We start from the raw sequence: 144,179 nt of genomic DNA, 5'->3' as shown, positions 1-144,179 counted from the left end.
ATTCTGCCTTTTCATGTTTTGTTACATGGTTACTTTCTTCTGTCTTATGCTTATTTCTCTTTTCTTTCTACCTTCCTTCCTTCTTTTTGAGTCTGCGGAGATTGTGCTCGGAGGAGCTTTTTCACAATTTTTTTCCTACTCACCGTGACGCTAAATTGGTTGTCCCTGAATGTTCAGGGTATGAACTCTACTCAAAAAAGAGTGGAAGCTTTTAAATACCTCAAGAGGCAGCAGATAGATATAGTTTGCCTTCAGGAAACCCATTTTTCAACAACCTCCTGCCCTTAATATTTTGATGCTCAATACCCTCAGGTTTTTCTGGTCAATTGCCCGACCAAACAAAAAGGAGTGCAAGACGGTTCCTTTTAGTTCCACTAAACAGATAGCGCATCCAGATGGCAGGTATCTTTTGCTACAAGGGACTATTCAGGATACCAAGGTTACCATTATGACTTATTATGCTCATAACTCTACCCTGGGACCTTTTATGACCCATATCTGCGACATGCTGGCTTCCCACTAAAAGGGTACTCTCCTTCTAGCGGGAGAGTCAAATTTGGCTTTGAACCCTTCTTTGGATTAAATATCCCTCAGATCACACTGCCCCCTCTCCTGACACTAAAAAGTTTGTTCATTCTTTACAAGTTCATGATCTGGTAGATCTTTGGAGAGAGTTTCATCCCCTGGGTAAGGATTACACACATTATTCCCACCCCCATCACTCTCACTCTAGAATAGATCATATGTTTATGTTAAGGAATCATCTTCCCTTGGTAGCGCCTACTTTCATCCTAGCAGCTTCTTGGTCAAATCACGATCCTGTTCTGGTAGTTTGCCATTTTTTGACAAACCTCAGCACTCACCCTGGGTCATGAATGACTCACTCCTATCCATCACGGAGGTCCAGGCAGATATTTTGAAAGCATCTGTGGAATATTACCGTGTTAATGCAGGCTCAGAGTCATCCCCCGTAACTCTCTCTGGGAGGCATATAAGGTGGTTCTATGGGCCACATTATACAGCTGGCTTAAAAATGTAAGCGAGAACGATGTCTAAAACAAAAAGACCTAGAGGACTGTATGGAGGCACTCTCTACCCTGTTTAAACAAGCCCCTACCCCGGCTAACCGTAAACTTTTGGACCAAGCCCGCTCGGAGCTGGAGTGGTATGCTAAGACCAATAGGCCAACTCAAATGCTGGCCAATAGGCTTCGTACCTCCACTCCTAAATTCACCCCTATCACTTTGCGTACCCGACATAATGTACTCACTGGTAATGCGGTGCAGGTATTGGAGGGTTTTTGTCATCGTCTTACCAAGCTGTACTCGACACCTACCCAGGCGTGTAGCCAGGACACCGCTGATTTCCTAAATCGTATTTCACTTCCCACATTGACTGAAGTTCATAAGGCCCTTATGGACCGAGATATTCAAGTCTCGGGAGTCCTTCAATGTATTAAAGAGCTTAAAGTGGATAAACAAACTGGTCCAGATGGCTATACGGTGCTCTATTATAGAAAGCTAACTGACATTATAGCCCCACATCTGACAATTCTGTACAATTCAGTTAAGGACAGCCTGACCTTTACATCTTACTTACTGACTGCTAATATAGTGATGCTTCCTAAACCTGACCGTAATCACTCCTCTTGGGCAAATTTCAGGCCCATTTCCCTTATCAATATAGACATGAAAATATTGAGCAAAATTCTGGCTAATCGTCTAAAAACTTTCCTTTCCCGCCTAATCAAGAAAGACCAAGTCGGCTTCGTTCTGCAGAGACAGGCAGGGGATGCTATTCGTCGAGTACTGCAGTTACAGCACATAGCCCACAGCTGCTCATTAGAATCAATGCTTTTGTCTCTTGATGTGAATAAGGCATTTGACACTTTGTCATGGTCTTATCTTATTCTTACTCCACCACTATGGTTTTGGCGCCTCATTTTTGCGATTGATGACAGTGCTATATGATTCCCCTCTGGCTAAATTAAGATATTACAGCTTTGAGTCATCTGTTTTTAATATCAGGATGGGCACCCATCAAGGTTGCCCACTCTCACCACTTCTTTTTGTTCTGGCTCTGGAACCATTTGCAGAGGCTGTTCGTTCTCATCTAGACATAAAAGGTATTGATGTTGCAGGCTTTTCTCATAAGATATCCTTATTCACAGATGATATTTTGCTGACGTTAACATCTCCCAGGATTTCTTTACAAAACCTACCATCTTTTCTAGACACTTTTGCATCTCTTTCGGGTCTTTGCATCAACCCCTCTAAGTCTAAAGCGCTGTCGGTCAATCTCTCTCATTTAGTATTAACAGATTTGAAAGCAGCCTTCCCATTCCATTGGCCCTCCTCCTTGCTCTACCTGGGAATTTGTCTTACCTCAACATATGCAGGATTGTACCAGGCTAATTTTCCACCCCTACTCAAAAGATTGTCTAATTTGTTATCCTCCTGGTCACCATTGTCTTGGTTTGGTAGGATAACTGCAATTTGTATGCCTTATCTTCACATACAGTGGGGCAAAAAAGTATTTAGTCAGCCACCAATTGCGCAAGTTCTCCCACTTAAAAAGATGAGAGAGGCCTGTAATTGTCATCATAGGTATACCTCAACTATGAAAGACAAAATGTGGAAACAAATACAGACAATCACATTGTCTGATTTTTAAAAGAATTTATTTGCAAATTATGGTGGAAAATAAGTATTTGGTCAATATCAAAAGTTCATCTCAATACTTTGTTATATATCCTTTGTTGGCAATGACAGAGGTCAAACGTTTTCTGTAAGTCTTCACAAGATTGCCACACACTGTTGCTGGTATGTTGGCCCATTCCTCCATGCAGATCTCCTCTAGAGCAGTGATGTTTTGGGGCTGTCGCTGGGTAACACGGACTTTCAACTCCCTCCAAAGGTTTTCTATGGGGTTGAGATCTGGAGACTGGCTAGGCCACTCCGGGACCTTGAAATGCTTCTTACGAAGCCACTTCTTCGTTGCCCGGGCGGTGTGTTTGGGATCATTGTCATGCTGAAAGACCCAGCCACATTTCATCTTCAATGCCCTTGCTGATGGGAGGAGGTTTGCACTCAAAATCTCATGATACATGGCCCCATTCATTCTTTCATGTACACGGATCAGTCGTCCTGTTCCCTTTGCAGAGAAACAGCCCCAAAGCATGATGTTGCCACTCCCATGCTTCACAGTAGGTATGGTGTTCTTTGGTTGCAACTCAGCATTCTCTCTCCTCCAAACACGACGAGTTGTGTTTCTACCAAACAGTTCTACTTTGGTTTCATCTGACCATATGACATTCTCCCAATCCTCTTCTGGATCATCCAAATGCTCTCTAGCAAACCTCAGACGGGCCCGGACATGTACTGTCTTAAGCAGGGGGACACGTCTGGCACTGCAGGATCTGAGTCCCTGGTGGCGTAGTGTGTTACTGATGGTAGCCTTTGTTACGTTGGTCCCAACTCTCTGCAGGTCATTCACTAGGTCCCCCGTGTGATTCTGGGATTTTTGGTCACCGTTCTTGTGATCATTTTGACCCCACGGGTGAGATCTTGCGTGGAGCCCCAGATCAAGGGAGATTATCAGTGGTCTTGTATGTCTTCCATTTTCTAATTATTGCTCCCACAGTTGTTTTCTTCACACCAAGCTGCTTGCCTATTGCAGATTCAGTCTTCCCAGCCTGGTGTAGGTCTACAATTTTGTTTCTGGTGTCCTTCGACAGCACTTTGGTCTTCACCATAGTGGAGTTTGGAGTGTGACTGAGGTTGTGGACAGGTGTCTTTTATACTGATAACAAGTTCAAACAGGTGCCATTAATACAGGTAATGAGTGGAGGACAGAGGAGCCTCTTAAAGAAGAAGATACAGGTCTGTGAGAGCCAGAAATCTTGTTTGTTTGTGGGTGACCAAATACTTATTTTCCACCATGATTTGCAAATAAATTCTTTAAAAAATCAGACAATGTGATTGTCTGAATTTGTTTCCATATTTTGTCTCTCATAGTTGAGGTATACCTATGATGACAATTACAGGCCGCTCTCATCTTTTTAAGTGGGAGAACTTGCACAATTGGTGGCTGACTAAATACTTTTTTGCCCCACTGTATCTTCACATATTTTACATATACCCCAATGTAAGCTCTTGCAGTTTATATGGGGATCCACCCATCCTCGAATCATTAAACACGTCTTGTATGCTCGAAGGATCAATGGTGGCCTCTCGGTTCCTAACCTGCAGGCTTACTACACTGCAGCAAGTATAGCTCAGTTATCCCACCTTCATAAAACCCACCAGCTCCCGTTATGGGCCACAATTGACCTTTTTGATTCGGCTCCTATACCTATCTCTTCTCTACCTTTGCTGCCTCCTATCCATCACCCAGACACAATAGGACCATGTTTAGCTCACTCTCTACGTTTGTGCGATTCAATTAAATATTCTCTCCCCTGATCTCCCCCCATCTCCTCCCATCATCCCCTTCTGCGACTTCTTCATTGCTCATTATTTCCCACAGGTTGTGAAAATCCAGCCCAATTTTCATGGTGGACTGCGAATGGATTTACAGATATCTGCTAGGATACTGACATTTGATGCCCTGATTTCCTCCCATAATATTCCCTTACGAGAACATTATAGCTACCTCCAACTTAGGCATTTTCCTCAACAGCTAATTAAATCCCACCCTACTCCATATACTCTAACCCCTTTGCAGAGAGAGCCTTTGCAGAACCTAAACACATTCCCCGGGCCTGATATCGTTAATATACTCATCTTTAATTTCCGTAAAAAAACCCCCATTGAGATCTTATCACCTTTAATGGGAAAAAGAATTAGGGAGACAGTAAGATCCAGAGGACTGGCAGAGAATGACTATAGCCCTTTATAACTGTTCAAGAAATGTTCTTATATTGGAAAATGCCTATAAAGTGTTGTACAGGTGGTACTATATGCCGGTCAGATTGGCCCGTTTTATCCCCACTTACTCTCCTCTCTGTTTTCGGGGGTGTTTACAACAAGGTTCTATGGCACATATTTGGTGGTCATGCCTGAGGGCGTGCAGGTTATGGGTGAGTCTACACCCTTCTTCGAAATGTATTTATTTAAAAAGGGATCCCCATAAAGCCCTTCTCGGCAAATCATTGTTTGGGCAGATCGTTGAATTACTATGTCCAGAACGCAGTTGGCCCAGCATCTCCTTACTGCAACTAAACTAACCATTGCATGGGCATAGAAAAACCCCACACTTAGTTTTGAGGTTGTCGAAAACCGTACGAATGACGTCATGGTGAATGAGAAACTGACAGCTATCCTTTTCGGATACATATGACAAATTTATTAGAGTCTGGCAAGCGTGGACCCAGCCTTCGCGGTTCGACAGTAGACTTCTCACGATTTAACACTCCTCTGACGCACACCCCGTGGACTCTTCCTTCCTTTCTCTCCTTCCCCTCCTAGTTTCCTCTTTCTCCTCTTTTTTTTCTTCTCTCCTACCCATTATACTTTATGCATTGAATCTATACATTTATCAGGCCTCCAGGTAGTGCCCTCGTTGGGATGGTTGTACTTATAATCTAACGTTGCATCCACTTTAACACGAAGACTCTTGATTGAAAACTTTATGTATCATTATGCTGAGTTCTATATGGACGATTTTGTTTAAAGGTATTCTATGACTCCTAGGGTACCTTGGAATGATCTACGGGACGTTACACTAGAAACTTCTATAACTTAGCTGTTTATGTCTCCTTTATATTGCTGTTCAGATATATTTTCTGACTGTCTACTACGCAATGTAGCCATCTAAATGCTGACATGATATTTTGGATTAAATGCTAATAAACCCTTTTGTAAACGAAAACTCCTCCTACAAGCTTTAACCAGTTCTCAGCCAGACACTGATAGAAATCACAAGCCTGCTCTAACTGCTGATGGGAAAAGGTATTTAGCAGTTTTTATTTACTAAAATAATTGCACTTCCATGTTCTGTGTACTGTGGGTGACCAGATATAGTGAATGCAGGGTCCTGGGTTTAGTAACACTTTAAAACGGACCTTTCACTAACAAACAACGTCTACCAAATAAATTAGGGTCCATAAAAATTGCAGTATTAAAAAAAAGTAAATAAAATTACTTTTCCTCCAACTTCTATTTAACAGATGAATTCTGTATAATGCTGAAAATGAGAACATATGAGAAGGCACTCCAGCACATTGCAAGTTAAAATAAAGCCTAATACAGCCAAAACTTTTTAAGCAGTCATGCAGCATTTTATTTTTTATTTTTTTGGTTTTGTTTTTTCTTATTTTGGGATAAGGGTTTTAACTATATAAATAAAAGTTGACCATTTTCCATTGCTTGACAAGTTGGTCTGTTAAAGGAAGTTGAAAAAAAACATACTGGCTGGATCAAAAAGTAATAAAACTATTTTACAGGGAGGACACAGAAAAAACAAAGACTATTGGTAAGTGTGTCTATGGTCATAATGTAAAATCACATATTCATTTCTACATTATATTGAATTTATTTCTAGCCTACTCCTATTAATCTGAATGTCTGTAGTCTATAAGATCTCCACACATTTACTTGAATTTTGTGCCACATATTTACTATCCCCCATGAGTAGGCTCTGCTGTGTCACACATTTCACAGAGCCTTCCTCCTGAACTTCAGAGGTGCTGAGAGGAGGAATTTCAGAAGGCGGAGTCAGTACAGGAATCACTGCTTGCAGGCAGCAAGGTACCATGGCATATGTAGTCCTTAGAAATTGAAAGTAAACAGCAAAGGAGAAGATGCAAAGCATACAGGGAATCCAGAAGTTATGGAAATGGCCAGCAGACAGGCAGCACTCACAACATGAAGGGAAATTTTTCAAGAAAGCTTATATTGGATTGTCAAAAAAAATTTGTATTGTTATTAAGCCAGTTGCACACAGGTGTAATACTGATGTTTATACTCAGGATCCTGAGTAAAATGTTCTATAAGCACGTGTATAGACATATTAAGATGCGCAAGCGTAAAGATTAGTAAAATTCTTCATTTCCAGTGTTGTAATATACTCATTTATACTTGTGTAAACACATCTCTACCCGTAAATTACTACACTCAAATGTGACATTTTCTATTTTTGTTTTACGGCTCTGTACTCATCAGTGTATTACTGATCTTTACACAGTTGTGTGCATTGATTCATAGGCAACAATGCATCTCACTTAAAACCGGTAAAAAACTAGGCTTTTTTTACTCCTGTGTGCAAAGAGGCCTAACAATGCAGCTGATATAAAATGAGTTTGTTGTGACTATGAATTTTCTTTCATTCCATTGACAGACTGCATCATAAATGACATATTTTATTTTGCCCTTTACTTCCACTTTAAGGAATAAAGAGATGTAGTGTTTCTCGGTTAGTTGTGCATTTCATGGAACACCAGAATTTGTTTTAAATGCTGGCCACTGCCATTAAACCCATTTCCTGCTATCCTAGGCCAGTGATCTCCAAACTATGGCCCGGGGGCCAGATGCGGCCCTTTGCTTGCTTTTACCCAGCCCTTAGGGCTATAATTCCTCTCAATGAGACCAACAATGGGGACCAATGACACCAACGATGTGGCAAAATTTCTCCCAATGACACGAACAATTGAGCGCAATGATGGGGCACAATTTTTCCCAGTGACACTAAGAATAGGGCACAATCCCCCCCCCCCCCACTGATGCCAATGATGAGGCACAGTTATTTCCACTGAAACAAGCAATAGGGCATTTTTTTTACCCCCACTGATGTCGGGATTTTTTCTACTCCCAATGGCCAGTCTGGCCCCCCTAAAGTCTGAAGGACAGTAAACTGGCCCTTTGTTTAGAAAATTTGGAGACCCCTATCCTAGGCTGTCCTGGACCCTCCTGCTATGGGGGCATCATCAAACAGGCTGGGGTCTACAGAAGGCAATGCCAAGGAAGGACCCACGACCAGCCTGAAGACTGCTCATAAAAATGTATAGGGTGTTTCAAAAAATTAGATCCATGGGGTGGCTTCAGCGAGGAACAGGGGAGTAGCTGAAGTTCTGCTTTTTTAAACTGGAAGCAATGCATATTGTTTTCAACAGGCATTGAAAGAGAAAAGGATGCAAACAACATTTAGCTGCTTCAGCAATAACTAGTCCTCCCCATGTAATACTTATTCTGTAACGGAACCAAGTCTGACAGTTGTGATGTACTGCAACTGCTGCTTGCCAAATACAATGCCTAAAAACAAATAAAAAGCACATGGAAGTGTGCATATGCTCTGCATGAAATCACATTGGCAAAATGTTTTCCAAAACTGACATTTGGAAATACCCGTGTATGAACCCTACTTAGAATTCTGAGCAGACAGTAGCAAAAAAGTATGTGAACCCCTTGGAATTAACTAGTTTTCTGCAGTAATTTGCCATAAAATGTGATCTGATCCTCATCTAATTCATAACAATAGACAAACATAATGCGCTTAAGCTGACAACACAAAAACAATTCTAATTTCTTATGTCTTTATTGAACATACCCATTAAACATCCACAGTGCTGGAGGAGAAAGTAAGTGAACCCATAGACTAATTACTTTAACAAAAGCTAATTGGAGTCAATTTTAAGATTGCTGTTCATAAGAAGCATCGGCTGATGTGGACAATGCCTCGCAAAAAGGAGCCTTCTGAAAACATACAATCAAGTGCAGTTGATCTGCATAAGGCTAGAAAGGGATACAAAGCAATCTCAAAGTGTTTAGACATTCATCAGTCGACAGACAATTGTCTATAAAAGGAGACAGTTCAGTACTGTGGCTTCTCTCCCAAGAAGAGCAAAATATTACAGCGCACACATGCAAAAAAGACATTTACCTCCAGCAGGGCTAGTTTAAAACACCTAGACAATCTAAGAAATATTAGCAAAAAATGTGGGGATTTGTTCACACCATATTGCTATATGGTGCTAAGCCCACCTACTGCGACAAAGTACCCCATGATTAGTGGGTCCTTTGGGTGAGGAGCACCCCACTCTTTCATTAAGTACCTCTCATTAGTGTCCACTTGTGTCATGGGTGAAGACCTCAAAGTTCTCCCATATAGAAGAGTGTTTGCTCTCATGGTTCAGAGAAGCAGGATCTCCCAATCCATGGATAGTGTAGGACCCACTAATCATGGGGTACTTTGTCGCAGTAAGTGGGCTTAGCACCATATAGCAATATGGTGTGACCAAATCCCCATATTTTTTGCTAATATTTTTTAGATTGTCTAGGTGTTTTAAACTAGCCCTGCTGGAGGTAAATGTCTTTTTTGCATGTGTGCGCTGTAATATATTGCTCTGCTGTATGGTCTTATGGCTGCACCAGCTTTAATGCATCTTTTAGGGTGTGCCCCCCAAATATCTTGTTTGTTGCTCAACCAAGAAGTGGTGCCTAATCATGATGACTCCCAAGGCACAATGCAGAATCCTCAATGAAGTAAAGAAGAACCTATCTGTAACAGCTAAAGGCTTGAAGAAATCACTGAAATTGGCAAACATCCCTGTTCATGAGTCTACCATATGTAAGTCTTTGAACAGGCAGGGTGTCCAAGGCAAAACAACACATAGGAAGCTGCTGCTCTCCAAAAAATGCATGCCTAAAGCTTGCCAAAGAGCACTTGGTAAACCGCATTGCTACTGGGAAACTGTTTTGTAGACTGATGAAACAAAAGTTGAATTGTTCCGTAAAAATACTCAGCACTGTATGGCACAAAAAGATTTCTATATTACAGTGTATCGCCTCCTGAAAATGTTGATACCATGATGATGCCTGATAGCTGTAGGCATCATTCCGGTAAAACCACTTAAACCTGGCCATGTCATATGAAGTCCACCCAGGGGGAAATGCTTAAAAAAATGTCATAGAGTGTTGCTTAATATTTCAACCCGACCCTTTTCTAAGCACACAGTCTGGGTGGCCAGGAAGGGGGGGGGGAGAAATGATTGCTCAGCACCTCCCTCTTGTACCATGCCAGGCCACATGCCTTTCTGAATTGGGGCAAAGCCTCTATCCCTTCACAAAGTACCCATGTCCCAGTGTTGAGAGACAATTGCCTCCTGGCTAAAGAAGGAGGTGGGGGTAATATTGGGGGACTTACGGTGGAATCTGGAAGCCCCCCTTTTAATAAGGGGGCCGCCAGATATTTGCACCCTCCCAGGGAAACTCATACAGGATAAATTAATACATTTCACCAATTTCCACAATGAGTTTAAAGTAAATAAACATACAGACACAAATGTAAAAAATTATTTCTGTTAAAAAAAGGACGCAAACACATACATGCTTTTAAAATTTAATTTATATTCCCAGAAGTAATTCCACATCATTTAGGTCACGTCACCGACCAATTTGTAAACACGATGGGAATAATAGGTCTAACTAGTGTAGGCCTACGTTTACTTTTAGGGGATAGGGGGAGGGGTGAGCATGGGTGATAGTGTGAGGTACTGTTTGCGTGAGATTGGCAATAGAAATGATGCTGCACTTGCACTTTAAGCACTTCAAACTTAAAAAAAGACCCTATTAAAATAAAATACAAATCAAGAATTCCCTCCCCAAAAAAAGAAAAGAAAAAATACCACCTCTGAAACAAAAGGCCACATTTTTTAAAGGAAAAACCTTGCTGTTAACCTGAAAAAAGGAACTTTCAACATAAATTTAAAACAATCCCCAAAATAAATGATAACCTCAAAATACTGCTCCTCAAGAGGTGACTGCTGACCTTAAATCAACCACTAAATAAAATTACAGGTAATTAAGCCCTCCAATAAAAAAATAAAAATAAAAAACACAGCAAAGGCTTGATTTTCTTAAGCGCTGACCCTTATCTCTCCGTATTAAAATTTGTCACCTTTCCCTACCCTACAGTAGCTTCCAATACACTGACATTATGCTCTGTGCTGCTCTGTGCCCCCCCCCCCTTTTTATAATGAGGGGGCTAGTACATAGGCCAAATATGAGGGCTTTAAGACAGATGACCTAAGTTCAAAGGCCCTTGCATTGCAATATGGTTACAAAGAATTCACCATAAATTTATCAGGGCCGTGAACCTAGAACATGCAGGATTTGCATCAAACCAATGATAGATCCGAATCTCATCCCTAGTGTTAATAAATACAACATTGTTTGTCTTTGAAACCATACTGGAAACATTGGAAATCACATCCTTTAGGTGTAATGAACCTGCTGGTGCTGTGAGACTTCAGGCTATTTGCCCCAAAAGAGATCATCATAGGCGTGCCCACGGGGTGTGCCGGGTGTGCCCAGGCACACCCTAATCATCCCCGTGCTCTCATTGTGCTAGTTGTGACTGCTGCGAGCGGCGAGCCTGCGACATTGTCTGTGTAGCAGTAGCTCATGTCACCACTGGCCTGGGTTGGTCCGGGCAAGCAAAAAAATCTGTGTGGAAGGTGATGCCAGGGACTAGGGAGTTATTATATATATATATATATATATATATAGAGAGATATATATATATATATATATAGATATATATATATCTATATATATATTTTTTTATATATAGATATATATATATAAATATATATCTATATATATATATATATATATAGATATATATATATATATAGATATATATATATATATCTATATATATATATATATATATATTTTTATATATAGATATATATTTATATATATATTTATTTATATATATATATATATATATATATATATATTTTATATATATATATATATATATATATATATATATATATATATATATATATATATATATAGTGGGGAGGGAAAGTATTCAGACCCCCTTAAATTTTTCATTTTGTTATATTGCAGCCATTTGCTACAATCATTTAAGTTCATTTTTTTCCTCATTAATGTACACACAGCACCCCATATTGACAGAAAAACACAGAATTATTGACATTTTTTGCAGATTTATTAAAAAAGAAAAACTGAAATATCACATGGTCCTAAGTATTCAGACCCTTTGCTGTGACACTCATATATTTAACTCAGGTGCTGTCCATTTCTTCTGATCATCCTTGAGATGGTTCTACACCTTCATTGGAGTCCAGCTGTCTTTGATTATACTGATTGGACTTGATTAGGAAAGCCACACACCTGTCTATATAAGACCTTACAGCTCACAGTGTATGTCAGAGCAAATGAGAATCATGAGGTCAAAGAAACTGGCTGAAGAGCTCAGAGACAGAATTGTGGCAAGGCACAGATCTAATCAAGGTTACAACAAAAATTTCTGCTGCACTTAAGGTTCCTAAGAGCACAGTGGCCTCCATAATCCTTAAATGGAAGACGTTTGGGACGACCAGAACCCTTCCTAGAGCTGGCCGTCCGGTCAAACTGAGCTATCGGGGGAGAAGAGCCTTGGTGAGAGAGGTAAAGAAGAACCCAAAGATCACTGTGTCTGAGCTCCAGAGATGCAGTCGGAGATGGGAGAAAGTTGTAGAAAGTCAACCATCACTGCAGCCCTCCACCAGTCGGGGCTTTATGGCAGAGTGGCCCGACGGAAGCCTCTCCTCAGTGCAAGACACATGAAAGCCCGCATGGGCTAAAAAAACACCTGAAGGACTCCAAGATGGTGAGAAATAAGATTCTCTGGTCTGATGAGACCAAGATAGAACTTTTTGGCCTTAATTCTAAGAGGTATGTGTGGAGAAAACCAGGCACTGCTCATCACCTGTCCAATACAGTCCCAACAGTGAAGCATGGTGGTGGCAGCATCATACTGTGGGGGTGTTTTTCAGCTGCAGGGACAGGACGACTGGTTGCAATCGAGGGAAAGACGAACGCGGCCAAGTACAGGGATGTCCTGGACGAAAACCTCCCCCAGAGTGCTCAGGACCTCAGACTGCGCCGAAGGTTTACCTTCCAACAAGACAATGACCCTAAGCACACAGCTAAAATAAAGAAGGAGTGGCTTTACAACAACTCCGTGACTGTTCTTGAATGGCCCAACCAGAGCCCTGACTTAAACCCAATTGAGCATCTCTGGAGAGACCTAAAATTGGCTGTCCACCAACGTTTACCATCCAACCTGACAGAACTGGAGAGGATCTGCAAGGAGGAATGGCAGAGGATCCCCAAATCCAGGTGTGAAAAACTTGTTGCATCTTTCCCAAAAAGACTCATGGCTGTATTAGATCAAAAGGGTGCTTCTACTAAATACTGAGCAAAGGGTCTGAATACTTAGGACCATGTGATATTTCAGTTTTTCTTTTTTAATAAATCTGCAAAAATGTCAACAATTCTGTGTTTTTCTGTCAATATCGGGTGCTGTGTGTACATTAAGTCCTCATGCACATGGACGTTTTAAAAAACGAGCTGTAAAGCTAGGTTCGACGCCTGGAAAAACCGGCGTTAAAAACGCGATTTTTACCGCGTTTTGCATTAGCGTTTTTCCGCGTTAGCGATAAGAAGCGTTTTTTAATGAAAAACACATCTCTCAGCTATATACACTCCCAAATTTCCCACAATGCCACAGAAACCAAAGAAAATATGTTAATGAGCATGTGTCGGTGCCATTTTGGTAGGAGAGAGAGAGAGAGAGGAGAGAGTGTTTCAGAGTCTGTTAAGTTTTCAGTATTTTTCTGAGAAATATGGATCCTGTCATGCAGAAGATCGATGAGGCAATCCTTCTGATTGTTTTGCGGAGGCAGCGGAGAATGAGACAGGAGGAGGAGAGAAGCAGCAGACGTCGATTTTGGGTGCATCCAATGGTATCCAATCGGTTTTCTACGGGGTACTTTGGCAATATTTATTCCCAACTGCGCTCATATCCAACAAAGTTCTTTAACTTTACAAGGATGTCAGTGCCGCTCTTTGATGACCTGTTGGAGAGGCTCAGGCCAAGGCTCACAAGGATGGACACTGTGATGCGTAGCTCTGTGTCACCGGAGGAACGGATGCTAGTGACACTCAGGTAAGTGAATACACATATGGGAGGGGTTAGGGTTACGGTTAGGGGTTAGGGTTAGGGTTAGGAGTTAGGGTTAGGGTTAGGGATTACGGTTAGTGGTTAGGGTTAGGGGGTTAGGGTTAGGGGTTAGGGTTAGGGGTTAGGGTTAGGGTTAGGGGTTAGGGGTTAGGAGTTAGCGTTAGGGATTAGGATTAGGGTTAGGGGTTAGGAGTTAGGGTTAGGGGTTAGGGGTTAGGGTGTTAGGGTAAGGGGGTTAGGGTTAGGGGTTAGGGTTAGGGGTTAGGGTTAGGGGTTAGGAGTTAGCGTTAGGGATTAGGATTAGGGTTAGGGGTTAGGAGTTAGGGTTAGGGTTAGGGGTTAGGAGTTAGGGTTAGGGGTTAGGATTAGGGTTAGGGGTTAGGGTTAGGAGTTAGGGTTAGGGGTTAGGGTTAGGGTTAGGAGATAGGGTTAGGTTTAAGGGTAGGGTTAGGACTTATGTTTATGCTTTTCTCTTTCAATAACTAAATTTATTATGTTATCTTAGGTTCCTTGCCACGGGACAAAGTTATGCTTCCTTGCATCACTACTTCCTCCTTGGCCTCTCAACGGTCTCAAACATAATAAAGGAAACATGTGTGGCAATATGGGAGGAATTGCATAACGTTGTAATGCCAGAGCCAACCGAAGACATCTGGGAATCAGTTCTGGACACTTTTTGGGAAAAAACTCAGTTCCTAAATTGTATAGGAGCCCTTGATGGGAAACACATCAGGGTGAAGAAGCCTCCCCACTCTGGATCGTCATATTTTAATTATAAAAAATATTTTTCGGTGGTCCTCCTGGCATTGTCCGATGCACACCTCAAATTTCTGTTTGTTGATGTGGGAGCATATGGAAGCCAAGGTGATGCCCGCATATTCCGCGAGTCGGCCTTCGGACGTCGTCTACATGAGGGACGACTCAATATTCCTGAAAGCAGGCCTCTACCCTGCACTGAAGAACCCAGCTTGCCATTAGTCATGGTGGCAGATGAGACCTTTGGACTGGCTGAAAATCTAATGAGGCCATACAGTGGCACTGGTCTCAGCCGACAACAAAAAATTTACAATTATCGGCTCAGCCGCGCACGCCGTGTTGTTGAATGTGCATTCGGGGTGTGCACAGCCAAATGGCGAGTTTTGCTGACAAGTATACAATTGGATGTTGACAACGCCATTAAAGTCGTCCTGGCATGCTGCGTTCTGCACAATTTTCTGCGGGACAGTGACAGAAATAATGTTGAACAGGAGCCCATTAGACAACTTCAGAGGGTTCAATTTATGGACTTGCGTTCAACTGCACGTGTCATGAGCATTCGAAACCAATTTGCAGAATTTTTTGAATATTTACATCTACCTTTGCTTTCTTGTGTTTTTTGAAATAAAGCATTTCAAAATTGAAGTTTGTTATTTTTTGGTCCATTTATCAACGATTGTTCTAAAAGTCAATTTGACTCTGCCTTCGGGGTAAGCCTAGGCTAAGCCCAAAAAAGAGCAAGCTTACGCTTGTCCGAAGGCAGAGTACGATAGAGTCCTTTGCACTCTGCCTTCAGGGCAAGCAGAGTGCAAAGGAGTGCTGTTGTGCATCATATAAAAGACAAATTGAACACATTTATTTTCAATCAAAAAAAAAAATTAAATAAAGGATTGGGATCACAACTGGTATTTCAAGAAAAAAAAGAATTTATTTTGGGATCACAACTGGTGATAGGTGGTGGTGGATGCTTGATTGCATTGGGGATGTGGGGATTGGGGACGGGGTAATGGTTGGGCCTGGCGATCACTCCCGAAATCCTGCTGGTAGCGGGGTAGAGGGTATGAGGGCTGAAAATGGGAGGTGGAAGCTGGAAATTCACCATACGAGTGCAGGCTATGGTATGAGGTCTGGGACGGCATAGGTGGTGGTTGGCATTGAGGAGGGGGCTGATAGTGAGAGGGGGGTGCTAGCACTGCTGAGGTCCCAGGGGCCATTGGGGGATCATGAGAAACATTATATGGATCGCATGGAGGTGGCCCGCCACTTAATTTAGCATGACGGTATTGCATTGCAATAGCGTACATGCGATCCATACAAAGTTTCTCTTGGTCTCCCCCAATGTCCTCCAGGATGTGGTAAAGGCTGCGGCAGAAGCAGGCGCGTGGATTGTTGGTGTCTAAAAAGGCATCCATACTGCGCCTCTCCTGCCGCACTTCCTGCAGCAGTGCTAGCACTCTGTCATCAGCCTCCGGATTATAGCCGCCCCTCGCCTGACGTCCACGCCCACGGCCACGAACACTGCCACGACCGCGCTGCTCTCCACCTTGATGACTGGCAGGAGACGGTGTTTCCACAGCCCTCGATTCCTGCAAAAGAACAAAAATGTTTACATTGACATGTACATGGACAGACAGACAATGAGATAGACAGGCAGACCGAAGCAGTTACCTCATCTGTGCCCTCAACACCTCCCTCGCTGATCGGTCGTGGAGATCCACTGCTGGTCATAGGACTGCTTGGTCTCTGAACCTCAGCATCTTCCTCATCGACCTCTCGGAGTCTAAAGTTAGAAGTTGTCCTGCAGACAATACAAATTGTATAAACGTAACTACTTTAAGTAATAAATATCCCACAAAAAATAAATAAATATAAAATTTTCTTTTTGGTTTAGGCCGATATGTATATACAGATTTCAAGTTTTTTTTGCCAAAAGTTATAGCGTCTATGAAACAGGGGAGAGTTTTATGGCATTTTTCTTACAAATTTTTTTTTTAGTAGTAATGGGCGAGATCAGCGATTTTTAGCATGACTGCGACAATACGGCCGACACATTGGACAATTTGGACACATTTTTGGAAAAATTGTCATTTTTACAGCGATCAGTGCGATTAAAATTGCAATGATTGCAAATTTTTTTTTGTAATGGGGGAGATCAGCGATTTTTAGCATGACTGCGACAATACGGCTGACACATTGGACAATTTGGACACATTTTTGGAAAAATTGTCATTTTTACAGCGATCAGTGCGATTAAAATTGCAATGATTGCAAATTTTTTTTTTGTAATGGGGGAGATCAGCGATTTTTAGCATGACTGCGACAATACGGCCGACACATTGGACAATTTGGACACATTTTTGGAAAAATTGTCATTTTTACAGCGATCAGTGCGATTAAAATTGCAATGACATACTGTAAAAATTACACTGGCATTGACCTCTTCCTCTCCCTGAGACGATCGCCGGTGTGCCCGCGGACATTGAGTCCGCAGGACCCGCGGTCGGACTCATGGACCTCAAAATGGGAAAGCGCGCCGCCAAGGCGGCAACTTAATAGGGACGTACAGGTACGCCCATTTGTGCAGCCGTGCCATTCTGCCGACGTATATGTACATGTGGCGTTCGGAAAGTGGTTACAATAGCCATGGAACATACTGCCTGAAAAGCAATGTACATAGGCAAATATATGAAAAAAACTTACGGTCTGGTATGGCTCTGCATATTTTGCCTTAGGAATTGCAGATTGCTGTGGTACACATGTTTTTTTTGGTTGGCGCTGGTGCTCCACTACGTGCCGCCTTGTCTTCGTCCGTGAGGTCCCTCCTGACACGTAGGGACTTCCAGCGGCGCTGCATAATTTGGCCTAAAATAACATGGAAAACAAAGGGTTAAATATGCAATCTTCACTTACATATTCCATACAAACAGATCATGCATTCAAGGAAAATAGACTTACTTATTTCCTTTCTTTCCGCATTTCTCATTTGTTCCCAGCCAGGGGTAATGGCAGAACTGATGTCCTCCCAGGCTTTCACCTTCCGTATGTGGTCCCCATGAAGTGGATGTGCCACATCCCACAGTTCTGGATGGGCCTGTACCGCACTTATTAGCTCCACTTGTGAAACTGCACTAGCCATCTTCAAGCCAATATAACCACAGTCACACTGCTGTGCAAAGGACTCTTGGGTAATCTAATGTCCAGACAGGAATTTCCTGTTTTTACAGAGATTACAGTGTCCAAACATCTATTTTTAACCAAAAAACGCCGGACCAAAAAAAACGCGAAAAAACGCAGCGGTCGCGTTTTTGCGCGTTTTTGCGCGTTTCGCGTTTTTACAGCTCTAGCGCCGCGCCTCGGAACGCACTGGTCCTGGGTTTTTTTTACAGCTTAAAAACGCCTAGGCCATTTGCAGCTCAAAAACATCTAGGTGGGCATGAATCCATAGACTAACATAGACAGGCGTTTTTAGGCTGTAAAAAACGCTCAAAAACGCGGCTGTAAAAACGTCCATGTGCATGAGGACTAATGAGGAAAAAAATGAACTTAAATGATTTTAGCAAATGGCTGCAATATAACAAAGAGTGAAAAATTTAAGGGGGTCTGAATACTTTCTGTCCCCACTGTGTATATATATATATATATATATACATATATATATGTATATATATACATTTTTTTCCTTCTACATACATTAAGTCGATTTTTAAATGTCATTTTTTTTAATTGTTCTCACATGTGTTAAAATAACGCTTCGATAATGTTATTTTATTTTAACGTGTGAGAACAATTTAAAGAAATGACATTTAAAAATCAGCTTAACCATGACCTTTGGAAGATTTTCCCCCTTCATGACCAGGCCATTTTTTGCTATTTAACTGCGCTACTGACAATTGTGCAGCCATGCAATACTTTACCCAAATTATTTTATATAATTTTTTTCATGCAAATAGAGTTTTTTTTGGTGGTATTTGATCCCCACTAGGTTTTTTATTTTTTGCTAAACACAAAAAAGAATGAAAAATTGAAAAAAAAAAAAACATATTTTCTACTTACTACTGTTATAACTACTACTGTTATAAAACCTATCCAATAAAATCAATTTTCTTCAAAAATTTAGGCCAAAATGTATTCTACTACATGTCTTTGGTATAAAAAAAAAATCCTAAGTGTATATTAACTACTTCCTGTATGCCCACAGCCCCAATGTATGGCGGACAGGAAGCAGTGCCAATGTGGGGTAACGTACCTGTATGTCAGCCCACTTTGGAGGCTCCTGCGCAGCTCACAGAGCATGCACCTGGAATCCCATTACCGCTGGTCTTGTACCATGTGACTGCTGTGTCCAATCAGAGCATCCTGATCACCGCCATACCCCATACCAGCGTCCTGATCACTGCCATACCCCATACCAACATCCTGATCAATTGCAATAAATATACAGTATACCATAGTTTGTAGACTGTAACTTTCACACAGACCAAATCTGGAGAGATCTATTGTTGCTTTTTTTTTTTTTTTTTGAAGAAAATTGATTTTATTGGATAGGTTTTATAACAGTAGTAGTAGTAACAGTAGTAAGTAGAAAAAAAAATTATTTTTTTTTCATTCTTTTTTGTGTTTAGCAAAACATAAAAAAACCTAGTGGGAATCAAATACGACCAAAAGAAAGCTCTATTTGCATGAAAAAAAATATATAAAATAATTTGGGTAAAGTATTGCATGGCTGCGCAATTGTCAGTAGTGCAGTTAAATAGCAAAAAATGGCCTGGTCACGAAGGGGGAAAATCTTCCAAAGGTCGTGGTTAAGTTGATTTTTAAATGTCATTTTTTAAAATTGTTCTCACACTTTAAAATAAAATAACATTATTGAAGCGTTATCTTAACATGCGTGAGAACAATTTTTAAAAAATGACATTTAAAAATCGACTTAACCACGACCTTTGGAAGATTTTCCCCCTTCGTGACCAGGCCATTTTTTGCTATTTAACTGCACTACTGACAATTGCGCAGCCATGCAATACTTTACCCAAATTATTTTATATATTTTTTTTCATGCAAATAGAGCTTTCTTTTGGTCGTATTTGATCCCCACTAGGGTTTTTATGTTTTGCTAAACACAAAAAAGAATGAAAAAAAAATAATTTTTTTTTTCTACTTACTACTGTTACTACTACTACTGTTATAAAACCTATCCAATAAAATCAATTTTCTTCAAAAAAAAAAAAAAAAGCAACAATAGATCTCTCCAGATTTGATCTGTGTGAAAGTTACAGTGAGTGTATATATATATATATATATATATATATATATATATATATATATATATATATATATTTATATTTATATATATATATATATATATATATATATATATATATATATATATATATATAAATGCACACTTACTTTTTTGCTGACAAGTCAGGCAGGGTTCATATCGAGTTGCCTTTTTATTTTTGGTCCATCGTGTCTGGCTGCCTGCCCTGCTCAGTGCTGTCTCACTGGCACTGCTCACCTCACTGAGCCACCCGCCTGCCTTTATCCGATTCCAGGCTGAGGCTCCGCTGCTTCTTCCAAGGGAGAGAGAGGAGGCCGGAGGGGGGGCGGAGTGCAGATGTATATCACTCCACCGCCACCTGCGGGACCTGCGCTGCTGGAACTATAGAAGGCCCATCGGCAAATGCGGCTGGATTACTCCACCGTGGCTGTGGTCCCGGCGACTCCCTAGTCCCTGGCATCACCTTCCACTCGCAGCAGTGCAGCACACAGATGTTTTTGCTTGCCCGGACCAACCCAGGCCAGTGGGACATGAGCTACTGCTACACAGACAATGTCGCAGGCTCGCCGCTCGCAGCAGTCACAACTAGCACAATGAGAGAACAGGGATGATTAGGGTGTGCTTGGGCACACCCGGCACACCCCGTGGGCATGCCTATGCACATTTGGTTATTATGGTTGACTTACCAATGTTTAAACATAAGGCCACTTGTAACAAGCAATGATCCATTTAAGAAAAGCAGTCACACAGGAAGTGGCAGCACCATGGCAATCAATATACCACCTAAACGGTTGGATGGGGCTTTATGACTTCGTAACTAAATGTGAAACAATTCAAAGCATTCTAGGACTGCTGCTTGACAATAAACCTCCTAGTCTCTGGAAGGTCTCTGGAGAAAAAACAAAAGTGGACATTTACGAACTTATTGAAAGAAACCTTTATGGGACAGTTTAGAAATGCCTTAACTGGAAATGATGCTTTGCTGGACCAACCTATTAATCCTAAGCAATGTAAAGTAAAGATGATAATGACAGATCTTTAATCTTAAGACAGCTAGCTTTCTAATGCTGAGGGCCACTATACAAAAACTAGAGAGAGAAGAAAGAAGAAATATTGTCATCAAAGGACACAGACATGTGGGGGGGGGGGGAGCAAGTTCAAATAGCTAATATAGCAAAACCCGTCTCAGTTCCTGCCAGTATAATGCACATATGTGTTAGCATGGTGGGTGGGCCTTAACTGTTCTGTGCCCAGAATGCCCTCACTATGTGCTCTCAGCACAGTAACTAAGCTCTTGGTCACAGTTTAAAATTGGGAGCCAGTAGGTGGTGCTCCTAATCATTCTAAATGCTGTAACAGCCAATCACAGTGGCTACATGACCAGGATCTCGCTTCCCATCTTTAAAACCCTTAAAAGGTCTGGTTGGAGCAGGTGCCAAGGGGCTAATAACTTCTTCATTTGGTCTATACAAAGAAAAATGAACTAGCTGGGGATGGCATTAACACAACCTCAAGTGAACTACAGTGGCCTCAAACTGATATGGTCCATAAACAGACAAAATGAAGGTAAAGAGCCTGGACCAGCTTGCTTACACCCATGTATCCTGACAGAAGTGTGCCCCCTCATTTCCAAGAATTTGTTTCTACTTCTTAGAGACTGCCTTGGTATCGAAGGATTAGCTAATGTGGTGCCTGTATTTAAAGAGCAATCAAAGTCTTCACTCTGTAACTTAAGGGCTTGTAAGATCTACTTCTATAGTAGGGAAGACATTTGAGAGTATGATAACCGTATGTCATGCCAATCTGCAACTTCTACAGGTAGCCAGATACTTTCTTGTAATATAAGAAGTATAAACACAAGAGAGAGGGAGAGTTGAAAATCTTTGCACAATACATTGCGTGAATATTCAGTAATTGTTTTTTACTTATTTAATGTGTGAACATTGTCAACTCCATCAGTAAATCAGCCTTATATTCTTGCCTCTGTAAAAAGCATTAGTAGGACCTCTTGTTGAACTTGTAGTTCAATTTTGGGCACCAGGTTACAAAAACCATGTTGGAACACTGGAGCGTGTACAGAGAGAGGCAACTAATCATATAAGGTGCATGGAAGTCCTCAGCTATTAGCAAAGATTAACTGAACTCATTTTTTTCACCCTTGACAAGAGGCAAATAAAGGGGGATATGATCATATGATTGTATAAATGTACTGTATAAGTGGTTCATATAGTAAACTTGGTGAAACTGTGTTTGGAAGATGGTTATATTCTATTTTAATTTGTTTTTATTTTTCTCTATTCTATTCTATTTTTTTCTATTCTATTCTTTTCTATTATATTATATTCTTTTCTATTCTTTTCAAATTCAAATTTATTCTGTTTGAAATTTTTATTTCGGAAGATGGTTATATTCTTTCCATACTATTTTATTCTATTCTATTGTTTTCTATTCTAGTCAAAATTCAAATTTTGGAAGATGGTTATATTCTATTTTATACTATTCTATTCAGTTTGAATTTGATTTGAATTTCGTCTGAAATTTAGTTTCGTTATTATGGATTCGTTTAAATTTGTTAATATTGTAATTCGGCAATTCGGATACATCAGAATTTCCAAATAACAAAACACTTGTCCGAATTTCGATTTGGAACAAAACAAGCCGCACATGTCTACTTCACACAGGAACACAGCTGAGGCTGTCATTCATAGACATATCCCACCCCTGTCACCTTTTTTCGCTTGGTGTCAGGAAAACTTGTCAGAAGTGACTCATGCTGATAGCAGAGAGAAATGGCACTTTGTGCTTTGGAGAGAGACAAGTACACACTATAGAAATAAGCGCTTTGTTCAGATTTCACATCTGAGGTTTACAAACACTTTAAGGTTGTTGCAAATGACAAGGGTGCACTCTTTGCATCTAGAGGAAGAGAAGTTTAATCTTGTTATATGGAAAGGCTTTTTTGCAGTAAAGGGTGTGAAAATGGATTTTCACAGGCACTAGTTTTAGGAGATTCTGTATTTTGCATCAGAGAAGACTGCGTGTGTTTTTAAATGAACAGAATATAATTGGCTGTTAATATTTATAATAATAAACATCATTGTTTGTTTATCCAGGAGGGCCCTATTATCTTAGGTATGAGGGCAGAATTTTCCTACTTCTTGGAGCCAAATGGACCATATTTTTTAAAGGGTATGTTGCCTTTGTTTGGATTAACTGAGTGTTGTGTGCAGGTTAATTTATTTTTGTGTTTTGATTGAACTAGATGGACATACTGTACATCTTCCTATTAACCTATGTGCCTACATAATAATATTTTCCATATCTGAGATAGCAAATTGTTCCATTCCATTATTAATGAGCCTTTGGAAAATGCTTTTAACATAAGTTTAACACTTTAAGATTTTTTTTTAATCAATACATTAAAGTATAATTAAAGGAAAACTTTTTTTTGTTTTGGAGAGTGGAGATAAATTAGAACACCTGACAGTTTTAATTGCTGCCTGTGCTTCCAGTGGGGAGATTCACCCGCTCTATTTGTCCTGTTTACCATTATCATTGAAAGAGAAAGTAAAAAAAAAATCAAAGTTTTGGGTTGTTCCCAGAACAGTAATGATGGGGAAATCTTCCAATGGAGACACTAGTTCTGGTGACCTGGGGGGCTCCTAGGGATTCCTCTAATTTTCTGGGATTCCTCACTTCCTGTTTTAGCTGTGGGACAGGAAGTGAAGGGAAATCTCCCCAATGGGACAGAGATGGCAAAAAAAACTGACAGGGGTTATAACTCTCCCTTACTCTATCCAAAATAAAAACAATTTTGCCTATAGTTCTACTTTCAAATAATCCGCATAATCAATCCAACCTGCCAGGCATGCAGGGTAGTATCCCCATAGCAAAGGAGCAGTGAACATGTGGCCCCCTGTCATGTTAATGCAAGCTTGCCTTTCAGCATTGGGGGAGGTGATCTCAGTAAGTTTTTCTAAAGAGGGGTGCTCCATTAGCTAAAAAAACGCTGGGCACTGGGCTGTTCATCACCCGCAATGACCAGAAGTGTGGATTTACAAGTCCCTACCTGTCCCCCCATAGAAAATATGGGCACTGAGAATTCTGGGGAGACATGTACTCCTGCACACATTAAACTGATAGAATGATAGCGCCCCCTTACTTCTCACTAGAGGAGATCTATTTGGCTAGCATGCACAGATTGAAAGGAGGCTGCCACCTACTTTTTCCCCGTGCTGGAACCCCCAGCATTAAAGTGCCAATGAGTCCGATGTCAGTTAGCATTGGGCATCGGTACTCTGTGAGGACAACCCTTTTTTGGAGGAATATTTTTTAAAGCACCCAACCCAAGGCTACAGAGCAAGAGAAAGATCACTGGTATCAACATAGCAGAGGCCTTCATTCTTACTACCTCTTGCCATGGCGATCCCAGTCGAAATGCCTGATGTGTTGGGATGGTTATGCCTGGAAGGGGGGCACTCATTTTTTTTAACTTTCAAAATAAAAATAAAAAACACATTGTATAGTGGGAACTGTGTTTTTACACAGTTTTAATTAAAAGTTCAGGTCATTAAATTTATCCACTGGGTTAAAAACTGCTCTTACCACTGTGAGTCCTTCTTTATCTCTTGATCCTCCTAGGTTTTGAACAAACGTGTACACAGGGCTCAACACAGACACATTTAAAGGGATTGTAAAGTCAGAAGGTTTTTTATCTTAATGCCTTTTATGCATTAAGATAAAAAGCCTTCTGTGTGCAGCAGCACCCCTAATACTTACCTGAGGTCCCTCTCTGTCCAGTGATGTCCACGAGTCCCTTGGCCGTCCGGGACTCTCCTTCCTGATTGCCTGAGACACAGCAGCTGTGTCATTGGCTCCTGCTGCTGTCAGCTGCTGTCAGTTAGCCAATCAAGAGAGAGAGGGGGTGGGGCTGAACCGCAGCTCCGTGTCTGAACGGACACATGGAGCTGCAGCTTGGCTCCAGTGCCCCCATAGCAAGCTGCTTGCTGTGGGGGCATTCGACAGGAGTGAGGGGCCAGGAGCAGCAAAGAGGGACCCAAGAAGAGGAGGATCCAGGCTGCTCTGTGCAAAACCACTGCACAGGACAGGTAAGTATAACATGTTTGTTAATTTAAAAAAAAAAAATAAAAAAAAATACATGAGACTTTACAATCACTTTAAGCACAATAAAACAAACATTCCCCGACAAACTGTTAACATTTTTACCCCACCACTTGCAGTTTCTAGCTTCTGATGCTGCTGGTGCCTGCTCTCCTAGTGTTGCTGCCCTGAACTTCAGTCTTCACAGGAAAAAGTTAACAGTAGAGAGCGCAGTCTCTAGTCAGTCTGTTAGTTGGTAGACAGGAGGAGGTGGGAGGAAAAGAAGAGGGCCTTGCCATCCTAGTATGGGCTGTGTGTTTCTATTGATGCACATACAGTGAGGGGAAATAAAGTATTTGATCCCCTGCTGATTTTGTATGTTTGCCCACTGACAAAGAAATGATCAGTCTATAATTTTAATGGTAGGTTTAATTTTAACAGTGAGAGACAGAATAACAACAAAAACATACAGAAAAATGCATTCCAATCTCTTCACCATGACCAAGACCAAAGAGCTGTCCAAGGATGTCAGGAACAAGATTGTTGACCTACACAAGGCTGGAATGGGCTACAAGACCATCACCAAGCAGCTTGGTGAGGGTGACAACAGTTGGTGTGATTATTTGCAAATGGAAGAAACACAAAAAAACTGTCAATCTCCCTTGGTCTGGGGCTCCATGCAAGATCTCAGCTCGCGGAGTTTTAATGATCATGAGAACGGTGAGGAATCAGCCCAGAACTACACGGGAGAATCTGGTCAATGATCTCAAGGCAGCTGGGACCATAGTCACCACCAGGAAAACAATTGGTAACATTACGCTCTGAAGGACTGAAATCCTGTAGTGCCCACAAGGTCCCCCTGCTCAAGAAAGCACATGTACAGGCCTATCTGAAGTTTGCTAATGAACATCTGAATGATTCAGAGGAGAACTGGGTGAAAGTGTTGTGGTCAGATGAGACCAAAATCAAGCTCTTTGGGCATCAACTCAACTCGCTGTGTTTGGAGAAGGAGGAATGTTGCCTATGACCCCAAAAAACACCATCCCCACTGTCAAACATGGGGGTGGAAACATTATGCTTTGGGGGGGGGGGTTCTGCTAAGGGGACAGGACAACTTCACCGCATCAAAGAGACGATGGACGGGGCCATGTACCATCAAATCTTGGATGAGAACCGTCTTCCCCCAGCCAGGGAATTAAAAATGGGTCGTGGATAGGTATTCCAGCATGACAATGACCCAAAACACACGACCAAAGCAACAAAGGAGTGGCTCAAGAAGAAGCACATTAAGGTCATAGAGTGGCCTAGCCAGTCTCCAGACCTTAATTTCATAGAAAATATGTGGAGGGAGCTGAAGGTTCGAGTTACCAAACATCAGCCTCACAACTTTTGATTTGGAGAGGATCTGCAAAGAGGAGTAGGGCAAAATCCCTCCTGAGATGTGTGCAAACCTGGTGGCCAACTACAAGAAATGCTTGACTTCTGTGATTGCCAACAGGGGTTTTGCCACCAAGTACTAAGTCATGTTTTGCAAAGGGGTCAAATACTTATTTCACTCATTAAAACGGTTGTATTCCCCGCTTTGTGGTTTTTACCTACAGGTAGGCCTATAATAAGGCTTACCTGTAGGTAAAATGAATATCTCCTAAACATACACCGTTTAGGAGATATTTATCCTGCATGCAGCCGCTGACGTCAGCGGCACATGTGCTCTGAAGGTTCGATGTATTGTGCCAGAACTTCAGAGCGTCTTGCTGGAATCGAGGGCGCCCGCCCACATGTTTGGGAGTGACATCATCACGGCTCCAGCCACTCACAGTGCCGGAGCCTGCAAACCCAGATGAAATGCCAGGGAAACAAGTCAGCCCCCTCAGCGGTGACCGGCCCCGCTGTGGGGGGCTTCCTTCTAAGGTAAGTATTTCATAATGTGCTAGTATGTGATTCATACTAGCACATTATGCCATTATCTTGCAGATTTTTGTTTTGTTTTTTTCCCCCAGGGTTTACTACCGCTTTAAAATGGAAATCAATTCATAACTTTTTTAACCGCTTAACAACCGGCCCATAGCCAAATGACGGCTACAGGGCGGTTGTTTAACTCTGGGAGGACGTCCAGGGACGTCCTCCCAGAATTCTGCTCTCGCGCGCCCCCTAGGGCGCGCACTCGAGAGCATCCGTGACCGCCGGGTCCAGAGGACCCGGCGCATCACAGATCCCGGTAAATGGCCGCTGATCGCGGCCGTTTACCATGTGATCGCTCCGTCATTTGACGGAGCGATCACATGTAAACAAACCGGCGTCATCTGATGACGCCGGTTCCTCTCCTCCCCTCTGTGTACCGATCGGTACACTGTGAGCGGAGAGGGGGATGGATGGATGGTTGCAGCGTTGTGGGCTGGATGTGTAGTGCCCACAGCGCTGCACAGAGACATCCAGCCATCCATCCATCCATGCTCAGCCATCCCCACTACTATGCATGCCCTGCAATGCCCTCTGCAATGCCCCACAGTACTCTGGTATGCCCCACAATACCCCTGCAATACTCTGCCATACCCTGCAATACCCCTGCAATACTCTGCCATACCCTGCAATACCCCGCAATACTCTGCCATACTCCGCAATACCCCGCCATACTCTGCAATACTCTGCCATACCCTGCAATACCCCTGCAATACTCTGCCATACCCTGCAATACCCCGAAATACTCTGCCATACTCCGCAATACCCCGCCATACTCTGCAATACTCTGCCATACCCTGCAATACCCCGCCATACTCCGCAATACCCCGCCATACTCCGCAATACTCTGCCATACCCTGGAATACCCCGCAATACTCTGCCATACCCTGGAATACCCCGCAATACTCTGCCATACCCTGGAATACCCCGCAATACTCTGCCATACCCTGGAATACCCCGCAATACTCTGCCATACCCTGGAATACCCCGCAATACTCTGCCATACCCTGGAATACCCCGCAATACTCTGCCATACCCCGCAATACTCTGCCATACCCTGCAATACCCTGAAATACCCCGCAATACACTGCCATACCCTGCAATATCCCGCAATACTCTGCCATACCCCGCGATACCCAGCCATACTCAGTGATACCCAGCCATACTCTGCAATACTCAGTGATACCCAGCTATACTCTGCAATACTCAGTGATACCCAGCCATACTCTGCAATACTCAGTGATACCCAGCCATACTCTGCAAAACTCAGTGATACCCAGCCATACTCTGCAATACTCAGTGATACCCAGCCATACTCTGCAATACTCAGTGATACCCAGCCATACTCTGCAAAACTCAGTGATACCCAGCCATACTCTGCAATACTCAGTGATACCCAGCCATACTCTGCAATACTCAGTGATACCCAGCCATACTCTGCCATACCCAGCCATGCTCTGCAATACCCCGCAAAAATCTGCAATACTCTGCCATAACCTGCAATACTCTGCAATACCCCGCAATACCCAGCCATACTCTGCAATACTCGGTGATACCCAGTCATACTCTGCCATACCCAGTCATACTCGGCGATACCCAGTCATACTCGGCGATACTCTGCAATACCCAGCCATGCTCAGCCATACCCGGCCATGCTCAGCCATGCACAGCCATACTCTGCCATACCCAGTCATACTCGGCGATACTCTGCAATACCCAGCCATGCTCAGCCATACTCGGCCATGCTCAGCCATACCCAGCCATGCTCAGCCATACCCTGCCTCTGTATGTGGCCAGGCTGTGGAAGTCTCACACATGTGGTATCGCCGTACTCAGGAGGAGTAGGAGAATCTATTTTGGGGTGTCATTTTTGATATGTACATGCTATGTGTTATAAATATTGTATAAATGGACAACTTTGTGTTAAAAAAAAAAAAAGCGTTTTAACCACTTCCGGCCTTCCGTCATACGACGTCCTTGACTTTGTGCGGGGATATCGGAATGATGGGTGCAGCTACAGGCATCATTCAGATATCATCTTTTTCAGCCGGCGATTCCCTACACCATAAGAATGATCATAGTGGCTGTTACACTGCTTGATCGTTCTTACGGGAGGCGAGAGGGGACGTCCCCCCCTCCCGCCGCCCTCCGGTGCTTCTACCGACTACGATCGAAGCCAGGATCTTTTTTTTTTTTTTTTTTTATTTCAGGCACAGCCTAGAGGTGAGATTTGGGGTCTTATTGACCCCATATCTCACTGTAAAGAGGACCTGTCATGTCATATTCCTATTACAAGGGATGTTTACATTCCTTGTAATAGGAATAAAAGTGATCAAAAAAATTTTTTTGGGGAAAAAAGTGTCAAACTAAAATAAATAAAGTAAAATGAACAATAAAAAAAAAAAACATTTTTTAAAGCGCCCCTGTCCCCGTGTGCTCGCATGCAGAAGCGAACGCATACGTAAGTCCCGCCCACATATGAAAACGGTGTTCAAACCACACATGTGAGGTATCGCTGCGATCGGTAGAGTGAGAGCAATAATTTTGGCCCTAGACCTCCTCTGTAACTCAAAATTTGTAACCAGTAAAAAATTTTAAAGCGTCGCCTATGGGGATTTTTAAGTGACGAAGTTTGGCGCCATTCCACAAGCGTGTGCAATTTTGAAAGGTGACATGTTAGGTATCTATTTACTCGGCGTAACTTCATCTTTCATATTATGCAAAAACATTGGGCTAACCTTACTGTTTTGTTTTTTTTAAAGCAAAAAACATTTTTTTTTCCAAAAAAAACGCGTTCGAAAAATTGCTGCGCAAATATCGTGCGAGATAAAAAGTTGCAATGACCGCTTTTGTATTCTCTAGGGTCTTTGCTAAAAAAACATATATAATGTTTTGGGGTTCTATGTAATTTTCTAGCAAATAAATGATGATTTTTACATGTAGGAGAGAAATGTCAGAATTGGCATGGGTGCTCCAGAATGCCTGAAGGTGCTCCCCTGCATGTTGGGCCTCTGTATGTGGCCACGCTGTGTAAAAGTCTCACACATGTGGTATCGCCATACTCAGGAGTAATAACAGAATGTGTTTTGGGGTGTAATTTGTGGTATGCATATGCTGCGTGTGAGAAATAACCTGCTAATATGACAATTTTGTGAAAAAAAAAAAAAAGAAAAAAAAAAAACTTGATTTTGCAAAGAATTGTGGGAAAAAATTACAACTTAAAAAAACTCACCATGCATCTTTCTAAATACCTTGGAATGTCTTCTTTCCAAAAAGGGGTCATTTGGGGGGTATTTGTACTTTTCTGGCATGTTAGGGTCTCAAGAAATGAGATAGGCAGTCAGTACTTCAGGTGTGATCAATTTTCAGATATTGGCACCATAGCTTGTGGACGCTATAACTTTTACAAAGACCAAATAATATACACTAATTTGGGTTATTTTTACCAAAGATATGTAGCGGTATAAATTTTGGCCAAAATATATGAAGAAAAATTACTAATTTTCAAAATTTTATAACAGAAACGTAGAAAAATTAATTTTTTTACAGATTTTTCGGTCTTTTTTCTTTTATAGCGCAAAAAATAAAGAACCCAGCGGTGATTAAATACCACCAAAAGAAAGCTCTATTTGTGTGAAAAAAAGGACAAAAAATTCATATAGATACAGTGTTGCATGACTGAGTAATTGTCATTCAAAATGTGAGAGCACCAAAAGCTGAAAATTGGTCTGGTTATTAAGGGGGTTTAAGTGCCCAGTGGTCAAGTGGTTAAAATGCGTTTTTATGGATTTTGAAAGGAGCCACTCTGAAACAGTAAGCCTTGGACAGCAGTCATCCAGTTACGGGAACACAGGCAGGGATAAAAAGAATCTCCATAATCAGTAAGTGATTCAATCAGATGCTGAAAGTACATACAAAACTTGGGGTTTAATATTACTTATAGGGGTTGAATGACTAAAGGCAAAAAGACTGTGCACTTTGCTAGTGCAGTTGCACTCATTTCCCCCAGAGTTTAGTGGATGTGAAGAAGATTCACTTTGTAAAGAATACCCAATCACAGGCTTGCACATGATTGGATGATGTTTTACCACATTCACTAAGCTCTGGGGAAGATAAGTGTAACTGCAAAGTGCACAGTCTATTTGCCTTTAGTAAATCAACCCCATAGACTTGCTTTCTAAAGTCTTGTACACACAAGTCCAAAATCCTCTGACTTTCGGCCCGTGTGTACAATTGTGTGTTCTACAGAAGCCGGTTTCATGAAACCAGCATTCAACCAGCGCTAGATGCCAATGGCTGTGGGTTTTGGTTTACCAAAATGTGGCCTCCAGCTTATTCCTTATAGTTTTCAGAAATGCATACATCATGTTTAATGGTCTACAATGCAAAACACATGCAAACACACAAAATACATGCATTTTCCAAAAATGCAGCAATGAAATGGCCCCTAAAAGTCAATTTATCAGCATATTATATTATCTAATAGGTTTTTGGGCCCTCAAGTGGGATCTTTGGGTGGTAACCCATCTGTACAGCAAAATATGCAAACTTTGGACTATGAATTGCCTTATATTATGGGTATTCACCCTCTTAAAACTCCAGTTCCTTCAGCTGGCAGCTGATAAGACTGCTGGAGCTGGTCCATAGGCGGGAACGCTGTGGTGTAAAGATTTGTCCCTTATCACAAGGCTTCTCTTCACACAGATACAAGTTCTGCACGCACCCTGATGACAGAACTGTGTGTACTTGTAAACACTGCTATGTACTCATGACATCAGCAAACATAGGTAGCTGTCTTGCAATATCAATATATATTACTTTATTATGTTTTTTGGGTTTTTTTCCCTATAAACAATTCATTTGACAAAACCCCTTTATTTTAGTATGCACTGCAATTCTGTAGAAAGAGAAACATATTGGGTCATTATTTTAAAGTAGCAAATCATAGTTTTTGTGATTATTTATAATTATCATTTGCAGCTTTTTTGCCAATATACATCTCACTGAAATTTTATCGCATTTATAAAGCCTATTTAAATGCTGCAGTCTCTTGTGTATAGCATGATTTTCATCACCAGTCGTTGAACATCTGAATTTTTTTTCTACAATGGGAAATCCAGAAACTTTTTCATCTTCATAACAATTTTTTGTTTTGAAAAGCCAGTGGCGTGCAAACACACCTCAAAAACTTCCACCCGGTGCCAAAACAAAGTGCCCACACATAGAGAGTGAAACACAAAAACGTGCAACGGGTGTTCAGAGTCCTCCACTAGGGAAAGACCTTACCCTGATCCCCCGGGGCGTTAGGCTCCAGACAGGGACTGAGGTACTCAGACAAAGGGGTCATCTGGCCGAAACCAGGCGGACCCCCGTTTACTGGAAGGTCTGCCGAAACAGGCCAACCCAAGTACAGGTGGGGCTCTCCCGAAGGGAGACCCCCATAGTAGAGGGCGAACCAAGCCAAAAGGCCTATGTCCACCCCTTCCCAAGACTTTCAGAGTAGGCCCGAGGACCCACACCCTACTCGCCACACAGTGACAAAACGTGTATACATTACAAATAAAAAAATACAAAAAAGTGACAAACACGGGGTAATTAAAAAAGTGAGGGAGATAGTAAGATGAATGTTACATTCACTGGCTATAATCAGTTTTAAACATTTACCAGTGGCTCACCATGACTTTCTACGGGACACCTGCAGTGCTAGATCACATTTACTGCTTGCCACACAGTGCACACTAGAACTTATTCTACAGTGAGGGGAAAAAAAGTATTTGATCCCCTGCTGATTTTGTACGTTTGCCCACTGACAAAGAAATGATCAATCTATAGTTTTAACAGTAGGTTTATTTTAACAGTGAGAGACAGAATAACAACAAAAAAATCCAGGAAAACGCATTTCAAAAAAGTTATCAGTTGATTTGCATTTTAATGAGTGAAATAAAGCTGGATACACACTATGCAATTTTCTTTAGATTTTTTCCTTTAGATTTACCAAAACCATATAATATGAGGTCAAACCTAAACACTTTCAAATTGTATGCAATCAGGCAGGCCCTTGTACTACATATTTGAAGGTAAATCTGAAGGAAATCAAACAATAAAAGTTGTATAGTGTGTATGCAGCTTAAAGTGTAAGTAAACCCATCCATAAAACAGTTTCATTTCCGGCCCATGCTAGAAATGTAAAACTCCCATTGGTTGTGCTCCCAACCAAACTGTCAAACCATCCAATGGCTGGTGTCATAATTTATCACATGTGCAGCATCATGGCAGTTGTAGATTAAACAGAGGCAAAGATGGCTCGAACATTGGGCGTTCCTGCAAAATCGAGCACTGTGGAATGCCCCATAATGCACTGTGAGATCGCAGTGCATTGCTGTATGATGATTGGCCAAAGCATGCATCTGACCTGCATGCTTTGGCCAATCACGGCGCCCTCTGCTAAGAGAGCCACAATTGGCCAAAGGCAGGGTGCCTTTGGTCAATCATGGCTCAGGGGGACTAATGCCCCGTACACACGATCGGACTTTGTTTGGACATTTCGACAACAAAATCCTAGGATTTTTTCCGACGGATGTTGGCTCAAACTTGTCTTGCATACACACGGTCACACAAAGTTGTCGGAAAATCCAATTGTTCTAAACGCGGTGACGTAAAACACGTACGTCGGGACTATAAACGGGGCAGTGGCCAATAGCTTTCATCTCTTTATTTATTCTGAGCATGCGTGGCACATTGTCCGTCGGATTTGTGTACACACGATCGGAATTTCCGACAACGGATTTTGTTGTCGGAAAATTTTATATCCTGCTCTCAAACTTTGTGTGTCGGAAAATCCGATTGAAAATGTGTGATGGAGCCCACACACGGTCAGAATTTCCGACAACAAGGTCCTATCACACATTTTCCATCGGAAAATCCGACCGTGTGTACGGGGCATTAGTCTACGCCCCACACCATATAAGTCTGCTTAGACGGCGACCGTGTGTAGTGTTGTTGGTGTGGACAGAGAGATAGCTTGATTTAGATTAAGCAGGCAGGTTATGCAGTTAGTGGCAGTGTATTTTATATATATATATATATATATATATATATATATATATATATATATACTCTGCATCCAGTGTAGCTTATATCTACAGTGCATTCTGTGGTGTACTGTTGTATATATACAGTCTCGTGTGTGTGTGTGTGTATATATATATATATATATATATATATATATATATATATATATATATATATATATATATACACAGTATCTCACAAAAGTGAGTACACCCCTCATATTTTTGAAAATATTTTAATATATCTTTTCATGTGACAACACTGAAGTAATGACACTTTGGTACAATGTAAAAGTAGTGAGTGTATAGCTTGTATAACAGTGTAAATTTGCTGTCCCCTCAAAATAACTCAACACACGGCCATTAATGTTTAAACTGCTGGCAACAAAAGTGAGTACACTCCTATGTGAAAATGTCCAAATTGGACCCAAAGTGTCAATATTTTGTGTGGCCACCATTATTTACCAGCACTGCCTTAACCCTCTTGGGCATGGAATTTACTATAACTGCCACTGGAGTCCTCTTCTACTCCTCCATGATGACATCACAGAGCTGGTGGATGTTAGAGACCTTGCGCTCCTCCATCTTCCATTTGAGGATGCCCCACAGATGCTCAATAGGGTTTAGGTCTGGAGACATGCTTGGCCAGTCCTTCACCTTTACCCTCAGCTTCTTTAGCAAGGCAGTGGTCGTCTTGGAGGTGTGTTTGGGGTCATTATCATGTTGGAATACTGTCCTGCAGCCCAGTCTCTGAAGGGAGGGGATCGTGCTCTGCTTCAGTATGTCACAGTACATGTTGCCATGGTTCCCTCAATGAACTGTAGCTCCCCAGTGTCGGCAGCACTCATGCAGTCCCAGTCCATGAGACTCCCACCACCATTCTTGACTATAGGCAAGACACACTTACCTTTGTACTCCGCCACACACACTTGACACCATCTGAACCAAATAAGTTTATCTTGGTCTCATCAGACCACAGGACATGGTTCCAGTAATCCATGTCCTTAGTCTGCTTGTCTTCAGCAAACTGTTTGTGGGCTTTCTTGTGCATCATCTTTAGAAGAGGCTTCCTTCTGGGACAACAGCCATGCCAGAACTCCAGAGCGTCTTGCTGGAATCGAGGGCTCCCGCCCGCATGTGCGTGAGTGACATCATCACGGCTCCAGCCACTCACAGCGCCGGAGCCCACAAACCCGGTAGAAACGCCGGGGGAACAAGTCAGCCCCCTCAGCGGTGACCGGCAAAGACAACCTCTGGATATGACGCTGAGCACGTGCACTCAACTTCTTTGGTCGACCATGGCGAGGCCTGTTCTGAGTGGAACCTGTCCTGTTAAACCGCAGTATTGACTTGGCCACCGTGCTGCAGCTCAGTTTCAGGGTCTTGGCAATCTTCTTATAGCCTAGGCCAGTGATGGCGAACCTTGGCATCCCAGATGTTTTGGAACTACATTTCCTATGATGCTCAACTACACTGCAGAGTGCATGAGCATTATGGAAAATGTAGTTCTAAAACATCTGGGGTGCCAAGGTTCACCATCACTGGCCTATGCCATCTTTATGTAGAGCAACTATTCTTTTTTCAGATCCTCAGAGAGTTCTTTGTCATGAGGTGCCATGTTGAACTTCCAGTGACCAGTATGAGAGAGTGAAAGCGAAAACACAAAATTTAAGACACCTGCTCCCCATTCACACCTGAGACCTTGTAACACTAACGAGTCACATAACACTGGGGAGGGAAAATGGCTAATTGGGCCCAATTTGGACATTTTCACTTAGGGGTGTACTCACTTTTGTTGCCAGCGGTTTAGACATTAATGGCTGTGTGTTGAGTTATTTCGAGGTGACAAAAAATTTACACCGTTATACAAGCTGTACACTCACTACTTTACATTGTAGCAAAGTGTCATTTCTTCAGTGTTGTCACATGAAAAGATATAATAAAATAATTACAAAAATGTGAGGGGTGTACTCACTTTTGTGAGATACTGTATATATACTTTGCATCCAGTGTAGCCTATATCTACAGTGCATTCCATGGTGTACTGTTTCTAATACACTTCAGGCGGTGTACACAGTATCTAATACAGTGTGTACAGTTTCTACTACACTTCTGGTGGTGTACACAGTATAAAATACAGTGCAGCCGTTGTACAGTTTCTAATACAGTGCAGGTGGTGTATACAGTATCTAATACAGTGTGTATAGTTTCCACTACACTTCTGGTGGTGTACACAGTATTTAATACAGTGTTTACAGTGTCTACTACACTTCTGGTGGTGTACACAGTATAACATACAGTGCGGCCGTTGTACAGTTTCTAATAATGGGCGGCACAGTGGTGTAGTGGTTAGCACTCTCACCTAGCAGTAAAAAGGGTCGCTGGTTCAAATCCCAACCAGGACACTACCTGCCTGGAGTTTGCATGTTCTCCCTGTGCCTGCGTGGGTTTCCCCCGGGTGCTCCGATTTCCTCCCACACTCCAAAGACATGCTGGTAGGTTAATTGGCTTCTGTCCAAAATTGGCCCTAGTGTATGAATGTGGGTTGGGGACCTTGAATTGTGGGCTCCTTGAGGGTAGGGACCAATGTGAGTGTGCGATGTATGTGTAAATTGATGGCGCTATATGGGTACCTTAAATAAATAATAATACAATAGATGAGCATCTTAATGAGATGCAATGTACCGGGATAGGGATAATTGTAGACATGCACACTCACTCAGGTTGAACTGGATGGACTGATGTCTTTATTCAACCTTACTAACTATGTAACTATGTAATACAATGCAGATGGTGTACACAGTATCTAATACAGTGTGTACAGTTTCTACTACACTTCTGGTGGTGTACAGTACACAACACAGTGCAGCCGTAATACAGTGCCGGCAGTGTACACAGTATCTAATACAGTGTAGTGTGGTGTTGCAAAACAAAATATACATTATGTCCGGAAGGCTACCAAGGATAGGCAGATGCTCACAGGCCACTAAAAGAGGGCAAGCAGCCTCTGTGTCTACAGTCAACAGTGCTGGTTGCGGACATGGTGCATCCTCTGCAGGTGGCCGTGGGGCACGCTTGTCCTTTTTTTCTGCTGCTGGCCATGTTATTGAGCCAGAACATGCAGAAGAGTTGGTGGAGTGGATAACAAAGCCGTCCTCATCCTCCGTCACCCAGGCTCAGAGTAGTTTGCCTTCCAGCGCAGCTGCCAAAGCGGCCTATTCCATCGGCTCCTTGTCCACAGTCACTCCTTCCGTAGCCCCACCATCATGCGCGGAGGAGTCCCTAGAATTATTCGACCACAGTGTTGGGTATATGCTGCTGGAGGATGCGCAATGATTTGAAGGCTCCAAAGTTGGTTCCCAGGTTGAGGAAGGGAGTAATGAGAGGGGGTGCCCGAGAAGGACAAGAAACTGGCAGTCATGTTCCCCCAGCTGCAGCATACTGCCAAGTTTGCTCCAGTGACGAGAAGGAAGGGGGATGATGAGGTCACTGACTGTACTTAGGTGCCTGAGAAAAGAGAGGAGGCACAACTCCAACAAGGCAGGATGTTTTCTAGGGGGCAGCTTAAGGGCAGCCAGACTATTGCATCATACCGCAGAGCTCCGCATGTGCAGGGCACCGCTGACTCCCGCTGACTTTTAAAAGTTCCTTGGTGTGGGCCATTTTCGACACGTGTGCAGCAGATCGCACCATTGCTGTTTGCAGCCTATGTCTGAGGCGGATCAAGCATGGCCAGAACAGCAGCCGCTTGGGCACCACATGCTTGACCAGACATATGACAATCTGCAATGCAGTCCGTTGGCAACAGCACTCGAAAGACCCACATCAAAGAAAAAGGCAGACTTCTCCTTGCTCCTCATCAGGGATCTCCAACCCTACTATAACTCCAGTCCTCTCAAAAACCTGCACTGAGAGGAATGAAGGTATAGCAATAGGTGTCCCAAGTACTTGCAGCCAATCTGCTTGCAGTACATAACCATCTGATTTTAGCAGGCAAATTTCCCTACCCCAGTTGCTGAACCGTAAAAAATTGAATTTTTAAAACAGCTTACCTGTAAAATCCTTTTCTTGGAGTACATCACGGTACACAGAGCACCATAGTAATGACTATCTGGGTTATACGCTACCTTTAAGTGATTGGACACTGGCAACCAATAGGAAGACGGTTCCTCCCATATAACCCCTCCCACACGGGAAGTACCTCAGTTTTGTAGCAAGCAATGAAGATCCCAAAATAGAGGGGAGGGACATTTGTGTCCCGTGATGTACTCCAAAAAAAGGATTTTACAGGTAAGCTGTTTTAAAAATCCATTTTTCTTTATCGTACATCACGGGACACAGAGCACCATAGAATTGACTATCTAGGATGTCCTAAAGCAATGCACCTGAGGGTATCTTGTTATCCCTAAGCCCCAACGGGGCCCGGGACTATAACGCTGCCTGCAACACGCTGTGGCCAAAGACAGTCTCCCTTTGAGATCTAACATCCACCTGGTAAAACCTGGTGAATGCATGAACTGAAGACCAAGTGGCCGCTTTGCAAACCTGAGCCATAAACACCTGTTGGCATACTGCCCATGATGCACTAACCCCTCTAGTGGAGTGTGCTTTTAGATCCCAAGGTGGAACCTTGCATTTTAACCCATACACCTGGATAATAGCTTGGCGAATCCACCTAGTGATAGTTGAACTCGTTGCCACCTGCCCTCTCTTAGGACCTTCCGGCAGGACAAAAAGAGAGTCAATTTCCGAAAAGGGGCTGACATCCTTAAGTATACTCTGATCGCTCTCACCACATCAAGCGAGTGAAGCGACCTTTCCTCCCTAGACTTAGGGTTTGGAAAAAAAGGAAGGTAAATGATATCTTGATTTAAATGAAAATTAGAAACCACTTTGGGCAAAAAATCCGGACAAGGGTGCATGACCACTTTGTCCTGATAAAGAATCAAAAAAGGTTCTTTGCAAGAAAGGACAGCCAATTCTGACACCTCTAGCCGAGGTTATGGCCACCAAAAAGAGCAATTTCCTAGTCAATAGGATAAAAGGAATATGCTTAATAGGTTCAAAAGGTTGACTCTGTAAGGCTGATAGCATCAAGTTCAGATCCCAGGGGCATAAGGGCGGTTTAACCGGCGGCCTCAGGTGCTTTACTCCTTTGACAAAAGTTCATACCAAACAATGGGATGCAATCGGTCTCTGGAAAAAAAACGATAAGGCCAAAATTTGTCCTTTAATTGTCCCTAAAGCCAGCTTCAAGTCTACTCCTGCTTGGAAAAAAGCAAGAACTCTCCCAATCGTATACTTATGAGAGTGCCATCCCTTTCCTTCACACCAGGAAATGTATGACCTCCAGACTATAGTAAATAGTTCTAGAAACTGGCTTCCTAGCATTTATCAGAGTGGACAAGACTGAACCCGTAATACCACGGTCTTTCAGTACTCTGGTCTCAATAGCCTTGCCATCAAATTCGGCGACCGTAAAGAAGGATGGTATATGGGTCCTTGAGACAACAGGTCCGCTCGGTATGGAAGGAGCAACGGGTCCCCCACTGCCAATTTCACAATCTCTGTGTACCAAGACCTCCGGGGCCAAGCTGGGGCCACCAGGATCACTGTTTTTTGTTCCTCCTGTATCCTGCATAGCAGGTGTGGCAGAATTTGTATCGGAGGGAAAGCATACATCAGAGAATACTTGTCCCAAGGAACCACCAAAGCATCTGTCCCGACAGCAAGTGGATCCTTGGTCCTGGATACAAACCTGTCCAGCTCGGCATTGAATCTGGACGCTAGCAGATCCACATCTGGGGTCCCCCAGTGTCGGCAGATCTGAAGAAAAACTTTGGGGTGAAGGGACCACTCCCCGGCAACAATTTTTGGCGACTCAGAAAGTCTGCCTGCCAATTGTCCACTCCCGGTATAAATACTGCTGAAAGAAACGGCACATGCCTTTCTGCCCAAATCAATATGTGATTCACTTCTTTTTGGGCTGCATGGCTTCTGGTGCCTCCCCGGTGGTTGATACATGCCACTACCGTGGAGTTGTCGTACTGGACCCTCACAGGAAGGCCCCGCAATCTGGATGTCCAGAAGCGCAGGGCTAGATGAGCTGCCGAATCTCCAATAGATTGATGGGCAAGATTTTTTCTGCTTGGGACCATACTCCCTGAACCGATGCCTCTTCCAGGACTGCTCTCCAGCCGAGACGACTGGCGTCAGTAGTTACCACCTTCCAGGCTACTGGTGGAAAGGATTTCCCAGTTTTCAAATTGCTGGTTTCTAACCACCAAGAGAGGTCCCGTTGTACCTGTGGAGATAGAACCATGGGCTGATCCAGAGTTTGAGTGGTCCTGTCCCAGGCTTCCATAATATTGCTCTGGAACAATCGTAAGTGGAACTGTGTACAAGGAATTGCGTTGAAAGATGACACCATCTTGCCCAGCAGTCTCATGCACAGCCGAAAAGAGGGTCTTTCTTCTCCCTTTACCTTCCAGACAAGCTCCACTATGGAATTGACCTTTAAGGGGGGTAAAAACACCCTTTTCCGAGCAGTGTCCAAGACCAGGCCTAGATACTCCAAGACTTGGGCTGGACGAAGAGCTGATTTGTCCACATTCAGAATCCAGCCTGCTGTAAAACCCGAACCGTTCTTGAAACGTTTTGGACTAGAATGGGGCAAGACCGATCTTTTAGGAGAAGATCGTCCAGATATCCAATCACGGAAACTTTCTGGGACCTTAGGGATGCCAACACCAGGGCCAGAATCTTTGTGAAAACCTGGGGGGCTGTGGCTAGACTGAATGCCAATGCCACGAAATTAAAAATGACGGCCCTCCAGCGCGAAACGCAGGAATAGGAATCTTTGATGAGGACCGAAGATCGGTACATGAAGGTATGTGTCCTTGATATGTATGGACGCTAAGTAATCCCCCTTTCTTAGGGATTTTATTATTGAACGAGCCGACTCCATATGGAAGGACCGGACGTTTAAAAAACGATTGAGAGACTTGAGGTCCAAAATGGGCCTTACCTCCCCATTTGGTTTCGGCATGGTGAAAAGGTTTGAGTAAAACCCCTTGAATCTTTCTTGAACCTTGACAATTACCCCCTGCTTCTGCAGATGCTCCAAAGCCTGGAACAGACATTTCCTTTTCCCTGGCTCCGATGGGACTCTTGAGCTCAGAAACCGAGTTGGAGGAAATTCCCGGAACTCTATCCTGTAACCTTGTGTTACAGTGGAAATGACCCACCTGTCTTGAACCAGTTCTTCCCAAGCATCCAAAAACAGCCGAAGCCTGCCCCCCACCCATGAGAGCGGGGGCGCCCCTTCGCAAGGTAGACTTGGAGTTGGACTTGGCTGACTTTTGGGACCAAGGTTTTTTCTGACCCTGAGGTCTTTTAAACCCAGACGGTTGAGGCCGTCGATACCGCTTGGGGGAAAAAGCACTAGGTCCTGGAGCATTGGGAATTTTAAAGGAAGGTTGTTTTATCTTCCTTTTGACAGGAAGTAAGGCGCTCTTTCCTCCAGAGATTTTCTGGATATATTTATCCAGATCCTCACCAAACAGGCGTTCTCTATGGAAGGGAAAAGCCGCGAGCAGTCTTTTACATGGTATTTCAGCAGACCAGTTCTTTAACCACAAGACCCTGCGCATATGTATTGACAGTAGCGCGAAACGCAACATCTGCCGGATTGAGTCTTTTAATGCGTCTACTGCAAAACACAAAGCACGAGGAAGCTCAGACAGCTCTTTAGTAGATTCCTCCTGACAAGGTAGGTGCCTAACCAACCTTTTAAAGCAGTCTTTCAGGGACTGGCAAACCCAATAGCCGCAACTGCTGGCTGTACTGCTGAACCAGCCACCGCAAAGGAGGCTTTTAATAAGGACTCTAGCTTCTTATCAGCCGGATCATTAAAAACTTGGGCATTATCCACTGGACAGGTTAGACTTTTATTTGCTGAAGAAATGGCAGCATCAACCAACAGTGTACTCCATTTCTTCCTGAACTTTTCCTCCATAGGATATAACAGTGAGAATCTTTTTGGAGGTAAGTATATCCTGTCAGAGTGATCCCAATCTGCGTAAATCACCTGATCCAATATTGGATGCAAAGGGAAAGCCTGGGAACCTTGCTGAGGTCGCAAGGATCCTAAAGTAGAACAAGAGAGTCCCAGCTCCTGAACCGGGGGTAATTTAAACCCAGCTCGTACCATCTCAGCCAGAGATTGGATAAACAATTTTTGGGGGTGGGAAGTTCAATATGATTCCTCTGAACCAGAATCCTCAGCCGAGGAATTCTCAGCCTCTCCTTCCTCCCGGTCTTTTATGGCCACCTCCTCCAAATCCTCTGCCCATTCTGGTTCCAGATCACCTGGACCCATCTGGCTATGGGAATCCTGGTGCTCAAGTGACTCACCACTGGGGCCAGGCTCCGGAGAGGGAGATCTATTACGTTTTCTACCCCCCTGTGTCACTGAGGCAATCATACCAGCTATTTTGCCCTCAAGGCCAGCTAGGGCAGACGTCAAGTCATCCTTAGTAACATAAGCTGAGGCAGGAACATTGGTAGTGGCCACAATGCCTGACAGCTGCAATGGCTCAGCCAGGCCAGAAGCCGCAGGTCTTTCAGGGGAGACTGAGGCTGCATCAGCATGAGGTTGGTCTCCTGTTATTAAAGGAGGAACTCTTACCCCAGTACTTGCTCGGCTCCCTGTACCTCGTTTTCTGGAAGACATTGCTTACAAGACGAGAAAAAAGTATTCTCTCTGAACCACAAGCTTGTAACTAGCGTATAGTAGTTGTCACGGCTTGTAAAAACCCCTGTCAAACTTGTTGCAACTGTGTTCAAAAACTTCCAGACTCACATGCCCAAATACAGCTGCTCTGTGTCTCCACAGTGCATGCCAGGAGCTCCAGCCTTTTATGAAGCCTGTCGATGACACTGACCGTGCACGAGTGTGCGCCCGCCCGTGTTTGCAGCATACATACCAATGCGGGCATCCGCCACACCCATGGCGAACGCCGTGCACGCCCGCGGCGCACAGGCCCACCCGAGGCACGCACACCCGCGGCACACTCGCGGCGCAGTGCACTCCCGCGGTACCGCACCACTGTAAGTACACGCCGCAGCCGGTCAGTCTGTAACAGCTGTCACCCACCGAGACACAAGGCATACTGAGGTTAGAGGTAACAAAAAACAGTCTTAGGAATCCCAGAGGGAGCACTCACCCACGCTGCAGGACCTGTTTTACCAGGCCCAATCTTCCCCCATCACAGCGGCTAGCGCCTCTGTGGACCTTCAAGGACCGGATCCCCCATACTTGGAGTCCACACCCTTGGACCTGTAAGGCACCCTTCTGGTTACCTTGGGCAAGTATATGACCAGGAATACCAATTTTAACAAGGGTCCAGCGCCATATAGGACACATTACAGGCAAAACCTTGTTCTTGAACTGAAGCTCGGGTACCATCCAGTGTAGCTTTCTTGTGCCATCCGAATGGATCCGATTATAACGTCCTCACTGGGACATCATTGTAGAGTTTGAAGAGCTTCAAACAGCCATGACCATCACCTTCAAGACACTGGCGAAAAAACTAAGGTACTTCCCGTGTGGGAGGGGTTATATGGGAGGAACCGTCTTACTATTGGTTGCCAGTGTCCAATCGCCTAAAGGTAGCGTATAACCCAGATAGTCACTACTATGGTGCTCTGTGTCCTGTGATGTACGATAAAGAAAAGAAATTTGGTCCCAGCCATCCACATGCTCAGCGTCTAAATGCTAGCTTAGCCAAATTGCTAGCACTGCAACTTCTGCCTTTTTTCAGCTGGTAGACTCTGCCCCTTTTCGTGAATTTGTGGAATGTGCTGTACCTCAGTGGCAGGTTCCAAAACGCCATTTGTTTTTACGGACGGCCATTCTGGCTCTCTATCGGCATGTGGAAGGCAATGTTTTGGCCTCATTGGACAGGGTGGTCAGCAGTAAGGTGCAATTTAGCGCTGATTCATGGTCCAGCAGGCATGGGCAGGGACGTTACCTTTCCTTCGCGGCACACTGGGTAACTCTGCTGGCAGCTGGGAAGGATGCAGGACAGGGTTCAGTGTTGTTGGAGCTTGTTCCACCACCACGCCTCCAAAATGCTAGTGGTGATTTTGCCACAGCTCTCTCCTCCACCCCTCCTCTTATTCTGCCTCTATGGCCTCTTCTACAGATTTGTCCTCTGAACCAGCGGTGCTCCACAAGCGTTCAAGGGGCTACGCAAGCAGTTAGGCTAAAAGATGCCATGCGGTGCTTGAGTTGGTCTGCCTAGGGACAGGAGCCACACTGGGGCAGAGATTCTAAAAGCTCTGCAGGGGCAGGCTCAGAAATAGTTGACGTCCCGCTACTAGCTTCAGCCAGGAATGGTTGTATGCGACAATAGCACGACCTTCTCTCCACCCTCCGACAGGGACACTTGACCCATGTTTCATGTTTGGCACACGTCCTGAATTTGGTGGTGCAGCGGTTCTTTAGCAGGTACCCAGGTTTACAGGATCTCCTGAGGCAGGCCAGAAATGCCTGTGGTAATTTCCGCCGGTCATACAATGCCAGTGCTCAACTGGCTGACATTCAAAGGGAATGCAACCTGCCCACCAACTGCCTCCTTTGTGACATGCCCACCAGGTGGACTCAATGTTGGCAAAGCTGCAGGGCTGCACACACAGCAGAGGGCCATCAATGAGTACATGTGCGAGTATGGCACCAGGACAGGGTCAGGGGAGCTTGGCTTTTTTTCCCCATGCCAGTGGCTACTGATCAAGGATGCATGCATTGTCCTATCACCATTTGAGGAGGCCCCAAGGATGGTGAGCAGCGACAATGCATGCATCAGTGACACTGTCCCTCTAGTCTTCCTGTTGGAGCACACGCTTCGTGGAATCATGGCAGGGCACTTGAGGCAGAACAGCAGGAGAAAGAGGAGGGCTTCCTTACCTCTCAAGGCCCTCTTTATCCAGATAGCATTCCTGCGGGCCCGCCAAACACACAGGAAGAAGAGGAGGATTGTGTCAGCATGGATGTAGAGGATAACACTCAGGAGCAGTCTTCAAGGGATGGTTTTCAGTCCCCAGAAACCCAAGGAGTTGTACGTGGCTGAGAGGAGGTAGTTAAAGGTCATGTAATCCTTAGTGACCCAGAGGAGTCAGAATCGAATGCCTCTGCAAACTTATGCTGCCTCCCTGATTCTGAAAAGCCTACGAAAGGACCCTAGGATTCGTGGTATCATAGAGAGGGATCAATACTGTCTGGCAACCCTTCTTGATCCACGTTACAAGGGTAAGGTTGCAGAACTCATCCTGACTTCGCAGAGGGAGCAGAGGATGAAACATCTTCAGGAGGCCTTGAAGAAAGGTTTGTGCAACGCATCTCCAGACTGTGGAAGGTTACAATTTCCTGATGCTGGACAACGTGTTGCTGAGAGGGAGAGCGCTGGAGAAGGTGACCGGCTGACCAATGCCTTCAATTTTTCAGTCCTTAGCGCCAAGGTCTGATCTGTTCAAGCATCCATCGCCAGTGTCTGCATTGCATGGTGCAGGAATATCTAGGGGCGAGAGCAGAATTGGAGACCTTTCCAACAGAGCATCCACTGGGTTACTGGGTCTTGAGGATGGACCACTAGCCAGAGCTAGCTCAATATGCAATTGAGCTACTGGCCTGTCCTGCATCCAGCATGCTTTCTGAACGCACATTCAGGGCTGCTGGAGGGTTTGTAACAGATCAAAGAGTGCACCTGTCCACAGACTCCGTTGATAGGCTCACATTCATAAAAATGAATCAGTCCTGAATCAGCAGCTATCAAGCACCTGATGCTGATGTAACTGATTGAATTTGATATGGATGTGGGATCCCTTAAAGGCTGCCTATGCTGACTATCCTATTTCTCCTCAATCTTGATGATGCTAGCTTCCAACAATATTTTTGGTTTAGGGCACCACCACCACCCAAGGCCCAATTTTTCTGCCTCTGTTTAACAGGGGAATGTAATTACAATTTTTGATCTAATATTTCACAGCAGGGCCTGTTCCTGCGCCCAACAAGAGTATCTGTGAGGGGTTACAGTGTTGTGGCACCACCACCACCCAAGGCCCAGTTTTTCTGCCCCTGTTTAACAGGGGCATGTAATTACAATTTTTGATATAATATTTCAACGCAGGGCCCGTTCCTGTGCCCAACAAGAGTATCTGTGAGGGGTTACAGTGTTGTGGCACCACCACCATCCAAGGCCCAATTTTTCTGCCCCTGTTTAACAGGGGCATGTAATTACAATTTTTGATATAGTATTTCACAGCAGGGGCCGTACCTGCGCCCAAGAGTAACTGTGAGGGCTTACAGCGTTCTGGTACCACCAACACCTAAGGCCCAATTTTCTGCAGAGTATATAGGGCAGGCTGTATAGTATATATACCGCCATTTTTTTTTATTTGGGTGCGGGGTTCCACCCTAAAAAAAAAAAAAAAAATGACATCAAAATGTTCCTAAAAATCTGGAGAAAAAAAATGAAATTTTTTTTTTTAACTTACCAGAAATGGCTGTTGCTAGGCAGATTGTCCTAATCTGCTACTTCCTACACCACAGTGATGTTCAGTATTCTCCTCCTCCCATTGTCTTCTGGGGAATGGGGTGCGCTGTGTTCTGGGAACTGTGTGTGTCCCACAACACAGCACACCCCATTCACAAAGCGATGCGTGACCCACGCATGCGCAGTAGGAAACAGGCAGTGAAGCCCCAAGGCTCAACTGCCTGTTTCCCTTAGTTCGAATGGCGGCACCGGGACCCGAGAGCAGAGGGAAGGGTCGGCCTTGGGCGGCCGACATCGCGGGCACCAGGGACAGGTAAGTGTGCTTATTAAAAGTCAGCAGCTACAGTATTTGTAGCTGCTGACTTTAAAATTTTTTTTTTTTCAGCTGGCCAGCCGCTTAGTATCTATACCAGACCCAAAGGGCCTGGTAATGGACTGGGGGGGAACCCATGCCATTTTTTTCAATGATTTTCATCTACCCTGTTTCCCTGAAAATAAGACCTAGCGTGATTGTCGGTGATGGCTGAAATATAAGCCCTACCGCCCAAATAAGCCCTACCCTGTTTCCCCGAAAATAAGCCCTACCCTGAAAAGAATACCTACAAGGACTTTAACTAGGGCTTATTTGGGGGGTAGGGCTTATATTGCAGCCATCACTGACAATCACGCTAGGTCTTATTTTCGGGGAAACAGGGTATATTGCCGAGACCCGACAATATATTACAGCCGCGAGTAGTTTTAAATGACATTTTTTTCCTTTGCTGTGGTATTGTTTTAAACATGGGAAAAATGCACTACTTTACAGGCATAATAAGGACACCCCCCAGGCACAATATTTCAAGGAATATTTCATTTTTATTGTTTCACTTTAAGCATTATTAAAATCACTGCTCCCGAAAAAGCATTCCTCCTCCTCCAAACACGGCGAGTTAAGTTGATACCAAAGAGCTTGATTTTTGACTCATCTGACCGCAACACTTTCACCCAGTTCCTGGAATCTGATTGGATGATTGCTTCTGTTGACAGGTGTCTTTTATACAGGTAACAAGCTGAGATTAGGAACACTCCCTTTAAGACCCCATTCACACAGGGACGACTTGTCAGGCGACCTAGTCGCCTGACAAGTCGCCTCCCGTTCTGTACTATGGAGCCGTTCTAAGGGGAGCGACGCAAGTCGCTCCGACTTAGAAAAAGGTTCCTGTACGACTTCGGGGGCGACTTGGGGCGACTTGCATAGACTTCTATGCAGAAGTCGTTTTGCAAGTCGCCCGGCCATTCGTTTGCAGGTCGCCTCGCTGAGGCGACCGGCAAGTCGTGTTGCCCCTGTGTGAATGGGGTCTAAGAGAGTGCTCCTAATCTCAGCTCGTTACCTGTATAGAAGACACCTGGGAGCTAGAAAGCTTGCTGATTGATAGAGGATCAAATACTTATTTCACTCATTAAAATGCAAATCAATTTATAACTTTTTGAAATGCGTTTTTTTGGATAATTTTGTTGTTATTCTGTCTCTCACTGTTAAAATAAACCTACCATTAAAATTATAGACTGATCATTTCTTTGTCAGTGGGCAAACGTACAAAATCAGCAGTGGATCAAATACTTTTTTCCCCTCACTCTATGTACTCAACTCTTTGCATCATTGAAAAAGATTAAGCCCCGAGATCATGGTAATTTTACACTGTTAGGCTGGGTTCACACTATTGCGAATTGGATGTGGATTCCGTGCATCCAATTCGCAATAGCAGGAGATTTTGGCCGTCTCTCTATGTAGTCGTTTCACATATCTCTTTTGCGGCTCCGATGCAAATTTGCACAGGAGCCCCGTGCGTCTTTTGGTCTGTTTCAGGTCCGAACTCAGCCAAAAATTCGGGCTGATATCAGACCTGAAATGGTGAACGGGGACGCACCGGACCCCTGCTGTGAGCCACATGCAAAGATAGTGTGAACCCAGCCTAAAGCACCACTAACCCTATTCCAGTGTAATTAATTGTGGCGTTCTTCTCAGGAATAAGGTTCAGGCTGAAGAATAGTCCTCTAGCCTTCATGAGAAACTTCACACTCCCCCCCCCCCCCCCCCCCCAATTTGTTTTTGTTTTTTTCTCCCATCTCACCTCCACTACTGGTTTCCCTAAAAAAAAAAAAAAACTCCAGCCTTGTTTGGTAAAGCCTGCTGCTCCCCCTATGCATGCCAGGTCCTGCACCGCCATCTTCTATACTGAAGCCATCAAGGGCCAGGTTTCTCATCTGAGTTCTTGCACCCAGCTCCCTCATGACTAGCTACTGTAAATTTGCAGTGTACCAGATATTTCCTAACCCATGTACAGTGTGCTGGATCTTGCCCCGAAGCCTCCTGGGATGGGTGATGTAAATATCCCAGGAGGCTTTGGGAAGGGAAGGAACATCATTCTCACTTAGACAAGAAACCAAAAAGTGTGGGGCTAGGACATGCTAAAAAGGCATTAGAAAAAAAAAATAAATGAGCTAAAGCAGGTGAGGTCTACCTTCCTGCTCTGTAAATACAGTATAAATAGAATAGAATAGAAATTCAGAAATAAACTCCTATACTATCAGGTACCTGTACATCTATTTAGATTTTCTCTTAGGTGACCCAAGTTCTCCAAATGCAAGAGTGTTCTGGTATGTGCATATTGACACAACTTTTGTTCCAAGTTCCCTCCAACTACACTATTGACTAGTGTGAGGCTTGACATCATCATGGACAAAAAGTTAGGCTTAGTAGGCAGAAGGGGATGGATCCAGGTATTTGGGTTGATCTGTTCATAACAAAGTGGCCTGAGAAGTGAGGCACCTTGATTGTTGACCTGGAGGCGCCTACTCTGTGGTGTCAACAGCTGTTCAGGTAACTTTTTTCTACTTTAGGATTGCTGTAAGATTGTAAAAAGCCCATACAACTAATAAACATAAATGGAATATGTTGCTACCCCGACTTTGATAACTCAGGCCTGTTTCAACACTGCAGCTATAAAGGGTCATATGTGCCTGGACATGTAAACTTTCCTGTATCATACAAGATTTCACCTGTTGAGTGCTGTGGTTTGCTAACGTCCATACCCTTTAGCTAAATGTTATGTCATTCTACAGCATTCTCAATTCTTTTAACTTTTGGGAAAAGAAGCAAAGAAGAATGAGAAGCCCTATCATTCTTTTATTGCTGCCTGTATAGATTCACTCCTCTATTTTTCCTGCTGACCATTCTCAATGGGGCAGAAAGTGATTTAAAATCCAGAATTTTAGAACTGGCACCAGAACAAGAGGTAAGAACACCCGGTGACAACTGCTTAAGAGGGAAATTTCCCGCACTTTGCAGAGATTCCTCTTACTAAAAAAAAAGGTTTGGCCATAGATATACTTTATGGGAGGATATCCTTTTGCTGTTGAAATTAAAAAAGGAGAAATTAACAGACTAATTTGCATATACAATATAAAAAGGATGCACTAAAAATGATACAAATGCTATGTGATGTAAATCACCAAAAATAATGCAACTTTAATAATCCTTAATAAATTAATATATAGGCCATGAAGTTAATATTGTATCAGCACAAGTATACTAACTGACAGAACATTTACTTGCTGTGTTTATGTTTCTTCTCAGTTTTGCATGTTCCAGCTACTGCTCTCCATGTTATCACACGGCCCAGGAGGAGATGGTTCTGGCTGGTGATGCGAGTTCAAAGTAATAGGATTCTGGTGACAACTGATAAGTCCTGACACCATCAGCAACATTCTCTAATCTAATGTTCCTGAGTACGTGTGATGAGATGACCCACCCAGATCTTGTGTTGGGAGTCAGGTTACTGTGCACAACTGACATCAACAGCACATATATAAAACCCCTATTATGTTTTTTTTTGCCATCTATATCCCACTAGGGAGATTTCCATTTGTTTTCTGTCCCATAGACACAAAAGGAAGTAAGGTGAATTCCTCCTTTGATAGCTGTCACCTGAGCAAGTGTCCTAAATAAATTTATATATATATATATATATATATATATATATATATATATAATCTCCAGTGCAAATTGTTACAGCCCAACAGGGCTTTACAGATGTCGCCTGTCAAAGTCACCCATTAAGATAAAAGGGGTGTTCGCACCACAGCCGCAATCCAAATGCTTGACTCGCAGTTGCAGCGATCCTGCAATATAAAAACAAAAAAACCACCATCAGCGAACAACAGTAGCACCTCCTGAATCCCTGTTGGCTGCTGCTATACCACTCTCTGAAAAGCGATCACTTTTTCAGAGTCAGTAACCATTTCCACCAGTGTGTTGGTCAACATACCTAACGGAAGGGGCCTCGAGTGCAGCCCCTGACATCACCAAAGGCCTGCACATCAAATTCAGTGAATATACTGTAATGTTACAGAAAGCTGGCATAGACTTCAGACATGCACCAGGAGATCACAGACAAACATTCACCAGGACACTTACCAGCTAGCCTGCAAAAAAAAGAAAAAAAAACTGACCCTGTCTAATAATTCATGTTAAAAACAGAGGGTTTGGTTGCACACATTATATGTGGAAACCGCAGTATCTATGCCAAGGCTCCTTTGTATACCACAGTCCTAACTCTATATTTTTGAGTGTCTCCAAGTTGGTACACATATAGCAGTGGATAAATTAAAGTGATTGTAAGTGTTTGTTTTTTTTTTAAATTTAAAATAACAAACATATCATACTTACCTTCACTGTGCATCTCGTTTTTCACAGAGTGGCCCCGAATCTGCTCTTCTGGGGTCTCCCGGCGGCTCCTCCCCGCATCAGATAACCCCCTCGGGGAATCGCTTCCCCGAGGGGGTTACCGTGTGGGCACGTGCCGGAGTTCGGCATCCATATCCACCGAATGTATGACTCGGCCTCACCCCTCGTGTCATTGGATTTGATTGACAGCAGCGGGAGCCAATGGCTGCGCTTCTATCATTCTATCCAATCAAGAGCCGAGAACCCTGGGCAGAGAGACAGCTTGTATACCTACCATATATATGAATTGGCCAAAGGGGCAACATCCTCACATTTATCAGAACTTACGTATATCTACCTATACTTACCACGTGCTTATTAAGCAACAGTGGCTGCACCCTCTACACATAGATGAAAACCTCTACCTAGAGTAGACAATAAACACTGATTTCAATTTATATTGTTTATCTGGCAGGTGCACTTTCGGATCATAGGGTGAGCTCTCTTCTTTAGCTGTACTATAACCAATGCACACTCATTCCAGGGCTGTCTGTACACTGTTCTCCTCTCTTGCTTCCCCATTTAAACCTGGGTAGGTACCAATGAGTACTCAAATATGTATTGATAACATGAATACTGCCTCTATTTTGGAACATCTATTGTGCCATGAGGAATGTTTTTTTGATGTTGACTTAAAATCTATTTTTGATACCTATATATGTATTTGCATATTTTAATTGTACCGCATCTCCCAGTATCAATAGGATCCCCTGAGGAAACTTTAAGCGAAACGTGTAGTGATACTTTGGTGCTCTGATTTCCTGTTGGGGCCCTGATATGGGAGATCGTTACAGATAAAAGCATTAAACTCTTCATACCTATGGGCATACCTACAGGTCTCTTTGTACAATTACATACATGATTGGCCTATAAATGGGATGATGTCACATTTATATATCATGTACAAATATTTCTGATATAACTGATATTATTTTAAGGCGTTTTTATCATGTTGTTACAATAAATTTGGATTTTTTTATTCAATTGAGTTTCGTTTTTTGGGACTACTAGTGGTAAAAAGTCCATTTCCGTTTTTTTCTTTTTTCAATTGTCATTTTGGATGTAGTGCCACATTCTCAGTTACGTCTCAACATTCTTACACATATAGAGGAAATTGGCACCAAAAGATTGGCAAAAAAAAGGGTAAAAAAAAACCTTCAGTGTGCAGCTCCACAAGATGACACAACCTAATTTGTTACATGGAGGGGCATTATTTAAAAGTTTACAATAATACTAATTAAATAGTTGCTATTCAGGCAGTTTTCTGATTACTTGGAATTACTGCACCTTCTTTTTCAGAGGTAGAGGTTCCCCATACAGTGTTCATCCCCTTCCTATACTCTATTTCTGTTGACATTTAATAAATTGCACTTGAAACCTAATCCCTTTGGAAAGGTGATATGGCAGTTGAAGCCACTAAATTGCAATGGAACAGTAATTTCTGAATGTTAGATTTAGACCTAGGCTTAGGTTAAGTGTTAAATGTAAGCACTGTACTAGGGGTTTATTTTTAAGGGGTAGAATCTGGGTCTCATACAGTGGCGTCTCTAGCTTTCATATTTAGGGGGGGCACATGGGGGGACAAGGACAAAAGTAGGGGGGCCAACCATTAAACGCAAATTTTATATATATATATATATATATATATATATATATATATATATATATATATATACACACACACACACATTTTTATTAAAAAATAAATAAACCCACTGCCAGCAGGAATCACAGGCCATGATGGGCAAGGTAGATGAGGTGTATGGGGGGGGAGATCGATCCTGTGGGGGGGTGTCAGGGTCTCTCACTTTGCTCGGCAGACCCAGAGCAGGACAGGTCCTCTCTCTTCCACCTTCTCCTTTTTTGCACTGCTGCTTCCTCCAGTCGTGGGGGTCGGTCAGTGATGTTGCTCCTGGGATCTCCACTCCACAGTACTCTGTACTGCAGCCACCAGGCATGCCCAGGCCAGCCACATGACGTGGTGCCCAGGCAGGCCAGGCAAGATCCGACCATGGCAATGGGAGTTGTAGCATGCAGGCTCAGGCTGGCTGCGCTGCTCTCCTCTCCTTAGACTGACTCCACCCCCCGGGATCGGGAGCAGGGAGCCTGAGCATGCAGCTGCTGCCGCGGACTACAACTCCCATAGACAACAGCGGCGGCCCACGGCTGTCGTGTAACGTCACCTGGGCTAGCCCTGCTTACTGGCTCAGAGACTGACAGTCATAGAGGGTCATTCAAGCAGATGGACTGCACTCGGACAGCCGCGACGCCGGCCATTATTTGGTCATTACAGTGACATAACATGGGGGGCACACAGGAAAATTGGGGGGGTCGTGGCCCCCTCAGGCCCCACCTTGGTGACGCCAATGGTCTCATACAAACCCAAGCAGTTTAGCTCAGCTGCAAACTGCAAAATTACTGCACGTTTTATTCAATGTGACCGTTTACATTTTTGCAGCATGAATAAATGCAGTGCACTTTGACAATTCTAATTCCCTAAGTCCGGCATGCAGCAATTTGTTTGCATGTTCTATGTAGGACTCCATTGCCCTTAAACTGTACTTTGAAAACACAAATCTTTTCATCTAAGGTTTTCACTGTGCAAATGCACAGGAGCCCTCAGGGTAAGGTTAAGTCAAAATTCTCTGGGTTAGATTAAGGGCGTTTGAGTGCTAAAGGGTAGGTAAAGTATTAGAATTAGACTATCACTTAGAAGCATGGGTGATCAGAGTTTAATTCACATTAGTTCGCAAAAATAAAATATTTTCATTACAGTTAGCACACAATTTTGGTTTTGCTCAGAATTACCATTTATAATACAGTATATATCCAGTATACACACACACATACTACACAATCACGCAAGTTGACTACTATTATATATCAACAGTAACTGTGCTATGTGCTATTTTGCCCCTTTGGGAAAAAAAAATATATTATATTATATATACACATACATACACACACAGTATCTCACAGAAGCGAGTACACCCCTCACATTTTTGTAAATATTTTATTATATCCTTTCATGTGACAACACTGAAGAAATGACACTTTGCTACAATGTAAAGTAGTGAGTGTACAGCTTGTATAACACTGTAAATTTGCTGTTCCCTCAAAATAACTCAGCACACAGCCATTAATCTATAAACCACTGGCAACATAAGTGAGTACACCCCTAAGTGAAAATGTCCAAATTGGGCCCAAAGTGTCAATATTTTGTGTGCCCACCATTATTTTCCAGTACTGCCTTAACCCTCTTGGGCATGGAGTTCACCAGAGCTTCACAGGTTGCCACTGGAGTCCTCTTCCACTCCTCCATGATGACATCATGGAGCTGGTGGAAGTTAGAGACCTTGCGCTCCTCCACCTTCAGTTTGAGAATGCCCCACGGATGCTCAATAGGGTTTAGGTCTGGAGACATGCTTGGCTAGTTCATCACCTTTACCCCCAGCTTCTTTAGCAAGGCAGTGGTCATCTTGGAGGTGTGTTTGGGGTCGCTATGTTGAAATACTGCCCTGTGGCCCAGTTTCCGAAGGGAGGGGATCATGCTCTTCTTCAGTATGTCACATTACATGTTAGCATTAATGGTTCCCTCAATGAACTGTAGCTTCCCAGTGCACTCATGCAGCCCCAGACCATGACACTCCCACCAACATGCTTGACTGTAGGCAAGACACACTTGCCTTTGTACTCTTCATCTGGTTGCTGCCACACACGCTTGACACCATCTGAACAAAATAAGTTGGATATGGATATGACGCTGAGCACATGCACTCAACTTCTTTGGCTGAACAAGGAGAGGCCTGTTCTTAGTGGAACCTGTCATGTTAAACCACTGTATGGTCTTGGCCACCGTGCTGCAGCTCAGTTTCAGGGTCTTGGCAATCTTCTTATAGCCTAGGCCAGGGGTAGGCAACCTCGGCACTCCAGCTGTGGTGAAACTACAAATCCCATCATGCATCTGCCTCTAGGAGTCATGCCTGTGATTGTCAGGGTCTTGCAATGTCTCATGGGACTTTAGTTTCAAAACAGCTGGAGGGCCGAGGTTGCCTACCCCTGGCTTAGGCCATCGTTATGTAGAGCAACAATTCTTTTTTTCAGATCCTCAGAGTTCTTTGCCATGAGGTACCATGTTGAATGTTCAGTGACCAGTATGAGAGAGTTAGAGCGATAACACCATATTCAACACACCTGCTCCCCATTCACACCTGAGACCTTATAACACTAATGAGTCATAAAACAAAGAAGGCTTGCCGCTCCAGGTGAGATGAGGAAGCCTAATGGAATTTGTGTGTGCTCGCCTCAGCTTGCCTTCGCAATCAACGTACAAAAAAAAAAAAAATCGTAATGATTAAGCACTTATATTGTGAAACGTGTCTATCAGGGCACTCTTGGATGTCCCAATAAAGGATTTTGGATTATATTCGTGGTGTGCAGCCTACTCTTTTTTTTGTAGGCTAACGAGTCATGTGACACTGGGGAGGGAAAATGGCTAATTGGGCCCAATTTGGACATTTTCATTTAGTGGTGTACTCACTTTTGTTGCCAGTGGTTTAGACATTAATGGCTGTGTGTTGAATTATTTTGAGGGGACAGCAAATTTACGCTGTTATACAAGCTGTACACTCACTACTTTACATTGTAGCAGTGTAATTTCTTCAGTGTTGTCACATAAAGATATAATAAAATATTTTCAAAAATGCGAGAGGTGTACTCACTTTTGTGAGATACTATATGTTATATATACATACATACACACATATTGAATTTCAGCACAGTAATGTCCATTCATATACTGTATCTTTTCGTGGTTTCATTCTGTCTGCCAAGTACAGCTAGAACTGCTGCATCGGTCATTTAAATTGCATATCATAGCCCTTCCACTGCTACCCCTATCATAGCTGTATATGCAAAACATGTGCCTTGTATGCACATTCTTTACCGTTTGATGCTGACCAAGTTGAAAAGAGGCGTGCCTAATCTTAGAGCAACTAGTTAATATGTAAATGAGTGTATGGCTTTATAAGAGAGCAACCCAGTAATCATCTCAAGGGACTTGCCTCTGTGGATGGAGTAGGATAACGGAGAAGCGACTTTGCTATACTTGAATCTTCTCTACCTTGTGTCAGGTAAGAGTATGACAACTCTGGGATTCCCAGGAAATAATTAAAACACTATGATACTTTATTTACAAAAATATTTACTAGCACTGCTTTACTGTTCTATAGTATTTATTATTATCGGTAAAGGTAGTCAGAGTAAAAAAACACCCATTTCTTATTGACTGCTTTGGAATTTGATTATTTTCTGTATACCTTTAAGATCATCATGAACGTTATTTTATTTATATAAGAGTTTTGTAGAAATTCCAAGGGCAATTCAATAGCATGCCCAAATGGTAAAGTTAACAAAAAAAAGTATTAATGAAGAACAGGACAAGTATTTATTTGAATGTTAAATTCCAATGTGGGAAATGCTACTGTAAATCAAAGCAATTTTTTTTTTTCAAACGTTTAGATTCTTCTTGCATTTGGCAGTGTGCTCATAAGGCATCATTTATTAAAATGTTTATTAATGAAAATAGTCTGCACAGAACCTAAACAAGAAAACCAGCTTTGAAGAAAACCCTAAAAAAAAAACATTGACTTTAGTAGTGCAAAAAAGCAAGAGACACGCTGATAAATATGAGTTCTTGGGTGATTCTAAATTCAGCCATTTCTAGAATGTCAAGTCTAACACTTTGTATTCATAGGAATAATTTTGGAATTTTCTGACCACTGAATATATATTTTAGGGCACATATATAACTAAATGTACATGGGTAACTTGTAGATACTAGGATGTTACATATCCAAGCATGCCCAGTTAGTGATTGCCAGGGTATGCTGGGGTTTGTAGTTGCTTGCAAGGTAGCAGGGTCCCTGGAGAATAATCCTCTTTTCTGTAAACTTTTTAACTTTTTCTTATTTTTTTTTTTTTTACAGATCTAAAAGTGGTTCATGGCAAAAAAAGAATGAGGTCTAGGAATTAGGGGTTGTGCTTGGGATATCATCATATACTGTAAGTTTGTTATACGCCACTACAGTATAGATGATGTACTATGCCAAACCCTGAATACAGCGCCAACTACCAGGAGCCCATGGACAAAGAAAGAGAAAATTCCACCTATGTAATGAAATCAACACTTTCCCAAACTGATCTTCATTAGGTAGTATTTTATTAACCATTGGATTATAAATTGTGTAAACATACTCTTACTTCATACATGTCAACAAATACATATTTTAGTGAAATGTACAGCTTCTATTATTAGATAGGCAAAAAAACTAAGCCTCGTTGGAAAGTCTTCAACATCAGCTGAAGAACATGGACAAAGTTTGTAGAGTCGGCGATTAAACCGTTACCATTACTGAGTTTAGTAATGGTAAGGGTTCTATTGCTGCTCTAATATCTTCAAGACCACAGCGGATTCCCTTACAATGCATTAAAATAATAAGTAGCATGCTGCATCATTAACACCAATCATTCTATGTCATTTGAAAACATTTAATAAAAAGTGTTCTGGTTTTGCCTTAAAATGTTTACATGTTTTTTTTCTCAATCTCAGCTTTCAATAATGCAATTTTTATCATGTGCTTAGTCACAATTATATAACTATACTGCTGATTTTATAACTATAAAACCTAAATATTGGTAATATAATTATTTCTGTTTGCAGAGATAATGTAAGTCAGACAGTGGTGATCCATATGTGGATTAAATATACAGAACAGCAGTGAGGCCTTGCTGCACTGGTGTCCTAAATGTAATCCCACCAATCAAAATCTGCAAAATGGTTGTGATCTCCCTTAATTTAGTTTATTTTCCTCTGGATGGTTCACTTTTCTCCCTCTGTCTAACCCAAACTAGAGTGCTAGAGTGTCTGAAAGAATGTAATGAAGACACAAGATTCTAGTCTCCTTCCAGTGAAAGTACAGATGTAAATGGCATGTTTGTTTTCTGTTCAAGGTTCTGTACAATACACATAAATAATACAAGAAAAAAAAATACACAGTAACCATAGAATGAAAATTCCAATAGTCATACCCATACAGTCTGCCTGTATATGATATGCACAGGTCCAGGCAATTATATTTATACATTTCACAGTTATATGGATGTTATGCTCTCCCTAATAAAGACACTGACATCAAATTTGGGACATATTGGACTACAATATGCTGTCAATAGATAAACTGACTGGCAAAAGAACTTTGTACTGTGGTGTAGAATACTTATTACAGGCAGTATATAGCTCTGACAATTTATGCAGTGTTTTACATACGTTTAAAATAGCAACAATTTGCATTAGCCACAAGCAACCAATTAGCCATTGTCAACTGCTGTAGCGGATTTTTGGTTGCCATGGGTAGCTGCACTTTGTACATAACCTTTTATTTAAGTCTTAAGTGCTGAAACCCACTTGCATCACCAGTGTAGATACATGGGATTACACGGTATGAGTGATACATATCCAACACGCTGTCCCTGTTCAGGTTTAGTACCTTCTTGGCAAATATCTCTTCGAGAAATGCAGGTTTTAATCAGCACTTAACACACACCAAGTATGTGATCGGCGGTTGTTTAGGGTGGAGCAAAGAACCTTCTATCTCTGATCACAAGGACCTGCAACACCCCTGAAGTCCTTAGACATTGATAAACAAGAAACTGTTACATTTCATGTATTGTTTTACTGTTTTTTTTTTTTTTTTGCATACATACATACTGAGAAACTTGACTCCAGCTCAATTAAATAATATTAATGACCAACTTCAGCCCTATAATCAGATATGGAACTTTCATTGTTATATGTAAACTTATGTTAAAATGGAACAGGTTCTGAGAAAATATGTGGGCTCCCATTACTGATCTTTCCTTTAAAAATGTTAAGTATGGTGTCCTATAAAATGACTTTCCTTTCTGGGTTAATGTCTCCTACACTGACTTACAGCAAAGTAACTAGAACTTTAAACGCACTCTGTTGAGGCTGGTGGGGGCTCCTCAATATAATAGTTAAATTTAGTATAAACTTAATATATATATATATATATTTATATATTATACACATACACACACACACACACACACACATACATACATATACACACACACACACCGCTACCCAACCCGTCCTAAAGATGCTGCTTGCAGGACTTTTCAAAACATCCCACAAGCGTAGTGTCTTTGCACCCTAGTGTGAAAAGACACACTGGAATTAATGGGAGGCAGTTTTCAGGCGCTTTGCAGATGCTCTTTCTAGTGCTAAAGCGCCTGAAAACCACCCCAGCGTGAAAGAGGTATTATTCCCGGTACTTAAAGCTTAATTTAACAAGCTTGGAATCTTATTGGCTACCATTCAGAGCTGCACCAGATTCTGAATGCTCCAATTTTAGTAAATCTCCCCCGCATATCTTACTTAGATGTGATTGAAATGAGTTGTTCAATCACAGAGCTGGATCCTTCCCATGGCAACCTAGGCAGGAGTCTAGGTCCTAGTGGGTGTTCAGGGGTCCAAGGTATAACCTTTATGGCCCTGCATTGTTAAGTTCAATTACCATTAGGGGGCAAAAAGCATCCCTGACAAGCCACGCAATCACCTGTCCTACCTCAAGAAAAGGGAATGTATGGGAGGAGTGGGATCCAACGTGGAGGATTTTCAGGGCGTAAAAAAAAAAAAAAAAAAAAAAAGAAGAAGAGATATAGATTATAGAGCTCTTGAAGTCGTTTGCTTTGCCCTTGTTACAGGGTGACTCAAAAAGGAATAAGTTCCGTATTTATTTATTTTATTTTTTTTTTTAGTTCTTGTTTCTACTTTAATAAAAAAACGTCACTACAAAAATAAAATTATTTCCAGGGAAACTTTACAATAACTCAGGTTCTGTATTGAAAATACACAGCAGTTTGTTATTTCCTCCATCACTTTTGCTAGCAGCCAACATATACGTGGGTTTGTTTAAAAAAGTGAAATGAACATTGGTGTTCTGTTTATAGTACTTAAATGAATGGGAAATGAATGCACACTCATGATGGAACCAAGATAAAATTACATACCCCAGTGGCTGTTTGGAAAATATTTGCTGTAACAAAGAAGTACAGTATGAATATACAATAAAGTTTTGAACTAATGCTTTAAAGCAGTTAGGACAATTAAAATCAATGCCACCTGTGCAGCCTTTGTTGTTGTGCCTTACTAAGGCCTGGTTCACACCTATGCATTTTTTTAGTGCATTTTTAGTTTTGCAGAAACACACTACAGTCCATTTAACATGGTTTCCTATGGGTCATGTTAATATCTGTGCATTTTACGGAAAGGGCCAGGGACTTTTTCCTGGGTTTTGGTTCCATAGACTTCAATGGATCAAAAACGTGCATTGAAAAAACGCAAAATGCACCTGGAATATGCAAACCACAACCTGCATAGGTGTGAATCAGGCCTAAAGGTATATGACAGCAGCCAGCTTTGTATAGACTACAGTCAGTACCATGAGTACGAAGTCCTTGAATTTAGTTCATACATGTTTTAATGTCAACAGTAATTGTCCTTTCATAGATGAAGGTGTTTATGACATCTCCTTTGGTGCCAGCGTTATCCATAAAATACTTTGTACTCAACTCACCACTCAATGACACATGCTGTGTTTTAATTTTCATATTTTTTTATATTATTTACTATTGAACAGTTTTAAAATAACTTTATTTTTTTATTTTTTTGCAGGGGTCACCTGAACATTCTGTTAGCACAGTTTTATAATTTAGATTTTGTAGTATTTTTCATATAAAAATCATACACAAAATGATCACGTTTTGGAGACCTGAAATATCAGAATCTAGTTGAAGATGTTCTATATGGTATGTCTATTGAAAGCAGCAATAAGTGGAGCCATTAGTGCTGAAAATAAAACATTATGAGAAAAAAAATAGATTTATGAAAAATAAAAGTTTGCAGTGGTTTAAGTTCTATTTTATGCAAAAAAAAAAAAAAAAAAAAAAAAAAAGAAGAAGTACTGCCCAGCTATACATTATAGTAAACGGAATTTTTTGATGAGAAAATTCTCATTATTGATAAAATAACAGATTTATTTGAGTGAATTGGCCTCTTTGTATCACAGGAGTCTTCCAGCGACTCGAGCGCTCTCAGTTTATCCCAAACTGTGTTACAACCTCTGTCAGACAGGCCTGGTTTCCAGCTGTATGTATTAATCCGTTTGGGGCTTTGTTAACTAGAAAAACAAACAATTAATTGACATCACTTTCTAAACTTTACAGTAAGACGGAGTCGGACATCACAGAGGAAGGCGTTCATTAGGTCTTGTCCAGCCTCCTTGGCAATCCTGCTGATGAGCTGCCCATCAGCACCAATTACTAGTTTCTGTCCAAAGAAAAAAAACAAAAAACATGATCGTCAAAAAGGAAATTCCAGACTACACCACGTTTTCATAATTGTAAGTAAATAAATCGGTAACAGGACAGAACATTATTTACACATCAGAAACCTGTTGGTTATTGTTACCAGCACAGTTGGAAAAAGTGATCTGGTGAGCTTTGCTCCACATCTTCTTATGACCTCTTCCCTTATGGCAGCATGAGATATTGCCAAAGCTGGAAATGCCACTTCCATAGACAAAATTATATAATAAAACACAGGTTTTAGTAAAAATCTTTTTAAACCTGAACTCTAGGCAAACTGCTATACACACAGTTGAAATCGATAAAAGAGAACTTGCTAGAGGAGTTGTAATTCTAATTCAAGTACAACCTGCCAGACAGCACATACCCAGAAGTACAGGGAATGTCCTTCAGCTCCTGGTGTTTATTGGACAGGAGTGGGAGTGAAGAAAGGGTAAGTACATGTTTCTGGAGAGGTGTGGGGGATTAAAGTGGTTGTAAAATCAGAAGGATTTTAATCCTAATACATTCTATCCATGAAGATAAAAAAAAAAAGTCTTCTGTGTGCACCAGCCCCCCCTATCCAGCGATGTTGTAAGATTTTCTCAGCTGCCTGGGACTTCTCTCCTCATTGGCTGAAAAAGCAGCACGGCGCCATTGGCTCCCGCTGCTGCCAATCAAAGTCAGCCAATAAGGACCTAAAGGGGGCGGGGTCGAGCCTCAGCTCCATGTCTGAATGGATACATGGAGCTGCAGCTCAGTTCGGGTGCCCCCATAGTAAGCTGCTTGCTGTGGGGGCACTCATCAGGAGAAAGGGGCCAGGAGAGACGATAAGGGACCCAAGAAGAGGAGGATCTGGGCTGCTCTGTGCAAATCCACTACACAGAGCAGGTAAGTAGAACAGGTTTATTATTTTTAACAAAAAAAAAAAAAAGACTTTACAATCCCTTTAAAGCTGTCACTTATCTGAATGGTGAAACTTTTATTTATTGATCTGATAAACAACTCACCACATGGTTTTCTTTTGCCACCAGCAACGTTTGCATAATAACCAATTCACCACTGGAACTTTCTTCCCATAAATTTGTGACCTGTGATCAAAGTGTTAAACAATACAGTGAGAGGTTACAGTATACAGCTCAGTAGCAGGCTCTACTACAGCTCTGATCTGTATACATAGTACAAGGAGTATATTAAAACAATAACTGCAATATATTAACAACCAATAACTGCAATGCTGCTCCATCAATCAAATGACTATAACATGAAGGCACACCTATTATATTTGTTATTTGTTATTTTTATTCCATACTATTAAATCGGAGAAAACTATTGAAGAATAAAAAAATATATATACATTGTACATCAGCTGAATAATTTATTCTAGCCATACAAATGAATTAATGCTCAAGCGCTAAATGCACCCAGCGTTGACATGCATTTACAAGCTTCAAGTGTTTTGCTGCTCCTGGACACACTGACACAGGCTTTTTTTTCCTGCCTCTAAACGCTGCTAAAAAGTTGGTGTGTGCATGGACACATAGGCTAAAATGCAGGGGAGTTTAGAGGCATGGAAACAAAAAACGCCCAACTCCCCTAGGAGCAGCTGTAAAAATGTCCTGTGCACAAGACACCTAAATAGCACAAGGCTGTCCCATTCTGTTGTGATTGGCTGGCTTTGACTTTGACAGCTGCCATTGTCCCGACATCACTGCTCGGTCTTTACAGCTGGTGTTCTCTGGTGCATGCCCCTACACTGCCCGTCAGTTTCCACACTGGATCGGAGGCCGATTATACCCATCTTCTGAGGCATGTGGCTCCATTACCTGGCTGTACTTATCCATCCCACATCAATGCTCCCATTAGGGGCTGGCATATGCTGTTATACAATATTCTTAGATGTAAGTGTGTTATGTTCAATAAATGCTATGTAATACAGTTTGATTAACTCCAGCACCCTGTGTCTCTTTCCTCATGCATATGTGGAAATCCATCCCAGGTACTAATAGGAGCTGCAGGAGTTGACTGGACTTTTTTTCCTCCTCTGATCCTATCCGTACCCTGTTAGACCGTCGTCATCTTACTACTATGGACCCTTCTTAACAGAGGAGCACTAAGCTGTGGTAGACATTTGTGCATCACTTTTTTATTTGCATCTTTTGTTCAACATGCTGGTTGAATGAAAAAAAAAAAAAAAGCCATGTATGACCAGCCTGAGACACACCCTTAATATTTTCTTCACAGTAGTTTAAGATCTATCAAGAAAACCAATGTCCAATGCTGGAGCCCCATACAGCCCTCGGTAACCTTGGAAGGTGATGGAGTCAGCCTTTCACAAGGTTTTCAGTCTTTATTACTGTGCTATACACTTTGGTATGACATCTAGTTTATATTAAAATGTTCTAAGTTAAGCAGTAGTGAAGAAGCATTGAATGTCATTTCTGATTTTTTTTTCCCCTAAAAGTGCTAGTTCCTTGGTGATGATTCAGTACTCACAGTCAATAACCTGGTACAAATATACAAATTAGGAGGAGGGATGTGCTTGGTTTTGGTCCCAACCTAGAAGAAAATGACAGTGCTGGCCCAATCAGCTGCGAATGGGGCATTTGACCTCATACGGCCACATGGGATGCCACTGACAGCTTACTTCTGGGTTCGGCCAAATTCAAGCTCATCTCCAATTAGGAGTATTAATGCACTCAACTTTTCTATTATGCCTACTTGTCCTGGGTCAGTTGATCTTTTGTAAATTAAGCCAGAGATTGCATTTTCAGAAGGAAACCAACGACGGCTTACATATTTCTCTCACTACAGGTTTTCTTTAAACAGCAATTGTACCCACATTTCAGCACAACCCCACAAGTTAACACGTTTCTTCTGCTCTATATAATAAAAAATCCAGATCTAGATTAGTGCATCTTACCTGAGTGATACTGTATGGTATCTCTCGGGGTAAGTACTCCAGTAGCTTCTCTCTAATAATATTATCACAGATTTCCTGGGGTGACTGGGTGGTAACAACATCACTATGAAATGCCCATTCTCCAGGCTTGGCAAGAGACATCAGGTACGTCTGAAAAAAGACAAGAAGCAGACATATCATACTGCGCTTGATGTGGATGTAGATAAACTGATCCAAACTAATCAGCATACAAATTTACTTATATTATATTCAGTCAAATACCAAGAAATAAGGACAAGATGACTGTTAATTCCAAGGCCCAATACTAGTGGCTCCCTTCCACTGCCATACATCAAAAACAGTTATTGTTTAATCAGCATTGTATGGCCGATAAGGTACACATATGTGGAGAGATATAACGCAAAAGTGTATGTGACTAACACACTGGAGGGAGATGACTTGGGGGGGGGGGGGGGGAGGCGGGGGGAGTGAGGAGGTGGAGCGATTCCAACACACTGAAGTGCAGCACCTCTCAAGAGACTGAAGACTCTCTACAGTAATAGACAAGGACAACAGAGGGCACGTCTGAGTGTAGCAGTATAACCACTTCACGGCCGCCTTATAGCAGTTTTACTGCTATAGGGTGGCCGCTTTGCGCCAGATAAATGTATATATATTATATATATATATATATATATATATATATATATATATATATATATATATATATATATATATACACATATACATATATATATATATATATATACACACACACACACATACACACACGGGATCCCGCAATTCCGGGTAGCAGGTGCGAATGCGCGCTGCCGGTGGCTCGCTTATGCACAGCAGGAGCCAATCAGCGGGTACTGCAGACTCAATGTCCGCCAGCACCCGCTGATTGTTTGTTACAGAGGCAGAATGACAGTCTGCCTATGTAAACAAGGCAGACTGCCGTTCTGTTAGTAGGGAAGGCATTGATCCTGTGTCCCTGCAAAGCAGGAACATGGATCCAGGTCTTCCCTTAGTAAAAGCACCTCCCACACATTCTGCCTCTGTAACGAACAATCAGCGGGTGCTGGCAGACATTGAGTCTGCTGTACACGCTGATTGGCTCCTGCTGTGCATAAGCGAGTCACCGGCAGCGCGCATTCGCACCTGCTACACAAATACTGGCTAGGCACACCGTTAACCCTTTGATTGCTCCTGATGTTAAGCCCTTCCCAGCCAGTGTCATTAGTACAATGACAGTGCATATTTTTAGCACTGAAAACTGCATCAAATTTCTCTGGTCCACAAAAAAAACGTCAGTTAGTGTTTGATTTGTATATTCTATAGTTTGCAGATGCTATAACTTTTCCTGCAAACCAATCAATATGCGCTTACTGGGATTTTTTTTTTTTTTACAAAAATATGTAGCTAAATTACACATTGGTCTAAATTCTTAAAGAAATTTGCATTTTTTTTTATTGGATATGTTTTATAACAGAAAGTATAAAATAGTTTTTTTTTCCAAAATGATCGGTCTTTTTTTGTTTATAGTGCAAAAAATGTAAAAAATGCAGAGGTGATCAAATACCACCAAAAGGAAAGCTCTATTTGTGGGAAAAAAAGACATACATACAATTTATTCAGGTACAGTGTCGCACGCCCACGCAATTGTCAGTTAAAATAAACAAGGGCTGTATCTCAAAAAATGACCTGGTGATGAAGGGGGGTAAATCTTTCAGAGCTGAAGTGGTAAAAACAAAATTTATTTACACGACAATTGGCAACTTACAAGACAATGTAGTGATATCAGGCATATAACATGTAGAAACATCATTTAGGACCTTTGCAAAACAGGATGAGCTTCTTTGGGAGGGATTGCAGCACCTGTGGCGGTAATGCAAAGCAGACACCACCAGGGGCAGCAGACTAAGTATAGCAATAGGTGAATGGAAAGCAAGCATGTAAATAAAAACTCACAGAAGTAAAGGGTTAAGAGCCTTATAACAACATGTGGGTCTTTGATTCACGTGGGTCCAACTATACATTAATTGTCCAGATGTAAGAGAACCGAGGTGGGTTCAGTTGTCACTGGATCCTATGGATGTGCATGGGAGACCTGGAGAGCACTGGGAGACCAAAAGATGGCTGATGGCCATGAAGTCAAAGACCCACATGTTATAAAGCTTCTAACCCTTAACTTCTGCGAGTTGCAATTTACACCTTTCATTCACCTATTGCTACACTTTGTCTGCTGTCCCCGGTGGTGTCTCCTCTGCATTACAGTCAAAGGTGCTGCAATCCCTCCCAAGGAAACTCATCTTGCTCTGCAAAGATCCATCCCTGGAAGTTAACCCTGAATGATGTTTCTACATGTATATACCTGATATCACTAAATTATTTTGTAAGATGCCAATTGTCGTGAGAATAAATTAGTTTTTATATTGCGACACTCAGATGCTGTGCTTATTCACTAAAGTACACAATATGCGTGAAGTATTCAGCATTTTGCTGGTAGAGTAGGGATTGACCAGAGAGGGCATATATCAAATGACTCAATACACATGTGGTATTACCAGCGCCAGTGACGTTGCACCAATTATAAAATGAAGCTGAATTGAAGTAGTGGTTCGCCCATGCCTGATGACCTACCCACCCAAAACATAGGTGGTTCTGTAAAACAATTATGTAGAGATTCAGGAAGAACCATGGGTTATGCTGTCCAGACCCCACATTTTGTGCAATGATTACAAGTTGCAGAGCCTATGGGATCAGTGAAAGGATTCCACTGTGCCAGGAGGCATGCTGGTCTTCAGGTCCAACAGTAATGGGCATGTCTTTTACCCCACTCGGTGGGCATCCCACCGAAAAGTACAGGGGCAAGATGTGGTGGCTCCATTAAGTTACCTTTTATTTATTTTTTCCCTTTATTTTTGCCTATTTCCAGTAACACACTTTGTATCCTAATGTGACACTTACTCACTGTACTGTATGGGATGTTTCATCACCCTAAGTGGATTTGGACCTGAAAACACCTTCCCTCTCTGGGGGGGGGGGGGGGGGGGGATTGTTTTGTAATTCATAGAAGACAGCTGGTAAGGCCAAGTTACAAGGATACACGATTTCTGGGAGGATCAATAGGTTCAAGAACTGGTAAGTTGTGATCTATTTAATATTTTCAATTCTTTATTTACAGGTTCACATCAGAATACCACTCAACAATCTGCTTTCACAACATAAAAAAACAGAAAAGGTAAGATAATAGTGACAAATAAAAATAAAAATTATCACTCGATGTAGAAAATTGTGTTCAATATCAAGTGCTATAGTTTAGTCACTATAAAGTGGAAGAGCAAGGGCAAGGAAGCAAGCCAGATGAGAGCCAACTTTTGTGTTAATATATGGGTTAAGGGTCAAAGTTAGGCCCCTTTCACACAGGCGGACCGAACCGGTCTGCCTTTCAGTTAAGCCTGATTAGACCATCTATTGCCCTATGGAGCGGCAGATGTAAATGGACATATGTCTGTTTACACCCGCTGACATCCAGTCCTATCTGCTAAAAACAGACGGATGGGGAATCCGTTCCCGATCCATCTGGCTGATCGGACAACAGTTCGATGTAAACGGACAGGCAGTTTGTTTACATCTGACCACCCATAGAAGAAAATGGGCTGTGTTCGTGTCTGCTCTGCATCAGCGGAGCGGTCATGGACTTGTCATCAACCTACTCAGCAGGGATCAGTTGAGAGATTCCCTGCTGAGCAGGCGGCTCCACTGACCTGTGTGACAGAGCCCTAAGGGTATGGAAGGAACTATGGTAAGAGGAAGAGAGTTATATGGGATCCATTCAAAGTTTGTTTTTGATTTAGATATACTTTAGGCTATGTGATTAAAAATGTAGTTTTTACCTTTAGTGTCTCTACTTCATCTCCATTTATGGCTGAAAGCATGAAAACCTCTTGAAAATGGGCCCACCCCACCTTCTCCGAGTCTTTGCGGGTCAATTCCCTCTTAGTAAGATCTGCAGGGATGCCCGAAGATGGATCTGAAATTAAAGATCCCTGTGACTGCTCAGTGCTGTTCTGGCTGGCTTCATCTTTCTTTACAAATCGGCCATCTTCTGGTTTTGTTGTTTTATGTGAACTTTTTATCGCAGACTGTACTTGAGCTTTCTTCCCTTTCACTATTCCTTCGGTCAGTATTTCTGTGATCTCCAACAAACTGCCTTTATCCTTTAACAGGTCAACCTAAAGTAAGAGACTTAAGATGTAATATTTTCTGTACTTTACACATAAGAATATGCGGCACTTACAATGTTACCGGGAACAGCATGTCTGGGACTTCAACAGTCATTGACATTAGAACTAAACCCAAGAACAAAAATGTCAAATATTGCAGTTTACTGGTCCTTTTATGCAGTGGCTGTATTAATTTCCCTTTTTCAGTCTGACATTTTTAGCAAGTCCAATATCCGTTGATCTTGCCCGAAATGCAATGTCCTCATCACTTCCTACGACAGAATGCAAAACAATCATAGATTTCTTGTGTAAACTACTAATCCCATCATCCCCATTGCAGAATAACAAAAATATCTAGAAAAATGCATTAAAAAGAAAAAAAAAAAAAGTTATAAATTGATTTTGCATTTTGATGAGTGAAACAAGAGTTTGATCCCCTATCAATCAGCAAGATTTCTGGCTCCCAGGTGTCTTCTATACAGGCAACGAGCTGAGATTAGGAGCACTCTCCTAAAGGGAATGCTCCTTATCTCAGCTTGTTACTTGTATAAAAGATACCTGATCACAGAAGCAATTAATCAATCAGTTTCCAATCTCTCCACCAGGGCCAAGACCAAAGAGCTGTCCAAGGAACTCAGGGACAAGATTGTAGACCTACAAAAGGCTGGGATGGGCTACAAGACCATCGCCAAGCAGCTTGGTGAGAGGGTGACAACAGTTGGTGCGATTATTTGCAAATGGAAGAAACACATAATAACTGTCAATCTCCCTCGGTCTGGGGCTCCATGCAAGATCTCACCTCCAGGAGTTTCAATGATCAGGAGAACGGTGATGAACCAGCCCAGAACTACACGGGAGAATCTTGTCAATGATCTCACGGCAGCTGGGACCATAGTCACCAAGAAAACAATATACCGTGAAGGACTGAAATCCTGCAGTGCCCAAAAGGTGCCCCTGCTGAAGAAAGCACATGTACAGGCCCGTCTGGAGATAATCTGCAAAGAGGAGTGGGACAAAATCCCTCCTGAAACGTGTGCAAACCTGGTAGCCAACTACAAAAAACGTCTGAACTCTGTTATGCCAACAAGGGTTTTGCCACCAAGTACCAAGTCATGTTTTGCGAAGGGTTTAAATATTTATTTTACTCATTAAAATGCAAATCAATTTATAACTTTTTTGAAATGGGTATTTTTTTTTGTTATTCTGACTCTCACTGTTAAACCTACCATCAAAATGATAGACTGATCATTGCTTTGTCAGTGGGCAAACATACAAAATCAGCAGGAGATCAAATACTTTATTCCCCTCACTGTACCTCTAAAGTGGATCACTCCAGCAGCACACTGTCACCACTGACAAGGCTTCTGTCTCTACCTGGTCTTCCTTTCGGGGTTTCCGCGCTCCTGACGTTTGAGTGGGCGGGCTGTGATGATGTCACTCCCACACATGCGTGCAGGAACCACGATCACGGCACAGCGCTATAAAATGGACGGCACAATCGAGTGTGCTTTCTATTCAGGGTGCATGCGCCGGCTGCTACCAATGTGAATATCTCCTATACAGTGCACGTTTAGGAGATATTCACTGTACCTACAGGTGAGCCCTATCATAGTCTTACCTGAAGGTACAAATAAACAAACGGACTTTACTACCACTTTAAAAATCCACTTTAATGGGAAGATCTCTGTGTTACTGAAAAAGAATAAATAGATTTGTGGCTGCTGATCCATTCATTCCGTGCCAATTCACAATCTCAATCTCTCTCCTTCCCCTGTTGTAAGGGGGAACAGGAGGGATCAGCACTGTAAACAATACTGTGCGTTGACCAGTCACATGGTACCCAGCCCCTGGGATCAGCTGGGTTCAATGTTTCTGTGTTCCCAGCTATCTAATGATAGTTCGGTACACAGCAATCACTGGGTGGATCAGCCGTCTAATGGCCATTTATCCAGTGCTGTTCATAAACAGCATGGGGTAAATAAGGGGCCATCGATCAGCCTTTGAAGAACTTCTAATGGTAGTTAAGTGGTTAATACAGAAGACTTATAAGTTATATGTAAACCAACGCAACTGCTTTCCTGTTTTGTCACCCTGGCTTCCAATGAGGTTATTCAATACACATTATACAGGCATGGTCCTCTGTTGTCACCATAAAGGAAACCCACCCTAAGAAATGCCATGCAGCCATCCCTGGAATGGACAGGAAGTGGTTGTAAAGAGACTGCATGAGATTAGCAGCACTGAGATGCAACAAAAGAAAAAAAGGTTTATAATACACAATGTTTTAGCAAATGTAATATCATTTAGTAACCGCCTAAATTTACTTTAGAAATTATTAATTACTAGAAACATCTGATTCTTTTTCAGTGTTGTTCAAAGCAGTACCTGCACAGAAAGTTAGAAGTCTAATCCAAAAAAACGAACAGTAAGCATCTAGTTAAATGTAAGAAGGATGGTGAGGTGCGTTGCCACTGGATGTAACTCGAATATACGAAATGGTTAATAGGACACATAGCAAGGCACTGGTGATGAAGGTTATCTCTTGCTACAGGCCCAAAATTTTATGATGCAATATTTTTCTTCCAGAATGTGTACCTAAAACAAAAAGGCCGAAATAAACAACATTTCACTTTGGGCCCTTTCATGCTAAAGCGCATAAAAAACACCATATGCCGTTTATAAAAACACATTGTTTTTTCTTGCGTTTTTCAATGTGTTGCTCTAAATTTCAGTGCAGCGCATTTAATGCGTTTTCTGGGTATATTACATCAGCGACAGCATGCAATTGTGTATCCTGGACATTGATTTCTATGGAAGGTACATTTTTTTTTGTGCGCTTTTTACTCGGCGCACAAAAGATGCTGCATGCAGGAATTTAAGATGCAGTGCACACACGGCACAAAAATGTGAATAGGTACATAGGATTTCAAACAAAGCAAGAAACTGTTCTAAAATAAAAACACAAACATCAAAAACAGCCGCAAACTCTACTGTGAGATACAGCACAGTCCCAAGTCATAAGTTCATATAAAGAATTGCGCTAATAATAATATTGATTCAAACACCAGTGGTAAAGGTAAAAGTCCCAATGTGATGAAAAGTTTATTTGATAACATCTGCACCATCCGCCACCTGTAAGCGATCCTGCGAGTCACCTCCACCATAGGCAAAATGCTCGCTTACCAGCTTTCACGCACCTCCTATCATGGAAGGTCAGTGACACTTGTGGCTCTAAACCCAGCCAGGGCCTTTAACCGTCCCGGGAGCCTCTTAGGGCATATAGGCCCACCGTCCAGGGAACAATATCACGGATAGTCCCCAAAATAAAAAAGGCTTGTCATAGTATAAAAATCCTTAAAAACTTTATTTAGGGTTTAAAATATTGCACTTACAGCAAGAACAACATGTATTTGCATTAGGAACAAAACAAGGCAGCAGGCTAATCGCAGCTATCCGTCCTTCCGGGATATAAGAAGCGTGGTGACGTCAGCAAGTCGCTCCGCCTTACGTGTTTCATCAGAAGAGGGCGTTGCACGGATGGACGAGTAGCTGTGATTAGCCGGCCAGTTTGTTTCGTTCCTAATGCGAAAACATGTTCTTCTTGCTGTAACTGCAATATTTTATACCATAAATAATGTTTTTAAAGGATTTTTATACTATGGTGAGCCTTTTGTAATATTATTACCTGGACGGTGGGTCTACATGCCCTAAGAGGCTCTCGGCGCAGTTAAAGGCCCTGGCTGGGTTTAGAGCCACAAGTGTTACTGACCTTCCGTGATAGGAGGTCTGTGCAAGCTGGTAAGCGAGCACTTTGCCTATGGTGGAGGTGACTGTCACAGGATTACCTAATTAAAGGTGGCGGATGGTGTGGATGTTATCAAAGAAACCTTTTTCATCACATTGGGACTTTACCTTTAACTCTGGTGTTTGACTCAATATTATTATTAGCATAACTCTTTATATAGACTTACGACATAGGATTCCAAGGCAATACCTTTGATGAGCTTCTGTCACGTTGGAAAGGTGCCTTCTAGTGCTGCAAAAGCGCAAACGGTGGGGAAAACTATTATTTGATCCCCTGCAAATTTTGTAAGTTTGCCCACTTAAAAAGAAATGAAGGGTCTATAATTTTTATAATAATAGGTGTATTTTAAATGATCGAGACAGAATATCAACCAAAAATCCAGAAAAAAACACATAAAACAAATGTGATAAATTGGAGTTGCAGTTCAGTGAGTAAAATAAGTATTTGATCCCCAAGCAAAACATGACTTAGTACTTAGTGGAGAAACACTTGTTGGCAAGCACAGAGGTAAGACATTTCTGGTAGTTGGTTACCAGGTTTGCACACATCTCAGGAGGGATTTGGTCCACTTTTTTTTATACGTCTTCTCTAAATCCTTCAGGTTTCTTGGGGATTGTTTTCAGATGAACACAGGTCAGATATCAGCAGATCAATATTGTGTGTATTAGGCCTCATTCACACAGGCTTACTATAGCATAAGTCCGTGCGATGCTGTGTGTTTGCATGCACAGGTGTTCTGTGCATCCCCTTGCAGGCAGTCTCATTTACGTTCAATAGGGATGCAGCAGCTGCACAGAGAGCAGATGCCCCCAATTCGACAGGAGTGCAGGTGCATGGCTCTGAAAGCAGCGAGTGGGTTTATGGGGCCATGCATGCGCACTGCCGTCAAATTGGTATACGGCTAACAATAAAGCATGCCCATGTGAATAAAGTCTTAGCCTACTTACAGTGAACCTCAGTGCTGCAATCCCAATACTTTCTATAAGATGTCTGAATATCTGTAGATGTGGCTTTTGGTACACCCATACACAATGGAAGAATGTTACAACAAAGACATCTGAATATACACTAAATAAACACATCTGCTCATCTCAGACAACCAAACTGGGAAAAACTTGGATTTTATCTCTGTAAGAAGGCCTGATGTGACGTGTACAATACACAAGGAGCTTGTATGCTGAAGTATGTATGTGCATGTTGGGATAGAAAGAGTAAAGCTTTAGATGTACTTTATTATCTATAGTGTTCTCTTCCTACGCAGGCCGACTAATGCCAATCATACATGGGCAGATTTCTCTCTTCAATTTGAGGAATCAATAGATTCCTCCATCCACACTAAACAGAAAAGATGGAGGAATTTCTGGCGTTAAATATTGTATTTGGCAGTTGCAGCATCCGCAGCAGCCTGAATCATCTGAGTGGATGTTGTTCAGCCAAATGTTTTTGACCCAGCTCAAGTCAATTTTTAAATTGACCTCTGTCAAGCCAGGTTGTGCTGACAGGGGCACCCATGGCTAAACCAACCAAAAATTCAAGTTGTCCAAGACCAGCTTAATGTGCCAAGACTTACCTTGTTCAGTACAAGAATGCTGGGAACAGCTGGGTTCTGGGACAAACATTTGAGGACCTCCAAGTGCAAAGACTTTCTCATCCACTTCACTGAAACATCTACCAACACCAGTACTGCAGAAAAGAGCAAAAATCGCTATCAGAATAAGCTTACATTGTTGGTAAGGTTGAAAAAAGACACCAGTCCATCCAGTTTAACCTATAAGGGCGTTTTAATGTCAAAACCATTTCCCATATCCGTGTAAATTTAGTTTGTTAAGATGCCCACCTAAGTTTTTTAAATTAACGATACTTGCCACTGAAACCACCAATTGTGGAAGGGAGTACCAAATATATATATATATATATATATATATATATATATATTTTTTAAAATTATATATAAATAAAAAATAAATTAAAAAAAAGCTTGAAATTGCCCTTGGGACTTTAAATGAGGCGCAACACTCCAAATGATAAAATAATACACATTTATTGATACATACCATACCAACAGATCAAAACAAACAGGTACCATATTGTTTGTACAGATTTGTCGTTTTGAACATGAAAAGTGGTCCATAGTAGGTGTGAGAATGCATCTATGAACCAACGCGTTTCGTAAACATGCGTTCACTTCCTCAGGGGTTGATGCATACCCAAATATCTAAAAGTAAAAACAGTCTTGAAATAGGTAATGGAGTACCCAACATTCCTGGCAGGTACCAGTGGAGTAGGATCATGTGACCTTAGTTTTAGCAGATTTGCAAGTATGGGCCCCCTAACGTGGCTCTCAATTAGAACTTTATCATTTTCGTTACTTATTTCAAGACTATGGACCACTTTTGCAATATTTTGCCTGGTCATGGAATATATTATGTTCAAAACGACAGATCTGTTTACAATATGGTTTGTGTTGATCTGTTGGTATTGTATGTATCAATAAATCTGTATATTATATTTTATCATTTGGAGTGTCGCGCCTCATTTAAAGTCCCAAGGGCAATTTCAAGCATTTTCTATGTAATATGGGGATGGAGGAACTTCACAGGGTGCATGAAGCCACATTTTGTGATGGAAGTACCACATCCTTACCCCTTACACAGTTTAAGGGTGAACTGCTTCTTCTCCAACTTCATTAAAGTGGCGGCGTGTCTCCTTAAAAAGGAGAAGTTCACCTTATGTAACATGTTACACCCATATTTAGGGTGTAACATGTTACAAATCTACTGCCCCCCTGGCTCCCCGCTGTGACAGGTGGTGGAGGATCTTCTCAGATGTCGGCTTGTAGTTCTTAACTACCATGGCGTTGTTGAGCACTCTAGGTAGTTAATTGATGCTTCCTGTTAGTGTGTAACTTACTGCCCATACAATGTACGGCCAAACAGCTTACACACAGTTTGCAAGAGCACTACACTGCACCCTCGATCTGCTGATCGTGGGGTGCAATGTAGTGGGGGGGTGCAAAGCTTTCCTAGCTCCCGATAAAAAAATAAATGCTCATTTTTTTACCTGCAAAAAAGATGTGCGTTTCTTTTTATTTATTTTTTTTAAAGGTGAACGTCTCCTTTAAGCTACCTGAGACTGAATAGTTTTCTCTCCATACAAGACTCACCATAGAGATATTTATAAACTAAATCTGCTATCACGGTTTAGCTGGAGCTACTTCCATCATCTGGCCTTACTATGAAGTGTATAACTGACCGACACAGTACATACAGTATATGTAGTCACTGAAGCTGAATTTCTATCCTGCATTTTTCTTCAAAGATCCACTAAATAGTGAAATAGAATAGCATCACAGCAGTCACTAGCACTTTCTGAAAAGAAGGTGGCAACACCCAGTATTTAGGATAGATTCCTCTTTACAGTAACTAAACTACACCAAATTAAATCCACTAAAGAACAATACAAAATAGCATCCAAGATACTGGAGAGGATAGGGATGGTTTTTAAGAAGTAGTCTGAGTCACTAAATGTAAGACAGCAAATAAATGTTACAGTTCTAATAAATGTTAAAACACCAATGGGGAACCTGACAGCCAAAGACAATCACCCTATCCTAGGCTGCAAATTCAATGTCAATAATTTCATACCACTGATTTGTATCGCCGTTGTGAATGTCAGAAACTGATGACAGTATTTTGTTGTATTTTGTACCCATGGTTACATTTTCTTGTGTCCGGTTGTTTGATTATTTAGGAAACTGCCTTTTTTTAATAAAAAAATTTGAAAAAAAAAAAATTGAAAAAAAAAAAAGATCAATTGTGATTGGGAGAGTCAAGTTCCACTTTAACTTTATGCAACACAAAGCACAGTGATCAATTCATTGAGCCACTGGTGTCAAACTGTTCAGTGTTCATTAGAGCTGCACGATTAATCATTAAAAAGAAAAAAATGAAAAATAAAATCGCGATCTCGATTCAACCCCCCTCCCGATCCTAATCAGCTATTTCTGTGATCCTATGTAAACAGTGCAGAGCTGAGCTGAAAAAAAAAAGCTGACCAAATGTTTATCATCATTCCTCAGTGCTGAGAGATGGAAAAGAGAAGAGATACAATGTATCTTTTAGTTCTTTTAGAGATCAAAGGGAAGAACTTCAGTCTGTAAACGAGGTCAGTTAGACTAAACATTTTTTGACACTTGTTGCTTACAAGTTAATATTAGAATTTTTTGCTAGAAAATTACTTAGAACCCCCAAACATATATATTTTATTAGCAGAGACCCTAGAGAATAAAATGGCGGTATTTTATGTCATACTATTTGTGCAGTGATCTTTCAAATGTAATTTTTGGATTTCAGTCCAGAATTTCTTTTCGGTGCACTGCTACAAATGAGTGTCTTCCAATTAGTACAATTAAATAACCTATAACCCCATTTTATTTGACTGTGTTCTATTTCCTTAAAAGAAGAAACAAACAAGACACCAATGCCTGCATACAGAATAAATGCAGCTTTGTATTCAGATCTTTTTTACCCAATATCGTTTTCTGTCATATTAAAGAAATACAGCATTAAAATATACTTCAAGTGCACTGATGCAGATAAATATATTTACTGACTCAGAATATGATGCATATTCAATAAGACCCTCTTCATACTGCAGGTGTAGTGTGTAATTTATGTCTAAATAGTACAAGGCAGGAACAATCTCAATATCCCAGCTCATGTAACAGTCACAGAATATGAGAAGAATGAAGCCTCTCACTTATGATTTCATTTGCAATTCTAATCGGCCTTCCGCAGACATTCACTAAGCAGGCAGCTCCCTTTAACGCTCTTGCTCAGTTCAGAGCCTCGTGGTATTCTAAGCCTCTTGCTACAATTTGTACTGGCATACAGGCATATATTCCCGTCATTAATGTTCACATCTTTTATTCAGGCCAGGTATACGGTGCTCTATTTTGCATATATAGTAATATATGTCTAATAGGTTTCCCCGTACATCTGCTACACACCACTCAGAACAGGTTTTTGGCCCCGGGAGATAAGGCAATGTGTCGGCATGGTGCTCAGACTGACAGTGACCTTCTCATAACCCACAGGCAAAGCGTAAATAGGAGAATACTCATACCCACGTCGGCCAACTTCACCGACTCCCACGGGTCCTGATGAAGGGACTTCTCCAGGTTATGCCTACAAGTTGATAGACAAGATGTGAAGAAAATGAACAAAGCGCATGGATCCCTGTCTTCTGTCAAGTATAAGTGCAGGAGGAAACACATTCTTAGACTCAAATCCCCATTATACAATGAAACCCAGAGACATATCATTTGAAGGTTTTTAAAGCCGTTTTATTTCCTTTACATATCTTTAGGGCTTAGCAACATCAATATACTTGTGGCCTTATAAATTTGTGGTTCAATCATTTTTATTGGGCTGGTACAATTTTTTTCATTCCCCGAATTGGTCGCAAATCCACAGCATCCAGAGCATTGCACCCGTTATCAGCAGATCATTGGTGCAATGTCAGTCTCGCAGAATCTCAGTGTAGAGATTGTCTGCCCGTACCTCCCTTACTGGAAGACGGTAACTGGAGACCAGGAAGATCATCAATGAACTACGACAGTGCTCTGATACAAGCCGTCTGCCGCGGTGGCAGACAGTAGTTGTAGTTTATTCAACTGTGATAGCAGGTGCAGGGAGAGGATCCCCGCATGCTGTCACAGCAGGGGATTAAAGGAACACAGGCAGGTGATCTTTGGTAACATGTTATTCCTTAAATACGGGTATGACATGGTAAAACATGTTACCAATGTTGATCATGGGTGCAATGCTTTACAAGTCCATTACAAAGAAAAATAATAATTGCATATTTTTGATCAGTGTCAGCATCTACCTAGAAAAAATGCCATTACACATTTAATACATTCTTCCGATTTACAATACTTTATTAATCCCAAAGGAAAAGTTACTACATACTTTACATAGCCCCAAACACAAAATAAATAAAAAGTCATAAATTACTGGGTGGCACAGTGGCTTTGCTGCTCGAGCTTATGCTTTGCAGCACGAGGTCCTTGGTTTGAGTCTGGCCAGGACACCATCTGCATGAACTTTGTACGTTCAACCTGTGCTTGTGTGGATTTCCTCCCACATTCCATGGGAGGACATGCTGGTAGATTAACTGGTTTTTGCCTAAACTGGCCCTAGGGTCTAAAACTTGGATAACGCTCTATCAAGTGCTAATAATGCAGCTCTGGTAGTCATTTAAAAACATGGAGCCACAGAAAAAATAATAATAATAATAATAATAATTAAAAAAAATAAAAGGTACTAGGATTTGAAATCTAACAAAGAGCACAACGTGGTCATGGTAATGGATGGATTCAATTATTTTTGTTGAATTTGTCATGCCATCATTTTGTTCCTAGCCTGAAATTTTATATGTAGACATGCAGGGAAGTAAAAAGGTGGTGGCACAGAGTAAAATTCACAATCCAATAGCCAACATTTTATGCAGGATTACATATAAAGAAACATGTTTTACCTATGTATAAAAACCACCTTAGCACAGGGAAAATCCATCCCAATAAAATGTTTCATATCCCTGCTAGACTAGACTAGACTAGAATGCTAGACTAAGCTCAATTGGGAGATGTTGGGAGACTTTAGATGCCTAGCATGACTATAAATGGCCAGATTCTCCTACACCAGAGATATGCAATTAGCGGACCTCCAGCTGTTGCAGAACTACAACGTCCATGAGGCATAGCAAGATTCTGACAGTCACAAGCATGACACCCAGAGGCAGAGGCATGATGGGACTTGTAGTTTTGCAACAGCTGGAGGGCCGCTAATTGTATAGCCATGTCCTACACCAATAATCTGTCAAACAACATGCATTTCTGTCCATTTAGTCCAGAACTAATCTTGAGCTAGGTAGCAAGTGGGATTGGATGCAACTTAGACCCCTTTCACACTGAGGTTTTTTCAGGCGCTTTTAGGCTAAAAATAGTGCTTGTAAAGTGCCTGAAAAGCGGCTCTCCTGCAGTCTCAGTGTGGAAGCCTGAGTGCTTTCACACTGAGGCGATGCGCTGGCAGGACATTAAAAAAACTCCTGCAAGTAGCATCTTTGGAGCAGTGAAGGAGCGGTGTATACACCGCTGCCCCTGCCCTTTGAAATGAATGGGCAGTGCCGCCGAACCGGCAGCAAAACGCTGCTGCTGTAGCGCTTTGCGGGTCGTTTTAACACTTTTTCAGCCACTAGCGGGGGTTAAAAGAGCTCCGCTAGCGGCCAAAAACCTCAACAAAAACCATGGTAAAGCGCCGCTAAAAATAGCAGCGCTTTACCGCCGACGCTCGCCCCAGTGTGTAATACAGGTAGTAAGAACCCATAATAAATTCTCACAAAGTACGCAATGCTACAACCTGGTACCATAAACCTACATAGCAATCCAAAAACACTACCACTTGTAATGCCCATCATCAGTAGCATTGTAGGATCTGCAAATCTTGGTTCCTAAAACTGCCTATCAAGCTATAAGTGTCCCAAGCAGTTGAGTATTTTGCACCAAACATCATAAAGAATCCATAGAAGAGTCCAGCATTTCTGTTAAATGGCATCTAATCTCGCATTAACCTTCTCTACCCCGTACATTGATTCCCTGCCTGCTGTAAAGTCCGAAAGCCAACATGAATACAAACCTATTGATCAAATATGTATATATTGTTGATCTTTCGCTTGGATCAAAGCCTTATGACAAGAAAGCACCATGTGGGTGTTAAAGAAAATAGCGATTTATGAATTCAGTTCTCAGGGCCGGTCTGTTTACATGGTTACAGAGAGAATCATTAAAAGCCTAGGTTGTAGGAAGCAGCAAGTCTTACAGAAAAAAAAATTTAGTTGGCCAAAACAGAATGCAAAATGCAGGATCTGTACAAATCACACAATATTAAAGCATTTGTTACCCCAACACTTCATATTCCTGATATATGCCAGCTGTACCATGTGCTTTTATGAGAAAGTATCCTGTTTTCTTTGTATTGCCTGCATGTATTAACAAATATCTTCATACATTAATCCATCCATTTACTTGGGGACATTATTATAAAAACAAAGAATGTAACATTCACTGCAAGTGATTCCCTTCCCTACTACCATTACTGCTTTGCAATCTTTGATAGATTTCTAACCTTGGAACCTTACTTATTCCACAGATCCATTACTGAAATGTGTACCAGAGCTATATTAGCCAGTTACCAATCTTACCAGGGTCTGAAATTGGAGGCTGCATTCAGGATTTTTAGAATCACACACATACTACAACCAATTAATCTACCAGACACAAAGAGAGAGGCGCCACTGGGTGCAGATATAGGACAAGTTTAAGAACACTCAGTACAGGCAACTCACATTTAAGAAGTAATAAGTAGGCATGGATAAGTCCCAGCATGGGGGTAATCTGGTCATCAGTTTGTCAATCCGTTCCTGCGTGAAACAGACCGAGTGGTCTCCACCGCGGCCGGCTTCCTACTACCAGTGATGTTGTATCGAGCAAAGCGCCTCTTTCTCGCAGGAACGGATTGACAAACTGATGACCAGATTACCCCTATGCTGGGACTTATCCATGCCTACTGACTTCTTAAATGTGAGTTGCCTGTACTAAGTGTTCTTAAATGTGTCCTATTATCTGCACCCAGAGGCGCCTCTCTCCTTGTGTCTTTTCAGTGTACTGGAACATGGTTTCTGTTCCCCCTTGACCGCAGCCCGCAGCCCGCAGAGTGTGGGACCCCTTTATTACCATCCTATATGGTCCTTGGACTTTTAAATATTTAAAAAATAATGAAAGATCATGGACTCTTGTCATTTTATTATGTTTGCATAGATCACTATGCTTATAATTTATGTTTAATAACACTGTGGGATATATATTTTCTAGTTCCCTGCGCCTTTACTTCTATACAATTAATCTACCAGAATGTTTTTAGCGTGTGGGAGGAAAACCAGAGTACTGGGAGGAAACCCACAGCTCAGGGAGACCATGCAAACTCCCTGAAGATATTGCCCTGATTGGGATTCAAACTGAGGACTCCACTGAATCAATAACTGAAATAAAAAAAAAAAGCAAAACTTTTTTGTATTCATTTTTAAAGGAGTGTTATAACCAATGTCAATTTTTTTTGCTGTGTCCCAGTGAGGAGATGTCCCATATCCAAGACAGAAATTGTGAAGTAATCCCTCCAAAACGAGGGAGTTCCTGGTTGTCCCCACTGGAACATTTCCCCTCTATTTCTGTTCAGGTGATATACTTTCACCCTCAGTGATAATGGTAGACAGGACAAATGGAGAGGGTGAATCTCCCCAACAATAAAAAAAAAACTGACAGGTGTTCCAATCCCTCTCCACTATCATTAAAAAAAAAAAGGATTTATCTTTAGTTATACTTTAAAAAGTGATTGTAAAGGTTGTAATGGTATTTTTTTTACAATAACAATGTTATACATACCTGCTCTGTGCAATGATTTGGGACAAAGCAGCCTGGATCCTCCTCTTTTTGGATTCCCCACCGGCGCTCCACTTGCTCTGGAGGCACTCGTGCCGGGCTTGCTCCCATGCCATGCTGTCTGTCCATAAGAGACACCCCCTCCTAACTGGCTGTGATTGACAGCAGCGGTCTCCAATGGCTCCCACTGCTAGGTCTGAGCCAATGAGGAGGGAGAGAGCCAAGAGAGCCTTTGGTCTCGTGCCAAGCTGGATCATGATTTAGCTCAGGTATGTATGCGGGGGGGGGGGGGGGGGAGATCTGCATGGAGGAAATTTTTTTAACCTTAATGCAGAGAAATCATTAAGGTAAAAACATTTCTGCCTTTAGAACCATCTTAAAACCCTATACGCGAGGAAAGGTACAACAGGCAACCACCCCAATATATAACTGTCTTTGCACCAAGGAGCACATGGAAGGGCGATGCATGCCAGAAAAACAAACAATTCCCATTTAAACTACTAGCCAGGCTGCAACAAACCAAATTGTCCAGCCATAGACTGTTCAAATCTCAGCCACTTCAGCAGGGACCGGCTGATTATTGGAACCGTGTGTGGGCAGGCTGAATGTACCAAGTTGATCGATCAACTTGGGTACAACCAGCCTGCCGGATTCACTTGCAATTATGGTTAGCGACTGCTTTAGCAGCTAGCAATAATCACAGTCTTCCCTCAGTTGGGTCAGCTTCCCCCGTCGGGAGCAGACAATTGCTCAGCAGGAGGGATTCCCCTGTCAGCACTGTCTGTCTGTGTTGATGGGGGAATCGTGGGTTGCAGGAAAGGAATTTGCACCTTCTATGGCCTGCCTAACACAGTTCGGGTTAAAAACAAGGGGTTTCGTAACTTCCGTTTGCACACATTTGCAAATACATGTGTAAGCTGCAGCAGCCATTTTATAGCACCCCAGTGTACTGCCGTTCTAACTCTAAAATTTTAAGAGTCTAAAAATTGGAGCACATACAGTATATAATAATTGTTAGATTAAGGGCGGGTATGACTGGAGGGATCCCATCATATAAAAAAGTTATTGGGGTGCACTGGACACCCGGCAAAAGCATATATTTGCAAATGTGTGCAAAGTAAACCCCTTGTTTTTAACCTGAACTGTTAAAACAAATTCAATTTGGTTTGTTGCAGGCTGGCAAGTGAGCTGGGAATTTTTGTTTTATTTTTAACTAGGAAAAGATACACCTGTTGGGGCAGGGTCAAGCCACCCTTGTCTGTGTCTATAGACGCAGACAGGGTGGCTAGGGATCAATCCCGCAAGAGTGTCCACATAGCTCCTGTCCACCTGCTCCTGTAATTTGTTCACTTCCTCTCCACGACCTAAAAAGTGTTGTCCAATATGGAAAGATTTTTATTTTATTTATTTTTTTACGTACATTGGAACGGATGTGGACCGAGGGACCGATAAAGGCTTTGCAGCTAATGCTTAATTCAGTACACTGAAACAAACTCCCTGAAACAGAGCACAAGCAGGCAAGATCTACAATAATATTTGGTAAAAATCTGCTATATACAGAGCTGACCGTCCAATTGTATTTTTTTTTCCTCCCAATTTTAGAGTTCCCACAACTTAGAACAGATCAACTGGAAGGCACATTTTGTAGGTAAAGACTCCACCTTGCTTGCCTTTGTTTTATTAGTTTCCCTTCGTACTGGGGCTCAATTTGTGTTGGGCCACAGCAACTACCATTCCCCTGTCTATTAGTGCCCCTATTGACTGAGGCACGGTGAGTGGTCCCGGCAACAAAGTGAAACAAATTTCAGAGAAGTACACAAAAAAATGTTTTGGGGGGCTAAGAAAAGGTAATAATATGCACCTTGTGGGGTCTGCTCTTGAATTGAGAGTTTTTATTAAAAAAGGTCATTTTTTGTTTGTTTAAACATCAAAAGGTTCACTTTAGGAAGACTTTTGAAGGCCTTTTCTTGCATAAGAACAACATGTCAGTTCAATAAGCTCATGATATACCAGTCACCAGCAGTATGGCATGAATGCACAATTGGGGCCTGTAGGAGATAAAGTCGATGCCTGCTTTTGCAGGCTTCAAAAAAGCTAAGTTTAGGTTATATTAGAGAAGATAAACTAAACATGAATTATTAAGCATTGATATAATGAGATTAACTGAACTACTGAAAACTGCAAAAAGGTAACAGATGCCTGCTCCCACCTGCTCAACTGAGAAACATTCTGACCCATGTACAGTACAAAGTATGCCTGTGGTGGAGAAGAGTTCAGAACAGATCTCAGCAAAGGGAGTAAATAAAACGTTACTACCTTTGTGTCCTATATACACCATCTAATAAAATAACAGAATACCCCATTCAATGCAAGTGTCGGAGAGTACCCTACCTTTTTGCTTTGATAGTATTGACCATACCAGGTGTGTCAAGGAGAATCTGGAGAGGAAAGAAAAAAAAAAATTATTCCACTTAAAACAATTACATTTTTACCATTGTATGTACAGAACATAAACTTAAAACATATCCTCTATCGGTAGTCACAACAGAATAAAGTTTTATAGAGAATGAGAATGGATATGGAAGTGATTTTGCAAGTGTAGGCATCAGCTGTTTATGTTAAAGTTTCAACAGTTTTTTTGCTATGTTTTTTCGTTTTTTTCAAATAATTTCGTCATGCAAAAAGTATAATTCAAGTTTAATATTTATTCTAAATATTCATGTTGCTATTCCAATGTCTTTATGAATACACATAAAGAGATGCCAGTGTGCACTTACCACTTGTGTGTTGTTTTCTGTAATGACACCCTGTGCTTGGCAGCGAGTAGTGTGCACTTTACTGGACACTGGAAATAGCTGTAAATAAATAAAATAAAAAAACGGTACAATTATCATCAGACAAGAGATTTTAAATGTTATTATTCCTCTATAAATACCTTCCTCCCTTAATTAATAGGTTACCTCTATTTCAAATTCCTGATATGTGTCTGCACCATGTAGTTCTGTTAAAAAGTATCCTGCTCTCTTTGCCTTGCTTCCTTAGTGTGAAGTACCTGGTGATCCTGCCAGTCCCCCTGCTTTCCTATTTTTAACTGACCATGCTAGGCATAAAAGCACATCCTTCCCAGCATGGTCAGTTTTCTGGTTGTGCAGAACAGCCTGCCTGTCCTTCAATGATCAGACTTGTGCCGACACCCCCTCCGCACAGGCATTCACTGGGAAGATTAGTGTACTGCTGTTTCTCCACCCCCACCTCTCCAACCCCTTTACGCAGCCAAGAACAGAGATTATGTGAACATATAAAAATAAAAAGGTACTATTAATAATGACTATATACAGTGCATCCGGAAAGTATTTACAGTGCTTCACTTTTTCCTCATTTTGTTATGTTAGAACCTTATTCCAAAATGGATTAAATTCATTACTTTCCTCAAAATTCTACAATTAATACCCCATAATGACAACAAAAAAAAGAAGTTTGTTTGAAATCTTTGCAAATCTATTAAAGAGATATCTCTATCTATCTATCTATCTATCTATCTACCTTGAACATAAATATTCACGACCTTTGCTCCATACTTTGTTGAAGCACCTTTGGCACCAATTACAGACTCAAGTCTTTTTGAGTATGATGCTACCAGCTTGGCGCACCTATTTTTGGGCAGTTTCTCCCATTCTTCTTTGCAGGACCTTTTAAGCTCCATCAGGTTGGATGGGGAGCGTCGGTGCACAGCCATTTTCAGATCTCTCCAGAGATGTTCAATTGGGTTTAAGTCCGGCCACTCAAGGCCATTCATAGAGTTCCCGTAGCCACTCTGGCTCATATTATATATTCAAAGCATACTAGAGGAGCATCTAATATATGTCCCAATGTACAACTTATGTGTAACCATTTACCTACTCAGCTTTTAAAAGAGCTCATCCCTATATATGATATATGGGTTCCAGACTTTTTTTGCAACTACCCTATAGGGTCGCTGGATTAAGTCCATGGTCATCATTGTAGAGTATAGTTTATATACGCTCCACTATTACATAGATCTTTTTCATCTGCATTTTTACTAAGCTTAGCCAGCCCTTACAGTTTTCATACATCATGTACTATGTATACATATTACACCTTATGGCAGTATAGTATACCTGACTATATACACCATCCTCATATCTTAGGACTTTGCATCTGTGTCATTTTGAGCCGTTCCTTGCGGACCGTATGGGCCGGGTATACCCGACGACTTTTCCTGCTGTGATGCTGCCACCCATGTAATTACATGGAGTAAACTAAACTACTTTAATATTTTTTGCCAACATTGCAATTATACGGACTCAGGTATCGAATTCCTCCATCTACAGAGCTACCTCTTTTTCCTATAATTTGGGAGATCAGAACTTGGGGTATCATCTTTCAATATTTTATCTTTTTTGATTCATGTAAACAACTATAATCGGTGTAAACTAGTAAGTCCTTTTTATGATTATCATCATTCTTTCTGTCCCCTTTCCCAAGCCCCTTAATTCATATATGTCAACAAGATTGTATATTGTTACCACTTTTGCACTTTGGTTTAGTATGTTTCTATTTTCATACACTTTGCAGACTATATGTTACAACTGCACAGGAAATCCCTGAAGAAGGAATTAACATCCCAAACATTCCAAAACATGTTGGATTTTTCCATATGTATCATTTATGTATGTGTTCTTCACTATTAGAACCCTCATGTCTATGATCTAGTGCAGTTATTGTATACTTCATTGTTTTTAAATGTTCTATTTTTGTGTAATTTTGAATAAAGCATTATATAGTTTTATATACCTCGATTCCTCTCACCTTTATACACACCTTTACTCCCTATCTCCCTCCCACCCATAAAATCCCTGGGGTCCTCTTCCTGATTATATATATTGTAGCCACTCCAGTGCCTGGTTTTCTCCAGATATGATGCTTGCCATTCAGGCAAAAGAGTTTAATCTTTGTTTAATCCGACCAGAGAATTTTGTTTCTCATGGTCTGAGAGTCCTTCAGGAGCCTTTTGGTAAACTCCAGATGGGCTGTCATGTGTCTTTTACTAATGAGCTGCTTCCATCTAACCACTCTACTATACAGGCCTGATTGGTGGAGTGCTGCAGAGATGGTTGTTCTTGAGGAAGGTTCTCCTCTCTCTACAGTGGAATGCCGGAGCTCTGTCTCTGCAGAGTGACCATCGGGTTCTTGGTCACCTCCCTGACTAAGGCCCTTCTCTCCTGATCGCTCAGTTTGGCCAGGGGGCCCGCTCTAGGAAGAGTCCTGATGGTTCCAAACGTCTTCCATTTACGGATGAAGGAGGCAACTGTGCTCATTGGGACCTTCAATGCTGCAGAAATTTTTCTGTACCTCTCCCCAGATCTGTGCCTGGATACAACCCTTGCTCAGAGGTCTACAGACAATCCCTTGGACTTTATGGCTTGGTTTGTATTCTGACATGCACGGTTACCTATGGGACCTTATATAGACAGGTGTGTGCTTTACCAAATCATGTCCAACCGACTGAATTTACCACAGGTGGACTCCAATCAAGTAATAGAAACATCGGAACATCGTTTCCAATTGAGGCCTATAAACATTATGGCGATGTATTAATTCCAGAGCTGCTAACAGCACTGGGAGGGGCAACTAAGGGGGGCCATCTGCCCGCTTCAATGTTGGAGGCAACTATCATAGTGCTACAGAAAGAGGGGAAGGACCCCCCTTGATGTGGCCGCTTATAGGCCAATTTCTCTTCTATGCACGGATGCCAAAATTCTGGCCAAGGTTTTGGCATCTAGACTAAATAAAGTTATTTAAAAACTGGTCCATACAGACCAGATGGGTTTTATAGCCAATAGATCCACAAGCTTGAATATCAGAAGGGCCTTTTTAAACTTACAGTCCCCAACGGAGAATGAGGGTTCAAGAGCGATATTGACGTTAGACGCGACTAAAGCATTCGATAGTGTGGAATGGGGATACATTTGGTGAGCGTTGGGGAAATTTGGCCCCTCTTTTATTGATTGGATTAAAATGCTTTATGATAAACCCAAGGCAAGATTAAAAATTAATAATGATTTATCGGATTGGTTTGAACTAGAGAGGGGAACTAGACAGGGGTGTCCATTATCTCCACTGCTTTTTGCTTTGGTGATGGAGCCCCTGGCTATTTCCATAAGAGCGAGCTCAGAGATAATTGGTTTCCAGAGAAGGATGGGTGAAGACAGAATCGTGCTGTATGCGGGCAATAACTTGCTTTTTTTGGGAGATACGAGTAAATCACCGTTAAAGGCAATGAGAATAGTGGAGTCATTTGGCAGTTTTTCAGGACTCAAGATAAATTGGGAGAAGTCTGAGTTATTACCTATAGACCCCATAAATGTGACAACAGTGTAAGGAATGCGCCAGTTGGTAATAGTGGATGCATTGAAATACTTGGGAATCGTCATGACAAGGGATCCTAACCAATACATTAGTAAAAACCTTCTCCCACTCTTGTCGAAACTCAAACAAAAGATAGGCATATGGAAATGCTTTCCCTTATCAGTGGCAGGAAGATGTAGTTTAATAAAAATGATCTGGATGCCACAATTATTGTATGTTCTCCACAACTCTCCTGTGTGGATATGCAAGAAGTGGTTCAATAAAATCGAGAGCCTTTTTAGGGAATTTATATGGAAAGGGAGACAAGCCAGGATACGTCTACGTGTACTTCAGCTCTTGGTGCGGGATGGCGGTTTTGCCCTGCCACACCCTCAGCGCTATTTTTTATCATTCCAACTGCAGCAGTTAATGGGGTGTGGGGAAGGAGGTACCCCAAATGGTAGAATTTTATTAATAGGTGCTTTACATAATACATTAATTGAAGCCCTAGAAGCAAACTCGTTTTACGATGATTATCCAACAATTAAAATGTTAATTAAAGTATGGAAAACAGTTAAAAAACAGATGAGATATAATGGGTGTATTGAATATTCTCCCATTTGGAACAACCGAAATCTGCAGGAAATCCTTAAGATAGGAAAAGTAAGAGAGTGGGAAGATTAAAAGGTTAAGACAACTCTATATAGGTAATATACTAAAGAAATTCTCAGAGTTGGAAAGTGAATTTAATCTGTCGCAGGGCTCCTTTTTTGTGTATCTTCAGTTAGAACATGCTCTCAAAGCTCAATTTAAGAACCATAGTTTATTGTAGAATGAAACGCCTCTATTTCAAAGTATACTCCAGGTAGTCCCCACTAAGGGGTTAATATCTAATGCCGCGTACACACGAGCGGACATTACGGCGGACTTTGCCCGGCGGACTGGATTTCGTCGGACAATTCGATGTGTGTGGGCTCCAGCGGACTTTGTTTTCTCAAAAGTTGGACGGACTTAGATTTGAAACTTGTTTAAAATTTATCCGTTGAAATCGAGTCCGGTCGAAAAGTCCGCCGTCTGTATGCTAGTTCGACGGACAAAAAGCCATGCTAGGGCAGCTATTGGCTACTGGCTATGAACTTCCTTGTTTTAGTCCGGTTGTACGTCATCACGTACGAATTCGACGGACTTTGGTGGATTGTGTGTAGGCAAGTCCGTTCATTCAGAAAGTCCGTCGGAAAGTACATCGAAAAGTCCGCCGGGCAAAGTCCGCCGTAATGTCCGCTCGTGTGTACGCGGCATTAGATTTTTCTCTTTCAATGATTTTTATTGAAAAAATATAAAATAACATGAACAAAATACACAACACATATATTTTGAGAATAAATGGTAGAAAAGGAAAAGAATGGGGGGAGGGAAAACATATTTCAGCCTATATGGCCTGCAGGAAACCTATGAACATACCATGTCATCCTTAATTTCTTTCACTATATGAAGTGGATGCGTCTATCCGTCTGTACTCGGTCAGTTAGACGTCTTCTATTTACATGTGTATCTAGGCTGAATACCTAGCATTGTACATTTGGATATATGTTTAGCTTGTTATATTTATTTATCATTTCAAACGTTTATTTTCCACCTCTCTGTATTGTGTGGAGAGGAGGTGCGCCGCCGTTTCTTTACTGGGGTCTTTACTGTGGACGGGAAGGCCCCCGCCCCCCCCCCCCCCCCCCCCACCTTTATAACTCACATTCCAGATTTTTCATATCTGTCACTATGACAACGATCCTGGGTAGGAAGTCCTGCAAAGTATATTAAAGAAGGAGGGAAGGAAGAGGAAAAAGGTAAGAGTAATAAAGAGGAAAGTGAAAGAGGGAGAAAAGGGTAAGAGGGAAGTTGGGGTTGAGTGCACCCCTAGGGATCCCTCTCAGGATCCGTTAACTATCAAAACCCGTAGACAAATAGGATAACCATGGTTCCCAAATCCTGTCGAAAGCCCTCTGTTTATCTAAAAGAATTGCCGAGAGGCGTTCATTAATCATGATCCACGTCAATTTTGCTTTAACCATTTCAAAGGGGGATCAGGGGTTTTCTCCAGGATCCCGCCACCGCTATTCTAGATGCTGTAAATATAAAAGATATGAGTTTCCTGGTATGTCCAGGTATTCCTTCCACTTGATTCCCCAGTAATGCTTGTCGTGGAGATTTGGTAAGGTTAACTTGGGTCAGTGAGTATATGAAATTATAAATATGTATCCAAAATCGTTTGACCTTGGGGCAGGTCCACCAAGTGTGATATATTGTACCTTCTTTGCCGCATCCTCTGAAACACAAAGGAGAGGCATCAACGATATATGTCGCAATTTTCGCCGGGACCATGTACCACCGTAACAAGACTTTATAATTCGCTTCTATTAGGGAGGTATTAATATAACCTTTTGAAGCTAGCTGTGCCATCTTATACCATTTATCTATTTCCATCGTTACCTCCATATCTTGTTCCCACCTCTGCATATAGAATAATTTCCCCGTTTTGGAAGTCAGGAAAATATAAATTTGTGATATATGACCTTTATGTTTATCATAAGACTTGCATAGATATTCCATTGGGGTGGAAGACAGAATGTCGGTCTTACACTGTAGAGTATGCAGGAAGTGAACTATTTGGAGGTAACGATAAAACTCCGTGTTGGGTAGCTGATACTTTTCTATTAGTGCTTGTTTCGATAATATACCTTTATGATCACACATGTCAGCTATACGTATCAGTCCCTTATTAGTCCACCATGACAGACTTTAGGGATTAAGACCTGGGGTGAAATCTGGGTTACCCACCAAGGGAGCCATGGGAGTATGCGTGGAGCGGAAAACAAATGCTTTTGTAGTCTGTCCCCCATACTCATTGAGAAGGATAGTGTAGGGCACATTAAGGTCGGTCTGTCCTTCATATTAAGCCACATCATATGGCTAATGGGTTTTGTGGGATAAGGAGCTGATTCCATTTTCATCCAGGATGGTGCTGGTGTCCCAGAATGGGAGCGAATTAATTGGGCCAGTTGGGCTGCCTCGAAATATTTAATCAGATTAGGAACACCCAAGCCTCCTTTAATTTTGGGGGTATAGAGAGTTTGCTTATTCACCCTAGTTCTTGTGTTCCCCCAAATGAACTTCATTATTTTTTTCTGAAACACCTCAAGATCAGATCTATTGATAGCAATCGGAAGAGTCCTAAACAAGTACAACAGCCTTGGTAAAAGATTCATTTTTATGGAGTACAGTCTGCCGAACCATGACGAAACGAAACAGCCCATCTTAATAAGTCTGTTGTTTTCCATACAGAGGAGGATAGTTGGCTTTATAAAGGGTCTGTATGGTGGGGGTTAGAAATATTCCTAGGTATGGGAGCCTATCTTTCTGCCATTTAAACTGGAATGACGTTTGGAGTTGTTGAACTGTCTGCTGTTCCAATGTGAGATTTAAGCCTCAGATTCGGAATGATTAATCGTAAGACCCGAAAAAACCGAGAAGTGTCGTAAAATTTGAAATAGGTTGGGAAGAGATGTGACCGAGGGGAGATGAACATCAAGATATCATCGGCGAATAGAGAGCATTTCTGCTCACCATCACCGCAATGTATGCCCCTTACATCCTGGTTGTGTCTTATCTTGATCGCTAGGGGTTCTAATGCTAAAATAAATAGGATAGGAGATAAAGGGCATCCTTGCCTTGTTCCTCTGTGTATGTTTATTGTGTGTGATTTATAGCCTTTTATCTGGATTCTAGCCGTAGGTGCATTATATAATGTCTGTAGTATTGTTAGAAAATGAGGCCCAAATCCATACTTCCTTAATACGTAATATATGTATTCCCATGTGACCGAGTCGAACGCCTTACAAAGATCTAGTGAGAGTAGCATACCCTTCCGTGTTCCATAGTTATCCCAGTTAGAGTTAAGCGCAGCTATGATGTCTATCGCCCGTCGGGTTTGGTCTGGGGCCTGTCGACCGGGGACGAATCCCACTTGATCTGGATGGATATAATTAGCTAGGAAGGTGTTCATTCTGGTCGCTAACACTTTAGTCATCAATTTGAGATCCGCATTAATTAGCGATATAGGGCGATAATTGGCAGGGTCCCCATGATCTTTCCCCGGTTTAGGAATTACTTGTATGAGGGCTTCATTCTCGTGTGTACCTAGTGTGTCTCCTTTCCGTATTGCATTAAAAAAAGAACATAGATGCGGAGTCAATATGGCTGCGAATTTTCTATAATAATGACCCGTGAAACCATCCGGGCCAGGTGCTTTTGCAGGATTCAGACATTTAATAGCAGCCAAAATTTCCCCCTCATTAAAATCTGCTTCCATTAGCTCTATATGTTCTTGTGCAAGTTGTGGTAATGACATATCATGGAAAAATTTGTCTGCTCTGATTTTAGGAAATGAGTTAGGTTTATTATATAAAACTTAGTAAAGAACCTAGAAAATTCTTGTATTATCATTTGGGGATTTTGGGTAGGTTTCCCATCTCTCGTCCGAATTCTCGGCATGGCAGGAATAAAAGGACGGGGGGGAAAGTTTTCTTGCCAAAAGGGTTGAAGGTTTATCTCCCCTGGTGTAGAAACGATGTCTAGACCAGCGGAGGTACTTCTCAGCCTTGGTTGTGAGACTAAAATGTAGTGCTGACCGTGCTATATCTATTTTATGGCGTAAATCTAATTGAGGATTAGCTTTTTGTTCCTGGACTATTTTATGTAGCTCTTCTTCCTGTTGCTGTATCTTCTGCGTATTGTCACGTTTGTTTCTGGAGGCTATTTGAATCAGCTTACCGCGAATAGTGGCTTTATGAGCTGCCCAATTAATGCCGGGGAGGTGTCGCCAGAATGGTTTTCAATGAAGTATTGTCGAAGGGCTTTCTCTACTTCAGCGTATACTATGGGGTCATTAAGTAGTGTAGCATTAAGCCGCCAGGTTGAGGGTTGTGGTCTCATCCATAGGTCGGATAGTGTCATTAGAATTGGTGAATGGCCTGACCATGAGCTGGGTGCTATTTCAATCGAAGTGATTGACGGCAGTAGTGAGGATTGTGTGAGTAAGTGGTCTATGCGAGAATATGTTTTGTGGACTTGAGAGTAGTGTGTAAAATCTCTGGTTGTGGGATGAAAGTCTCTCCATACATCCACTAGATCATAGGAATATAACATCCGAGCTAGTTTAACGCCTTGTTTGGGGATATGTTTCACAACGGGTTTGTGTGCATTAGATCTATCTAGAATTTGATCTAGGGAGACGTTACTGTCTCCACCCAGTATAACTTTACCTTGTGCATGCGGGAGCAGAATTTTTAGCATATTTTCGAAGAATGTTACCTGACCCGTATTAGGCGCGTAATATGATATAAGTGTGAGAGCACTTTCATTAACTTTTCCCACAACCATGATATATCTCCCTTCCTTGTCTTTAATGACCGTGTTGGGGGTAAACGGAACTCTCTTTGCGATGCAAATCGCCACCCCTCTTTTTTTATCTGGGCCGTTTGATAAATAAAAGGTGGGATATCTAGAGTTTAGATATCGGGGAGCTGAGGTGCGCGAGAAATGTGTTTCTTGGAGGAGTAAGAAGTCTATATCTAATTTATGGTAATTTTGGAAAGCTTTGGCACGTTTTGTAGGGGAATAATATCTAAGATTTTTAATCAATTAAGTAACTAAGTCAATAGTGAGGACTTACTCCATGATGTAAGAGCTAGATGGGAAGAGGACGTGGGGGCTATGACACAGGCGCTGTGGAAGAGAATCTTAGAGATGGGACCGTTGTTATCAGTCCCCCCCCACAGAAGATATCGCACCTGATGTTGCTAAATAGAGCCTATTATACACCCAAACGCCTCTTTAAGTTCGGAAGAAGATCTAATGATAGTTGCCCTAGATGTCAGGGGATTGGGGATCTCATTCATATGATGTGGAGATGTCCCAAGCTGTTTCGATACTGGGAGGGGGTGATTAATAGCTTGAGAGACATATTTGGTATTATATTGGAGAAAGAGGCTATAGTATGCATCTTGGGGTATAGATGGACACAAGGGGAGAGGAAGAGTACTACACTGGCAATTTTGAGATGTCTGTTCTAAACGAGGAAGGTGATTGCATTGAGATGGCAATCAAGGGAACCCCCTACTGTAAGAGACTGGATCGCTACATTAAATGAAACCCTCTGTAGGGAAAGAACAGAGTACATTAAGAGAGGTAATCTTAGGGAATTTGATGAGATGTGGAGGCCATGATTGGAGAAGGTGGGATGCTTTTAATAAGAAGTAAAGAATATAACAGAGCGGGGTACAATAATAAAACCCCCAGGCTGTCAGGGAAATGGAATACCAGATTATAATCTATAGGGTGTCTGCTCTAATCAGATAAATAATAGCTAATAGAAGCTTAGTTTGTTAAAATATTTGGGCTGGAAATCTAATCTTGAGTATTTTTTTTAAGGGAGTGGGGTGTTGGAAGGGGGGAGGGGGAGAGAGGGAAAAGGGAAAGAATGAAGGAACTATGGTATATATATTAATTAATTTGGATAATTTTGGAATTGGTTGTAGGAGCGGAGGCGGGAAGTTTCTTAGCCCCTTTTTATTATCGGCTTTTGTGTTGTTATATTGAACCCGCCCCGTGCCTCTATTTGTCCACAGTAATTGATTGTTAGTCAATGCTTAACTATCATCTTGTTCAAATCTTTGTCTAAAGCTTAAGAAATATATATATATAAAAAAAAAGAAGAAGAAGAAGGGAAGGGAAAAAAAAGGAAAGAAAAAGGGAAAACAAAGGGGGAAAGTATTTGCCACAATGGTGTGATTCCGAGAAGGAAACTGAAAATGAATGTTAAGCTGAATAAGCCTCCAGTGTTCTCTGAAGTGGTTAAAAAAAAAAAAAAGTAATAGAAACATCTGCGGCTGGGTGCACACCTCCAACCGATGCGGCTCGCAGCAGGGGTCCGGTGCATCCCTGTTCTCCGTTTCAGGGATGAATCAGGGACGATTTTTTGCCTGAATTCGGCCCTGAAACGGAGCCAAAGTTGCTCAGAGTTCCTGCAGCCGCAATGGAGATATGTGAACCGGCTCCATAGAGAGCCGGTCACAATCTCCTGTCATGCGAATTGGATGTGGGGAAACCCGCATCCAATTCAAGTTGAAGCTCCATGGAATATATGTCCTGTGAGGCGAGAGTCTGAACTACTGGCATATGTGCCTATTTTGGTCCTGGGACTTTGCAGTATTGTAGTGGTAGGATTAGCATGGCATCCAGTAAATTAGCATTTTCAGAAGAAATTCAACAATGGAAGTTTCAATGTTCCCAGCACAGATTGATTTACTAGCCACTCCTGGTTGCCTGGCTATTGTACTGATGGATCCACTACAATGCTTTCTAGCTCACAGATTCAGAACATACACATATATTCTGACATCCATTTGCAGCATATTTATTCCAGGTCAAAAACTCATAGAAAAGGGACGATGTGACCTGCTGCTACAGCTGTGCTAGAGTAAAAGCAGCTAGAAGATGTCTGGAGGTATGCACAGGTAAGTATGATACAATTATTCTTAGGTCCCCTCTGGGGAGAAATCCCTTCACTTCCGGTCCTATCCTTTCACTTCCCGTCCTATAGCCACCACAGGAAATGAGAGGAGATCTCTCCAAAAGTGAGGGGATCCTTGGGTGTCACCGGAGTTACTACAAGTGATTTCAATGAAAATATTGAAAAAATGGTGTTTTGTTTGAATGAACAGAAAAACAAGAAATGGATCAAAAGCTTACTAAATCTAACTGATTGGAGTTATGTAGTTTAAAGTTCTTATTCAATGCTATCATTTGGGTTGCATTGGTTGAATGATCATATAGATATGTGTGGCCACCTTAACTATTCTCCACCTAAAGCCAAAACAATAGCAAGTCTGACTTTGTAAATACTTGCTCAATTGAATGCACTATAGACTGGCATGCAATAAAGCCTTTATGTAAGCCAGGGTTTATCTTTTGCAAAGACAGCCTATTCTGTGTGCCAACTTCCACTTACAATGCTGCATATGAAAAAACAAAAAAAACAAACACACACGTCTATGTAATCCTCTTCAATAACTTATATAGAATGCATTAATGAGACTTATTTATTGGATACCTTTCTGCCAAGTAGCTGATTGGATAATGTTGATTTTCCAGCATTCGGGGCCCCTATGATAGCAATTGTAAGGATTCTGGGGCTCTCTGGTTGATCTGGGGTATGTCTCAATAAACCGTCTTGATCAGCTGTGGAGACAGAAGGAAAAAATTCAAATTTACTAAACAAAACTGCATAAAATCAGCTACATTACATAGAAGAAACCATAATAGCTCCCTATGTCTGCATGTTTTTCTTCCAATTGACCCAAGCAAGGTCTTTGACTAAAGCAATCTAAAAATAAATAAATAACTACAATGAGTTTTAATATTTTGACTTGCTTAAAGTGGAACTCAAGCCTCAATTTCAGTCTTGCACAGATGTACAGACTCCTTTCCTGTACTGAAATGGCTTACTCCAATTTCACTGAACACTGTTAGCTTCTCACACTGTGCATTAGGAACCACAGCAAATTAGGAAGAGCGCCCTTACTTCCTCCCAGCCTTACTGTCCCTGGGCCACTTTTTTCATGTATTGGATTTTTGTTCTTTCGATTAAGTACACTCAATTACATGTGTGCGTAATCTAAGATGGTCTGCATGCAAATAGAACCTGTCTAGGAATGCCTACTCTTCCAATCTGATATCCAGCCATCAAGGCAATTTGATACTTGCATAACGCCTCCCAAGATCAAGTTGTTAAAACTGCACCATGGTAAATAAGAAAAAATATCCAGTCAGATATAAAGATCTAGGGTTGCCTACATATGCTGTACCTTTAACAACTCCCAATCCCTGACATTGTGCCCGACTGCTAAGCAGTTACCTAGCGCACAGCAATTCTAGTGGAAAATGGCTACACAACCTATGCACACATTACACATTTTCTTACACTAAAGGGGAAATACAGTTGTTTTGCTATTGTAACATATATACTACTATGGAAAAGTTTTAGGCAAATGTGAAAAATACTGTAAACTAAGAATTCTTTCAGAAATAGAAGTCTTAATCATTTATTTTATCAATTAACAAAATGCAAAGTGAGCGAACAGAAGACAAATCTAAATCAAAATCAATATTTGGTGTGACTACCCTTTGTCTTTAAACCAGCATCAATTCTTCCACTTGCACACGGTCAGGGATTTTGTAGGATTAAAGTTAGGTGTATGAATGACCAATTATACTGAGCAGGTGCCAATGATCATCAATTTTTTTTTTTTAAATCAAATTTTATTTACAGATTTTTTCTTTACAAGTAGAGAACATACGGGGTTATTTACAAAAGTCAAATCCACTTTCCACTACAAGTGCACTTCAAGGGCACTTGGAAGTGCAGTCGCTGTAAATCTGAGGGGAAGATCTGAAATGAGGGGAAGCATCTGCTGATTTTATCATCCAATCATATGCAAGCTAAAATGCTGTTTTTTAGCTGTACTTTATTTTCCTTGCATGTCCCCCTCGGATTTACAGCGACTGCACTTCCAAGTGCACTTGTAGTGCAAAGTGTATTTGCCTTTCGAAAATAACCCCCATAGAGACACACTTAAAAGGGAAAAAGGCTGTGCACTTTGAAGAGTGCAGTTGCTCCAGAAACTCTGCTACTTTCTAACATCCAATCATGTGCAAGCAAAAATTTTGTTTTTTTATTTTCCTTGCATGTGATTGGGAACTCTTTGCAAAGTGAAGCCTTACCTCATATACTAAGCTCAGGAGCAACAGCGCTTGCAGAGTGCAGTCTATTTGTCTTTAGTAAATCAACCCCACAGAATAAAATAACTAAAAATAGAAAAAAGTAAACAAAATAGCAACAAAAGAAAAAAATTAAATTGCAGCACTGAGCCCACAAGTTACAATTAAATACATATATCAATGTAGCACCTGTACTCCTCTAACATACTTGCCAAACTAATAAATATCCCACAAGTAACAATGAGAGCAACTTTCTGAACAAATTGTAATAGACAGGCCCATTGGGTCTATCCAACTAGACCATATTTCAGAAAATGTATGTAGAGCATTGTGAGAGAGGTATGCATGTTTCTCAAACAGAAAATATTTATTCACTTCAGATTTCCACTCATCTACTGATGGCGGAGTAGAGGATACCCATCATCAATTTCATATCTAGGTTGAAACAGTCATTAAAGTGTTTGTGAAGTGTTTATTTTTTCCTTCTATAGTTCCCTCTGATATATAATAAGCTTCCCAGTGGATGTCATTTATAAAATATGCGGTATAATAGCTTACATGAGAGCGCCGTTTGGCGCTCAGCTGACTGTTCGCCAGTCTCCTCTCCTGATGCTCTATCTGCAGGGGTAGGTGCTGGGAAACCCCCCCCCCTGACGTCAGCCGAGGAGAGGAAGAGAACTGTGGGCAGTCATGTGAGTACTGAATGGCACTCGGAAGTAAGCTATTATACCGCACATTTTTATAAATGACATCCACTGCAGAGTTTACTGTTATAAATCAGAGGGAACTATAGAAGAAAAAAAACCAAAACAGTTATTTTGAGTGCGGGGGGGAGGGGGTAGACAGAGGGAGACCCAGACACAGAAGAGCAGGGCTGCCGATGATAGAGGCACGTACTCTGACCACGGTGTCAGGGCTCAGCAGCCCTGATATATCATAGTCAGCGTACAGGGGGGAGGGTATAGCCAGGCAGGATCAGCCAGGTATTACAGGTGTTACATGGGGCCAAATGACACAGCACAAACACTGTGCTGTATAACATGCTTTAAGGGAACAGGATCATTTTTTTGGGGGGGGGGGGTTAACAAACGCTTTAACTGAAACAGATACAGCTGTGCAGGAGACTTAAAACTGGGTGAGGAACAGCCAAACTCTGCAACCAAGGTGAAGTTTTGGAAGACAGTTTTTAGGTCACAGGTCATACACCATGGCAAAACTGAGCACAACAAGACACAAGGTAGTTTTACTGCATCAGCAAGGTCTTTCCCAGGTAAAGATTTCAAAGAAGGCTGGGGTTTCAAGATATGCTGTTCAAGCTCTTTTGAAGAAGCATTGGATGTATTGGATTGAGCCAGTTGGAAGTATGTCCGGAAGTTATGATAATACCGCAACCCAGGAGCAACACACCGCCATCTTGGTCCACCCTGTGCTCCAGACCGAACACAGCAGTTGGAAGCCAGTGTCTGGGGAAAAAAAAAAAAAGAGAGCAGACACCCTCTGCCTCTTGGCCTGCAGCAATGAGGGAGAGACAATCAGGGAGCTATCAGACAAATGCTTGAAGATGGGGGGATGGTTGTTGGAGCGAAACCTCAGGCAAAAAAGGACCCCCAGGAGGTCCTCCAATCACCCTGTCCTGAAGCTGCCTAACCTCCCTAAAGGCTTGTAGAGGCAGTCGGACGGGGAGGCCCTTGCAACTATCACAGAGCCTAGAAGAAAATAACAAACTGCTAATTGGTCTGGAGGAAACACTAGAACTGACGCATGCAGGTAGGAGTGAACTATTTGTAGGTGGGAGGAGCCCTCTCTTTCAGATGCTGCCCTGGAAGACGACTTGAGAAATCACTGTACTTACCTGTTCTACAGCCACTCTGGTCCCATGCTGAAGCTGTCAGAGGTGGCTTCAGTGTGTGGGAGTGTGCAGGAGTGGCAGCCAACAATGGTAGCCCCATAGTAACTCTATGGGTGACGTCACTTCCCAGCTGTTGTCGGTTCTCTCCTGCACACAGAATCAGCTGCTGGGGACCGGACCAGCTTCAGAAAAGGTAAATATAGCGATTTTTGCTTTACATCGTTAGATAGATTAAAAGTGTTACTAAACTAAGTAATATGAAAATAGTTAATCTGCCCCCCTGCAGTGCCCAGAGCTTAGAAATCTGTTTACATTAAAATACTGCCACTATATACCTTTTTGGCTGATCTGTATACCATGGTCATGTGATAAACTGCAGGGTTTGCCAGAGTGCTTAGTTTTCAGGTAGGAGGAGGAGATTTCCACTACAGTCTGTGTCCTCATGCTGTTATGGGAAGCAGATCATCCATGAATCAAGATGTCCCACCCACTGTGTTTTTTTTAGTTACTGGGCATGGAGGAGAAGGAGGGAGGGACTGGGTTGTCATTTAGGATCTTTATACACGTCCACATGTCTGATGTCAATACCATATGACTTGAAAAACTCAGCTTAACAAGGAACTGTTCTCTCCAGCAATATAGACCAAACTGAGCATGTGCATCTTTACTACCCTCACTGTGTGTTATCTGGCCTAGCCAAGAGAGACCCTGCAGGAGGGGGAGGATCTGTGCATAGAGGATCAAAGAGCCTTTTTACACAATGCGAATGAGAATTAACCCCTTAAGTTTCACAGTGAGTATAACAAGCATGCTATGCTGCATATACAGACTGATACAGACTGATTTTACTGTTGTGGGTTTAGTAACACTTTAAGCTTAGAATGTGGCTGAGAGTAGGTTTAGACTGGAATTCCACTTTAATGCAGCAGATGAAAAACGCATCATGCTTACTTCCCTTCGACGTCGGAAGATGTCCAGAAGTGCCATTAACACAATACTGTCAGAAACAATAAGACCCAGGTACACCCATCTACTGTCTGAGAAGCCTGGCCAGAAATGGTCTTCATGGAAGAATTGCGGCCAAAAAGCCATACCTCCAATGTTTGAAAAAGGCTAAATGACACAACTATGCACGAAAACATAGGAACTGGAGTGCAGAAAAATGGCAACAGTTGCTCTGGAGTGAGGAGATAAAATGTGAAATATTTGGCTGTAGCAGGAGGCAGTTTGTTCGCCAAAGAGCTGGAATGCCATGCAATAATGAGTGTCGCAGGCAACAGTGAAGCATGATGGAGGTTCCTTGCAAATTTGGAGCTGCATTTCTAAAAATTAAGTTGGAGATTGTCAGGATCAACGGTGTCATCAATGCTGAGAAATACAGGCAGATACTTATCCATCATGCCATACCATCAGGGAGGCATGTGATTAGCCCAAAATAAATTCTGCAGTAGGACAACAACCCCATACATACAGCCAATGCCATTCAGAACTATCTTCAGGATAAAAAAAGAACAAGGAGTCCTGGAAGTGATGGTTAGGCCCCCACAGAGCCCTGATCTCAACATCATGGAGTCTGTCTGGGATTACATGAAAAGACAGAAGGATTTGAGGCAGCCTACATCCACAGAAGATCTGTGGTTCGTTCTCCAAGATGTTTGGAACAACCTACCTGCCATGTACCTAGAAAACAATTGATATTCTTTTGAAGGCAATGGGCGGTCACAACAAATATTGACTTGATTTGGATTTCTCTTCCGTTCATTTACTTTCCATTTTGTTAATTGATAAAAGTTAACTACTAAACACTTCTATTTCTGAAAGTATGCTTAGTTACCATTTTTATCGGCGTATAACACGCACCCCAAGTTTTGGAGGGAATTTTAAGGAAAAAAACTTTTAGGAATAAAGTTTAAGGAAGAAAAACTTACATTAAAATGCCCATCAATGCAGCGTTATCGGTGTCCATCTGCAGCCTTGTCAGTGTCAGTGCAGCCTTGCTCCAGTGTCTATTGCAGCCTTGTCAGTGCAGCTTTGCCCCAGTGCAGAATTGTCAGTGCAGCCTTGTCAGTGCAGCTTTGCCCCAGTGCAGAATTGTCAGTGCAGCCTTGCCAGTGCAGCTTTGCCCCAGTGCAGAATTTTCAGTGCAGCCTTGCCCCAGTGTCCATTGCAGCCTTGTCAGTGCAGCTTTGCCCCAGTGCAGCCTTGTCAGTGCAGCCATGTCAGTGCAGCTTTGCCCCAGTGCAGCCTTGTGTGATCGCCGCCGACATACACAGCCGTGTGTAAATTCAAATATGGCGCCGAGACTGCAGGGACTCGGCGGAGCCGAGATACACATACCCGAGAGTCCTCGGCTTTTCTCGGCGCCGCTTACAGTCCCGCCCAGTCCCGCCATTGGACCTGTGTGATGTCCATCATAGGGCGGACTGGGCGGGACTGTAAGCAGCGCCGAGAAAAGCCGAGGACTCTCGGGTATGTGTATCTCGGCTCCGCCGAGTCCCTGCAGTCTCGGCGCCATATTTGAATTTACACACGGCTTTGTATGTCGGCGGCGATCGCGGCAATCGCTCCAATCACACAAAATTGGCGGGGATTTTCAGGGGAAAAAAGTGCGTGTTATATGCCGATAAATACGGTAACAGCATTTTTTCACACCTGCCTAAAACTTTTGCACAGTAGTACATATGTTAAATACAATAGCAAACATTAGAGAGAAAGCATGTAAAAAATGTGAAAGTCCAATTAAAAATTGCTTTATGGTAACAAAAAAAAACCTGTACTTCACCCTTAGCGCAAGAAAATGTGCAATATGTGAATAGGTTTTGTAGCCATATACCCTCCCAGACAGTAATAGGAAACATTTGTAGTTTTTACCTTTATTAAAGGAAACCGCTGGTGGCTGTGGAGTGAGACATTCTTCTGCAGGCTGCTCCTGGCTCACCCCCTGCAAACTCCCGATAGCAGAGTCCTTTCCATGCAGACATGCTGCAAACGTGGCTATCCTCAGAGGCTCCCGCTTCCTTACAAGTATGACACAGGCTAAAAACAGAAAAATTAAAGTTACAACAACCTGTAAAAGTTTATAAAAATCTGTGGTAGAAATACGATATTATGGAAAAGATATCCATCGCTGCAAAATGGAAAAAATGTGCCATTTTAGTATAGTTGCAAAACACCTTAAGCTGGCCATAGATTTTTTTTTTCAATCAGCCTACTGGCTAATCAAAAAGAGAGTAAAAGGATTCCTCCATCCACACAAGTGAGGTTGATGAAGGAATCCTCCCTGCTGAGACATTGTATTCTAACAGTGGGGACTCTCTACAGTCAGAATCCACTGGCTGCAGTCACTGATCGAGAAAACATTTCCAACATTCTCTTTCAACAGAAGTCGATCGTCGGGAGGGGCTACACATTGATCAATATTTGGCCAGTCATTGCAGAACCTTCAACTTCAAAAGACTTATGCCGCGTACACACGATCGGACTTTCTGGCATACTTGGTCCGGCACACTTTCCGCCGGACTTTGTCCGCCAGGTGCGCCGGACTTTAAAACGGACGGACTTGCCCACACACGACCGGACTTTCCGGCGGGCTAAATCCGCCCGTCTTTCCGACGGACTTTTGCCGGAGTTATGGCGGACTTTCAGAATGAACGGACTTGCCCACACATGGACAAGTCCGTTCATTTTGAACGTGACTCAGGTACGACGGGACTAGAAAAGGAAGTCAATCTTGCCGCTTTTATCGGCGAGATTGACACCTTGTGAGCCCCGTCGCGGGGCATACCAGGCCCTTAGGTCTGGTATGGGTTATAAAGGGAACCCCCTATGCCGAAAAAACGGCGTGGGGTCCCCCCCCCCAAAGCACCTTGTCCCCATGTTGATGAGGACAAGGGCCTCTTCCCGACAACCCTGGCCGTTGGTTGTCGGGGTCTGCGGGCGGGGGCTTATCGGAATCCGGGAGCCCCCTATAATAAGAGGGCCCCCAGATCCCGGCCCCCCCACCCTATGTGAATGAGTATGGGGTACATGGTACCCCTACCCATTCACCTAGGGAAAAAGCGTCAATAATAAAACACACTACACAAGTTTTTAAAATAATTTATTAAACAGCTCCGGGGGGGTCTTCCTCCGGCTTCGAGGGTCTTCTTCCGGCTTCGGGGGTCCCCAGTGTTCCAATTCTTTGGCCGGCTCCTCCGCTGTCTTCAGGCCGCTCTTTTGCCAGCGGAGGTCCGGACTTCTGGGCTTCTTGTCTTCTTCCCTCTTCTCTTCTCCAGATGTTGCCACAACGCTCTCTCCGGCTGGACTGCTCTCTGAGTGCTCCATTGTGACTTATATAGGCGGAGACCCCGCTCCCTTATGATGTCACAGTCCCTGGGCATGCTGGGACTGTGAGGTTTTAGGGGGCGTGGTCACCGGGTGATGTTGACCACACCCCCTAAAACGTCACAGTCCCAGCATGCCCAGGGACTGTGACATCATAAGGGGGTGGGGTCTCCGCCTATATAAGTCACAACAGAGCACTCAGAGTGCAGTCCAGCCAGAGAGAGCGTCGTGTCAACATCTGGAGAAGAGAAGAGGGAAGAAGACAAGAAGCCCAGAAGTCCGGACCTCCGCTGGCAAAAGAGCAGCCTGAAGACAGCGGAGGAGCCGGCCCAAGAACTGGAACACCGGGAGAAGAGGCCGGAGGGAGCGGAGAAGAACCAACCGGACGCCGGAGGAAGAGGAACCAGAGGGACCCCGTAGCCGGAAGAAGACCCTCGAAGCCGGAGGAAGACCCCCCCCGGAGCTGTTTAATAAATTATTTTAAAAACTTGTGTAGTGTGTTTTATTATTGACGCTTTTTTCCCTAGGTGAATGGGTAGGGGTACCATGTACCCCATACTCATTCACATAGGGTGGGGGACCGGGATCTGGGGGCCCTCTTATTATAGGGGGCTCCCGGTTTCCGATAAGCCCCCCGCCCGCAGACCCCGACAACCAGCGGCCAGGGTTGTCGGGAAGAGGCCCTTGTCCTCATCAACATGGGGACAAGGTGCTTTGGGGGAGGGGGGCCCCGCAGGGCCCCCCTCCCCCAAAGCACCCCCCCATGTTGAGGGCATGCGGCCTGGTACGGTTCGGTGGGGGGGGGGCGCTCGCTCGTCCCCACCCCCTTTCCTGACCGGCAGGGCTGCGTGCTCGGATCGGGGTCTGGTATGAATTTTAGGGGGGACCCCACGCCGTTTTTTCGGCATAGGGGGTTCCCTTTATAATCCATACCAGACCTAAGGGCCTGGTATGCCCCGCGCTTGCCGCAATAGGAAAATTTGTTTTTCCTATTGCAGCGAGCGCGAAATGCAATACCCTGCCCCTGCGTCGTATCTGGTCCGTTGGACCAGCATAGAGATGAGCAGGCTTTCCGTCGGACCAGCACACAGACGAGCGGACTTTCCGCCAGAAACTGAGTCCGACGGAAAGATTTAAAACATGTTTCAAATCTAGGTCCGGCGGGCTTTTGGGAAAAAAGTCCGCTCGTGTGTACGCGGCATTAGTGTAAAGTAATTATTCACAGGTCAACTTTCTTATAGGGTTGCAACTAACTATTATTTTAACAATCGATTAGTTGGCCGAATATTGTTTCGATTAATTCAATAATAACCTTAAAAAAAAGTGTGGTGTATAATTTAGTTAATATGTAAAAGTTAAAAAAAAAAAAAGGAATTTATTCTTAAATATCTATATGCAGTCATAAATATACATAACCAACTATATGGTTAGGGATCTAAAATCTTGAATCCACTCTGAGAATAACAGACAGAAGAGATATACTGTATATACTATTAGAGGTTGAAAAAAAAAAAAAGAAAAAAAATGAAAAGACTGTTTTGCCGATTTTCAGACAGAACTGTAATATATTATATGCTGGCCATACAAAAACAATGTCTTTCTTCAAAAAAAAAAAAAAATTGTAATTTTAAGAACATTTGTTCAATTTTCAGTCAGATCAATGTTCGTTTTCGACCACAGTGATGGGAAAATTCGAAGGAACATAATAGAAAACTTCTTGGTCAAAGGAATTTTCAGACAGTGTATGTGGTTTTCGTTCAGAAATTACATTAATTTTAAAACAATGTTAAAAAGCAAGAGAATTTTTCAAACAACATTTTTTAATTCAGCGAATGTACAAAGATTTTTCGTATGAACATTCTTGTCCGAAAATCGATAAGTGTATGACCAGCATAAGGCTCGGTTCACACTTCACACCTATGCAGTTTGCTTTTGATCTGTTTCTACAGTGCTTTTTGCATACATGATTTAGAACCACTCACTTCCTGTCCAGAACTACATGTCCCATGAGGCATTGCTCTTCACACGTTCACATCTTCTCAGGCACTTACTGACATGTATGGATGGTGTAATGAGCTGTATGTGTGCTGCACTGTATTTCCTGATATGTAAACAAATAATGCATTCTGTATGCAGGCCAACTAATCGGCTGGCTGATTAATCGATTATTATTAGTATGGAGGATTTATATAGCGCCAACAGTTTGTGCAGCGCTTAACAAAATGAAGGTAGACATTACAGTTACATTGCAATTTGGTACAAGAGGAATCAGAGGGCCCTGCTCGTTACAGCTTACAATCTAGGAGGGAGGGTCAAAAGATACAAAAAGTTAATAGCTGTGGGGGGATGAGCTGATTGAGAAAGTAAAACAAACAGTGTATTAGTTAGAAGCAGGGTAAGCTTCTATAAAGAGAAGGGCTTTCGTGGATCGTCTAAAGATGGATAGATTAGGGACAGATTGGGGTAGGGAGTTCCAAAGGATGAGAGAAGCTCTGGAGAAGTCCTGGAGGCGAGCATGGGAGGAGATGACAATGGCGCTAGAGAGCAGGAGGTCTTGGGAGGACCAAAGAGAGCAGCTTGGTTGGTATTTTGAGACTAGGTTAGTGATGTAGCGGGGGGCAGAGTTGTGGACGGCTTTGTAAATTATTGTTAGTACTTTGGATTTTATTTGTTGGGTGAGTGGAAGCCAGTGGAGGGATTGGCAGAGAGGGGTGGTGGACACTGAACAGTTGGTAAGGTGGATGAGTTTTGCAGCGGCATTCATTATGGACTAAAGGGGGGATAGTCTATGTAAAGGTAGTCCAATTCACCAGGGAGTGAATTAGAAGCTTGGTGGTGTCATTGGTTAAAAAGGGGCGTATTCTGGAGATGTTGTGGAGGCTAAGGCAACATGATTTGGACAGTGATGGGATGTGGGCCTGAAAGGAAAGTTCAGAGTCTAGGGTTACCCCTAGTACCCTGGCATGTGGGGATGGACTGATAGTTGTGCCATTGATCTTGACAGAGAAGTCAGGGGAAGGGGCACGTGGGGGAGGAAATATTATGAGCTCAGTTTTAGATGGATTCAGTTTGAGGAAGTGATGTGTCTGTTAGTAAATCAGTGATGTTTGAGGAGACTGATGGGGTGAGATGAGGGGTAGAGAGATGGATTTGGGTGTCATTGGCATATAAATGGTAGTGGAAGCCATGGGAGGCTATCAGCTGACCCAGGGAGGATGTGTAGATTGAGAATAGTAGAGGTCCAAAGACAAAACCTTGGGGAGGAGGAAGTAGAGTTGTAAGTCACACTAAAGGTGCGGTGAGATAGGTAAGATTCGAAACAATGGAGAGCACAGCCATGGATATTTTCATAATCTATTCGTTGTTTCAGCCCTACTTTCTTACAGAATCTGCCTTCAGATGTAACAAGGTTCTGGGCATCTTTGAAGTACCACAGGTGCAGTACGCACTTACACAGTTAAAACATTGCTAACTGACTGGCTGTTGTACATTAACACAAACGGATCACAACACAATTATGGTAGGTGCCATTACTTGCCTGAAAATGTTAGTTGCCTGGCTATTACACTGACCCACTAGCTTGAAAGGATAACAGTACTTTTGTACAATTATCCTTTAAAAGACCCCCCACCAGGTTAGGGGGAGCTCCACAATTTTTCACAATTCCCATCCTGCCCTCGGACAATACCATTTGTCCTTCCATGGTAGTCGGAGGAAGGTGTAGGTGCTACCTGTGTGGATATAAATGCTGGAGTATTTTCCTGACACTCATTAGAGCTGAGGAAGTGGCTTGGACAAGCTAGAAGACATCTTCAGTGTTACAGAACAAGTTCAGTTGAATTAGATTATCCACTAAACTAATGAAAAGTACCACTAAATCTTGTTCACTGAATGTTCAAGCTCTTAAAAACACACACAGTATCTCACAAAAGTGAGTACACCCCTTACATTTTTGTATATATTTTATTATATCTTTTCATGTGACAACACTGAAGAAATGACACTTTGCTACAATGTAAAGTAGTGAGTGTACAGCTTGTATAACAGTGTAAATTTGCTGTCCCCTCAAAATAACTCAACACACAGCCATTAATGTCTAAACCGCTGGCAACAAAAGTGAGTACACCCCTAAGTGAAAATGTCCAAATTGGGCCCAATTAGCCATTTTCCCTCCCCGGTGTCATGTGACTCGTTAGTGTTACAAGGTCTCAGGTGTGAATGGGGAGCAGGTGTGTTAAATTTGGTGTTATCGCTCTCACTCTCTCATACTGGTCACTGAAAGTTAAACATTGCACCTCATGGCAAAGAACTCTCTGAGGATCTGAAAAAAAAAAAAAAAAATTGTTGCTCTACATAAAGGTGGCCTAGGCCAGTGATGGCAAACCTTTGCCCCCAAGATGTTTTGTAACTACATTTCCCATGATGCTCCAGCACTCTGCAGTGTAGTGGAGCATCATGGGAAATGTAGTTCCAAAACATCTGGGATGCCAAGGTTCGCCATCACTGGCCTAGGCTATAAGAAGATTGCCAAGACCCTGAAACTGAGCTGCAGTACGGTGGCCAAGATCATACAGCGGTTTAACAGGACAGGTTCCACTCAGAACAGGCCTCGCCATGGTCAACCAAAGAAGTTGACTGCACTTGCACAGCGTCATATCCAGAGGTTAGCTTTGGGAAATAGACGTATGAGTGAAGCCAGCATTGCTGCAGAGGTTGAAGGGGTGGGGGGGTCAGCCTGCCAGTGCTCAGACCATACACCGCACACTGCATCAAATTGGTCTGCATGTCTGTCGTCCCAGAAGGAAGCCTCTTCTAAAGATGATGCACAAGAAAGCCCGCAAACCGTTCGCTGAAGACAAGCAGACTAAGGATATGGATTACTGGAACCATGTCCTGTACTCTGAGGAGCCCAAGATACACTTATTTGGTTCAGATGGTGTCAAGCGTGGGTCGCAGCAACCAGGTGAGGAGTACAAAGACAAGTGTGTCTTGCCTACAGTCAAGCATGGTGGTGGGAGTGTCATGGTCTGGGACTGCATGAGTGCTGCGGCATTGGGGAGCTACAGTTCATTGAGGGAACCATGAATGAAACATGTACTTACTGAAACAGAGCATGAGCCCCTCCCTTCGGAGACTGGGATGCAGGGCAGTATTCAAACATAACAACCCCAAACACACCTCCAAGACGACCACTGCCTTGATGTCATCATGGAGGAGTGGAAGAGGACCTCTTGTGACAACCTATGAAGCTCTGGTGAACTCCATGCCCAAGAGGGTTAAGGCAGTGCTGGAAAATAAAGTTGGCCACACAAAATATTGACACTTTGGGCCCAATTTAGACATTTTCACTTAGGGGTGTACTCACTTTTGTTGCCAGCGGTTTAGACATTAATGGCTGTGTGTTGAGTTATTTTGAGGGGACAGCAAATGTACACTGTTATACATGCTGTACACTCACTACTTTACATTGTAGCAAAGTGTCGTTTCCTCAGTGTTGTCACATGAAAAGTTACAATAAAATATTTACAAAAATAAGGAGGGGTGTACTCACTTTTGTTAGAAAAAAAAAATTAAAATAAAATAAATAAATATATAAATACACACACACACACACATACGCATTATGTACAAAACCGATAGACGCAGGTTTACAATATGTTCCAAACTTTGCTTGACACCCCCGTCATCTTCAAAAATCTGTGTGAAGGGCATCCTAATCTACAGCCAGAAGGTCTTTTGAAATCACAATTTAAACTCATGATGCATGTTTTAAAGGCCACAAAACAAACTATTGCAATGGTTTGGCTTTTCAAGCCAGTGGCCCAGGTCAAAGCTAGGTTCACTGGACATTCTCAAAGAGAAACTGACAATGAATAGACACAGTGGGTTGATTTACTAAAACTGGAGAATGCTAAATCTGGTGCAGCTGTGCATGGTAGCTAATAGGGATAGACCGATTATCAGTTCAGCCAATTTTCACTGTTTTTGAAGTATCGGTATCGGGCACAAGCATACCCGATATTACTTCTAGGGGTTTTTTACGGGGGTGATGCATGCAGCTGCAGGCATCATCCTGGTAACGTTCTTTAGAGCGGACAGTTGGCTTTATTGTAATAACAACCGATGCGGCTCGGCAGCCACTTGGCTGTTATTACAAGCAGCGGGAGAGGCCTTCGCGGATGCTTCATTCGGGTCTCAGGCCTAGTAACCGGGAAGCAATGTCATGACATCACTTCCTGAATTACTGAGAAAAAGGTATTGTTGCGCTACTAAGAAATTTTCCTTTTAAGATAAATCAGCAGCCAGCATCACCAGTATAATAACCATGTAAAAGTGAGTATAGACAAAAAATAAATGCAGCGCTAGGTGACTTCTAACATGTGTTTGGTGAATAAAGGGATATGTCACCCTTCATACATTAGTGATATGTGTACTCATCAAACAAGTGTATAGTGATATTTAAAAATCACAATAAAACTCATAAAACATAATAAAGTCCACAAGTGAAAATAAAGAATTTTCACTTGTGGACTTTATTATGTTTTATGAGTTTTATTGTGATTTTTAAATATCACAATACACTTGTTTGATGAGTACACATATCACTAATGTATGAAGGGTGACATATCCCTTTATTCAAACACTTCCTGAATTACTGGCATCTTAAAGGTGCCAGTTTTAAAAAAAAATACAACCCCTGGCAAAAATTATGGAATCACCAGTCCCTGAGGATGTTCCCTCAGTTGTTTATTGTTGTAGAAAAAAACTAGATCACAGACATGGCCAAAAACTAAAGGCATTTCAAATGGAAACTTTCTGGCTTTAAGAAACACTAAAAGAAATCAAGAAAAATAATTGTGGTGGCCAGTAACAGTTAGATTTATAGAACAAGCATAGGGAATAAATTATGGAATCACTCAATTCTGAGGAAAAAATTATGGAATCGCCCTGTAAATTTTCATTACAAACACTAACACCTGCATCAGATTAATGATGATCACACCTTGGAGAACTGTTGCAACAAGTGGACTGACATGAAGCATGGCTCCAACACCAGAGATGTCAATTGAAAAAAAAGGAGAGGATTATCAAACTCCTTAAAGAGGGTAAATCATCACGCAGAGTTGCACAAGATGTTGGTTGTTCACAGTCGGCTGTGTCTAAAGTATGGACCAAATACAAACAACATGGGAAGGTGGTTAAAGGCAAGCATACTGGTAGACCAAGGAAGACATCAAAGCGTCAAGACAGAAAACTTAAAGCAATATGCCTTGAAAACAGAAAATGTACAACAAAACAAATGAGGAACAAATGTGGAGGAAACTGGAGTCAACATCTGTGACCGAACTGTAAGAAACCGCCTAAAGGAAATGGGATTTACATACAGAAAAGCTAAAAGAAAGCCATCTCTAACACCTAAACACAAAAAAACAAGGTTACAATGGGCTAAGGAAAGGCAATCGTGGACTGTGGATGATTGGATTTCTGTCTTGACGCTTTGATGTCTTCCTTGGTCTACCAGTATGCTTTCCTTTAACCACCTTCCAATGTTGTTTGTATTTGGTCCATACTTTAGACACAGCCGACTGTGAACAACCAACATCTTGTGACAGCAAGATGCTGTCGTATGACGGCATCCCAGAACTAGATGACCGTGCTGTAGCCGTCATTCAGCTATAGCATGGTCGACCAGTTGTAAAGCCTAAAAATGTTTAGGCTTTACAACCACTTTAAATCCTGGACTCAACTCAACTGTTCAATTTCATTTTAGACATTGGGCTCAACTAGTCAAGCCATTTTTAAATTCTGGTCTCAACTGTTAGATCTATTTTGAAATCCTGGGCTCAACTGCTAAATCCGTTTTTAAAATCTGAGCTCAACTGTTCGATCTATTTTTAGATCCTTGTACTCATCTGTTTGATCTATGTTTAGATGCTGGGCTCAACTGTTTGATTTATTTTTAAATCCTGGTATCTGTTTTTAGATCCTGGGCTCAACTGTTCAATTTGTGTTTAAATCCTCGTCTCTACTACTAGATCTATTTTTAGATCCTTGGCTTCATTTATAGATTAATTTTTCAATCTATTATTAGATCTTGGCTTTTTAGCCCCAGATATAATAGTTGATGTAGGACACAGAGCCATCCTGACAGATCAAATGGTCTCTCCTTTAGCACAACCGTGAGGTCCTAACAAGCTTTCAGTCCGCAGGAAGCGATGAAGGTTTACCCCCAGAGCTGTCACCAAGTGATGTGCTGTAAGGGGAGCTGTCGCCGAGCAATGTGCTGTAAGCGGAGCTGTCGCCGAGCGATGTGCTGTAAGGGGAGCTGTCGCCGAGCGATGTGCTATAAGGGGAGCTGTCGCCGAGCGATGTGCTGTAAGGGGAGCTGTCGCCGAGCGATGTGCTGTAAGGGGAGCTGTCGCCGAGCGATGTGCTGTAAGGGGAGCTGTCGCCGAGCGATGTGCTGTAAGGGGAGCTGTCACCGAGCGATGTGCTGTAAATGAGTTATGTGCTGTAAGGGGAGCTGTCACTGAGTGATGTGCTGTAAATGAGTTATGTGCTGTAAGGGGAGCTGTCACCGAGCAATGTGCTGTAAGGGGAGCTGTCACCGAGCAATGTGCTGTAAGGGGAGCTGTCACCGAGCAATGTGCTGTAAGGGGAGCTGTCACCGAGGGATGTGCTGTAAGGGGAGCTGTAACAGAGTGATGTGCTGTAAGAGGAGCTGTTACCGAGGGATGTGCTGTAAGGGGAGCTGTCACCGAGGGATGTGCTGTAAGGGGAGCTGTCACCGAGCGATGTGCTGTAAGGGGAGCTGTCACCGAGCGATGTGCTGTAAGGGGAGCTGTCACCGAGCGATGTGCTGTAAGGGGAGCTGTCACCGAGGGATGTGCTGTAAGGGGAGCTGTCATGCAGTGACTGGTGTCCTCCCCCATCCTGTCGATCACACCCAGCGGACACTGACCTGCTCTTCTCCCGACCAGTCCCCGGACACAGCCGGCCCCCACAACCCTGACAGCGGCACCCCACATCTTCGTTCCCGATTACACTTGTCTCATGGTGAGTCCACGGGCGCGGCCATATTGGAATGTCGCCTAAGTGACGTTGCTAAACACAGCATGTCATCAGACATCCGACGCCATTTTTAGTAGTGGCAAAACAACAACTTTACAGACGCTTCTCTTGCTCTTGTGATTTTATTCACAAAACTAGTTGAAGAAGGTGCCGGTGTTCAGTCAATAAAAAAATGTGTCCTGTTATCTTTTCAGGCCGATCATACCAATTTACCGACAGGAGTAATGATAATAATGATGCTATGTATGCAGGGTGCTGGGAGTGGGAACCTCTGACAGGCTGGAAATGGATTATAAACCATGGGAGAGTTCAGAAACCCACATCATCCCCGATAGAGGTCATAAAGGAGAGGGGGTTCTGGTGCAGCTGTGCATATTAACCAATAGGCTTCTAACTTTAGCTTGTTCACTTAATCGTTGACAGTAAAACCTGGAAGCTGATTGGTTTCTATGTGCAGCTGCATCAGATTTTGTGTGCAAAGCTTATTGTAAATCTTTCCAAAAGAGTGCTACCTGGAATACTACCAAAGGGGGACATTGATGTAAAGGAGACCCTCTGCTGTCTATGATGATGCCCTACACCCACATTACATTTGGTAGGAAAGAATGAGAAGATTCTTTGATAATAACTTTACAAAGGCATTCATTTCAAAAGGGTTTATGTATGAAATGTACAATAATACAGAACCCCACTGAGCAATACTATAGCTAGAAGAAAGGAATGGCTCCCAACCTATTATCACAAATACAAGTTTACTACTTTATAAAAATAAAAAGGGGGGGGTGGAGTTTTTGGGGAGAGAGAGTGAGGATGTAGGTTAATGCCAGAATGTACAAGTAGTTTTTTTTGTAGTAGTAGTTTGTTTGGAACATGTAAAAAAAAAAAAAGAAATAGCAAAGTAATCATAAAGTAATAGTCACACACACACACACAAAAAACAAACACAAACATTAAACTGTAAACAAAACAAAATCATTTAGTTTACATATCCGCAAAGTAGTGGAAAGAAATACTAGTTTATTAATTAATGTGACAGAACCATCCAGCACCCCGCTTGAGGGATTCCATCAGTATACAGCTTCCTCCAGTCTGGACATAGCAACCAGATATTATAGCTGACCATACAAGACTAGCCGACAAATAGCTTGTATGAGAACTGGAACTGTTTATTGAAAACTCACACAGAAGTTATATACCACACCAGGTCAGGTGAGCCTGATTACATTATCATATGCAAAGGAAATTGTATACATGAATATAATTAACATAACTAAAAACAGCTAACTTAAAGTGGATGTAAACCCGAAAATTTATTTATTTATTTATTTTATGTCATAATGTAGAGTATAAGATTTCCTATCATTTGAGCCCAGTCTTGCCACAAAGAGTTAATCCAGCTCTGAGCAATCCTTTTTTATTGTTCAGTGAGATAAAACTTGACAGAGAAAAACGTTGTCAAATCCTCCCCCTTGCTGTGAGTGACAGGTGATTTACATCTCGTGCACTAGTGTCATATACCAGATGTGACCAGAACTGTGTGGCTGCGACAGAGTGAACCAGACATAAATAGATGAAAGTAAGTTTATTAAGGAAAATGCATATGTGAACACACCACCAATACAGAGCGAACAACCAAACAAACAGTGATATTAAACCAACCAGTATATGTAGCAAGAGGGAGTACCAGAATCGTAGTCAAGCCAGGCCGGGGTCATAAACAGGGAAACAGTAGCTGGGAAGGGAGATAAACAGGACAAGAGGGGATGGATGGATCACAGGAGGGACGGGTCAGGTACAAGGCTCAGGGTCCAGGGTTCAGGTAACAGACAGGATCAACAAGATCAAGAGTAACAGAGTAACAGAGTAACAGAGTAACAGAGTAACAGAGTAACAGAGTAACAGAGTAACAGAGTAACAGAGTAACAGAGTAACAGAGTAACAGGTCAGGGCTCCAGGACAATACCAGGGCAACATAAGGGTGCAATTGCCGGGTATTTATACTGCAGCTCTGCTAATTAAGATCAGGTGACACCTGTCTGCAGAGGGGAATACCTGCTCCATACTGCCAGGATTCCTCCGCTGGTGGATGCCAGTACTGCGGCCCAAAGGTGACAGACTACTTGCAGGAAAGAGCTCTTCTGACAGCTCCAAACTGCCAGAAGACACCTGCTGGTGGACCTCAGTACTGCACGCCAAATAATCGATATTACCAGCGGAGGAGACCTTTCCTGACAACTAGCCTAAGACATGCATTATTTTTTAATTCCCACCCCCACTCCTTTCTTCAGCAGCTCTGCAAGGATTGGCTGTTCCACACCTCAGCATGATTTGGCATGCTGAAGTCATGTGTAAGAAATACACAGGAGAAAATGCATATTGACAAGGGGAGTGTAGAGGTCGGCGGGGAGTCTGCTGACATCACGACTCCACCCACCGAGCTCCAGACAACAGACCCACCCACAGAATCTGCACTTTTTCGGGTCTCATAACAGACAGAGGGGAGACATTTGACAGGTAAAGATACATGCAGGAGGCATGTATATCCTTATAGATAAGCCCTATACCAGTAGTTTAGAAAGGATGACATTGGGTTTACATCCACTTTAAACTATGCCAATTCACCTCTAGCAACTAATAGCTCACAGTGATATAATTAACTTGAGCAATTAACTGGTCACTTAAACTAGCTTGGGTGACTAGACTTCCCGGCATCTACAACCCTGGACAGAAAATACTGTACAATATTTTAAGGATCGACATTAAGGTCCGACATTATTACAAGATAAACACATAGATGAGAAGACAGACAGAACAATTAACAATAGGGGAGGCATACTTAACAGAATAACACATAACACCTTAATAAACAGACTATAGCAGAGTACCACCCACACCAGGTGCCTTGCTGATTATATTAAAGCGTTTGTTAACCAAAAAAAAAAGGATCCTGTTTCTTTAAAGCATGAATAACAGCACAGTGCTTGTGCTGTGTAATTTGGCCCTCTGTAAAACCTGAATGACCTGGTTGATCCTGCCAATTTCTGCCCTCCCCAATGTTAACTGACCACGGTTAATTATGGATGCTGTGCCCTGACACCGTGGTCAGTTTACGTGCCTCCGTCATCCACAGCCCTGCTCTCTCCTCGGTCTCCTGTGTCCTCCTTCCCCCACCTTCCCTGCCTGTCAGCTAGTCTGTGTGTGAGCCGCCCCTCCCCTTGTAGCACGGTTTTGAGCAGTACACACATTACTGCACACAAGCACTTCCAGCCCCACTGCTAGGATAATCTGTATTATATACTGTATGTCTTTTTGTAAAATTCTTCTAAATACCTTACTCTTTCTTCCCGATCAGCGGTCACGTGACTGCCCGTCGCTCTCTTCCTCCGATGTATACACTAGGGAGGGAGGTCACGTGACCGCCCAGCAGACGTCAGAGGGAGATCCTGGCCCCTCCCTCCCTAGTACATAAATCGGAGGAAGAGAGCGACGGGTGGTCACATGACTGCTGATCGGGGAGAAAGAATAAGGTATTTAGAAGAAGAATTTTACAAAAAGGCATACACTCTATACAGGTTATACTAGCAGTGGGGCTGGCAGTGCTTATGTGTACTGCCTTAACAACCCTATTAACATCTGCTATGAGTCTCATGCCACGTACACACGAGCGGAATGTCCGACATAAAAGGTCCGACGGAAGCTTTTCATCGTCTATTCCGATCGTGTGTATGCCATATCGGACTTTTTTTTTCGAAAATTCTGACGGACCTAGAAATGGAACATGTTTTAAATATTTCCAACAGAAATAAATGTCCAAGTGAGTCCCAAAACATAACTTGTATTCAGTGTTCCAAGTTTCACCCATGCACCACAAGACAATATATGCTCCACTCCACCATGTACCAGTCAACATATACCGCACTCACCAGACTGCTTTTTCTTACTTGAGCCCAATCGTTGCCCGATCGTATCCAGCAACGGGGGCAAGCACAGCTCCAGACGCTGTCTCTGGTCCTCATTGGATAGATTGGCAGTAGCAGGAGCCTTGGGCTCCCATTGCTGTCAATCAAATCCTGTGACATGGGAGCTAGGGGGCAAAGCCGAGTCCTGCTGACTGTGTCAATGACATTCTATGGATTAAGATAAAAAACCTTCTGTGTGCAGCAGCCGCCCTCAGCCCCCCTAATACTTACCTGAGCCCCCTCTCGATCCAGTAATGTGCATGAATGCCATGGCCGTCTGGGACTCTCCCTCCTGATTGGCGACACAGGCTCCCACTGCGCCATTGGCTCCCGCTACTGTCAATCAAAGTTCATTATCCAATGAGGAGAGAACAAGGGGGCGGGGCCAAACCGAAGCTCCGTGTCTGAATTGACACACACAGCTGCAGCTCAGCTCAGATGCCCCCATAGCAAGGTGCTTGGGAGGAACCAGGAGCACCGGTGAGGGACCCAAGAAGATGAGGATCCAGGTTGCTCTGTGCAAAACCCTTGCACTGAACAGGTATGACGTTTGTTAAAAAGAACAAAAAAAAAAAAAACACAAAGCTTTACAATCACTTTAAGCATGCATGCAGGTGAGTGTGCTTAGCTGATAAAACCCCTCCTCGTCTCCTCCTCTCCTCCCGTCCTAATGACTCCTGGGATGTATGACATCATTTGCCTAGGCAAGAAACCAGGAAGTAACCGAAGAAATGTAAAAAAAAAGTTTAAAACAAGTAAATATGATATACTTTCCTATCTGTTTAGAAATGCTAGCAGCATGAGGAATAAAAATAATGTTGATTGGGAGAGTGAAGTTCCACTTCAAAGCACAGCTCCAGGATAAAAAAAGACCTATCCAAATACCAGAAACCACGGTCATCTGATGATCCTTCTCTCCTTTTCTGTTTACTTCCTGAGATTCTTCTTCAGGTGTCCACTTCACTTCCTGCATTTGTCTTGTTGATGGAGGCAACACTTCCATCACCCTTATATGACCAGTGCACATGAAGATAACTAGCGGGGACAAATGCCAGGTCGCCAGGGCAGGAAATTACCTTGGTTCATGAAGGAAATTGTGACTTTGATCCGTTACACTGCAGGATGGCTTAGGAAGACGCAGGGGCGTTGCTAGGTCTACAAAAGATCTGGGGCTAGAGCCGATAGCAGCGTAGTAAAGAAAGTCATACGCTTGGGCGGGCATACACATGTATATGTGCGTGTATATATATCTTCAAAGAGTCCCCCACTTACATCAGGGTCCCCAAAGAGCTCCCCCCTTACATCAGGGTCCCCAGAGAGCCTCCCCCTTGCATCAGGGTACCCAGAGAGCCTCTCCCTTAAAATCAGGGTCCCCAGAGAGCCCCCCACTTACATCAGGGTCTCCGGAGAGCCTCCCCTCCCCTTGGGGACCCCTGCAGAGACTCGGGGCTATGGGCCCCAGATTCGGGGCTATAGCCCCAAAAGACACCTAGCGACGCCACTGGGAAATGGTGTTTTTAATCAAGTCTGAGGAATAAGGTAATTGATACACAATGCCCTATTTACATTTTTGCTTGGAATTGGGCTTTAAAGCTGAACGCTGGGCAAACAGTGAAATAATAACAGCCAGGCAGGTAGCTACAATTTCATAACTGAAAAATCAGGCCTTACAGCCTATATTCAGATGTGATAGAATTGTATATTTACATAATTTTATTAGTAGACCCACTACTGCTGTATACTGCAGCTACTTCTTTTTGACCAGTTGTGATGTTTTTCCAGCAGAGGGCAATAGTCTTAATTATTATCGACCTACATACATAGCACCATAACTACTTATCATTAAGTTTTTTTTTTTACAAGATTCTAACCGATTAAAGATGAAGTTTGATCTCTTTTTTATTATAGTTTGTTATTGTTGTTTTGACATAGAAAATATGGAGTACTCATATAAATAGATGCAGTGGAGTTTATGAAGGTGTAGTCCACAGCAGCAAGGTGTGCCCTTCCGTTTTCAATGTGCTCTTCAAAATGATAACTTTACATCTTCTATTTTTCTTTGCTCTAGGTTTATAAGAATTAGGGTCCTCTCACTGTGTACGAACTCTGCTTTGCTCAGCAGGGATCGATCCGCTGATCCCCGCTGAGCAGGCGGATGACAGGTCCATCTTCGCTCACTGTGCAGAGATGGACCTGTCAAAGCCCCGCTGTCCTCTATGGAGATCAGGTGAAAACGGACTGCCTGTCCATTTTCATCTGATCCTATCCAATCTGATTCTCCAGACGGATGGAGAATAGGGTTTCCATCCGTCTGAATTTCACGGACAGGAACGAATCAGATATCGGTGGTTGTCAGCGGACATGTCACCACTGACATCCGCCACTCCATAGAGGTGAATGAAGCGTCCGATCAGGTCCGCCTGAAAAACTGACAGGCGAAACTGATTGGAAAGCCTGTGTGAAAGTGGCCTTAGCTTGGCTATACTCACTGGGTTCACTGATGCTTTTACAAGTGAGGGCAGACTATCATGTTTCATATTTTGCTATTATTGGAAACATGGTGCTGCTGTACCACAGGCCATCCAGTTATTATTGGCCCATCACCAACAAATGAATAATTGTGAGAAAAGGGGGAAATGTATAATCTTGAGCTGATATTCTATTACTTCCAATGTGAATTCTGACATACTATCGATTATTGATAAATAGGTTGACAGCTATATCAGTTATTTTGTGCAGTTTACATATTCAGTTACTGAACATCTACCAATACATTTGTTTGTCATAATTACAGTAAAGTATATAAGGTGTTACTAAACCCAGGACCCTGCATTCACTATATCTAGTCTCCTACGGTACACAGAACATGGAAAATCCCATTTTTTTTAGTAAATATAAACGGCTAAATACCTTTTCTAATTAGCAGTATATGGCAATCTTGTGACTTCTATCAGTGTCCAGCCGAGCACTAGTTAAAGCTTGTGGGAGGAGTTTTCATTCTCCTCTGACTGTCCTAAAAGGCTGCTTGACCCCTGACCCTCTGTCAGGACAGTGCTAATTGGCTCTGTGCTAATCACATGCACCCCCCCCCAAAAAAAAAAAAAAAAAACTCTCTATTAATACACACCAAACTGAGCATGTGCAGAGTGCCTTCTAGGGCTCTGTTCTATCAGCAGATGGATTGGGGACAGTAAAAGAAGGAGAGGATCAGAGAAGATAGGATCAAACAGCTTTTTTTTACTCAATGTGGAAGATTAATCAATTAGGTTTCACAGTCAGTATAACAAGCATGCTTTCCTGCATAAGCAAACTGATTTTACTGGTGTAGGTTTAGTAACACTTGAATTTTCTGTCCTGTAGAAACAACAAGAAGTGAGAGGTAATCTCCAATCAGCATGATTGGCTGTGGCGGCTTTTTAAAGAAAATGAACATCAAGGGCCGGGCCAGTTCACCCCGTTGCTTGCATTAGCACATGTGTTTTATGCCATACATTAACATGCATTGTATTAAAGTATCTGTGAACCCTCACCTTGTAAAACAACTCATTTTACTCATTAGTATCAACCTACATACATTTATTTATTTATTTTCAGGTACTTACATAGCACCATACCTATCCTCATGTACACTGCTACTGGTAAACGGACGTTTAGGAGCAGTTGGGCAGTTTTTTCAGCTGCCCCTGAACTCTCCTCTATGTTATCTTATCAGTACATGTACACAGGGTCGTTTATAGTCATCTCTAGGCAGTTGAGTTTAGAAGCCTTTTTTGGAAGGCAAAAAAATGGGTTCAGACGGATGTTCAAAGGCATTTGTAACTCCAAATGCCTGTAAGAGCTTGTAAATGCTGTTAAATACGGTAACTTGCTTTTAGCAGTGTTTCGTTTACAGCCGTTTTTCGTTTTAACAAAGCTTCTAGACACAAATGCTGCTAAACGCAGCTAAACGGACGTTTTTAGAAGCCGGTTTCTAGCTGTCAAGTTAAATCCTTCAGGGGATGTTTAACAACATCCATGAAGCCTTAAAATAGAAATGAAAGGCAAAAATTTTGTGTATACATATAATGTATATACATATAGAGGAAAAAAAAACCCAAAAGAAAACAAAACTTTTTTTTACCATTTTTATAAGTGATCACATACCCTCTGTTTTCAGCTGCATAAGTAGCTCACAGAGCTGGTGGAGGAGAAGCAGCAGAACACTGATCTTCACAATGAATGGCTGCATGGGGGGTGTCATGTCAGCACAAGTCTGATCATTTTAGGAGGAGAGCAGGCTGAGTTTCCAGCATAGCTAGAAAACTAACCACGCTGTGTTCTTCTGCCTAGTATGGTGAGTTTTTAATAGTAAAGCAGAATGACTGACAGGGACACCAGGGATTTCACACAAAGGAAGCAATGCAAAGAGAACAGGATACTTTTTCATACAAGTACATGATACAGCAGGTACATGTCAGTAATATGAAATGTTGGGTTGACATAATCTTTAGGCAGCCCATTTATTTGAATGGGCTGTCTAATGGACCATAAAATGAGCATGTATTATTTTTTGTAACGCAGCACAATACCACGCACAGCAGTATGTTATCGTGCCTCGTGTTGTGCAAAAGAAACAAGAGCACAGGTACTCTATATCTTGTATCTGTTGCAGTGCAGGTCAGTGACCAGACCTGAACCTAGTAGCTCTCCCCCACCTTGTGTTTGTGTGCCCCGGGTTGGCATTGTGTCCACCGTAGACTTTGCCTTGGCAAAATAGAGTAATGCCCCGTACACACGGTCGGATTTTCCGATGGAAAATGTCCGATCGGAGCGTGTTGTCGGAAATTCCGACCGTGTGTGGGCTCCATCGGATATTTTCCATCGGATTTTCCGACACACAAAGTTGGAGAGCAGGAGATAAAATTTTCCGACAACAAAATCCGTTGTCGGAAATTCCGATCGTGTGTACACAAATCCGACGGACAAAGTGCCAGGCATGCTCAGAATAAATAAAGAGATGAAAGCTATTGGCCACTGCCCCGTTTATAGTCCCGACGTACATGTTTTACGTCACCGCGTTTAAAACGATCGGATTTTCCGACAACTTTGTGTGACCGTGTGTATGCAAGACAAGTTTGAGCCAACATCCGTCGGAAAAAATCCATGGATTTTGTTGTCGGAATGTCCGAACAAAGTCCGACCGTGTGTACGCCCTATAAGACTGGCCATAAGAGGAATTGCTTTGAGGCAGTTGGCCAGTTAAAACATGTATTTCAATATGTGTGAACTAAAAATCCCTGTTTTTCATTGCAAAGTTTGCTAGAAAGGGTATATAACAGTGTGCAGAGGGTCCATCCAGAATTTGTTGTGGTATGCAACAACACATGTCCTTTGGAAAGCTATTCAGAATGAATGGTACCACATCTCATCAATGCATGCAATGCACATTACTGTACATTGTGTTAACACACACATTAACTCACGTGATGGTGTGAACTGGCCTTCGGACTTTGCATATGTTTTGTTTTGAATGTATTAATCTGTCACAAACTGCAAGAAGGCAGCTCTCTTTTTGCAGAAGAGACAGAGAAAATTGAGTACTGTCCGTGATACTTTTTTTATTTGCACTAACATACAATTTTTCAGGACAAGCTTTCGGGGTATGTCCCCTTCTTCAAGGTCCAAGCAGTACTGATTCACAAATTTTTAAGCAGAATGTTAAAGAAGAGAAAAAAAAAAAAAAAAAGAGAAAACCAAACACATACAACATACAAAGTTTTCTCTTTTTTTTTTTTTTTTCTCTTCTGGGCAGTGGGAGTTTATGTGGCAGGCTTTGGGAAAGTCTGAAAAAACACTCTTGCGCATAAGTGTGATGGCCCAGCTGAGGTGGAAGTGATGGTCTACTTCACCAGGGGTATTGCTTCAGGCCTTGCTGCCCTCTAGGATGGGGGGTGTTATTGACATATCTAGAAAACGTAAAGAAAAGAGCATGCACCAGCCTAGTGCATTATTCCACATACATTTATTGATGATAAAAACATTAAAAACTAATCAGAAACATGAGATGCAAGTATGCTAGAAACAGACAATCTTCTGTGGCTTAAAAATTCTGGAATATACAGTCTGAGTATAGCACATATGTATCCAAGCATAGTACTGCCACAGGGCACACTGGGGTTTCCAACTTTTTCTCTATTTACATCATTTTTTCTTTTACCTTTTTTATCTACCTTATTTTTTCTTCACATGGCTTTGATTCGCTGGTCGGTTTTAATACCACCATAATTGACCACTCCCATCTAAGAGGAGTGCCCCAGGTTCTCTTGATGTGAGTAGTATGGCATTTATGCATGTATATTATTAGCTAAAGGAGCTTTTGCTGCTAGGTTCTGAGGAAGGACAATCTTTCGATACACATCAGCCAGCAAGGACCTCTGAGTGGTTCCCCCAGGGTCTGGAGACTGTATATTCCAGGACTTTCAAGCCACGGAAGATTGGCTGTACTTGCATCTCATGTTTGTGAGTTGTTTTTAGCCTCCATTCACATCGGCGCGATTTGACATGTCGAATTGCATGCCAAATCGCAGCCTATTGCCGGCAACTGCACTGTCCCAATCTGACTTTGTGGCGCAGCACCGATTTCCAAAAGTAGTTGCTGCAACACTTTTGATGACTTTGGGGGAGATTTCAATAGACATCTGTGCATGAACCCGCACTGATGTCTTTCAAATTGCCCCTGAACTCGCACTGAAATTGAACTCACCCCTGAACTCGCATGATTTAAAACCCGCGATCAGTGAGAACGTACCCTCAAACTAAGCACACTCATTTCAAACCAGACAGGGTCACTGGGCCTTGAGACAGTAGAGTTTCCTGGTGCCTCCATGAATATGTTCCATGTGTATGCCTCCATAGACAGGCACCAGGAAAGGGAGAATTATGGAAGGCAACTATTCTGTTTTTGTATTTCCTGGTGCCTTCGTGGCAGCATGCACATGGAATATGCTGTCATGGATAGCACCTGGAAAAGAAAATTAGGGAAGGTAGGTATTCAATTTTTTGGTTGTATTTTTAGCAATAAGGTGAACTTAGCCTTCAAAGCACTATGTATGAACAAGAGTTGGTTAGTTATAGACAGGTATTTCCTTTCTCTGCTAGCTGGGTTTAAAACCCCAGAGGAAGGATGTGGAGAGAGAAATAGGTCGGACATGAGACCATATGTCTTGTCCATGGAAAAGCTGATGTTGAATCCAGGCCAGAAGCCAGGGGTTACTAGGCAAGTGCTCCTCTGTTTAATAGTTTACTATGGTTGTCCATAGCATCTGGGTATACATGATATCTAAAGACCGGTGACAGAAATATATCTGTTCCCTAGTTGTTATCGCACATGCACTATACCAGATAGCTAAGTCTGTGGTACAGTATGCATGTGTATTGGTCTTCTTTCTTCTTCTGTAGTGGTATTCTTTAAAAATAACAAACAAGTTATACTTACCTGCTCTGTAAAGTTTTTTAAAGGTTTTGCACAGAGCAGCCTGGATCCTATTCTTCTTGGGTCCCTCGCCAACGCTCCTGGCTCCTCCCTCCTGTGGAATGCCCCCATAGCAAGTAGCTTGCTATGGGGGCACCCGAGCCGAGCTGCAGCTCTGTCTGTCCATTCAGACATGGAGCTGCAGTTTGGCTCTGCCCCCTTGTTCTCTCCTCATTGGCTAAATGACTTTGATTGACAGCAGTGGGAGCCAATGGTGCCGCTGCTGTGTCTCAGCCAATCAGGAGGGAGAGTCCCGACCAAGGCGTTCATGCACATCGCTGGATCGAGAGGGGGCTCAGGTAAGTATTAGGGGGGGCTGAGGGGGGCTGCTGCACACTGAAGGTTTTTTATCTTAATGCATAGAATGCATTAAGGTAAAAACCTTCTGCCTTTACAACCACTTTAAAAAAAAAAAAAAAGATTAGTAAAACCCACAAGTGCTTTTTTTATCACCACTATTCCGTTATACTGGCTTTTGAAATTTACGAATGCAGCAATTTAGAAATTGGATGAAAGGTTTAGCACCGGGAAACACTTTATGAAAGATAAAAAAAGTGCATTTTTTATACAACTATGTAGGTCAGACCAAAATGAGGGACAAATGAGGTGGAAAGAGGGACGGAGGGACTTCGAGTCCCTCGAAATCAGGGACAGTTGGGAGCTATGGAACTATATGTACCCAGGTACATAATTCCACCAGGACTTTTATCGGGCCCTTTGCTGGTAATACCTATTTGTATAATGGATGTATGTTCTATTATTTTACTTTTTTTTTCTATTTAAAGCTTGTATCATTTCCGCACTGGTGTGCATCTATATGCTTATTATTAATGTTATACGCTGGTTGCAGTAGTTCTGCTCCCAATTATTTTGATTCCAATACTGGTCAGTTTTCCAGGAAGGGAATACCCTTCTGTCTCAGAAGATTGCAGGGAGGGAGGGGGGAGAGGTGAACTTTCTTCCGGCGCTGCGGCACCAGGAGAGGAAGTGGGAGCTGGGTACCTGTGAAAACTAGGTACCTGCTCCCCCCCCCCCAAAAAAAAATAACATGCGAAATGTGGCATGTCAGGGGGTCACAAGTACTTAAAGCGGAAGTTCCATTTTTAAGTGGAACTCTGCTTTAAGCCTTGTACACATGATTAGATTTTCGTACGAACGTTCGTCCATTTCTTGTTGCATGCTAGTCTCATATTTAAAGTGAAGAGGTTACTCAACATACAAAAATGCTCGTATGACAGAATTTAACTTCAGAAGTGATGTAATGTGTTGAATTGTTTTGTATGTATTCTTTCGTTTCCAAGCTTGCATAGATTTGTTCTTACGATGTTTTTCGGACGAAAACTGTACTAATGAAATGAAAATCGGATGTTGCGTTAACCTACGATAAAAATTTCATAGCCTGCACATTCAGTTTTTGCCGTACGAAAATTCGCAATCGGCTGTCGAAAGCACCATACTAACGATCCGAAAATCGGCAGGTCGTTTATCGGACAAAATGTAACTTCTGATTTTCTTATTGTGTGCGTACGGGCCTTTAGTCACCTACAAGTTTAGCGCACTATCCTGTTTGGTGGAGGGACATTTCTCATAACCCCCCCAAAGAGAAGGCTACATACTGAATACTGTGGGAAGAATCTTTACAAGGTTTATGTATTTTATTTCACATTGGTATTTCATTCATGCAGAACTGCACACTGCTCTCCTTCCATCACTGCCCTCTTTCACAATGGCGCTCCTTGGCAGTGGAAGTGTCTCAGCGGCAGACGTCACTTCCGATGTGTGCTGAGCCCGGCCCTGCAGTGTGTTAGTCGGGGATCAGTCTGTTCATGGTTGCACGGTGGAAGAATTCCGGGTAAGTTGGTGACAGCTGAGCTGTGTGTGCGGAGACATATGTGATGGGGACAGAGGAGGGGTGGACAGGACAGATCCTGTATGGAGGTCAGTGTGTACAATGATCCATACTGTCACCTTTATGTCATCCACAATCACAGCTGTCCCTTCCATGCAGGCGATCACCCGGGATAAGGAGCAGACAGCCTGTGATCCGGGGCGGCAGACTCCCCCCTCCTCCTCCTCCTGGGTCATGATTGATGAGATCTGCAGAGGGATGATGTGTGATCACCTGTCATCCTCATCCCCTGCATCCATCTGCATTGTGCCTGCTACAGGAGGACCCAGCATTCCTTTGTAGAGATCCTCAGCTGTATACATGTGTGCCAGGTGCTGCAGTCCTCCATCTATGAAGGGTCATCCCTCCCCTGTCACAGGAGGCTGGCTGCATTATTATTATTGCCTCCTTTGTACTGATGATGAGGCTTCTTAATGCAGCTGCTGTGATCATCAGCTCTTCATTATGGGATGTATGGATCACTCTCCTAATGACCTTCCTAGAAGAGATCACTACTCTATACAAGGTGATCATGTGACTGCACTGCCCCTATATGATGTATACTCACATCTGCTGTCTAGATGAGGATTATTGGTTCTCATCAGCTGTGTACAGGGCAGATTTAGTCACTGCTCCATTGTCATCATTGGAAGGACATGATTTAGAACAGAACCTCCCGGGAGAGACATAGCTTTGTAATAAAGAAATGCTTCCAGGAATGTTGGAGATGAGAATTAGGATGGCATTAGGACTGGCTCACACCAGGTGCAGTACCATATCCAGAATGCATGCATGTATTGTACAGTAATTGCCATGTGTTCCTATGAACCTTCGTTACAATGCAGATATTTGTCAGCACACCAGGGATCAACAAAAGAGCGTCCAAACTGATTATTTTTTATTGCATGATCACATCACAAAGTAGTGCAATGTTTCGGAGTCACGCAGGGCCCCTTCGTCAGTCAAATGCCTGATGAAGGGGCCCTGCGTGGCTCCAAAACGTTGCACCACTTTTTGATATGATCATGCAATAAAAAAAAAATCAGTTTGGACGCTCTTTTTTTTGATCCCTGGTGTGCTGGCAAATATCTGCATTGGGACTTTTAAACCAGTCTCCAGCTGGCCGTTGCTGCAGCACCCAAATAATTTTTGAAGCTCCATCCAGGAACGTGTGCGGTGGGAATATGGGGTATTACCTAGGAACCTTAGTTCACACCAGTTTGTTAATTTCTAGCACTTTCCATAAAAAAAAAAAGAAAAAAAAAGGAAAAAAAAGTCAAGCATCCTGCAGTTTTTTTCACCTGCAACATGTCAAAATGCATGTAAATTTAATTAAGAAAGCATAAGATTTTCTAAGTGTCAAAATAAAAAAAAAAAAGAGTAAAAGGAAAGCACTCTAATGCATTGAAATCACATCAAACATGCATCTAAACATGCATGCAAAAACACACCCCAAATGCTGAAAAGGTGTTGTGAGTCCTTGGGGCCCCATAACCTGATAAGTGGACAGATTCCCATTCCAGAGGGAAGATTGTGGCATCAGGTCATGTAGTTCAATTGTCATGATGATACGAGTCATGTCATGTGCTGTTGACATCCAAAGTATTATGCCACGCCCCTTTCAGGTTTTTCCTAGAAGTGACTTGTATGATGCTGCAGAGGTGCTGTCCTTTTAGAGGCAAAGTTCATCTTTAGTAAAACAATAATGCATGCACATATTTGTGCAGGTAAAAAAATGTCTGTTTTTTTTTTTTTTTTTTCAGTAGACTGCAAAGTATTGCATTCATGATCAGCAGATCACATGTGCAATGTCATTCTCCTGTATAGTCTTCCTCCAGCCTTCTGCCTATACCTCTGCACTGGCTTTCAGTTTGAAAGCTGGAGGGTCTGTGAATAGACTAGGAGCGCACTGATCAAAGCACTTGTTTTCCATTGAGAACTACAACGGCAGACGGACTTGTAGTTTATTAATTGACAGATCCCTGTGAATGAATGATGTGCCCATGCAGATTTCTGCCAATTTTAAAATCTGACAGTGGCTGGGGGTAAGAGGAACCCCCACCTGCTGTCACAGGGAGTGGGGTTTAGGTGGATGCTGAACATGTTACACCCTATATACAGATCTAACATGTTCAAAAGGTGAACTTTTATACTTTAAAGGAGAAGCACAGCCAAAGTTCGTTTGGCTGTACTTCTCCTATGGATCACAGGACTACAGTTCGTTGTGCACTCCTCTGACCCGTTTTCAGCAGACAGCAGGCTGAAGCCCACTGTCTGCTGACGTCACAGAGTCAGTCCAGGCTGGGACAAGATCGTGACACTGGAGCCAGTATCCGCCCACATGCCTGGACCGGCACCCTGCTCAGCCTCTCAGCGAGCCGCTGCTCCTGCCCCCTCCACAGCCCAGCGCTCCAGTGAGTGAGGAGGGGCAGAGCAGAGAGCGGTGACTGACAGTCACCAGCTCTTTTTTTTGGGGAGCTGTGAGAACCGAGCAATCAACTGTGTTTGATCACTCGGTTCTTAGTGTTAGAGTCGGCGGGGACCGATGCTGCATCCACCTAGGTAAGTCTAAATCTGCAAAAACCTCAAACGCTATAATACTCTAATAATGAACGACCTCAATATCATCATATTACACCCCCTTCATTACCAGGCCATTTTTAGTTCTAGTCCCATCATAGTTTGACTGACAATTACTGCCTCATACAATGCTGTACCCAAATTAACTTTTTATTTTTTGAGACACATAGAAGGGAATTGATCAAAACTGGAGCAGCTGTGCATGGCAATCAATCATTGAAATCACGGTTCGGAAATCATTGATGAGATTTCCAGTGTCATGCGATTGTATGCGACTGAAGTCACATCTGAAATCACACTAGTGTAATCGAAGCCTAAGAAAGCTCATTGGATTGTCATTTTGCTGTTTATCATTTGATGCATGTGACAGATATAGTTTATTTTTATTTTTTTACACTCCTGTCATGTGGATCTGACTCGTGTTGGTTCTTGCTGGGCATACCAACTGTTATAGATTTTATAGTTTTTTTTTTTTTTTTTTTATTCTTATTTTTTGTCAAAAATGTATTTGATGGCCACTAATAATTTGGTGGATCCTGGTGGTGTTTTGTCTGAATTATCTTGCCAAGATTAGGGATGAGCAGATTAGCTTTATTGTTTTACTGGACCAGAAATCATCTCGCCTTATGAGATGTGATTAAGCCACCTTCTTGTGCAAACACACAGAATGTTCTTTTACAGTCTTTTTTTTCGGCCATTGAATATGTAACAATGCAGTAATGAATACTATTACATTTAAGTTTGCTGTGGATAATACTCAAGGCTACCTATGGGGTGTGCCATGTATAATATTCAAGGCTATTTGGTCTACCATTTATAATGCTTAAAGCAGAACTAAACTCTCTGAATCAACATTAACTATTTGTAATCATTTTAACCGTAAGTAGTTTACTTGTTTTAAACTTGTTCTTTTTTCTTTTTTACATTTCTTTGGTTGCTTCCTGGTTTCTGGCCAAAATGATGTCATACATCCCAGGAGTCTTCACAGGCATTTTTTTCTTATATTTGGAGGGGGAGAGGAGGGGCCTTCTTAGCTAAGTACACCCCTGCCTGCATGCCTGAGCTAAGGACAGATGGATTCCAGGAAGTAAATATTACATGAATCCTCTGCCCTTACTCAAAATGGCTGCTGCTAGAAATGCTAGGTTGGTGTGATTTCTCATCAAAATAATCATGAACGAATGGGTGCGTTTGCTCTAAATATTAAAAATGAATTTAAATAGCAGTTTCATTTTTTAGTACTAGATAAAGTTAAGTTCCACTTTTTAGGCTATATATTGGGTCTTACTCAAGGTTACATATGGGTGTCCACTATGGATAATACTCAAGGCTACTTTTGGGGTCTTCTAAAGATGGTACTCAAGGCTACTTACAGTATAGGGGTCTGCCATAGATAATGCTCAAGGCTACTTATGGGGTCTGCCATGGATAATACGCAAGGCTGCATATGGAGGTGTGCTATGGAGAATACTCTAGGCTACATATGGGGTCTGCCATGGATAATACTCAAGGTTACTTGTGGGGTATTCTATAGAAGATAGTACTCAAGCCCACTTATAGTATAGAGGTCTGCCATGGATAATACTCAAGGCTGCATATGTGGCTCTGTTATGGATAATATTTAAGGCTACTTGTGCGGGCTCCCATAGATTATACCCAAGGCTACTTATTGGGGTCTACCATGGATAACACTCAAGGCTATGTATGGGGGTCGTCATGGATAGTACTGAAGGCTACTGGTCTGCTATGGATTAAACCAGTGGTTCTCAACTCCTGTCCTCAGGACCCACTAACAGACCAGATTTTAAGAATTACCTTGGGGAGATGCAGTCTAGAATACTGCAATCACTAAACAGAAAATTATATCACCTGTAATGTATTTCAGTTATCTTGCAATTCTGGCCTGTTAGGGGCTGCTGAGGACAGGGGTTGAGAACCACTGGATTAAACTAAAGGCTACTTGTTGTGTCTGCCATAGATAGTACTCATGGCTGCTCACAGTATGTGTGGCTACTTATGGGGTCTGCCATGAATAACACGCAAGAATACTTATGGGGTTTGCCATTGATTGATTCTGTAGGCTACATATGCGGACCATCATGTATAATAAAGGCTACTTATGGGTTCTACTGTAAATAATACTCAAGGCTATTTATGGGGTTTGTAATGTATATTACTCAAGGCTTCTTATTGGATCTCCTCTTTCCCATCTCATCTTTGCATATCAGGAATTAGTCTCCTTCCAGCATCCCCACTATTGGCGTGTGGAGCATGCTGCTAATTTGTAATGATAGGCTATGATGGGTTTATTGATGTCAAAGCTTATATTGTCCTTTGTTTCCATAGTGTGAAAATGAGGATGTAGTCCATTGCAAGACATTGTACGCTGCTAGATAGGTTTTGTGCTGATCGATCCATAATTTAATAGCATTGCGGTCCATGGTTTCTTAGACTTCTTCCTGAAATATACTTTTATATATTTTAATACTGTGATTATTGCAATGCTTTCACTATACGTTACATATCTATGTATCTTTTACCTTTTTTATTATTACTAGAAAATGTCCGTAGAGACCCATTATGTATGTATAAATTAGAATAAAATGGAACAATTGTTTAGAATCCAACTATAGATCGAACATGTTATTCACATTCTGGCGTTCCTCCTCTACTTCATCCAAAATGAATCATTTTATTTAGTTTTCGATGGAACTTAAGCCCGGTTTTAATGACATCTGCATCCTGCTTCCTGTCAGGACAGGAAGTGATGGGAAATCTCTCCAACAGTGACCTAACCTAAAATAGGAATGTAAAGATAAATTAGATTAATGTGTTCATTGCTGGAGTGCCCCCCGTACACACCTTTTATGTACTGATTACACAAGGACAGGCAGTGAGAATAAAATCTACCTAAGGAAGTCAAAGACAGAAATTGACACCTGACCAAAATTTTAACTCTTCCCAACTTGATACAAAACTAAAGCAAAAAAGATGTGTGGCTGGAGTTAGGCTTACAATTATAACACTGAATTGTTAGCAAAAAAGATTTTTTTTTTTTAGATGTTCTGTAGGGAATAAATCCTCTGTCTAGCATTGATCTCCAGCCGGGGTGAAGAAATTATGTCATGCGGTTTTCCTATTGGAAGCTCAGCAGAATGTGTTTTTTTTTTTTTTTTTTTACAAGTCAGGATGTTACTTTGCAGTATAAGCGTCATGTGATGACCCTGAGCTAATTTCTATGTCTGAAAGAAAGACAAATGGATCTGTTACATGAAGCTAGGCCTCATTCACCCTGACAATGGCATACATGTGTTTAGAGGACATTTCTAAATGCATATACGAGGTGTGTCTAAACGGTTTGGTGAATGGTATCAGAAAACAAACAAAACAGAAGATACAAACAAATTACCTTTATTGGCCTTCAAAATAATCGCCATCCTTCACAACACACTTTTGGCAAGGTTTATAAAGCTTCTGGAAACTTTCAGCAAAGGCTTCTTTAGGAATCAGTTGCAGAACCGTTGTCACACATTCTTGAATTGCTGCCACATCCGCAAAACGCGCACCTTTCGTGATTTCCAGACCTGGGACTTTTGCAGACGACTCTTTTTGGGTCGCGGGGAAGACGGTGAACGCCATTCCATCGATTGCCGCTTGGATTCCAGATCAAACTGGTAGCACCAGGTCTCATCCCCTGTGACGATGGATGGATCCTGGTCATCATTGGTAATGAAATCTCCAGAGGTTTCCATCCGTTTAGCTTTCTGTTCCTCTGTCAGCTTGTGCGGCACAAACCGGGAACAAACCTTCCGCATACCCAAATCTTTGCTGACGACGATGCACACCGTGTCCTTGTTAATGGCCGATTCCTCCTCGATTATGTCTGGGGTTCTGCTTGTCGACAGCTGACCCAGTCGTGGCTAATCTTCATTCATTTCTTTCCTGTTGCCAAAGCTTTTGAACCAGTCGTAAACACATTTTCTGCTCACAGCTTCCGTTACGTACACTTGCACCAACATTTCATGCTTCTCTGTAGCAGTTTTCCCAATTTGTAGCAGAACTTGATGTTCACTTGTTGCTTCATTGACCCCTACCTCTCACACTGACTGTGTTTGGTTGCCCGCAGCGGGTTTACCCTGATGGTCACGTGTACTCCACGCTAGGTGTCGCTTCTCAACGTGTCTCTGGATAGCCATGTGCATGCATGCGCACCTGGCCCATGTTGCCATTGAGATATCGGACCATTCACCAAACTTTTTACACACCTCATAAATGCATGTATTCTCAACTGGTTTAATACTCACTGTTCCTTTACCCGCATTAACATGCGTTCAGTTCAGTTGTGCTTAGAGAAAATAGAATTCTGTGAGATCCCAGGGCAGATTAGATATTCTGAACAAATTTAAATGCAGAACTCAATTTGAGAAGCATATGTTTTTATTTTTTTGTTTTTTCTTTTTTTAAACTGTCCAGACAATTTTGGAGATTAGCCCTTTCATTGCCACTGACAAATTTCATAAATTGGCAGCAGCAGGAGTGTCGGTCTTTGTTAATTTTGGCAGCAAATTTCAATTTAGTTTTAGTCTTAGTCTTAGGACTAAAATTGCATTTTAGTTTTAGTCCCATTTTAGTCTTCTGCTATTGTTTTAGTTGTATTTAGTCGACTAAAACCTCCAGTACATTTTAGTCGTCTAAAGTCTAATGGGTGTAATTAATTTGTAATGCATTAGTTAACATTTCTCCACAATTTCCAAACTCATTATATACTGCTGGAGTGAAAAATCTAATATGCTATTATTTATGGTATTGAGGTATGAACATGCACTACAGACCAGTGTTAATTTTGAAGTCAAATTTAAATTTAGCTTTAGTCTTATTCGTTTGACTAAAATGCCATTTTAGTTTTAGGTATATTTTAGTCATCTCAATTGTTTTAGTCGTATTTTAGTAGACTAAAATAGTATTCATTTAGTTGACGAAATTAACACTGGTGTCAGTGAAACAGGACCAGGTCCCACCTGGTAGGTGTTCCTGGGGAGGGACATCGTGCTGATCTTCCATAGTTGGAAGGAACCCAGAAGCCATGTGGAATACATGACTTTTTTGGTTTCTGCTGGCACTTGCAGCGGCTGTTGTGGATGCAGAAAGCTAATTAAACGTGATCTGCGCTCTATTAGCTTCAGTGAAGTGCAGGGTAGAAGTGTTTCATGAAACCTGTCAAATGTATTCACGTAGCAGGCTATTGGTTCAGTTTATGATGGCAATAAAGTTTATGTGGAAAAAAAATGTAAAAATATTTCACAGCACTTAAAAAAAAAATGAAATAAAAAAACATTGAGCCTCCCTTATGTACATAAACGCACACCTCAGGGGGCACATACATACGAAAACATCAGTTGCGTCACACATAACACATATTTCTGTGTCAGAGTGAGAGCAATAATTTTAGGGCCATTATTCATTGTTAACTCTAAACTGATGACCTGTAAGAGCTTTTAAAGCAGTGCCTATGGAATTTGTGAGTATTTTAAAGCTTGACATGTTGGGTACCTATTTACTTGGTACAACCTGTTCTTTTATATTTTACCAAAAAATGGGGTAATATATTGCGTTTGTTTGCACTAAAATTAAAGTGCTGGTAAAGGCTGGACTGACCCTGCCTTAAACTAAAAAATTTCCCTCTATACTACACCCTCACCAACCCCCCCCCCCCCCCCGGCTCTCTGCACACAGATATTGGGGGGGGGGGGGGGGGGGGGGGGTTGGGAGGACAAGTGGAGCCAAGCCACGCTGTCTGTGTATGTGGATACAGGCAGAATGGCTCAGGAGTGGCCTGGCAGGTGTGCCCCCAAAGGAATTGCCTTCCTATGGGGGCACACTGAGAAAAGGAGGAGCCAAGAGTGTCCGTGGGGGAACTTTTTTTTTATATTGTGAAGCTTTACACTCCCTTTTACCTTAGTGTACTTTTTACTGAAATTTATGTTTGATAAATCTTTGTGCTAATATCTAGTGACATAAGAAGTTGAGTGCAAAAAAACACAAAAACAGCTCTGGCAGCAAAAAGGGTAAATGCAGGAGGCTAGTGTGAATGTAGCCTACGCAGTAGATCATTGCAGAGATTTGCCTTCACTTCCTGTCTCATAGCCAAACAGGAGTTGAGAGGAATTCCCTGGGGACCCCCAGGTCACCAGAACTAGTGTCCCCCATTGGAAGATTTCCCCTCTATTACTTTTCTGCAGACAACCCAAAATTTGGGATTTTTTTCTACTTTCAATGATAATGGTAAGCAGGACAAATGGAGGCAGCAGTAAAATCTGACAGCTCTATAATCCCTCTCCACTTTATCCTAAACTAAAAAAAAAAAAACAGAGGTCCGCCCAACCGCGAAAAATCAAACGTTTTTATATATGGACACTTGCCTGTCCAGGGAGCCCACGATGTCGGCACCCCAGCCGATCTTCGGATCGGCTGTCGGGTGCAGCGCCGATGTTGCCGGTAAGGGAACCCTTTCGGGTCCCTACTGTGCATGCGTGAGGCGCACTTTCGATTTGGCCCGGCTGCGGAGGAAGGAGGATGGGGGGCAAGCTTCGCCAGGGCACCGTTTCCGGAAGTGGGGGAACAGTACCTGTCAAAAACAGGCCCCCCCCCTCCTTGAAAGGTGCCAAATGTGACACCGGAGGGGAGGAAGGAGACGAATAAGCAGAAGTTTCACTTTTGGGTGGAACTCCGCTTTTAAGTGAATGCTGAAACATGGTACTAGTTTTCATAAATTGGCTCCTTTTCTTTGTTGATGTTGAAAATATAGATGGAAGATATGATGTTGGGTGAGATGATTAAAATATATGTGTAGCCAAAACTTTTTATGGGGGTTTTATATAGACTAGGGAAGGATTAGAAATCCTGTCAGGCTTTTATTGCTATCTGTGTCCTCGCTGGGAAGGTACAACCTCTAAATTTGTCCTGTCAGGAAATCCAAAATTTTACAGTTGTCGCCAGCAATGGAGGTGAGGGGAAATCTAATAAGAACAACTATTTTTATAACAGTCTAAGAGAGGAATGACCTTTTATTTTGTAGAGGTTTACTCTCGCTTCCTGTTGTGCGTCTTTGGGACAGGAAGTAAAAGATAAATCTCCCCAGTAGGGTGCAGTCACCAAAAATATAAAATAGACAGGGATTTAACCCTTCTTTACTTTATCCCAAATGAAAAAAAAAATGACTATGCCTACACTTTGAAGTGGCTATGGTACCGTAGTCTCACTGGTAAACAAAGCTCTCGCTGTGAGGGAAGAGCATGCAAACGTATCTTTCCAGCGGCAGGTGACCTCAAACTCCTTTATTTATAAGTTCTCCATAGTGATTGGGTGACTGCAAAGTACACCTGTATGTACTAAGAAAAATCCATAGGCTACCATTACTGACCTCCTTCATGAAAATGTACTAGTACATGGTTGTCTCTGTGTTCAGTATTTTAGGTGACTGTCTGGAACAAGTTTGTTGCAGGTGAAGCCAAAGCAAAGTCCGTACACTTGGTTTGCATACTTGTTCGGAGTCAGTGAAAGTAAGGCCTCATTCATTAAACCTGCAAATACTTGGGGCTACGATTCCAGGTGTTCCAATTGCTGATGGCAACAGATGTCTGACCCTGGACGTAAACAGCTTGTGCCCAGGGGGATCATCTGTCCCAACCACAGGTAACTACTGGATGTCTGAATAAATGTGAACACCTGCTTACAGCTGTGGAGAATATCAACTCCTTTTAGCTTGTCTTTGAGTTGTACAGGCCGAACGGCTGCTGTCAATTGGGATGCTTCAGTCATCTACGGTTCACTTTCCGCACCATGGCCGAGAGATGTTTTGAATGGGGCCTATTCAGTAACCACAGAATCATTTATTTAAAGCCAGACCGCTAGCATTTTTGAAGAGGTCAGCCATGGCAGTCTATGATTTCCTTCGGTACAGGCTTTCTTTACAGTTGAGAGATCTGGTGGAAACCAAATAGATATTTTATTCAGACCGTTTCTGTTATGGCCAAACATAATCAAAAGCTACTTTGCAGTAGGAAGGTTTAAATATAATGGGCGTCCCACTTTCACTAATCCTGCTTATTAATTAAAAAGAAAAGTTCCCTTTTTAATATATATTTATAACCTCTAATGAGGTTAGTGGCTGTGCCATACTCCTAAGAAGCCCCCTGCAGATTTGGTAATTGTTTGCTTTACTGGCTGCTGTGATTATATATTGATTTCTGCCCACTTGTGTTACCGGTCCAGCATGCAGCTTTGCAGTCCTAGAGGCGGATTTGGCATTTGGATAAGAGGCCTCAGCAAACCTCTGACTTGAAGGACATAGACTTCTTACCTATGTAGGCCTCAGAACCCCACTGCTAGAAATAGGATTCTAGTGTAGCACTGAAAAATAAGAAGTCTACTATTATCATCACACGTAACCACAAAACATCAGAATATTGATGTTGAACTCCGGTAAGATAAAATGGATGCACATTATTACAGCTCTGTATTCATTAACACCAGTAAATTGATTTTTTTACTTTTCAAGCAAGTACCTGAATTGGACTAGATATCAGCCACTTGCACTCCCCTGAAGGACCAAGCTCAGACTGGGAGAGGGAGAAGTAACTGAGCACTGCAATGCGCCTCAATTCAGGAAACCGCTTTTATTGTAGCATGCTGTTGGTGTCGGCCTGCAACAGAGAGTACAGGATCTCCAAGTGGGCAACTTTGCATCAGTTTCTGTTTCTTTAAAGTGATTGTAAACGCAAATGATATTTTTTTTCTTTTAAATTGACAGGTTTTGCTTACCTGCTCTGTCCAATGGAATTGCACGAAGCGGCCCTGAACATCCTCTTTTCAGGTCCGTCCCCCGCCGGTGCTCCTAGCTCCATCTGTTCTCAGTGGTACCCCATAGTAAAACGCTACTTAAGGGACCCACCTGCACAGTTGCTTCCGAGTCCCGCTGTCTGTAGACACAGACAGTGGGACTCAGCCCCGCCCCCCGCTCCCTTGTCACTTGACAGCAGTGCCCAAGAGACCAGGAAGCGAGGGGGAGAAGAGCTGCGCAGAGGTTCACAGCACTGGATCAAATGAGGGCTACATAATTAAAAGGGGGGGGGGGGGGGTAGCAGATACTTCATGCCTAAATATTTTTTACCTTAATGCAAGGAATGCTTTAAGGTAAAAAATATTTAGGATTTATAACCACTTTAAGGCTGCATAAAGCTGAAAAACCATACCCTTGCAGTGGGTTACCGGTTTGTTTTGTCTAGGGCAGGGGTATTCAAACTTTCTAAACAAAGGGCCAGTTCACTGTCCTTAAGACTTTAGGGGGGCTGGACTGTGGCTATTGGAGGTGGGGGGAAAAAAATAATTCACATCGTTTGTTTCACTGGGAGTAGTTATATACCATTATTGGCATCAGTGAGAGGAATTGTGCCCCATCATTGGTGTCATTGGGAGGAATTGTGCCCCATTATTGGAGTCACTGGGAGGAATTGTTCCCCACTGTTGGTGTCATTCAGAGGCATAGTGCCCCAAGGGCTAGATAAAAGCAAGCAAAGGGCCGCAGTTTGGAGACCACTGGTCTAGGGCATGTATTATAAGGTAATATACTTGAGCTGGTCATACACTAGTAGATTTTCGAACAAATGTTTTTATGGAAAATCTCTTTGCATTCAGTGATCTGACAAATGTCATTCAAAAGTACTTCAGAATTTTATTTGCTTTTATCATTTGAGTTTGGAATGAATGGACTTTCCTCAACAAAAACTGCATATTCTGTTAGAAATTAGTTCAGGAAATATTTTCCATCCTACTTCTTCAACTTTTCTTGTCACTGTGGTCGAAAACGAGTATTGTTGATTAGAAAATTGAACAAATGTTCTTGAAATGAAAACTTTCAAACAAAATTTTACTAGTGTATGGCCAGCTTTCCCATGTTCCTTGCTCTCGCAGACGTCCTTCAGGGCTTTAAAACCAGTCCCCAATGTCTCTTGTCATCGCTGTCCACCCAGTAAGTAAATGATCATATTCATCATTCCCCAGGCAAAATGAGTGGTGAAAAAAGAAGTGCGGAAATAAAAAAAAAAAACGTATATACTCACCTAGATGGCTGCAGCATCGATCCAATGCTGCAACTGTCCCCCTCTGGCTCTAAGACAGAGAACCTAGTGCTGATCGCTCAGTTCTCTGGATTGTTCTGAGCACAGATTGATGACGGTCAAGTCACCGCTCTCTGCTTTGCCCCTGCAACGTTCACTGGAGCGCCGGACTGTAGATGGGGCGAGTGCAGCTGGCTCGGCCTCTCAGCTATGGCATTTGGGAAGATCCCAACATTGTTGTTTGGATCCCTGCGGAGCCTGGACCAGCCCTGTGACATCAGCCAGCAGTGGGCCTTTAGCCCTCTGTCGGCTGAATCTGGGTCACAGGAGTGCATAACTAAGTACACTCCTATGATCCACAGGAGAAGTATGGCCAAAAGTGATTTTGCCATGCTTCTCCCTGAACCCTTGCAGAAATGAGGGGTGCTCTATTGTATAGGTTACATTTTTTTTTTTTTTATGCCCCGCAGTTCTGCTTTAAGAAAATCTTTATACAGTGAGGCATGATGCCCAGCACTGAATAATAAATTGATTTAATGACAGTAAAAAAGCTTTTATACTGCTACAGAGGGCCAGTGGCAGACTTCATGGGTACGGTTCTGTAACAGAAGGAAGCATTCCATCTTCAGTGTCATGTGCCACACAACCAATGAAGGGCATTATAAATCAAGAGCCTTGTGCTAATTAACAGGAATTAGACAGATGCCTGTGTTGAGGATCTGAGCTTGGTGCCGGATCAATGCCCTTGTTGCATATTATTGCAGTCTTTATGCTGTCTCATGCTGCAGTCCAGTGTATGAATAAACATCAGTCTCCTTTACTTCTGAAAATCACATTATAGCAGGCGCGAATTAGGCTTCCATCTCAAACCATTCGCTAGCTGACATTCTGAGACTCTTTGTTGGCTCCTGTATTCTCCATTGTAAAATACATTTACATACTTTATATTCATGTAAGGACCAACTGTCTTCTCCGAGATGGTCTGTGGCTCCAGCTAAGTGTGATCCCATGTGGATTTCCTATTGTACATCCTGCACATGCAGAAATTTGGATTCCGAGTTGGTAAATGCTGTTTGTGTATACATAGCAGTATGCTGTCACTTACTTAATACCAGCCTGCAACACTCCATTACCAGTACATTTTCCCTTTCCTTTTTTTATTTTATTTAATTTTATTGATTTACTTTTTGAGTCGAGAATGCAGGTACCATTTTTAGTTTTTAGTGCTGTAATAGTTTGACATCGCTCATAAAACCACCTCCCCTGCTTTTTTTTTTTTTTTTTTTTTTTTTTTAGCAATATGGCAGTACGCAGGTGATTAGTAAGAAAGTGCCCAATGCAGTGATGACTAAAGTGCAGTAATCCTCAGCAACCAAACTGAAGTTTTCTCCAGTATAGTCAGCATTTTAATGTACTGTTTGTTTAAATTTAAATGAGTTCTCACCATAACCCTGTATACACAGCATTCTTCCACTTTATGGCACACTTACCTCTCAGAGCCCTAGCCAGTCACAGCTAAAGTAGGGCACACTACTTGCCTCTCCATCCAACTGTCACCATCAACCCACAGCTTCCTCTGGGTCCAGTGATGGTCCTTCAGGCATGTAAGGACCACTGATGATGTAACTCCTATTGTCTCGGGACCTGGCTGTTTTCTCGGTATGCTGAGAATGAGCTAGGATGTACACTGTATGACATATGCATGTGACAATGTACATTAAATAAAAATTACAAGGAGTCTGGGACTTTGCATGTCTCTCTTTCTGAAACCTCTAGCTCCCCACAGGACTTTAGTTCAGCTTTATGTGCAGCAACTGCTTGCAGGGAGGACACCATGGCTTCCATTGTAGGCTAGGGTAGGAAGTGGTAGCACAGATGCAGAAGGCTGGGATGTTGATCTTTTTTTCTTTTTTTTTTTTTTAATAGAGTGGAGCTGGATTAAAACACCTACAGTATTAGGTTTGTATTGCTGTATGTGCCCATTAGGGAGATTCACCCTCTCTTTGTCCCGGTTACCATTATCATTGAAAATGAAAGTAAAAGAAAATCCAAAATTTTGAGTTGTCTTAAGAAAAGTTATAGCGGGGACATCTTCCAAATTGGGACACTAGTTCTGGTGACATGGGAGGCTCCAAGGGATTACCCTAATTTGCAGGGATTTCCTTACTTTTTGTTTTGTCTATGGGACAGGAAGTGAAGGGAGATCTCCCCAATGGGACACAGATGGGGAAAAAAAAATGACTGGGGTTATAACCCTCCCTTGCTCTATCCAAAATGGGGAAAAAAAGGTTTGCCTATAGTTAGACTGTACTTTAACACTATTGGACTCTGATGGAGATGTGACAGTTGCCTTGTTCTACGCATTGGGAGTGTGTGGTTATAGAAGATATGTCCTGGAAGTGGTTTCTTCCAAGCGCTTAGAGACTCTGCTGGCATCAAAACAAGAATGGGAGTTTAGGAGTGATAACTGGAACCAGAGAGGTCATCGGAAATCTTGGGCCACATGCCCTAAATGAGCAACTCAACAGGAACCAGCAGCCAAAGAACACTGACAATTTCCAAAAACATCAGAAAAATTAGATGCCTGCAGTCGTGTGTTTTTTTTTTTTTTTTTTTTTATTTATTTTTCTTTTTTTAGATGTGATATTTTATGGAATCTGAACTCTAAGCAGATATAGACTAATTTTTGAAACTTATTTGTGGTGGTATAAGTTTACACACTGTGTGTACAGCATAACGGATCAAACATTTTGAAGTGGATTTTCGGGTGGTGCACAACATGTAGATTTTTCTTTTACAACTCTTTCATATTTATTGATTTGTTATTGGAATTATATGAGGACTTTTTTTATGTTGTTTTTGATGATTTTTTTATTTGGAATATTTACACTTAAATTTATTTGCATATGCACAGTAAGGCCCCATTCACACCTGAGCTTAGCGTTTTCAGGTAGAAAGTCGCATGATTTTGCAGCGAATTTGTACAGGTCAAAAGGTCATCAATTTAAAAAGCAGAAAAACGCCTGTAATCTGCCTAAAAAAAATTCCAGAACTTGTTTGAACTTCAGGTGTTTTGGGGCTTCTGGCTCCAAGCGTTTTGGAGTGGAGATGTGAACCATCTCCATAGAGAATAATTTTTCCCCCAGCACCCCCCCACCCCCCAGCGTTTTGTAGCTTCAGGCTTCAAGCTACAAAACGCTCAGGTGTGAATGGGGCCTAAAACACAAGTGTTGCACTGGATCAATTTGGGTTATGGTATTTTAACATATTAAAGTGGGTGGTGCACTCCTAGATCTCAGCAGCAGCACAGGCTTTCATTTCAATTGTTGATTGACTTTTCACATAGGTGTGCACAAGGGTTTTATTTTAAAACAAATTATGGATTAAGTATATTTATTTAATGAAAGCAATTTATTTCCCTGAATTTGACTTGGAATCAAGCAGTAGCAGCATGAGAAACTAGTCAGCTGTGCAGCAATGATCCATGAGGAGAGAACAGAGTTGACAAAGAGATGAGTTCCTTATTGTGCTGCTTCTCCATTCACTGTACAGTCACAGGCTTGAGGGAAGAAAGAAAAATCAGTGCTTCTGAAAATCTTCCTGGCCAGTTCTTAATAAGACTGTATAGCTGTTATCCCTATGTGAGTTGGGGACCTCTGAGTACAAATCTGGAATTAGGGAATACAAAATAAGAGTAAGGGCACCCAACAAGATCCTATTAAAACTCTAACGTGCCTTGCACAATACTTATGCGCAGGCAAGAAAAAGCGTGGCAAAATTGGTTTATAGCACTGACTTTATTGGAAATGGCCTGTATTTTCTTCTAAGGTTCAGGCTTTTCAGCATGCAAGCATACTGGCAACTACATGTAACTGGCAGTCACATAAATTAAAATTGGAGGCCGTCAGTAAATAGGATGTGGCTCCTGTGTCAGATTGATTGCAAAAAACCTTCATGTTTTATTGGCATGTACCTTTTAATTCTTGGTAAATGCGGTCTAAAAATATGCAGCACAATTACATGTATAGCCGAGTTAGAATTGTTAAATGAGAATCTGTATATTGATTAAACCTGCCTGGTTTTAGCCCGGAGATATTGAGACTGTTTACTGAATACTGCATGCTTTCATTAGCTTGAAAGGAGCCGTCTCTGTGGTGTAAAACAAAGCGCGCACCTTTCAGTGAAAATGAGAGAAATTTCAGACAGCCGCATGTTGTGTAGTTTTATTGCTGGCTCTGGAGAAGTCAATAAATAATCACAATCTCTATTTAAAATCTTATGTGTGGAACGCTTAGTTGCTGGTGGGAGAGCTGAGAATTTGAACTGAAGGAATTTATAAGAGGAAACCTGCTATGCCAAAC

At 42.3% G+C, this 144,179-nt stretch overlaps 2 protein-coding genes and 2 long non-coding RNA genes across 5 annotated transcripts in view; 2 read left to right on the top strand and 2 right to left on the bottom strand.

The window, feature by feature from the left end:
* Positions 1–15,641: 15,641 nt before the first annotated feature.
* LOC141130069 (uncharacterized) lies at positions 15,642–16,891 on the bottom strand. Its single transcript, XR_012241975.1, has 2 exons — positions 16,402–16,891; positions 15,642–16,319 (listed from the first exon to the last, which is right to left on the bottom strand). It is a non-coding gene; the product is annotated as an uncharacterized lncRNA (long non-coding RNA).
* A 39,595-nt stretch (positions 16,892–56,486) lies between these two features.
* LOC141129055 (uncharacterized) lies at positions 56,487–58,040 on the top strand. Its single transcript, XR_012241763.1, has 2 exons — positions 56,487–56,591; positions 57,447–58,040. It is a non-coding gene; the product is annotated as an uncharacterized lncRNA (long non-coding RNA).
* On the bottom strand, positions 57,663–113,811 carry ERAL1 (Era like 12S mitochondrial rRNA chaperone 1). Its single transcript, XM_073616795.1, has 11 exons — positions 113,657–113,811; positions 103,243–103,407; positions 96,856–96,983; positions 85,100–85,177; positions 84,714–84,760; positions 77,951–78,012; positions 74,397–74,509; positions 68,692–69,030; positions 64,811–64,960; positions 62,898–62,978; positions 57,663–61,870 (listed from the first exon to the last, which is right to left on the bottom strand). The coding sequence occupies exons 1-11, from the start codon at positions 113,721–113,723 to the stop codon at positions 61,748–61,750; spliced, it is 1,353 nt and encodes a 450-aa protein (XP_073472896.1). The 5' UTR covers positions 113,724–113,811; the 3' UTR covers positions 57,663–61,747.
* A 13,182-nt stretch (positions 113,812–126,993) lies between these two features.
* Positions 126,994–144,179, top strand: part of FAM222B (family with sequence similarity 222 member B) — a 214,851-nt gene continuing 197,665 nt past the window's right edge. The window contains exon 1 of one of the 2 annotated variants that reach the window (XM_073616792.1): positions 126,994–127,087. The gene's annotated coding sequence lies outside the window, so the exon portion shown is untranslated. The remainder of the gene's footprint in view (positions 127,088–144,179) is intronic. The other variant, XM_073616791.1, reaches the window with a different exon arrangement.

This window comes from Aquarana catesbeiana, linkage group LG02 (assembly GCF_042186555.1).
Source record: "Aquarana catesbeiana isolate 2022-GZ linkage group LG02, ASM4218655v1, whole genome shotgun sequence".
In the NCBI taxonomy this organism is placed as follows: Eukaryota; Metazoa; Chordata; class Amphibia; order Anura; family Ranidae; genus Aquarana; species Aquarana catesbeiana.
This window is presented reverse-complemented; position numbering and strand designations above follow the sequence as displayed.

Coding starts and splice junctions, on each gene's coding strand:
- ERAL1 (XM_073616795.1), bottom strand. CDS start 113,723: ATGTGGGGTGCCGCTGTCAGGGTTGTGGGGGCCGGCTGTGTCCGGGGA. Junction 64,961..68,691: donor ATGAAGTAGAGACACTAAAG/GTAAAAACTACA, acceptor GTCTTTTTTCAG/ACGTACCTGATGTCTCTTGC. Junction 61,871..62,897: donor TGGCAAAAGAAAACCATGTG/GTGAGTTGTTTA, acceptor TTCTTTGGACAG/AAACTAGTAATTGGTGCTGA.